Source organism: Schistocerca americana, unplaced genomic scaffold (genome assembly GCF_021461395.2).
Source record: "Schistocerca americana isolate TAMUIC-IGC-003095 unplaced genomic scaffold, iqSchAmer2.1 HiC_scaffold_394, whole genome shotgun sequence".
NCBI classification, from domain to species: Eukaryota; Metazoa; Arthropoda; class Insecta; order Orthoptera; family Acrididae; genus Schistocerca; species Schistocerca americana.
Window position 1 is genome coordinate 1 of NW_025726120.1, and position 131721 is coordinate 131721.

At 53.3% G+C, this 131721-nt stretch overlaps 89 non-coding genes across 89 annotated transcripts; all 89 read right to left on the reverse strand.

Annotated features, from left to right (window-relative positions):
• Nucleotides 1–1091: 1091 nt before the first annotated feature.
• On the reverse strand, nt 1092–1210 carry LOC124582049. Its single transcript, XR_006973661.1, has one exon. It is a non-coding gene; the product is annotated as a 5S ribosomal RNA (ribosomal RNA).
• Nucleotides 1211–2343: 1133 nt separating this feature from the next.
• Nucleotides 2344–2462, reverse strand: LOC124582108. The gene has a single exon (XR_006973714.1). It is a non-coding gene; the product is annotated as a 5S ribosomal RNA (ribosomal RNA).
• Nucleotides 2463–3595: 1133 nt separating this feature from the next.
• On the reverse strand, nt 3596–3714 carry LOC124582120. The gene has a single exon (XR_006973725.1). It is a non-coding gene; the product is annotated as a 5S ribosomal RNA (ribosomal RNA).
• Nucleotides 3715–4847: 1133 nt separating this feature from the next.
• LOC124582061 lies at nt 4848–4966 on the reverse strand. Its single transcript, XR_006973672.1, has one exon. It is a non-coding gene; the product is annotated as a 5S ribosomal RNA (ribosomal RNA).
• A 1133-nt stretch (nt 4967–6099) lies between these two features.
• Nucleotides 6100–6218, reverse strand: LOC124582132. The gene has a single exon (XR_006973736.1). It is a non-coding gene; the product is annotated as a 5S ribosomal RNA (ribosomal RNA).
• Nucleotides 6219–7350: 1132 nt separating this feature from the next.
• Nucleotides 7351–7469, reverse strand: LOC124582091. Its single transcript, XR_006973699.1, has one exon. It is a non-coding gene; the product is annotated as a 5S ribosomal RNA (ribosomal RNA).
• A 1133-nt stretch (nt 7470–8602) lies between these two features.
• Nucleotides 8603–8721, reverse strand: LOC124582063. Its single transcript, XR_006973673.1, has one exon. It is a non-coding gene; the product is annotated as a 5S ribosomal RNA (ribosomal RNA).
• Nucleotides 8722–9854: 1133 nt separating this feature from the next.
• Nucleotides 9855–9973, reverse strand: LOC124582144. Its single transcript, XR_006973747.1, has one exon. It is a non-coding gene; the product is annotated as a 5S ribosomal RNA (ribosomal RNA).
• Nucleotides 9974–11105: 1132 nt separating this feature from the next.
• On the reverse strand, nt 11106–11224 carry LOC124582093. Its single transcript, XR_006973701.1, has one exon. It is a non-coding gene; the product is annotated as a 5S ribosomal RNA (ribosomal RNA).
• Nucleotides 11225–12356: 1132 nt separating this feature from the next.
• LOC124582094 lies at nt 12357–12475 on the reverse strand. Its single transcript, XR_006973702.1, has one exon. It is a non-coding gene; the product is annotated as a 5S ribosomal RNA (ribosomal RNA).
• A 1132-nt stretch (nt 12476–13607) lies between these two features.
• On the reverse strand, nt 13608–13726 carry LOC124582056. Its single transcript, XR_006973667.1, has one exon. It is a non-coding gene; the product is annotated as a 5S ribosomal RNA (ribosomal RNA).
• Nucleotides 13727–14858: 1132 nt separating this feature from the next.
• Nucleotides 14859–14977, reverse strand: LOC124582096. The gene has a single exon (XR_006973703.1). It is a non-coding gene; the product is annotated as a 5S ribosomal RNA (ribosomal RNA).
• Nucleotides 14978–16109: 1132 nt separating this feature from the next.
• Nucleotides 16110–16228, reverse strand: LOC124582068. The gene has a single exon (XR_006973678.1). It is a non-coding gene; the product is annotated as a 5S ribosomal RNA (ribosomal RNA).
• A 1133-nt stretch (nt 16229–17361) lies between these two features.
• LOC124582080 lies at nt 17362–17480 on the reverse strand. Its single transcript, XR_006973689.1, has one exon. It is a non-coding gene; the product is annotated as a 5S ribosomal RNA (ribosomal RNA).
• A 1133-nt stretch (nt 17481–18613) lies between these two features.
• Nucleotides 18614–18732, reverse strand: LOC124582055. Its single transcript, XR_006973666.1, has one exon. It is a non-coding gene; the product is annotated as a 5S ribosomal RNA (ribosomal RNA).
• Nucleotides 18733–19865: 1133 nt separating this feature from the next.
• Nucleotides 19866–19984, reverse strand: LOC124582092. The gene has a single exon (XR_006973700.1). It is a non-coding gene; the product is annotated as a 5S ribosomal RNA (ribosomal RNA).
• Nucleotides 19985–21117: 1133 nt separating this feature from the next.
• Nucleotides 21118–21236, reverse strand: LOC124582057. Its single transcript, XR_006973668.1, has one exon. It is a non-coding gene; the product is annotated as a 5S ribosomal RNA (ribosomal RNA).
• A 1133-nt stretch (nt 21237–22369) lies between these two features.
• Nucleotides 22370–22488, reverse strand: LOC124582101. Its single transcript, XR_006973708.1, has one exon. It is a non-coding gene; the product is annotated as a 5S ribosomal RNA (ribosomal RNA).
• Nucleotides 22489–23621: 1133 nt separating this feature from the next.
• On the reverse strand, nt 23622–23740 carry LOC124582058. Its single transcript, XR_006973669.1, has one exon. It is a non-coding gene; the product is annotated as a 5S ribosomal RNA (ribosomal RNA).
• Nucleotides 23741–24873: 1133 nt separating this feature from the next.
• On the reverse strand, nt 24874–24992 carry LOC124582102. The gene has a single exon (XR_006973709.1). It is a non-coding gene; the product is annotated as a 5S ribosomal RNA (ribosomal RNA).
• A 1133-nt stretch (nt 24993–26125) lies between these two features.
• LOC124582103 lies at nt 26126–26244 on the reverse strand. Its single transcript, XR_006973710.1, has one exon. It is a non-coding gene; the product is annotated as a 5S ribosomal RNA (ribosomal RNA).
• A 1134-nt stretch (nt 26245–27378) lies between these two features.
• On the reverse strand, nt 27379–27497 carry LOC124582104. The gene has a single exon (XR_006973711.1). It is a non-coding gene; the product is annotated as a 5S ribosomal RNA (ribosomal RNA).
• A 1133-nt stretch (nt 27498–28630) lies between these two features.
• LOC124582105 lies at nt 28631–28749 on the reverse strand. Its single transcript, XR_006973712.1, has one exon. It is a non-coding gene; the product is annotated as a 5S ribosomal RNA (ribosomal RNA).
• Nucleotides 28750–29881: 1132 nt separating this feature from the next.
• Nucleotides 29882–30000, reverse strand: LOC124582107. Its single transcript, XR_006973713.1, has one exon. It is a non-coding gene; the product is annotated as a 5S ribosomal RNA (ribosomal RNA).
• Nucleotides 30001–31132: 1132 nt separating this feature from the next.
• On the reverse strand, nt 31133–31251 carry LOC124582109. The gene has a single exon (XR_006973715.1). It is a non-coding gene; the product is annotated as a 5S ribosomal RNA (ribosomal RNA).
• Nucleotides 31252–32384: 1133 nt separating this feature from the next.
• On the reverse strand, nt 32385–32503 carry LOC124582110. Its single transcript, XR_006973716.1, has one exon. It is a non-coding gene; the product is annotated as a 5S ribosomal RNA (ribosomal RNA).
• Nucleotides 32504–33635: 1132 nt separating this feature from the next.
• LOC124582111 lies at nt 33636–33754 on the reverse strand. Its single transcript, XR_006973717.1, has one exon. It is a non-coding gene; the product is annotated as a 5S ribosomal RNA (ribosomal RNA).
• A 1133-nt stretch (nt 33755–34887) lies between these two features.
• Nucleotides 34888–35006, reverse strand: LOC124582112. The gene has a single exon (XR_006973718.1). It is a non-coding gene; the product is annotated as a 5S ribosomal RNA (ribosomal RNA).
• A 1132-nt stretch (nt 35007–36138) lies between these two features.
• Nucleotides 36139–36257, reverse strand: LOC124582113. Its single transcript, XR_006973719.1, has one exon. It is a non-coding gene; the product is annotated as a 5S ribosomal RNA (ribosomal RNA).
• Nucleotides 36258–37392: 1135 nt separating this feature from the next.
• LOC124582114 lies at nt 37393–37511 on the reverse strand. Its single transcript, XR_006973720.1, has one exon. It is a non-coding gene; the product is annotated as a 5S ribosomal RNA (ribosomal RNA).
• Nucleotides 37512–38646: 1135 nt separating this feature from the next.
• LOC124582097 lies at nt 38647–38760 on the reverse strand. The gene has a single exon (XR_006973704.1). It is a non-coding gene; the product is annotated as a 5S ribosomal RNA (ribosomal RNA).
• Nucleotides 38761–39892: 1132 nt separating this feature from the next.
• On the reverse strand, nt 39893–40011 carry LOC124582115. Its single transcript, XR_006973721.1, has one exon. It is a non-coding gene; the product is annotated as a 5S ribosomal RNA (ribosomal RNA).
• A 1135-nt stretch (nt 40012–41146) lies between these two features.
• LOC124582098 lies at nt 41147–41260 on the reverse strand. The gene has a single exon (XR_006973705.1). It is a non-coding gene; the product is annotated as a 5S ribosomal RNA (ribosomal RNA).
• A 1132-nt stretch (nt 41261–42392) lies between these two features.
• Nucleotides 42393–42511, reverse strand: LOC124582116. The gene has a single exon (XR_006973722.1). It is a non-coding gene; the product is annotated as a 5S ribosomal RNA (ribosomal RNA).
• A 1133-nt stretch (nt 42512–43644) lies between these two features.
• Nucleotides 43645–43763, reverse strand: LOC124582118. The gene has a single exon (XR_006973723.1). It is a non-coding gene; the product is annotated as a 5S ribosomal RNA (ribosomal RNA).
• Nucleotides 43764–44895: 1132 nt separating this feature from the next.
• LOC124582119 lies at nt 44896–45014 on the reverse strand. The gene has a single exon (XR_006973724.1). It is a non-coding gene; the product is annotated as a 5S ribosomal RNA (ribosomal RNA).
• Nucleotides 45015–46149: 1135 nt separating this feature from the next.
• On the reverse strand, nt 46150–46268 carry LOC124582121. Its single transcript, XR_006973726.1, has one exon. It is a non-coding gene; the product is annotated as a 5S ribosomal RNA (ribosomal RNA).
• Nucleotides 46269–47400: 1132 nt separating this feature from the next.
• LOC124582122 lies at nt 47401–47519 on the reverse strand. Its single transcript, XR_006973727.1, has one exon. It is a non-coding gene; the product is annotated as a 5S ribosomal RNA (ribosomal RNA).
• A 1135-nt stretch (nt 47520–48654) lies between these two features.
• Nucleotides 48655–48773, reverse strand: LOC124582123. Its single transcript, XR_006973728.1, has one exon. It is a non-coding gene; the product is annotated as a 5S ribosomal RNA (ribosomal RNA).
• Nucleotides 48774–49908: 1135 nt separating this feature from the next.
• On the reverse strand, nt 49909–50022 carry LOC124582099. The gene has a single exon (XR_006973706.1). It is a non-coding gene; the product is annotated as a 5S ribosomal RNA (ribosomal RNA).
• Nucleotides 50023–51157: 1135 nt separating this feature from the next.
• On the reverse strand, nt 51158–51271 carry LOC124582100. Its single transcript, XR_006973707.1, has one exon. It is a non-coding gene; the product is annotated as a 5S ribosomal RNA (ribosomal RNA).
• A 1134-nt stretch (nt 51272–52405) lies between these two features.
• On the reverse strand, nt 52406–52524 carry LOC124582124. The gene has a single exon (XR_006973729.1). It is a non-coding gene; the product is annotated as a 5S ribosomal RNA (ribosomal RNA).
• Nucleotides 52525–53656: 1132 nt separating this feature from the next.
• On the reverse strand, nt 53657–53775 carry LOC124582125. Its single transcript, XR_006973730.1, has one exon. It is a non-coding gene; the product is annotated as a 5S ribosomal RNA (ribosomal RNA).
• Nucleotides 53776–54906: 1131 nt separating this feature from the next.
• Nucleotides 54907–55025, reverse strand: LOC124582126. Its single transcript, XR_006973731.1, has one exon. It is a non-coding gene; the product is annotated as a 5S ribosomal RNA (ribosomal RNA).
• Nucleotides 55026–56157: 1132 nt separating this feature from the next.
• On the reverse strand, nt 56158–56276 carry LOC124582127. The gene has a single exon (XR_006973732.1). It is a non-coding gene; the product is annotated as a 5S ribosomal RNA (ribosomal RNA).
• Nucleotides 56277–57407: 1131 nt separating this feature from the next.
• LOC124582129 lies at nt 57408–57526 on the reverse strand. Its single transcript, XR_006973733.1, has one exon. It is a non-coding gene; the product is annotated as a 5S ribosomal RNA (ribosomal RNA).
• Nucleotides 57527–58658: 1132 nt separating this feature from the next.
• LOC124582130 lies at nt 58659–58777 on the reverse strand. Its single transcript, XR_006973734.1, has one exon. It is a non-coding gene; the product is annotated as a 5S ribosomal RNA (ribosomal RNA).
• Nucleotides 58778–59909: 1132 nt separating this feature from the next.
• LOC124582131 lies at nt 59910–60028 on the reverse strand. Its single transcript, XR_006973735.1, has one exon. It is a non-coding gene; the product is annotated as a 5S ribosomal RNA (ribosomal RNA).
• Nucleotides 60029–61160: 1132 nt separating this feature from the next.
• On the reverse strand, nt 61161–61279 carry LOC124582133. Its single transcript, XR_006973737.1, has one exon. It is a non-coding gene; the product is annotated as a 5S ribosomal RNA (ribosomal RNA).
• Nucleotides 61280–62410: 1131 nt separating this feature from the next.
• LOC124582134 lies at nt 62411–62529 on the reverse strand. The gene has a single exon (XR_006973738.1). It is a non-coding gene; the product is annotated as a 5S ribosomal RNA (ribosomal RNA).
• Nucleotides 62530–63662: 1133 nt separating this feature from the next.
• Nucleotides 63663–63781, reverse strand: LOC124582135. Its single transcript, XR_006973739.1, has one exon. It is a non-coding gene; the product is annotated as a 5S ribosomal RNA (ribosomal RNA).
• Nucleotides 63782–64914: 1133 nt separating this feature from the next.
• On the reverse strand, nt 64915–65033 carry LOC124582136. The gene has a single exon (XR_006973740.1). It is a non-coding gene; the product is annotated as a 5S ribosomal RNA (ribosomal RNA).
• A 1133-nt stretch (nt 65034–66166) lies between these two features.
• LOC124582137 lies at nt 66167–66285 on the reverse strand. Its single transcript, XR_006973741.1, has one exon. It is a non-coding gene; the product is annotated as a 5S ribosomal RNA (ribosomal RNA).
• An 8358-nt stretch (nt 66286–74643) lies between these two features.
• LOC124582138 lies at nt 74644–74762 on the reverse strand. Its single transcript, XR_006973742.1, has one exon. It is a non-coding gene; the product is annotated as a 5S ribosomal RNA (ribosomal RNA).
• A 1133-nt stretch (nt 74763–75895) lies between these two features.
• Nucleotides 75896–76014, reverse strand: LOC124582140. Its single transcript, XR_006973743.1, has one exon. It is a non-coding gene; the product is annotated as a 5S ribosomal RNA (ribosomal RNA).
• Nucleotides 76015–77147: 1133 nt separating this feature from the next.
• Nucleotides 77148–77266, reverse strand: LOC124582141. Its single transcript, XR_006973744.1, has one exon. It is a non-coding gene; the product is annotated as a 5S ribosomal RNA (ribosomal RNA).
• Nucleotides 77267–78399: 1133 nt separating this feature from the next.
• LOC124582142 lies at nt 78400–78518 on the reverse strand. The gene has a single exon (XR_006973745.1). It is a non-coding gene; the product is annotated as a 5S ribosomal RNA (ribosomal RNA).
• Nucleotides 78519–79651: 1133 nt separating this feature from the next.
• On the reverse strand, nt 79652–79770 carry LOC124582143. The gene has a single exon (XR_006973746.1). It is a non-coding gene; the product is annotated as a 5S ribosomal RNA (ribosomal RNA).
• Nucleotides 79771–80903: 1133 nt separating this feature from the next.
• On the reverse strand, nt 80904–81022 carry LOC124582145. Its single transcript, XR_006973748.1, has one exon. It is a non-coding gene; the product is annotated as a 5S ribosomal RNA (ribosomal RNA).
• A 1133-nt stretch (nt 81023–82155) lies between these two features.
• Nucleotides 82156–82274, reverse strand: LOC124582146. Its single transcript, XR_006973749.1, has one exon. It is a non-coding gene; the product is annotated as a 5S ribosomal RNA (ribosomal RNA).
• A 1132-nt stretch (nt 82275–83406) lies between these two features.
• On the reverse strand, nt 83407–83525 carry LOC124582059. The gene has a single exon (XR_006973670.1). It is a non-coding gene; the product is annotated as a 5S ribosomal RNA (ribosomal RNA).
• An 8590-nt stretch (nt 83526–92115) lies between these two features.
• On the reverse strand, nt 92116–92234 carry LOC124582090. The gene has a single exon (XR_006973698.1). It is a non-coding gene; the product is annotated as a 5S ribosomal RNA (ribosomal RNA).
• A 1142-nt stretch (nt 92235–93376) lies between these two features.
• Nucleotides 93377–93495, reverse strand: LOC124582060. Its single transcript, XR_006973671.1, has one exon. It is a non-coding gene; the product is annotated as a 5S ribosomal RNA (ribosomal RNA).
• Nucleotides 93496–94627: 1132 nt separating this feature from the next.
• LOC124582147 lies at nt 94628–94746 on the reverse strand. Its single transcript, XR_006973750.1, has one exon. It is a non-coding gene; the product is annotated as a 5S ribosomal RNA (ribosomal RNA).
• A 1133-nt stretch (nt 94747–95879) lies between these two features.
• LOC124582148 lies at nt 95880–95998 on the reverse strand. Its single transcript, XR_006973751.1, has one exon. It is a non-coding gene; the product is annotated as a 5S ribosomal RNA (ribosomal RNA).
• Nucleotides 95999–97129: 1131 nt separating this feature from the next.
• Nucleotides 97130–97248, reverse strand: LOC124582149. The gene has a single exon (XR_006973752.1). It is a non-coding gene; the product is annotated as a 5S ribosomal RNA (ribosomal RNA).
• Nucleotides 97249–98379: 1131 nt separating this feature from the next.
• On the reverse strand, nt 98380–98498 carry LOC124582050. Its single transcript, XR_006973662.1, has one exon. It is a non-coding gene; the product is annotated as a 5S ribosomal RNA (ribosomal RNA).
• A 1131-nt stretch (nt 98499–99629) lies between these two features.
• On the reverse strand, nt 99630–99748 carry LOC124582052. The gene has a single exon (XR_006973663.1). It is a non-coding gene; the product is annotated as a 5S ribosomal RNA (ribosomal RNA).
• A 1131-nt stretch (nt 99749–100879) lies between these two features.
• Nucleotides 100880–100998, reverse strand: LOC124582053. Its single transcript, XR_006973664.1, has one exon. It is a non-coding gene; the product is annotated as a 5S ribosomal RNA (ribosomal RNA).
• A 1131-nt stretch (nt 100999–102129) lies between these two features.
• LOC124582054 lies at nt 102130–102248 on the reverse strand. The gene has a single exon (XR_006973665.1). It is a non-coding gene; the product is annotated as a 5S ribosomal RNA (ribosomal RNA).
• Nucleotides 102249–103377: 1129 nt separating this feature from the next.
• LOC124582066 lies at nt 103378–103496 on the reverse strand. The gene has a single exon (XR_006973676.1). It is a non-coding gene; the product is annotated as a 5S ribosomal RNA (ribosomal RNA).
• A 1628-nt stretch (nt 103497–105124) lies between these two features.
• On the reverse strand, nt 105125–105243 carry LOC124582067. Its single transcript, XR_006973677.1, has one exon. It is a non-coding gene; the product is annotated as a 5S ribosomal RNA (ribosomal RNA).
• Nucleotides 105244–106870: 1627 nt separating this feature from the next.
• Nucleotides 106871–106989, reverse strand: LOC124582069. Its single transcript, XR_006973679.1, has one exon. It is a non-coding gene; the product is annotated as a 5S ribosomal RNA (ribosomal RNA).
• A 1627-nt stretch (nt 106990–108616) lies between these two features.
• Nucleotides 108617–108735, reverse strand: LOC124582070. The gene has a single exon (XR_006973680.1). It is a non-coding gene; the product is annotated as a 5S ribosomal RNA (ribosomal RNA).
• Nucleotides 108736–110359: 1624 nt separating this feature from the next.
• LOC124582064 lies at nt 110360–110478 on the reverse strand. The gene has a single exon (XR_006973674.1). It is a non-coding gene; the product is annotated as a 5S ribosomal RNA (ribosomal RNA).
• A 1627-nt stretch (nt 110479–112105) lies between these two features.
• Nucleotides 112106–112224, reverse strand: LOC124582065. The gene has a single exon (XR_006973675.1). It is a non-coding gene; the product is annotated as a 5S ribosomal RNA (ribosomal RNA).
• Nucleotides 112225–113489: 1265 nt separating this feature from the next.
• LOC124582071 lies at nt 113490–113608 on the reverse strand. Its single transcript, XR_006973681.1, has one exon. It is a non-coding gene; the product is annotated as a 5S ribosomal RNA (ribosomal RNA).
• Nucleotides 113609–114873: 1265 nt separating this feature from the next.
• Nucleotides 114874–114992, reverse strand: LOC124582072. Its single transcript, XR_006973682.1, has one exon. It is a non-coding gene; the product is annotated as a 5S ribosomal RNA (ribosomal RNA).
• Nucleotides 114993–116257: 1265 nt separating this feature from the next.
• On the reverse strand, nt 116258–116376 carry LOC124582074. The gene has a single exon (XR_006973683.1). It is a non-coding gene; the product is annotated as a 5S ribosomal RNA (ribosomal RNA).
• A 1255-nt stretch (nt 116377–117631) lies between these two features.
• Nucleotides 117632–117750, reverse strand: LOC124582075. The gene has a single exon (XR_006973684.1). It is a non-coding gene; the product is annotated as a 5S ribosomal RNA (ribosomal RNA).
• Nucleotides 117751–119014: 1264 nt separating this feature from the next.
• LOC124582076 lies at nt 119015–119133 on the reverse strand. Its single transcript, XR_006973685.1, has one exon. It is a non-coding gene; the product is annotated as a 5S ribosomal RNA (ribosomal RNA).
• A 1752-nt stretch (nt 119134–120885) lies between these two features.
• LOC124582077 lies at nt 120886–121004 on the reverse strand. The gene has a single exon (XR_006973686.1). It is a non-coding gene; the product is annotated as a 5S ribosomal RNA (ribosomal RNA).
• Nucleotides 121005–122269: 1265 nt separating this feature from the next.
• Nucleotides 122270–122388, reverse strand: LOC124582078. Its single transcript, XR_006973687.1, has one exon. It is a non-coding gene; the product is annotated as a 5S ribosomal RNA (ribosomal RNA).
• A 1753-nt stretch (nt 122389–124141) lies between these two features.
• LOC124582079 lies at nt 124142–124260 on the reverse strand. The gene has a single exon (XR_006973688.1). It is a non-coding gene; the product is annotated as a 5S ribosomal RNA (ribosomal RNA).
• A 1265-nt stretch (nt 124261–125525) lies between these two features.
• On the reverse strand, nt 125526–125644 carry LOC124582081. The gene has a single exon (XR_006973690.1). It is a non-coding gene; the product is annotated as a 5S ribosomal RNA (ribosomal RNA).
• Nucleotides 125645–127397: 1753 nt separating this feature from the next.
• Nucleotides 127398–127516, reverse strand: LOC124582082. Its single transcript, XR_006973691.1, has one exon. It is a non-coding gene; the product is annotated as a 5S ribosomal RNA (ribosomal RNA).
• Nucleotides 127517–128781: 1265 nt separating this feature from the next.
• LOC124582083 lies at nt 128782–128900 on the reverse strand. Its single transcript, XR_006973692.1, has one exon. It is a non-coding gene; the product is annotated as a 5S ribosomal RNA (ribosomal RNA).
• A 1265-nt stretch (nt 128901–130165) lies between these two features.
• Nucleotides 130166–130284, reverse strand: LOC124582085. The gene has a single exon (XR_006973693.1). It is a non-coding gene; the product is annotated as a 5S ribosomal RNA (ribosomal RNA).
• Nucleotides 130285–131423: 1139 nt separating this feature from the next.
• LOC124582086 lies at nt 131424–131542 on the reverse strand. Its single transcript, XR_006973694.1, has one exon. It is a non-coding gene; the product is annotated as a 5S ribosomal RNA (ribosomal RNA).
• Between the last annotated feature and the right edge of the window lie 179 nt (nt 131543–131721).

Sequence of the window (131721 nt, forward strand, 5' to 3'; positions counted from 1 at the left end):
TCTCTCCCAATACACAAAATGTTAGTTTTCCGCCGCATTTGACGAAAGCACTTTCTTCCGCAACAGCCAGCTCCTCGAGGACGGCGCGGGGGGCGCGCCCGGTGTCCCAGCGGAGCGACGGCCGAATTAGCGGGCGCACCGCCGCGTGTGAGAGATGCACTGCTGCTCGTTGCACGTCCTGTCATTCGCTGGGCGCGTGCAGCCTTCGACACTAGCGGAGGACGCATCTTGTCCCTGGTGTCCAGCGGAGGGCCTGTGCGGGGTGTGGCAGTGTCGTGCTGGAGGGCGCCACTGGTAGCGATGTGGGCTTCCTCGCCTCGCCTCACACCAGGTGTCTGCGTGGTTCGCAGTGCATTCGCACCATTCCTATCCCTGTCCCCGTCCCGACTTGTCCCGACTTTGCTCGACTGCCGCTCGCTGCCGCTCGGGTCGTGGCCCATATGACAGTACAAGCACGACAAACATCTGCGAGACGGCCGTGGGCCTAACGGGCGTGTCCGAGACGCCGTTTGCGGCGGGTAGGGCAGCGCCGTGCCGTGGAAAGGTGCGAAAACAGGGACGCAGGACACAGGAGGGTCGCCAAAGCATCCATCTCTTCTAGCGACGAAAGAGAAATCTCTGTTTACAAATCTGCAGCCGTACAATGCAACAAAACAATAAGCCCTGACGTATTTCAGAACGTATCTGTCGGTTCGTACTGTTTTGTTATCTCCAGAGACTCTTTGGAAATCTTCCTTGGCACATTCTTCTTCGAGCTGCGGCCATTAATATCGTATCTTATGTTTATTACAGTCGTTTATTTTCAATTATTTTTTTGTTGTTGGAACTTTGCACTGCTACGAAACAGTAGGAGGCCCTGGCTTATTTCAGATCACATCTGTCGATTCGTAGTGTTTCGTTATTGTCAAGGATTTCTTGGCACGTTTAAATTGCTGAAGGAAGCATCTTTGTCACAACGGAAAAGTAGTATGAAAAGAGGGCTGGCAGGGGTAGCGAAGCAAAAAGGAGAAAATGTAAGGGAGCCAACAGCACCTTTTTTTTTTTTATTGGGCTGCCAGGGGTAGCGACATAATAACAAAAAAAAAAAAGGGAGCCAACAGCACCCGGGTTTCCCAGGCGGTCACCCATCCAAGTACTAACCGGGCCCAATGATGCTTAACTTCGGTGATCGGACGAGAACCGGTGCAATCATCATGGTATGGCCGTTGGCACTCATCTAATGTAGGAGCACGGCAGAATTCGCGTTCGGCTTCTCTCCCAATACACAAAATGTTAGTTTTCCGCCGCATTTGACGAAAGCACTTTCTTCCGCAACAGCCAGCTCCTCGAGGACGGCGCGGGGGGCGCGCCCGGTGTCCCAGCGGAGCGACGGCCGAATTAGCGGGCGCACCGCCGCGTGTGAGAGATGCACTGCTGCTCGTTGCACGTCCTGTCATTCGCTGGGCGCGTGCAGCCTTCGACACTAGCGGAGGACGCATCTTGTCCCTGGTGTCCAGCGGAGGGCCTGTGCGGGGTGTGGCAGTGTCGTGCTGGAGGGCGCCACTGGTAGCGATGTGGGCTTCCTCGCCTCGCCTCACACCAGGTGTCTGCGTGGTTCGCAGTGCATTCGCACCATTCCTATCCCTGTCCCCGTCCCGACTTGTCCCGACTTTGCTCGACTGCCGCTCGCTGCCGCTCGGGTCGTGGCCCATATGACAGTACAAGCACGACAAACATCTGCGAGACGGCCGTGGGCCTAACGGGCGTGTCCGAGACGCCGTTTGCGGCGGGTAGGGCAGCGCCGTGCCGTGGAAAGGTGCGAAAACAGGGACGCAGGACACAGGAGGGTCGCCAAAGCATCCATCTCTTCTAGCGACGAAAGAGAAATCTTTGTTTACAAATCTGCAGCCGTACAATGCAACAAAACAATAAGCCCTGACGTATTTCAGAACGTATCTGTCGGTTCGTACTGTTTTGTTATCTCCAGAGACTCTTTGGAAATCTTCCTTGGCACATTCTTCTTCGAGCTGCGGCCATTAATATCGTATCTTATGTTTATTACAGTCGTTTATTTTCAATTATTTTTTTGTTGTTGGAACTTTGCACTGCTACGAAACAGTAGGAGGCCCTGGCTTATTTCAGATCACATCTGTCGATTCGTAGTGTTTCGTTATTGTCAAGGATTTCTTGGCACGTTTAAATTGCTGAAGGAAGCATCTTTGTCACAACGGAAAGGTAGTATGAAAAGAGGGCTGGCAGGGGTAGCGATGCAAAAAGGAGAAAATGTAAGGGAGCCAACAGCACCTTTTTTTTTTTTATTGGGCTGCCAGGGGTAGCGACATAATAACAAAAAAAAAAAAAGGGAGCCAACAGCACCCGGGTTTCCCAGGCGGTCACCCATCCAAGTACTAACCGGGCCCAATGATGCTTAACTTCGGTGATCGGACGAGAACCGGTGCAATCATCATGGTATGGCCGTTGGCACTCATCTAATGTAGGAGCACGGCAGAATTCGCGTTCGGCTTCTCTCCCAATACACAAAATGTTAGTTTTCCGCCGCATTTGACGAAAGCACTTTCTTCCGCAACAGCCAGCTCCTCGAGGACGGCGCGGGGGGCGCGCCCGGTGTCCCAGCGGAGCGACGGCCGAATTAGCGGGCGCACCGCCGCGTGTGAGAGATGCACTGCTGCTCGTTGCACGTCCTGTCATTCGCTGGGCGCGTGCAGCCTTCGACACTAGCGGAGGACGCATCTTGTCCCTGGTGTCCAGCGGAGGGCCTGTGCGGGGTGTGGCAGTGTCGTGCTGGAGGGCGCCACTGGTAGCGATGTGGGCTTCCTCGCCTCGCCTCACACCAGGTGTCTGCGTGGTTCGCAGTGCATTCGCACCATTCCTATCCCTGTCCCCGTCCCGACTTGTCCCGACTTTGCTCGACTGCCGCTCGCTGCCGCTCGGGTCGTGGCCCATATGACAGTACAAGCACGACAAACATCTGCGAGACGGCCGTGGGCCTAACGGGCGTGTCCGAGACGCCGTTTGCGGCGGGTAGGGCAGCGCCGTGCCGTGGAAAGGTGCGAAAACAGGGACGCAGGACACAGGAGGGTCGCCAAAGCATCCATCTCTTCTAGCGACGAAAGAGAAATCTTTGTTTACAAATCTGCAGCCGTACAATGCAACAAAACAATAAGCCCTGACGTATTTCAGAACGTATCTGTCGGTTCGTACTGTTTTGTTATCTCCAGAGACTCTTTGGAAATCTTCCTTGGCACATTCTTCTTCGAGCTGCGGCCATTAATATCGTATCTTATGTTTATTACAGTCGTTTATTTTCAATTATTTTTTTGTTGTTGGAACTTTGCACTGCTACGAAACAGTAGGAGGCCCTGGCTTATTTCAGATCACATCTGTCGATTCGTAGTGTTTCGTTATTGTCAAGGATTTCTTGGCACGTTTAAATTGCTGAAGGAAGCATCTTTGTCACAACGGAAAGGTAGTATGAAAAGAGGGCTGGCAGGGGTAGCGATGCAAAAAGGAGAAAATGTAAGGGAGCCAACAGCACCTTTTTTTTTTTTATTGGGCTGCCAGGGGTAGCGACATAATAACAAAAAAAAAAAAAGGGAGCCAACAGCACCCGGGTTTCCCAGGCGGTCACCCATCCAAGTACTAACCGGGCCCAATGATGCTTAACTTCGGTGATCGGACGAGAACCGGTGCAATCATCATGGTATGGCCGTTGGCACTCATCTAATGTAGGAGCACGGCAGAATTCGCGTTCGGCTTCTCTCCCAATACACAAAATGTTAGTTTTCCGCCGCATTTGACGAAAGCACTTTCTTCCGCAACAGCCAGCTCCTCGAGGACGGCGCGGGGGGCGCGCCCGGTGTCCCAGCGGAGCGACGGCCGAATTAGCGGGCGCACCGCCGCGTGTGAGAGATGCACTGCTGCTCGTTGCACGTCCTGTCATTCGCTGGGCGCGTGCAGCCTTCGACACTAGCGGAGGACGCATCTTGTCCCTGGTGTCCAGCGGAGGGCCTGTGCGGGGTGTGGCAGTGTCGTGCTGGAGGGCGCCACTGGTAGCGATGTGGGCTTCCTCGCCTCGCCTCACACCAGGTGTCTGCGTGGTTCGCAGTGCATTCGCACCATTCCTATCCCTGTCCCCGTCCCGACTTGTCCCGACTTTGCTCGACTGCCGCTCGCTGCCGCTCGGGTCGTGGCCCATATGACAGTACAAGCACGACAAACATCTGCGAGACGGCCGTGGGCCTAACGGGCGTGTCCGAGACGCCGTTTGCGGCGGGTAGGGCAGCGCCGTGCCGTGGAAAGGTGCGAAAACAGGGACGCAGGACACAGGAGGGTCGCCAAAGCATCCATCTCTTCTAGCGACGAAAGAGAAATCTTTGTTTACAAATCTGCAGCCGTACAATGCAACAAAACAATAAGCCCTGACGTATTTCAGAACGTATCTGTCGGTTCGTACTGTTTTGTTATCTCCAGAGACTCTTTGGAAATCTTCCTTGGCACATTCTTCTTCGAGCTGCGGCCATTAATATCGTATCTTATGTTTATTACAGTCGTTTATTTTCAATTATTTTTTTGTTGTTGGAACTTTGCACTGCTACGAAACAGTAGGAGGCCCTGGCTTATTTCAGATCACATCTGTCGATTCGTAGTGTTTCGTTATTGTCAAGGATTTCTTGGCACGTTTAAATTGCTGAAGGAAGCATCTTTGTCACAACGGAAAGGTAGTATGAAAAGAGGGCTGGCAGGGGTAGCGATGCAAAAAGGAGAAAATGTAAGGGAGCCAACAGCACCTTTTTTTTTTTTATTGGGCTGCCAGGGGTAGCGACATAATAACAAAAAAAAAAAAAGGGAGCCAACAGCACCCGGGTTTCCCAGGCGGTCACCCCTCCAAGTACTAACCGGGCCCAATGATGCTTAACTTCGGTGATCGGACGAGAACCGGTGCAATCATCATGGTATGGCCGTTGGCACTCATCTAATGTAGGAGCACGGCAGAATTCGCGTTCGGCTTCTCTCCCAATACACAAAATGTTAGTTTTCCGCCGCATTTGACGAAAGCACTTTCTTCCGCAACAGCCAGCTCCTCGAGGACGGCGCGGGGGGCGCGCCCGGTGTCCCAGCGGAGCGACGGCCGAATTAGCGGGCGCACCGCCGCGTGTGAGAGATGCACTGCTGCTCGTTGCACGTCCTGTCATTCGCTGGGCGCGTGCAGCCTTCGACACTAGCGGAGGACGCATCTTGTCCCTGGTGTCCAGCGGAGGGCCTGTGCGGGGTGTGGCAGTGTCGTGCTGGAGGGCGCCACTGGTAGCGATGTGGGCTTCCTCGCCTCGCCTCACACCAGGTGTCTGCGTGGTTCGCAGTGCATTCGCACCATTCCTATCCCTGTCCCCGTCCCGACTTGTCCCGACTTTGCTCGACTGCCGCTCGCTGCCGCTCGGGTCGTGGCCCATATGACAGTACAAGCACGACAAACATCTGCGAGACGGCCGTGGGCCTAACGGGCGTGTCCGAGACGCCGTTTGCGGCGGGTAGGGCAGCGCCGTGCCGTGGAAAGGTGCGAAAACAGGGACGCAGGACACAGGAGGGTCGCCAAAGCATCCATCTCTTCTAGCGACGAAAGAGAAATCTTTGTTTACAAATCTGCAGCCGTACAATGCAACAAAACAATAAGCCCTGACGTATTTCAGAACGTATCTGTCGGTTCGTACTGTTTTGTTATCTCCAGAGACTCTTTGGAAATCTTCCTTGGCACATTCTTCTTCGAGCTGCGGCCATTAATATCGTATCTTATGTTTATTACAGTCGTTTATTTTCAATTATTTTTTTGTTGTTGGAACTTTGCACTGCTACGAAACAGTAGGAGGCCCTGGCTTATTTCAGATCACATCTGTCGATTCGTAGTGTTTCGTTATTGTCAAGGATTTCTTGGCACGTTTAAATTGCTGAAGGAAGCATCTTTGTCACAACGGAAAGGTAGTATGAAAAGAGGGCTGGCAGGGGTAGCGATGCAAAAAGGAGAAAATGTAAGGGAGCCAACAGCACCTTTTTTTTTTTTATTGGGCTGCCAGGGGTAGCGACATAATAACAAAAAAAAAAAAAGGGAGCCAACAGCACCCGGGTTTCCCAGGCGGTCACCCATCCAAGTACTAACCGGGCCCAATGATGCTTAACTTCGGTGATCGGACGAGAACCGGTGCAATCATCATGGTATGGCCGTTGGCACTCATCTAATGTAGGAGCACGGCAGAATTCGCGTTCGGCTTCTCTCCCAATACACAAAATGTTAGTTTTCCGCCGCATTTGACGAAAGCACTTTCTTCCGCAACAGCCAGCTCCTCGAGGACGGCGCGGGGGGCGCGCCCGGTGTCCCAGCGGAGCGACGGCCGAATTAGCGGGCGCACCGCCGCGTGTGAGAGATGCACTGCTGCTCGTTGCACGTCCTGTCATTCGCTGGGCGCGTGCAGCCTTCGACACTAGCGGAGGACGCATCTTGTCCCTGGTGTCCAGCGGAGGGCCTGTGCGGGGTGTGGCAGTGTCGTGCTGGAGGGCGCCACTGGTAGCGATGTGGGCTTCCTCGCCTCGCCTCACACCAGGTGTCTGCGTGGTTCGCAGTGCATTCGCACCATTCCTATCCCTGTCCCCGTCCCGACTTGTCCCGACTTTGCTCGACTGCCGCTCGCTGCCGCTCGGGTCGTGGCCCATATGACAGTACAAGCACGACAAACATCTGCGAGACGGCCGTGGGCCTAACGGGCGTGTCCGAGACGCCGTTTGCGGCGGGTAGGGCAGCGCCGTGCCGTGGAAAGGTGCGAAAACAGGGACGCAGGACACAGGAGGGTCGCCAAAGCATCCATCTCTTCTAGCGACGAAAGAGAAATCTTTGTTTACAAATCTGCAGCCGTACAATGCAACAAAACAATAAGCCCTGACGTATTTCAGAACGTATCTGTCGGTTCGTACTGTTTTGTTATCTCCAGAGACTCTTTGGAAATCTTCCTTGGCACATTCTTCTTCGAGCTGCGGCCATTAATATCGTATCTTATGTTTATTACAGTCGTTTATTTTCAATTATTTTTTTGTTGTTGGAACTTTGCACTGCTACGAAACAGTAGGAGGCCCTGGCTTATTTCAGATCACATCTGTCGATTCGTAGTGTTTCGTTATTGTCAAGGATTTCTTGGCACGTTTAAATTGCTGAAGGAAGCATCTTTGTCACAACGGAAAGGTAGTATGAAAAGAGGGCTGGCAGGGGTAGCGATGCAAAAAGGAGAAAATGTAAGGGAGCCAACAGCACCTTTTTTTTTTTATTGGGCTGCCAGGGGTAGCGACATAATAACAAAAAAAAAAAAAGGTAGCCAACAGCAAACGGGTTTCCCAGGCGGTCACCCATCCAAGTACTAACCGGGCCCAATGATGCTTAACTTCGGTGATCGGACGAGAACCGGTGCAATCATCATGGTATGGCCGTTGGCACTCATCTAATGTAGGAGCACGGCAGAATTCGCGTTCGGCTTCTCTCCCAATACACAAAATGTTAGTTTTCCGCCGCATTTGACGAAAGCACTTTCTTCCGCAACAGCCAGCTCCTCGAGGACGGCGCGGGGGGCGCGCCCGGTGTCCCAGCGGAGCGACGGCCGAATTAGCGGGCGCACCGCCGCGTGTGAGAGATGCACTGCTGCTCGTTGCACGTCCTGTCATTCGCTGGGCGCGTGCAGCCTTCGACACTAGCGGAGGACGCATCTTGTCCCTGGTGTCCAGCGGAGGGCCTGTGCGGGGTGTGGCAGTGTCGTGCTGGAGGGCGCCACTGGTAGCGATGTGGGCTTCCTCGCCTCGCCTCACACCAGGTGTCTGCGTGGTTCGCAGTGCATTCGCACCATTCCTATCCCTGTCCCCGTCCCGACTTGTCCCGACTTTGCTCGACTGCCGCTCGCTGCCGCTCGGGTCGTGGCCCATATGACAGTACAAGCACGACAAACATCTGCGAGACGGCCGTGGGCCTAACGGGCGTGTCCGAGACGCCGTTTGCGGCGGGTAGGGCAGCGCCGTGCCGTGGAAAGGTGCGAAAACAGGGACGCAGGACACAGGAGGGTCGCCAAAGCATCCATCTCTTCTAGCGACGAAAGAGAAATCTTTGTTTACAAATCTGCAGCCGTACAATGCAACAAAACAATAAGCCCTGACGTATTTCAGAACGTATCTGTCGGTTCGTACTGTTTTGTTATCTCCAGAGACTCTTTGGAAATCTTCCTTGGCACATTCTTCTTCGAGCTGCGGCCATTAATATCGTATCTTATGTTTATTACAGTCGTTTATTTTCAATTATTTTTTTGTTGTTGGAACTTTGCACTGCTACGAAACAGTAGGAGGCCCTGGCTTATTTCAGATCACATCTGTCGATTCGTAGTGTTTCGTTATTGTCAAGGATTTCTTGGCACGTTTAAATTGCTGAAGGAAGCATCTTTGTCACAACGGAAAGGTAGTATGAAAAGAGGGCTGGCAGGGGTAGCGATGCAAAAAGGAGAAAATGTAAGGGAGCCAACAGCACCTTTTTTTTTTTTATTGGGCTGCCAGGGGTAGCGACATAATAACAAAAAAAAAAAAAGGGAGCCAACAGCACCCGGGTTTCCCAGGCGGTCACCCCTCCAAGTACTAACCGGGCCCAATGATGCTTAACTTCGGTGATCGGACGAGAACCGGTGCAATCATCATGGTATGGCCGTTGGCACTCATCTAATGTAGGAGCACGGCAGAATTCGCGTTCGGCTTCTCTCCCAATACACAAAATGTTAGTTTTCCGCCGCATTTGACGAAAGCACTTTCTTCCGCAACAGCCAGCTCCTCGAGGACGGCGCGGGGGGCGCGCCCGGTGTCCCAGCGGAGCGACGGCCGAATTAGCGGGCGCACCGCCGCGTGTGAGAGATGCACTGCTGCTCGTTGCACGTCCTGTCATTCGCTGGGCGCGTGCAGCCTTCGACACTAGCGGAGGACGCATCTTGTCCCTGGTGTCCAGCGGAGGGCCTGTGCGGGGTGTGGCAGTGTCGTGCTGGAGGGCGCCACTGGTAGCGATGTGGGCTTCCTCGCCTCGCCTCACACCAGGTGTCTGCGTGGTTCGCAGTGCATTCGCACCATTCCTATCCCTGTCCCCGTCCCGACTTGTCCCGACTTTGCTCGACTGCCGCTCGCTGCCGCTCGGGTCGTGGCCCATATGACAGTACAAGCACGACAAACATCTGCGAGACGGCCGTGGGCCTAACGGGCGTGTCCGAGACGCCGTTTGCGGCGGGTAGGGCAGCGCCGTGCCGTGGAAAGGTGCGAAAACAGGGACGCAGGACACAGGAGGGTCGCCAAAGCATCCATCTCTTCTAGCGACGAAAGAGAAATCTTTGTTTACAAATCTGCAGCCGTACAATGCAACAAAACAATAAGCCCTGACGTATTTCAGAACGTATCTGTCGGTTCGTACTGTTTTGTTATCTCCAGAGACTCTTTGGAAATCTTCCTTGGCACATTCTTCTTCGAGCTGCGGCCATTAATATCGTATCTTATGTTTATTACAGTCGTTTATTTTCAATTATTTTTTTGTTGTTGGAACTTTGCACTGCTACGAAACAGTAGGAGGCCCTGGCTTATTTCAGATCACATCTGTCGATTCGTAGTGTTTCGTTATTGTCAAGGATTTCTTGGCACGTTTAAATTGCTGAAGGAAGCATCTTTGTCACAACGGAAAGGTAGTATGAAAAGAGGGCTGGCAGGGGTAGCGATGCAAAAAGGAGAAAATGTAAGGGAGCCAACAGCACCTTTTTTTTTTTTATTGGGCTGCCAGGGGTAGCGACATAATAACAAAAAAAAAAAAAGGGAGCCAACAGCACCCGGGTTTCCCAGGCGGTCACCCATCCAAGTACTAACCGGGCCCAATGATGCTTAACTTCGGTGATCGGACGAGAACCGGTGCAATCATCATGGTATGGCCGTTGGCACTCATCTAATGTAGGAGCACGGCAGAATTCGCGTTCGGCTTCTCTCCCAATACACAAAATGTTAGTTTTCCGCCGCATTTGACGAAAGCACTTTCTTCCGCAACAGCCAGCTCCTCGAGGACGGCGCGGGGGGCGCGCCCGGTGTCCCAGCGGAGCGACGGCCGAATTAGCGGGCGCACCGCCGCGTGTGAGAGATGCACTGCTGCTCGTTGCACGTCCTGTCATTCGCTGGGCGCGTGCAGCCTTCGACACTAGCGGAGGACGCATCTTGTCCCTGGTGTCCAGCGGAGGGCCTGTGCGGGGTGTGGCAGTGTCGTGCTGGAGGGCGCCACTGGTAGCGATGTGGGCTTCCTCGCCTCGCCTCACACCAGGTGTCTGCGTGGTTCGCAGTGCATTCGCACCATTCCTATCCCTGTCCCCGTCCCGACTTGTCCCGACTTTGCTCGACTGCCGCTCGCTGCCGCTCGGGTCGTGGCCCATATGACAGTACAAGCACGACAAACATCTGCGAGACGGCCGTGGGCCTAACGGGCGTGTCCGAGACGCCGTTTGCGGCGGGTAGGGCAGCGCCGTGCCGTGGAAAGGTGCGAAAACAGGGACGCAGGACACAGGAGGGTCGCCAAAGCATCCATCTCTTCTAGCGACGAAAGAGAAATCTTTGTTTACAAATCTGCAGCCGTACAATGCAACAAAACAATAAGCCCTGACGTATTTCAGAACGTATCTGTCGGTTCGTACTGTTTTGTTATCTCCAGAGACTCTTTGGAAATCTTCCTTGGCACATTCTTCTTCGAGCTGCGGCCATTAATATCGTATCTTATGTTTATTACAGTCGTTTATTTTCAATTATTTTTTTGTTGTTGGAACTTTGCACTGCTACGAAACAGTAGGAGGCCCTGGCTTATTTCAGATCACATCTGTCGATTCGTAGTGTTTCGTTATTGTCAAGGATTTCTTGGCACGTTTAAATTGCTGAAGGAAGCATCTTTGTCACAACGGAAAGGTAGTATGAAAAGAGGGCTGGCAGGGGTAGCGATGCAAAAAGGAGAAAATGTAAGGGAGCCAACAGCACCTTTTTTTTTTTATTGGGCTGCCAGGGGTAGCGACATAATAACAAAAAAAAAAAAAGGTAGCCAACAGCAAACGGGTTTCCCAGGCGGTCACCCATCCAAGTACTAACCGGGCCCAATGATGCTTAACTTCGGTGATCGGACGAGAACCGGTGCAATCATCATGGTATGGCCGTTGGCACTCATCTAATGTAGGAGCACGGCAGAATTCGCGTTCGGCTTCTCTCCCAATACACAAAATGTTAGTTTTCCGCCGCATTTGACGAAAGCACTTTCTTCCGCAACAGCCAGCTCCTCGAGGACGGCGCGGGGGGCGCGCCCGGTGTCCCAGCGGAGCGACGGCCGAATTAGCGGGCGCACCGCCGCGTGTGAGAGATGCACTGCTGCTCGTTGCACGTCCTGTCATTCGCTGGGCGCGTGCAGCCTTCGACACTAGCGGAGGACGCATCTTGTCCCTGGTGTCCAGCGGAGGGCCTGTGCGGGGTGTGGCAGTGTCGTGCTTGAGGGCGCCACTGGTAGCGATGTGGGCTTCCTCGCCTCGCCTCACACCAGGTGTCTGCGTGGTTCGCAGTGCATTCGCACCATTCCTATCCCTGTCCCCGTCCCGACTTGTCCCGACTTTGCTCGACTGCCGCTCGCTGCCGCTCGGGTCGTGGCCCATATGACAGTACAAGCACGACAAACATCTGCGAGACGGCCGTGGGCCTAACGGGCGTGTCCGAGACGCCGTTTGCGGCGGGTAGGGCAGCGCTGTGCCGTGGAAAGGTGCGAAAACAGGGACGCAGGACACAGGAGGGTCGCCAAAGCATCCATCTCTTCTAGCGACGAAAGAGAAATCTCTGTTTACAAATCTGCAGCCGTACAATGCAACAAAACAATAAGCCCTGACGTATTTCAGAACGTATCTGTCGGTTCGTACTGTTTTGTTATCTCCAGAGACTCTTTGGAAATCTTCCTTGGCACATTCTTCTTCGAGCTGCGGCCATTAATATCGTATCTTATGTTTATTACAGTCGTTTATTTTCAATTATTTTTTTGTTGTTGGAACTTTGCACTGCTACGAAACAGTAGGAGGCCCTGGCTTATTTCAGATCACATCTGTCGATTCGTAGTGTTTCGTTATTGTCAAGGATTTCTTGGCACGTTTAAATTGCTGAAGGAAGCATCTTTGTCACAACGGAAAGGTAGTATGAAAAGAGGGCTGGCAGGGGTAGCGATGCAAAAAGGAGAAAATGTAAGGGAGCCAACAGCACCTTTTTTTTTTTATTGGGCTGCCAGGGGTAGCGACATAATAACAAAAAAAAAAAAAGGTAGCCAACAGCAAACGGGTTTCCCAGGCGGTCACCCATCCAAGTACTAACCGGGCCCAATGATGCTTAACTTCGGTGATCGGACGAGAACCGGTGCAATCATCATGGTATGGCCGTTGGCACTCATCTAATGTAGGAGCACGGCAGAATTCGCGTTCGGCTTCTCTCCCAATACACAAAATGTTAGTTTTCCGCCGCATTTGACGAAAGCACTTTCTTCCGCAACAGCCAGCTCCTCGAGGACGGCGCGGGGGGCGCGCCCGGTGTCCCAGCGGAGCGACGGCCGAATTAGCGGGCGCACCGCCGCGTGTGAGAGATGCACTGCTGCTCGTTGCACGTCCTGTCATTCGCTGGGCGCGTGCAGCCTTCGACACTAGCGGAGGACGCATCTTGTCCCTGGTGTCCAGCGGAGGGCCTGTGCGGGGTGTGGCAGTGTCGTGCTTGAGGGCGCCACTGGTAGCGATGTGGGCTTCCTCGCCTCGCCTCACACCAGGTGTCTGCGTGGTTCGCAGTGCATTCGCACCATTCCTATCCCTGTCCCCGTCCCGACTTGTCCCGACTTTGCTCGACTGCCGCTCGCTGCCGCTCGGGTCGTGGCCCATATGACAGTACAAGCACGACAAACATCTGCGAGACGGCCGTGGGCCTAACGGGCGTGTCCGAGACGCCGTTTGCGGCGGGTAGGGCAGCGCTGTGCCGTGGAAAGGTGCGAAAACAGGGACGCAGGACACAGGAGGGTCGCCAAAGCATCCATCTCTTCTAGCGACGAAAGAGAAATCTCTGTTTACAAATCTGCAGCCGTACAATGCAACAAAACAATAAGCCCTGACGTATTTCAGAACGTATCTGTCGGTTCGTACTGTTTTGTTATCTCCAGAGACTCTTTGGAAATCTTCCTTGGCACATTCTTCTTCGAGCTGCGGCCATTAATATCGTATCTTATGTTTATTACAGTCGTTTATTTTCAATTATTTTTTTGTTGTTGGAACTTTGCACTGCTACGAAACAGTAGGAGGCCCTGGCTTATTTCAGATCACATCTGTCGATTCGTAGTGTTTCGTTATTGTCAAGGATTTCTTGGCACGTTTAAATTGCTGAAGGAAGCATCTTTGTCACAACGGAAAGGTAGTATGAAAAGAGGGCTGGCAGGGGTAGCGAAGCAAAAAGGAGAAAATGTAAGGGAGCCAACAGCACCTTTTTTTTTTTTATTGGGCTGCCAGGGGTAGCGACATAATAACAAAAAAAAAAAAGGGAGCCAACAGCACCCGGGTTTCCCAGGCGGTCACCCATCCAAGTACTAACCGGGCCCAATGATGCTTAACTTCGGTGATCGGACGAGAACCGGTGCAATCATCATGGTATGGCCGTTGGCACTCATCTAATGTAGGAGCACGGCAGAATTCGCGTTCGGCTTCTCTCCCAATACACAAAATGTTAGTTTTCCGCCGCATTTGACGAAAGCACTTTCTTCCGCAACAGCCAGCTCCTCGAGGACGGCGCGGGGGGCGCGCCCGGTGTCCCAGCGGAGCGACGGCCGAATTAGCGGGCGCACCGCCGCGTGTGAGAGATGCACTGCTGCTCGTTGCACGTCCTGTCATTCGCTGGGCGCGTGCAGCCTTCGACACTAGCGGAGGACGCATCTTGTCCCTGGTGTCCAGCGGAGGGCCTGTGCGGGGTGTGGCAGTGTCGTGCTGGAGGGCGCCACTGGTAGCGATGTGGGCTTCCTCGCCTCGCCTCACACCAGGTGTCTGCGTGGTTCGCAGTGCATTCGCACCATTCCTATCCCTGTCCCCGTCCCGACTTGTCCCGAATTTGCTCGACTGCCGCTCGCTGCCGCTCGGGTCGTGGCCCATATGACAGTACAAGCACGACAAACATCTGCGAGACGGCCGTGGGCCTAACGGGCGTGTCCGAGACGCCGTTTGCGGCGGGTAGGGCAGCGCCGTGCCGTGGAAAGGTGCGAAAACAGGGACGCAGGACACAGGAGGGTCGCCAAAGCATCCATCTCTTCTAGCGACGAAAGAGAAATCTTTGTTTACAAATCTGCAGCCGTACAATGCAACAAAACAATAAGCCCTGACGTATTTCAGAACGTATCTGTCGGTTCGTACTGTTTTGTTATCTCCAGAGACTCTTTGGAAATCTTCCTTGGCACATTCTTCTTCGAGCTGCGGCCATTAATATCGTATCTTATGTTTATTACAGTCGTTTATTTTCAATTATTTTTTTGTTGTTGGAACTTTGCACTGCTACGAAACAGTAGGAGGCCCTGGCTTATTTCAGATCACATCTGTCGATTCGTAGTGTTTCGTTATTGTCAAGGATTTCTTGGCACGTTTAAATTGCTGAAGGAAGCATCTTTGTCACAACGGAAAGGTAGTATGAAAAGAGGGCTGGCAGGGGTAGCGATGCAAAAAGGAGAAAATGTAAGGGAGCCAACAGCACCTTTTTTTTTTTATTGGGCTGCCAGGGGTAGCGACATAATAACAAAAAAAAAAAAAGGTAGCCAACAGCAAACGGGTTTCCCAGGCGGTCACCCATCCAAGTACTAACCGGGCCCAATGATGCTTAACTTCGGTGATCGGACGAGAACCGGTGCAATCATCATGGTATGGCCGTTGGCACTCATCTAATGTAGGAGCACGGCAGAATTCGCGTTCGGCTTCTCTCCCAATACACAAAATGTTAGTTTTCCGCCGCATTTGACGAAAGCACTTTCTTCCGCAACAGCCAGCTCCTCGAGGACGGCGCGGGGGGCGCGCCCGGTGTCCCAGCGGAGCGACGGCCGAATTAGCGGGCGCACCGCCGCGTGTGAGAGATGCACTGCTGCTCGTTGCACGTCCTGTCATTCGCTGGGCGCGTGCAGCCTTCGACACTAGCGGAGGACGCATCTTGTCCCTGGTGTCCAGCGGAGGGCCTGTGCGGGGTGTGGCAGTGTCGTGCTTGAGGGCGCCACTGGTAGCGATGTGGGCTTCCTCGCCTCGCCTCACACCAGGTGTCTGCGTGGTTCGCAGTGCATTCGCACCATTCCTATCCCTGTCCCCGTCCCGACTTGTCCCGACTTTGCTCGACTGCCGCTCGCTGCCGCTCGGGTCGTGGCCCATATGACAGTACAAGCACGACAAACATCTGCGAGACGGCCGTGGGCCTAACGGGCGTGTCCGAGACGCCGTTTGCGGCGGGTAGGGCAGCGCTGTGCCGTGGAAAGGTGCGAAAACAGGGACGCAGGACACAGGAGGGTCGCCAAAGCATCCATCTCTTCTAGCGACGAAAGAGAAATCTCTGTTTACAAATCTGCAGCCGTACAATGCAACAAAACAATAAGCCCTGACGTATTTCAGAACGTATCTGTCGGTTCGTACTGTTTTGTTATCTCCAGAGACTCTTTGGAAATCTTCCTTGGCACATTCTTCTTCGAGCTGCGGCCATTAATATCGTATCTTATGTTTATTACAGTCGTTTATTTTCAATTATTTTTTTGTTGTTGGAACTTTGCACTGCTACGAAACAGTAGGAGGCCCTGGCTTATTTCAGATCACATCTGTCGATTCGTAGTGTTTCGTTATTGTCAAGGATTTCTTGGCACGTTTAAATTGCTGAAGGAAGCATCTTTGTCACAACGGAAAGGTAGTATGAAAAGAGGGCTGGCAGGGGTAGCGAAGCAAAAAGGAGAAAATGTAAGGGAGCCAACAGCACCTTTTTTTTTTTTATTGGGCTGCCAGGGGTAGCGACATAATAACAAAAAAAAAAAAGGGAGCCAACAGCACCCGGGTTTCCCAGGCGGTCACCCATCCAAGTACTAACCGGGCCCAATGATGCTTAACTTCGGTGATCGGACGAGAACCGGTGCAATCATCATGGTATGGCCGTTGGCACTCATCTAATGTAGGAGCACGGCAGAATTCGCGTTCGGCTTCTCTCCCAATACACAAAATGTTAGTTTTCCGCCGCATTTGACGAAAGCACTTTCTTCCGCAACAGCCAGCTCCTCGAGGACGGCGCGGGGGGCGCGCCCGGTGTCCCAGCGGAGCGACGGCCGAATTAGCGGGCGCACCGCCGCGTGTGAGAGATGCACTGCTGCTCGTTGCACGTCCTGTCATTCGCTGGGCGCGTGCAGCCTTCGACACTAGCGGAGGACGCATCTTGTCCCTGGTGTCCAGCGGAGGGCCTGTGCGGGGTGTGGCAGTGTCGTGCTGGAGGGCGCCACTGGTAGCGATGTGGGCTTCCTCGCCTCGCCTCACACCAGGTGTCTGCGTGGTTCGCAGTGCATTCGCACCATTCCTATCCCTGTCCCCGTCCCGACTTGTCCCGAATTTGCTCGACTGCCGCTCGCTGCCGCTCGGGTCGTGGCCCATATGACAGTACAAGCACGACAAACATCTGCGAGACGGCCGTGGGCCTAACGGGCGTGTCCGAGACGCCGTTTGCGGCGGGTAGGGCAGCGCCGTGCCGTGGAAAGGTGCGAAAACAGGGACGCAGGACACAGGAGGGTCGCCAAAGCATCCATCTCTTCTAGCGACGAAAGAGAAATCTTTGTTTACAAATCTGCAGCCGTACAATGCAACAAAACAATAAGCCCTGACGTATTTCAGAACGTATCTGTCGGTTCGTACTGTTTTGTTATCTCCAGAGACTCTTTGGAAATCTTCCTTGGCACATTCTTCTTCGAGCTGCGGCCATTAATATCGTATCTTATGTTTATTACAGTCGTTTATTTTCAATTATTTTTTTGTTGTTGGAACTTTGCACTGCTACGAAACAGTAGGAGGCCCTGGCTTATTTCAGATCACATCTGTCGATTCGTAGTGTTTCGTTATTGTCAAGGATTTCTTGGCACGTTTAAATTGCTGAAGGAAGCATCTTTGTCACAACGGAAAGGTAGTATGAAAAGAGGGCTGGCAGGGGTAGCGATGCAAAAAGGAGAAAATGTAAGGGAGCCAACAGCACCTTTTTTTTTTTTATTGGGCTGCCAGGGGTAGCGACATAATAACAAAAAAAAAAAAAGGGAGCCAACAGCACCCGGGTTTCCCAGGCGGTCACCCATCCAAGTACTAACCGGGCCCAATGATGCTTAACTTCGGTGATCGGACGAGAACCGGTGCAATCATCATGGTATGGCCGTTGGCACTCATCTAATGTAGGAGCACGGCAGAATTCGCGTTCGGCTTCTCTCCCAATACACAAAATGTTAGTTTTCCGCCGCATTTGACGAAAGCACTTTCTTCCGCAACAGCCAGCTCCTCGAGGACGGCGCGGGGGGCGCGCCCGGTGTCCCAGCGTAGCGACGGCCGAATTAGCGGGCGCACCGCCGCGTGTGAGAGATGCACTGCTGCTCGTTGCACGTCCTGTCATTCGCTGGGCGCGTGCAGCCTTCGACACTAGCGGAGGACGCATCTTGTCCCTGGTGTCCAGCGGAGGGCCTGTGCGGGGTGTGGCAGTGTCGTGCTGGAGGGCGCCACTGGTAGCGATGTGGGCTTCCTCGCCTCGCCTCACACCAGGTGTCTGCGTGGTTCGCAGTGCATTCGCACCATTCCTATCCCTGTCCCCGTCCCGACTTGTCCCGACTTTGCTCGACTGCCGCTCGCTGCCGCTCGGGTCGTGGCCCATATGACAGTACAAGCACGACAAACATCTGCGAGACGGCCGTGGGCCTAACGGGCGTGTCCGAGACGCCGTTTGCGGCGGGTAGGGCAGCGCCGTGCCGTGGAAAGGTGCGAAAACAGGGACGCAGGACACAGGAGGGTCGCCAAAGCATCCATCTCTTCTAGCGACGAAAGAGAAATCTTTGTTTACAAATCTGCAGCCGTACAATGCAACAAAACAATAAGCCCTGACGTATTTCAGAACGTATCTGTCGGTTCGTACTGTTTTGTTATCTCCAGAGACTCTTTGGAAATCTTCCTTGGCACATTCTTCTTCGAGCTGCGGCCATTAATATCGTATCTTATGTTTATTACAGTCGTTTATTTTCAATTATTTTTTTGTTGTTGGAACTTTGCACTGCTACGAAACAGTAGGAGGCCCTGGCTTATTTCAGATCACATCTGTCGATTCGTAGTGTTTCGTTATTGTCAAGGATTTCTTGGCACGTTTAAATTGCTGAAGGAAGCATCTTTGTCACAACGGAAAGGTAGTATGAAAAGAGGGCTGGCAGGGGTAGCGATGCAAAAAGGAGAAAATGTAAGGGAGCCAACAGCACCTTTTTTTTTTTATTGGGCTGCCAGGGGTAGCGACATAATAACAAAAAAAAAAAAAAGGGAGCCAACAGCACCCGGGTTTCCCAGGCGGTCACCCATCCAAGTACTAACCGGGCCCAATGATGCTTAACTTCGGTGATCGGACGAGAACCGGTGCAATCATCATGGTATTGCCGTTGGCACTCATCTAATGTAGGAGCACGGCAGAATTCGCGTTCGGCTTCTCTCCCAATACACAAAATGTTAGTTTTCCGCCGCATTTGACGAAAGCACTTTCTTCCGCAACAGCCAGCTCCTCGAGGACGGCGCGGGGGGCGCGCCCGGTGTCCCAGCGGAGCGACGGCCGAATTAGCGGGCGCACCGCCGCGTGTGAGAGATGCACTGCTGCTCGTTGCACGTCCTGTCATTCGCTGGGCGCGTGCAGCCTTCGACACTAGCGGAGGACGCATCTTGTCCCTGGTGTCCAGCGGAGGGCCTGTGCGGGGTGTGGCAGTGTCGTGCTGGAGGGCGCCACTGGTAGCGATGTGGGCTTCCTCGCCTCGCCTCACACCAGGTGTCTGCGTGGTTCGCAGTGCATTCGCACCATTCCTATCCCTGTCCCCGTCCCGACTTGTCCCGAATTTGCTCGACTGCCGCTCGCTGCCGCTCGGGTCGTGGCCCATATGACAGTACAAGCACGACAAACATCTGCGAGACGGCCGTGGGCCTAACGGGCGTGTCCGAGACGCCGTTTGCGGCGGGTAGGGCAGCGCCGTGCCGTGGAAAGGTGCGAAAACAGGGACGCAGGACACAGGAGGGTCGCCAAAGCATCCATCTCTTCTAGCGACGAAAGAGAAATCTTTGTTTACAAATCTGCAGCCGTACAATGCAACAAAACAATAAGCCCTGACGTATTTCAGAACGTATCTGTCGGTTCGTACTGTTTTGTTATCTCCAGAGACTCTTTGGAAATCTTCCTTGGCACATTCTTCTTCGAGCTGCGGCCATTAATATCGTATCTTATGTTTATTACAGTCGTTTATTTTCAATTATTTTTTTGTTGTTGGAACTTTGCACTGCTACGAAACAGTAGGAGGCCCTGGCTTATTTCAGATCACATCTGTCGATTCGTAGTGTTTCGTTATTGTCAAGGATTTCTTGGCACGTTTAAATTGCTGAAGGAAGCATCTTTGTCACAACGGAAAGGTAGTATGAAAAGAGGGCTGGCAGGGGTAGCGATGCAAAAAGGAGAAAATGTAAGGGAGCCAACAGCACCTTTTTTTTTTTTATTGGGCTGCCAGGGGTAGCGACATAATAACAAAAAAAAAAAAAGGGAGCCAACAGCACCCGGGTTTCCCAGGCGGTCACCCATCCAAGTACTAACCGGGCCCAATGATGCTTAACTTCGGTGATCGGACGAGAACCGGTGCAATCATCATGGTATGGCCGTTGGCACTCATCTAATGTAGGAGCACGGCAGAATTCGCGTTCGGCTTCTCTCCCAATACACAAAATGTTAGTTTTCCGCCGCATTTGACGAAAGCACTTTCTTCCGCAACAGCCAGCTCCTCGAGGACGGCGCGGGGGGCGCGCCCGGTGTCCCAGCGTAGCGACGGCCGAATTAGCGGGCGCACCGCCGCGTGTGAGAGATGCACTGCTGCTCGTTGCACGTCCTGTCATTCGCTGGGCGCGTGCAGCCTTCGACACTAGCGGAGGACGCATCTTGTCCCTGGTGTCCAGCGGAGGGCCTGTGCGGGGTGTGGCAGTGTCGTGCTGGAGGGCGCCACTGGTAGCGATGTGGGCTTCCTCGCCTCGCCTCACACCAGGTGTCTGCGTGGTTCGCAGTGCATTCGCACCATTCCTATCCCTGTCCCCGTCCCGACTTGTCCCGACTTTGCTCGACTGCCGCTCGCTGCCGCTCGGGTCGTGGCCCATATGACAGTACAAGCACGACAAACATCTGCGAGACGGCCGTGGGCCTAACGGGCGTGTCCGAGACGCCGTTTGCGGCGGGTAGGGCAGCGCCGTGCCGTGGAAAGGTGCGAAAACAGGGACGCAGGACACAGGAGGGTCGCCAAAGCATCCATCTCTTCTAGCGACGAAAGAGAAATCTTTGTTTACAAATCTGCAGCCGTACAATGCAACAAAACAATAAGCCCTGACGTATTTCAGAACGTATCTGTCGGTTCGTACTGTTTTGTTATCTCCAGAGACTCTTTGGAAATCTTCCTTGGCACATTCTTCTTCGAGCTGCGGCCATTAATATCGTATCTTATGTTTATTACAGTCGTTTATTTTCAATTATTTTTTTGTTGTTGGAACTTTGCACTGCTACGAAACAGTAGGAGGCCCTGGCTTATTTCAGATCACATCTGTCGATTCGTAGTGTTTCGTTATTGTCAAGGATTTCTTGGCACGTTTAAATTGCTGAAGGAAGCATCTTTGTCACAACGGAAAGGTAGTATGAAAAGAGGGCTGGCAGGGGTAGCGATGCAAAAAGGAGAAAATGTAAGGGAGCCAACAGCACCTTTTTTTTTTTATTGGGCTGCCAGGGGTAGCGACATAATAACAAAAAAAAAAAAAAGGGAGCCAACAGCACCCGGGTTTCCCAGGCGGTCACCCATCCAAGTACTAACCGGGCCCAATGATGCTTAACTTCGGTGATCGGACGAGAACCGGTGCAATCATCATGGTATTGCCGTTGGCACTCATCTAATGTAGGAGCACGGCAGAATTCGCGTTCGGCTTCTCTCCCAATACACAAAATGTTAGTTTTCCGCCGCATTTGACGAAAGCACTTTCTTCCGCAACAGCCAGCTCCTCGAGGACGGCGCGGGGGGCGCGCCCGGTGTCCCAGCGGAGCGACGGCCGAATTAGCGGGCGCACCGCCGCGTGTGAGAGATGCACTGCTGCTCGTTGCACGTCCTGTCATTCGCTGGGCGCGTGCAGCCTTCGACACTAGCGGAGGACGCATCTTGTCCCTGGTGTCCAGCGGAGGGCCTGTGCGGGGTGTGGCAGTGTCGTGCTGGAGGGCGCCACTGGTAGCGATGTGGGCTTCCTCGCCTCGCCTCACACCAGGTGTCTGCGTGGTTCGCAGTGCATTCGCACCATTCCTATCCCTGTCCCCGTCCCGACTTGTCCCGACTTTGCTCGACTGCCGCTCGCTGCCGCTCGGGTCGTGGCCCATATGACAGTACAAGCACGACAAACATCTGCGAGACGGCCGTGGGCCTAACGGGCGTGTCCGAGACGCCGTTTGCGGCGGGTAGGGCAGCGCTGTGCCGTGGAAAGGTGCGAAAACAGGGACGCAGGACACAGGAGGGTCGCCAAAGCATCCATCTCTTCTAGCGACGAAAGAGAAATCTCTGTTTACAAATCTGCAGCCGTACAATGCAACAAAACAATAAGCCCTGACGTATTTCAGAACGTATCTGTCGGTTCGTACTGTTTTGTTATCTCCAGAGACTCTTTGGAAATCTTCCTTGGCACATTCTTCTTCGAGCTGCGGCCATTAATATCGTATCTTATGTTTATTACAGTCGTTTATTTTCAATTATTTTTTTGTTGTTGGAACTTTGCACTGCTACGAAACAGTAGGAGGCCCTGGCTTATTTCAGATCACATCTGTCGATTCGTAGTGTTTCGTTATTGTCAAGGATTTCTTGGCACGTTTAAATTGCTGAAGGAAGCATCTTTGTCACAACGGAAAGGTAGTATGAAAAGAGGGCTGGCAGGGGTAGCGATGCAAAAAGGAGAAAATGTAAGGGAGCCAACAGCACCTTTTTTTTTTTTATTGGGCTGCCAGGGGTAGCGACATAATAACAAAAAAAAAAAAAGGGAGCCAACAGCACCCGGGTTTCCCAGGCGGTCACCCATCCAAGTACTAACCGGGCCCAATGATGCTTAACTTCGGTGATCGGACGAGAACCGGTGCAATCATCATGGTATGGCCGTTGGCACTCATCTAATGTAGGAGCACGGCAGAATTCGCGTTCGGCTTCTCTCCCAATACACAAAATGTTAGTTTTCCGCCGCATTTGACGAAAGCACTTTCTTCCGCAACAGCCAGCTCCTCGAGGACGGCGCGGGGGGCGCGCCCGGTGTCCCAGCGGAGCGACGGCCGAATTAGCGGGCGCACCGCCGCGTGTGAGAGATGCACTGCTGCTCGTTGCACGTCCTGTCATTCGCTGGGCGCGTGCAGCCTTCGACACTAGCGGAGGACGCATCTTGTCCCTGGTGTCCAGCGGAGGGCCTGTGCGGGGTGTGGCAGTGTCGTGCTGGAGGGCGCCACTGGTAGCGATGTGGGCTTCCTCGCCTCGCCTCACACCAGGTGTCTGCGTGGTTCGCAGTGCATTCGCACCATTCCTATCCCTGTCCCCGTCCCGACTTGTCCCGACTTTGCTCGACTGCCGCTCGCTGCCGCTCGGGTCGTGGCCCATATGACAGTACAAGCACGACAAACATCTGCGAGACGGCCGTGGGCCTAACGGGCGTGTCCGAGACGCCGTTTGCGGCGGGTAGGGCAGCGCCGTGCCGTGGAAAGGTGCGAAAACAGGGACGCAGGACACAGGAGGGTCGCCAAAGCATCCATCTCTTCTAGCGACGAAAGAGAAATCTTTGTTTACAAATCTGCAGCCGTACAATGCAACAAAACAATAAGCCCTGACGTATTTCAGAACGTATCTGTCGGTTCGTACTGTTTTGTTATCTCCAGAGACTCTTTGGAAATCTTCCTTGGCACATTCTTCTTCGAGCTGCGGCCATTAATATCGTATCTTATGTTTATTACAGTCGTTTATTTTCAATTATTTTTTTGTTGTTGGAACTTTGCACTGCTACGAAACAGTAGGAGGCCCTGGCTTATTTCAGATCACATCTGTCGATTCGTAGTGTTTCGTTATTGTCAAGGATTTCTTGGCACGTTTAAATTGCTGAAGGAAGCATCTTTGTCACAACGGAAAGGTAGTATGAAAAGAGGGCTGGCAGGGGTAGCGATGCAAAAAGGAGAAAATGTAAGGGAGCCAACAGCACCTTTTTTTTTTTATTGGGCTGCCAGGGGTAGCGACATAATAACAAAAAAAAAAAAAAGGGAGCCAACAGCACCCGGGTTTCCCAGGCGGTCACCCATCCAAGTACTAACCGGGCCCAATGATGCTTAACTTCGGTGATCGGACGAGAACCGGTGCAATCATCATGGTATTGCCGTTGGCACTCATCTAATGTAGGAGCACGGCAGAATTCGCGTTCGGCTTCTCTCCCAATACACAAAATGTTAGTTTTCCGCCGCATTTGACGAAAGCACTTTCTTCCGCAACAGCCAGCTCCTCGAGGACGGCGCGGGGGGCGCGCCCGGTGTCCCAGCGGAGCGACGGCCGAATTAGCGGGCGCACCGCCGCGTGTGAGAGATGCACTGCTGCTCGTTGCACGTCCTGTCATTCGCTGGGCGCGTGCAGCCTTCGACACTAGCGGAGGACGCATCTTGTCCCTGGTGTCCAGCGGAGGGCCTGTGCGGGGTGTGGCAGTGTCGTGCTGGAGGGCGCCACTGGTAGCGATGTGGGCTTCCTCGCCTCGCCTCACACCAGGTGTCTGCGTGGTTCGCAGTGCATTCGCACCATTCCTATCCCTGTCCCCGTCCCGACTTGTCCCGACTTTGCTCGACTGCCGCTCGCTGCCGCTCGGGTCGTGGCCCATATGACAGTACAAGCACGACAAACATCTGCGAGACGGCCGTGGGCCTAACGGGCGTGTCCGAGACGCCGTTTGCGGCGGGTAGGGCAGCGCTGTGCCGTGGAAAGGTGCGAAAACAGGGACGCAGGACACAGGAGGGTCGCCAAAGCATCCATCTCTTCTAGCGACGAAAGAGAAATCTCTGTTTACAAATCTGCAGCCGTACAATGCAACAAAACAATAAGCCCTGACGTATTTCAGAACGTATCTGTCGGTTCGTACTGTTTTGTTATCTCCAGAGACTCTTTGGAAATCTTCCTTGGCACATTCTTCTTCGAGCTGCGGCCATTAATATCGTATCTTATGTTTATTACAGTCGTTTATTTTCAATTATTTTTTTGTTGTTGGAACTTTGCACTGCTACGAAACAGTAGGAGGCCCTGGCTTATTTCAGATCACATCTGTCGATTCGTAGTGTTTCGTTATTGTCAAGGATTTCTTGGCACGTTTAAATTGCTGAAGGAAGCATCTTTGTCACAACGGAAAGGTAGTATGAAAAGAGGGCTGGCAGGGGTAGCGATGCAAAAAGGAGAAAATGTAAGGGAGCCAACAGCACCTTTTTTTTTTTTATTGGGCTGCCAGGGGTAGCGACATAATAACAAAAAAAAAAAAAGGGAGCCAACAGCACCCGGGTTTCCCAGGCGGTCACCCATCCAAGTACTAACCGGGCCCAATGATGCTTAACTTCGGTGATCGGACGAGAACCGGTGCAATCATCATGGTATGGCCGTTGGCACTCATCTAATGTAGGAGCACGGCAGAATTCGCGTTCGGCTTCTCTCCCAATACACAAAATGTTAGTTTTCCGCCGCATTTGACGAAAGCACTTTCTTCCGCAACAGCCAGCTCCTCGAGGACGGCGCGGGGGGCGCGCCCGGTGTCCCAGCGGAGCGACGGCCGAATTAGCGGGCGCACCGCCGCGTGTGAGAGATGCACTGCTGCTCGTTGCACGTCCTGTCATTCGCTGGGCGCGTGCAGCCTTCGACACTAGCGGAGGACGCATCTTGTCCCTGGTGTCCAGCGGAGGGCCTGTGCGGGGTGTGGCAGTGTCGTGCTGGAGGGCGCCACTGGTAGCGATGTGGGCTTCCTCGCCTCGCCTCACACCAGGTGTCTGCGTGGTTCGCAGTGCATTCGCACCATTCCTATCCCTGTCCCCGTCCCGACTTGTCCCGACTTTGCTCGACTGCCGCTCGCTGCCGCTCGGGTCGTGGCCCATATGACAGTACAAGCACGACAAACATCTGCGAGACGGCCGTGGGCCTAACGGGCGTGTCCGAGACGCCGTTTGCGGCGGGTAGGGCAGCGCCGTGCCGTGGAAAGGTGCGAAAACAGGGACGCAGGACACAGGAGGGTCGCCAAAGCATCCATCTCTTCTAGCGACGAAAGAGAAATCTTTGTTTACAAATCTGCAGCCGTACAATGCAACAAAACAATAAGCCCTGACGTATTTCAGAACGTATCTGTCGGTTCGTACTGTTTTGTTATCTCCAGAGACTCTTTGGAAATCTTCCTTGGCACATTCTTCTTCGAGCTGCGGCCATTAATATCGTATCTTATGTTTATTACAGTCGTTTATTTTCAATTATTTTTTTGTTGTTGGAACTTTGCACTGCTACGAAACAGTAGGAGGCCCTGGCTTATTTCAGATCACATCTGTCGATTCGTAGTGTTTCGTTATTGTCAAGGATTTCTTGGCACGTTTAAATTGCTGAAGGAAGCATCTTTGTCACAACGGAAAGGTAGTATGAAAAGAGGGCTGGCAGGGGTAGCGATGCAAAAAGGAGAAAATGTAAGGGAGCCAACAGCACCTTTTTTTTTTTATTGGGCTGCCAGGGGTAGCGACATAATAACAAAAAAAAAAAAAAGGGAGCCAACAGCACCCGGGTTTCCCAGGCGGTCACCCATCCAAGTACTAACCGGGCCCAATGATGCTTAACTTCGGTGATCGGACGAGAACCGGTGCAATCATCATGGTATGGCCGTTGGCACTCATCTAATGTAGGAGCACGGCAGAATTCGCGTTCGGCTTCTCTCCCTATACACAAAATGTTAGTTTTCCGCCGCATTTGACGAAAGCACTTTCTTCCGCAACAGCCAGCTCCTCGAGGACGGCGCGGGGGGCGCGCCCGGTGTCCCAGCGGAGCGACGGCCGAATTAGCGGGCGCACCGCCGCGTGTGAGAGATGCACTGCTGCTCGTTGCACGTCCTGTCATTCGCTGGGCGCGTGCAGCCTTCGACACTAGCGGAGGACGCATCTTGTCCCTGGTGTCCAGCGGAGGGCCTGTGCGGGGTGTGGCAGTGTCGTGCTGGAGGGCGCCACTGGTAGCGATGTGGGCTTCCTCGCCTCGCCTCACACCAGGTGTCTGCGTGGTTCGCAGTGCATTCGCACCATTCCTATCCCTGTCCCCGTCCCGACTTGTCCCGACTTTGCTCGACTGCCGCTCGCTGCCGCTCGGGTCGTGGCCCATATGACAGTACAAGCACGACAAACATCTGCGAGACGGCCGTGGGCCTAACGGGCGTGTCCGAGACGCCGTTTGCGGCGGGTAGGGCAGCGCTGTGCCGTGGAAAGGTGCGAAAACAGGGACGCAGGACACAGGAGGGTCGCCAAAGCATCCATCTCTTCTAGCGACGAAAGAGAAATCTCTGTTTACAAATCTGCAGCCGTACAATGCAACAAAACAATAAGCCCTGACGTATTTCAGAACGTATCTGTCGGTTCGTACTGTTTTGTTATCTCCAGAGACTCTTTGGAAATCTTCCTTGGCACATTCTTCTTCGAGCTGCGGCCATTAATATCGTATCTTATGTTTATTACAGTCGTTTATTTTCAATTATTTTGTTGTTGTTGGAACTTTGCACTGCTACGAAACAGTAGGAGGCCCTGGCTTATTTCAGATCACATCTGTCGATTCGTAGTGTTTCGTTATTGTCAAGGATTTCTTGGCACGTTTAAATTGCTGAAGGAAGCATCTTTGTCACAACGGAAAGGTAGTATGAAAAGAGGGCTGGCAGGGGTAGCGATGCAAAAAGGAGAAAATGTAAGGGAGCCAACAGCACCTTTTTTTTTTTTTATTGGGCTGCCAGGGGTAGCGACATAATAACAAAAAAAAAAAAAGGGAGCCAACAGCACCCGGGTTTCCCAGGCGGTCACCCATCCAAGTACTAACCGGGCCCAATGATGCTTAACTTCGGTGATCGGACGAGAACCGGTGCAATCATCATGGTATGGCCGTTGGCACTCATCTAATGTAGGAGCACGGCAGAATTCGCGTTCGGCTTCTCTCCCAATACACAAAATGTTAGTTTTCCGCCGCATTTGACGAAAGCACTTTCTTCCGCAACAGCCAGCTCCTCGAGGACGGCGCGGGGGGCGCGCCCGGTGTCCCAGCGGAGCGACGGCCGAATTAGCGGGCGCACCGCCGCGTGTGAGAGATGCACTGCTGCTCGTTGCACGTCCTGTCATTCGCTGGGCGCGTGCAGCCTTCGACACTAGCGGAGGACGCATCTTGTCCCTGGTGTCCAGCGGAGGGCCTGTGCGGGGTGTGGCAGTGTCGTGCTGGAGGGCGCCACTGGTAGCGATGTGGGCTTCCTCGCCTCGCCTCACACCAGGTGTCTGCGTGGTTCGCAGTGCATTCGCACCATTCCTATCCCTGTCCCCGTCCCGACTTGTCCCGACTTTGCTCGACTGCCGCTCGCTGCCGCTCGGGTCGTGGCCCATATGACAGTACAAGCACGACAAACATCTGCGAGACGGCCGTGGGCCTAACGGGCGTGTCCGAGACGCCGTTTGCGGCGGGTAGGGCAGCGCTGTGCCGTGGAAAGGTGCGAAAACAGGGACGCAGGACACAGGAGGGTCGCCAAAGCATCCATCTCTTCTAGCGACGAAAGAGAAATCTCTGTTTACAAATCTGCAGCCGTACAATGCAACAAAACAATAAGCCCTGACGTATTTCAGAACGTATCTGTCGGTTCGTACTGTTTTGTTATCTCCAGAGACTCTTTGGAAATCTTCCTTGGCACATTCTTCTTCGAGCTGCGGCCATTAATATCGTATCTTATGTTTATTACAGTCGTTTATTTTCAATTATTTTTTTGTTGTTGGAACTTTGCACTGCTACGAAACAGTAGGAGGCCCTGGCTTATTTCAGATCACATCTGTCGATTCGTAGTGTTTCGTTATTGTCAAGGATTTCTTGGCACGTTTAAATTGCTGAAGGAAGCATCTTTGTCACAACGGAAAGGTAGTATGAAAAGAGGGCTGGCAGGGGTAGCGATGCAAAAAGGAGAAAATGTAAGGGAGCCAACAGCACCTTTTTTTTTTTTATTGGGCTGCCAGGGGTAGCGACATAATAACAAAAAAAAAAAAAGGGAGCCAACAGCACCCGGGTTTCCCAGGCGGTCACCCATCCAAGTACTAACCGGGCCCAATGATGCTTAACTTCGGTGATCGGACGAGAACCGGTGCAATCATCATGGTATGGCCGTTGGCACTCATCTAATGTAGGAGCACGGCAGAATTCGCGTTCGGCTTCTCTCCCAATACACAAAATGTTAGTTTTCCGCCGCATTTGACGAAAGCACTTTCTTCCGCAACAGCCAGCTCCTCGAGGACGGCGCGGGGGGCGCGCCCGGTGTCCCAGCGGAGCGACGGCCGAATTAGCGGGCGCACCGCCGCGTGTGAGAGATGCACTGCTGCTCGTTGCACGTCCTGTCATTCGCTGGGCGCGTGCAGCCTTCGACACTAGCGGAGGACGCATCTTGTCCCTGGTGTCCAGCGGAGGGCCTGTGCGGGGTGTGGCAGTGTCGTGCTGGAGGGCGCCACTGGTAGCGATGTGGGCTTCCTCGCCTCGCCTCACACCAGGTGTCTGCGTGGTTCGCAGTGCATTCGCACCATTCCTATCCCTGTCCCCGTCCCGACTTGTCCCGACTTTGCTCGACTGCCGCTCGCTGCCGCTCGGGTCGTGGCCCATATGACAGTACAAGCACGACAAACATCTGCGAGACGGCCGTGGGCCTAACGGGCGTGTCCGAGACGCCGTTTGCGGCGGGTAGGGCAGCGCCGTGCCGTGGAAAGGTGCGAAAACAGGGACGCAGGACACAGGAGGGTCGCCAAAGCATCCATCTCTTCTAGCGACGAAAGAGAAATCTTTGTTTACAAATCTGCAGCCGTACAATGCAACAAAACAATAAGCCCTGACGTATTTCAGAACGTATCTGTCGGTTCGTACTGTTTTGTTATCTCCAGAGACTCTTTGGAAATCTTCCTTGGCACATTCTTCTTCGAGCTGCGGCCATTAATATCGTATCTTATGTTTATTACAGTCGTTTATTTTCAATTATTTTTTTGTTGTTGGAACTTTGCACTGCTACGAAACAGTAGGAGGCCCTGGCTTATTTCAGATCACATCTGTCGATTCGTAGTGTTTCGTTATTGTCAAGGATTTCTTGGCACGTTTAAATTGCTGAAGGAAGCATCTTTGTCACAACGGAAAGGTAGTATGAAAAGAGGGCTGGCAGGGGTAGCGATGCAAAAAGGAGAAAATGTAAGGGAGCCAACAGCACCTTTTTTTTTTTATTGGGCTGCCAGGGGTAGCGACATAATAACAAAAAAAAAAAAAGGGAGCCAACAGCACCCGGGTTTCCCAGGCGGTCACCCATCCAAGTACTAACCGGGCCCAATGATGCTTAACTTCGGTGATCGGACGAGAACCGGTGCAATCATCATGGTATGGCCGTTGGCACTCATCTAATGTAGGAGCACGGCAGAATTCGCGTTCGGCTTCTCTCCCAATACACAAAATGTTAGTTTTCCGCCGCATTTGACGAAAGCACTTTCTTCCGCAACAGCCAGCTCCTCGAGGACGGCGCGGGGGGCGCGCCCGGTGTCCCAGCGGAGCGACGGCCGAATTAGCGGGCGCACCGCCGCGTGTGAGAGATGCACTGCTGCTCGTTGCACGTCCTGTCATTCGCTGGGCGCGTGCAGCCTTCGACACTAGCGGAGGACGCATCTTGTCCCTGGTGTCCAGCGGAGGGCCTGTGCGGGGTGTGGCAGTGTCGTGCTGGAGGGCGCCACTGGTAGCGATGTGGGCTTCCTCGCCTCGCCTCACACCAGGTGTCTGCGTGGTTCGCAGTGCATTCGCACCATTCCTATCCCTGTCCCCGTCCCGACTTGTCCCGACTTTGCTCGACTGCCGCTCGCTGCCGCTCGGGTCGTGGCCCATATGACAGTATAAGCACGACAAACATCTGCGAGACGGCCGTGGGCCTAACGGGCGTGTCCGAGACGCCGTTTGCGGCGGGTAGGGCAGCGCCGTGCCGTGGAAAGGTGCGAAAACAGGGACGCAGGACACAGGAGGGTCGCCAAAGCATCCATCTCTTCTAGCGACGAAAGAGAAATCTTTGTTTACAAATCTGCAGCCGTACAATGCAACAAAACAATAAGCCCTGACGTATTTCAGAACGTATCTGTCGGTTCGTACTGTTTTGTTATCTCCAGAGACTCTTTGGAAATCTTCCTTGGCACATTCTTCTTCGAGCTGCGGCCATTAATATCGTATCTTATGTTTATTACAGTCGTTTATTTTCAATTATTTTTTTGTTGTTGGAACTTTGCACTGCTACGAAACAGTAGGAGGCCCTGGCTTATTTCAGATCACATCTGTCGATTCGTAGTGTTTCGTTATTGTCAAGGATTTCTTGGCACGTTTAAATTGCTGAAGGAAGCATCTTTGTCACAACGGAAAGGTAGTATGAAAAGAGGGCTGGCAGGGGTAGCGATGCAAAAAGGAGAAAATGTAAGGGAGCCAACAGCACCTTTTTTTTTTTATTGGGCTGCCAGGGGTAGCGACATAATAACAAAAAAAAAAAAAGGGAGCCAACAGCACCCGGGTTTCCCAGGCGGTCACCCATCCAAGTACTAACCGGGCCCAATGATGCTTAACTTCGGTGATCGGACGAGAACCGGTGCAATCATCATGGTATGGCCGTTGGCACTCATCTAATGTAGGAGCACGGCAGAATTCGCGTTCGGCTTCTCTCCCAATACACAAAATGTTAGTTTTCCGCCGCATTTGACGAAAGCACTTTCTTCCGCAACAGCCAGCTCCTCGAGGACGGCGCGGGGGGCGCGCCCGGTGTCCCAGCGGAGCGACGGCCGAATTAGCGGGCGCACCGCCGCGTGTGAGAGATGCACTGCTGCTCGTTGCACGTCCTGTCATTCGCTGGGCGCGTGCAGCCTTCGACACTAGCGGAGGACGCATCTTGTCCCTGGTGTCCAGCGGAGGGCCTGTGCGGGGTGTGGCAGTGTCGTGCTGGAGGGCGCCACTGGTAGCGATGTGGGCTTCCTCGCCTCGCCTCACACCAGGTGTCTGCGTGGTTCGCAGTGCATTCGCACCATTCCTATCCCTGTCCCCGTCCCGACTTGTCCCGACTTTGCTCGACTGCCGCTCGCTGCCGCTCGGGTCGTGGCCCATATGACAGTATAAGCACGACAAACATCTGCGAGACGGCCGTGGGCCTAACGGGCGTGTCCGAGACGCCGTTTGCGGCGGGTAGGGCAGCGCCGTGCCGTGGAAAGGTGCGAAAACAGGGACGCAGGACACAGGAGGGTCGCCAAAGCATCCATCTCTTCTAGCGACGAAAGAGAAATCTTTGTTTACAAATCTGCAGCCGTACAATGCAACAAAACAATAAGCCCTGACGTATTTCAGAACGTATCTGTCGGTTCGTACTGTTTTGTTATCTCCAGAGACTCTTTGGAAATCTTCCTTGGCACATTCTTCTTCGAGCTGCGGCCATTAATATCGTATCTTATGTTTATTACAGTCGTTTATTTTCAATTATTTTTTTGTTGTTGGAACTTTGCACTGCTACGAAACAGTAGGAGGCCCTGGCTTATTTCAGATCACATCTGTCGATTCGTAGTGTTTCGTTATTGTCAAGGATTTCTTGGCACGTTTAAATTGCTGAAGGAAGCATCTTTGTCACAACGGAAAGGTAGTATGAAAAGAGGGCTGGCAGGGGTAGCGATGCAAAAAGGAGAAAATGTAAGGGAGCCAACAGCACCTTTTTTTTTTTATTGGGCTGCCAGGGGTAGCGACATAATAACAAAAAAAAAAAAAAGGGAGCCAACAGCACCCGGGTTTCCCAGGCGGTCACCCATCCAAGTACTAACCGGGCCCAATGATGCTTAACTTCGGTGATCGGACGAGAACCGGTGCAATCATCATGGTATGGCCGTTGGCACTCATCTAATGTAGGAGCACGGCAGAATTCGCGTTCGGCTTCTCTCCCAATACACAAAATGTTAGTTTTCCGCCGCATTTGACGAAAGCACTTTCTTCCGCAACAGCCAGCTCCTCGAGGACGGCGCGGGGGGCGCGCCCGGTGTCCCAGCGGAGCGACGGCCGAATTAGCGGGCGCACCGCCGCGTGTGAGAGATGCACTGCTGCTCGTTGCACGTCCTGTCATTCGCTGGGCGCGTGCAGCCTTCGACACTAGCGGAGGACGCATCTTGTCCCTGGTGTCCAGCGGAGGGCCTGTGCGGGGTGTGGCAGTGTCGTGCTGGAGGGCGCCACTGGTAGCGATGTGGGCTTCCTCGCCTCGCCTCACACCAGGTGTCTGCGTGGTTCGCAGTGCATTCGCACCATTCCTATCCCTGTCCCCGTCCCGACTTGTCCCGACTTTGCTCGACTGCCGCTCGCTGCCGCTCGGGTCGTGGCCCATATGACAGTACAAGCACGACAAACATCTGCGAGACGGCCGTGGGCCTAACGGGCGTGTCCGAGACGCCGTTTGCGGCGGGTAGGGCAGCGCCGTGCCGTGGAAAGGTGCGAAAACAGGGACGCAGGACACAGGAGGGTCGCCAAAGCATCCATCTCTTCTAGCGACGAAAGAGAAATCTTTGTTTACAAATCTGCAGCCGTACAATGCAACAAAACAATAAGCCCTGACGTATTTCAGAACGTATCTGTCGGTTCGTACTGTTTTGTTATCTCCAGAGACTCTTTGGAAATCTTCCTTGGCACATTCTTCTTCGAGCTGCGGCCATTAATATCGTATCTTATGTTTATTACAGTCGTTTATTTTCAATTATTTTTTTGTTGTTGGAACTTTGCACTGCTACGAAACAGTAGGAGGCCCTGGCTTATTTCAGATCACATCTGTCGATTCGTAGTGTTTCGTTATTGTCAAGGATTTCTTGGCACGTTTAAATTGCTGAAGGAAGCATCTTTGTCACAACGGAAAGGTAGTATGAAAAGAGGGCTGGCAGGGGTAGCGATGCAAAAAGGAGAAAATGTAAGGGAGCCAACAGCACCTTTTTTTTTTTATTGGGCTGCCAGGGGTAGCGACATAATAACAAAAAAAAAAAAAGGGAGCCAACAGCACCCGGGTTTCCCAGGCGGTCACCCATCCAAGTACTAACCGGGCCCAATGATGCTTAACTTCGGTGATCGGACGAGAACCGGTGCAATCATCATGGTATGGCCGTTGGCACTCATCTAATGTAGGAGCACGGCAGAATTCGCATTCGGCTTCTCTCCCAATACACAAAATGTTAGTTTTCCGCCGCATTTGACGAAAGCACTTTCTTCCGCAACAGCCAGCTCCTCGAGGACGGCGCGGGGGGCGCGCCCGGTGTCCCAGCGGAGCGACGGCCGAATTAGCGGGCGCACCGCCGCGTGTGAGAGATGCACTGCTGCTCGTTGCACGTCCTGTCATTCGCTGGGCGCGTGCAGCCTTCGACACTAGCGGAGGACGCATCTTGTCCCTGGTGTCCAGCGGAGGGCCTGTGCGGGGTGTGGCAGTGTCGTGCTGGAGGGCGCCACTGGTAGCGATGTGGGCTTCCTCGCCTCGCCTCACACCAGGTGTCTGCGTGGTTCGCAGTGCATTCGCACCATTCCTATCCCTGTCCCCGTCCCGACTTGTCCCGACTTTGCTCGACTGCCGCTCGCTGCCGCTCGGGTCGTGGCCCATATGACAGTACAAGCACGACAAACATCTGCGAGACGGCCGTGGGCCTAACGGGCGTGTCCGAGACGCCGTTTGCGGCGGGTAGGGCAGCGCTGTGCCGTGGAAAGGTGCGAAAACAGGGACGCAGGACACAGGAGGGTCGCCAAAGCATCCATCTCTTCTAGCGACGAAAGAGAAATCTCTGTTTACAAATCTGCAGCCGTACAATGCAACAAAACAATAAGCCCTGACGTATTTCAGAACGTATCTGTCGGTTCGTACTGTTTTGTTATCTCCAGAGACTCTTTGGAAATCTTCCTTGGCACATTCTTCTTCGAGCTGCGGCCATTAATATCGTATCTTATGTTTATTACAGTCGTTTATTTTCAATTATTTTTTTGTTGTTGGAACTTTGCACTGCTACGAAACAGTAGGAGGCCCTGGCTTATTTCAGATCACATCTGTCGATTCGTAGTGTTTCGTTATTGTCAAGGATTTCTTGGCACGTTTAAATTGCTGAAGGAAGCATCTTTGTCACAACGGAAAGGTAGTATGAAAAGAGGGCTGGCAGGGGTAGCGATGCAAAAAGGAGAAAATGTAAGGGAGCCAACAGCACCTTTTTTTTTTTTATTGGGCTGCCAGGGGTAGCGACATAATAACAAAAAAAAAAAAAGGGAGCCAACAGCACCCGGGTTTCCCAGGCGGTCACCCATCCAAGTACTAACCGGGCCCAATGATGCTTAACTTCGGTGATCGGACGAGAACCGGTGCAATCATCATGGTATGGCCGTTGGCACTCATCTAATGTAGGAGCACGGCAGAATTCGCGTTCGGCTTCTCTCCCAATACACAAAATGTTAGTTTTCCGCCGCATTTGACGAAAGCACTTTCTTCCGCGACAGCCAGCTCCTCGAGGACGGCGCGGGGGGCGCGCCCGGTGTCCCAGCGGAGCGACGGCCGAATTAGCGGGCGCACCGCCGCGTGTGAGAGATGCACTGCTGCTCGTTGCACGTCCTGTCATTCGCTGGGCGCGTGCAGCCTTCGACACTAGCGGAGGACGCATCTTGTCCCTGGTGTCCAGCGGAGGGCCTGTGCGGGGTGTGGCAGTGTCGTGCTGGAGGGCGCCACTGGTAGCGATGTGGGCTTCCTCGCCTCGCCTCACACCAGGTGTCTGCGTGGTTCGCAGTGCATTCGCACCATTCCTATCCCTGTCCCCGTCCCGACTTGTCCCGACTTTGCTCGACTGCCGCTCGTTGCCGCTCGGGTCGTGGCCCATATGACAGTACAAGCACGACAAACATCTGCGAGACGGCCGTGGGCCTAACGGGCGTGTCCGAGACGCCGTTTGCGGCGGGTAGGGCAGCGCCGTGCCGTGGAAAGGTGCGAAAACAGGGACGCAGGACACAGGAGGGTCGCCAAAGCATCCATCTCTTCTAGCGACGAAAGAGAAATCTTTGTTTACAAATCTGCAGCCGTACAATGCAACAAAACAATAAGCCCTGACGTATTTCAGAACGTATCTGTCGGTTCGTACTGTTTTGTTATCTCCAGAGACTCTTTGGAAATCTTCCTTGGCACATTCTTCTTCGAGCTGCGGCCATTAATATCGTATCTTATGTTTATTAGAGTCGTTTATTTTCAATTATTTTTTTGTTGTTGGAACTTTGCACTGCTACGAAACAGTAGGAGGCCCTGGCTTATTTCAGATCACATCTGTCGATTCGTAGTGTTTCGTTATTGTCAAGGATTTCTTGGCACGTTTAAATTGCTGAAGGAAGCATCTTTGTCACAACGGAAAGGTAGTATGAAAAGAGGGCTGGCAGGGGTAGCGATGCAAAAAGGAGAAAATGTAAGGGAGCCAACAGCACCTTTTTTTTTTTATTGGGCTGCCAGGGGTAGCGACATAATAACAAAAAAAAAAAAAGGGAGCCAACAGCACCCGGGTTTCCCAGGCGGTCACCCATCCAAGTACTAACCGGGCCCAATGATGCTTAACTTCGGTGATCGGACGAGAACCGGTGCAATCATCATGGTATGGCCGTTGGCACTCATCTAATGTAGGAGCACGGCAGAATTCGCGTTCGGCTTCTCTCCCAATACACAAAATGTTAGTTTTCCGCCGCATTTGACGAAAGCACTTTCTTCCGCAACAGCCAGCTCCTCGAGGACGGCGCGGGGGGCGCGCCCGGTGTCCCAGCGGAGCGACGGCCGAATTAGCGGGCGCACCGCCGCGTGTGAGAGATGCACTGCTGCTCGTTGCACGTCCTGTCATTCGCTGGGCGCGTGCAGCCTTCGACACTAGCGGAGGACGCATCTTGTCCCTGGTGTCCAGCGGAGGGCCTGTGCGGGGTGTGGCAGTGTCGTGCTGGAGGGCGCCACTGGTAGCGATGTGGGCTTCCTCGCCTCGCCTCACACCAGGTGTCTGCGTGGTTCGCAGTGCATTCGCACCATTCCTATCCCTGTCCCCGTCCCGACTTGTCCCGACTTTGCTCGACTGCCGCTCGCTGCCGCTCGGGTCGTGGCCCATATGACAGTACAAGCACGACAAACATCTGCGAGACGGCCGTGGGCCTAACGGGCGTGTCCGAGACGCCGTTTGCGGCGGGTAGGGCAGCGCTGTGCCGTGGAAAGGTGCGAAAACAGGGACGCAGGACACAGGAGGGTCGCCAAAGCATCCATCTCTTCTAGCGACGAAAGAGAAATCTCTGTTTACAAATCTGCAGCCGTACAATGCAACAAAACAATAAGCCCTGACGTATTTCAGAACGTATCTGTCGGTTCGTACTGTTTTGTTATCTCCAGAGACTCTTTGGAAATCTTCCTTGGCACATTCTTCTTCGAGCTGCGGCCATTAATATCGTATCTTATGTTTATTACAGTCGTTTATTTTCAATTATTTTTTTGTTGTTGGAACTTTGCACTGCTACGAAACAGTAGGAGGCCCTGGCTTATTTCAGATCACATCTGTCGATTCGTAGTGTTTCGTTATTGTCAAGGATTTCTTGGCACGTTTAAATTGCTGAAGGAAGCATCTTTGTCACAACGGAAAGGTAGTATGAAAAGAGGGCTGGCAGGGGTAGCGATGCAAAAAGGAGAAAATGTAAGGGAGCCAACAGCACCTTTTTTTTTTTTATTGGGCTGCCAGGGGTAGCGACATAATAACAAAAAAAAAAGAAAAGGGAGCCAACAGCACCCGGGTTTCCCAGGCGGTCACCCATCCAAGTACTAACCGGGCCCAATGATGCTTAACTTCGGTGATCGGACGAGAACCGGTGCAATCATCATGGTATGGCCGTTGGCACTCATCTAATGTAGGAGCACGGCAGAATTCGCGTTCGGCTTCTCTCCCAATACACAAAATGTTAGTTTTCCGCCGCATTTGACGAAAGCACTTTCTTCCGCAACAGCCAGCTCCTCGAGGACGGCGCGGGGGGCGCGCCCGGTGTCCCAGCGGAGCGACGGCCGAATTAGCGGGCGCACCGCCGCGTGTGAGAGATGCACTGCTGCTCGTTGCACGTCCTGTCATTCGCTGGGCGCGTGCAGCCTTCGACACTAGCGGAGGACGCATCTTGTCCCTGGTGTCCAGCGGAGGGCCTGTGCGGGGTGTGGCAGTGTCGTGCTGGAGGGCGCCACTGGTAGCGATGTGGGCTTCCTCGCCTCGCCTCACACCAGGTGTCTGCGTGGTTCGCAGTGCATTCGCACCATTCCTATCCCTGTCCCCGTCCCGACTTGTCCCGACTTTGCTCGACTGCCGCTCGCTGCCGCTCGGGTCGTGGCCCATATGACAGTACAAGCACGACAAACATCTGCGAGACGGCCGTGGGCCTAACGGGCGTGTCCGAGACGCCGTTTGCGGCGGGTAGGGCAGCGCTGTGCCGTGGAAAGGTGCGAAAACAGGGACGCAGGACACAGGAGGGTCGCCAAAGCATCCATCTCTTCTAGCGACGAAAGAGAAATCTCTGTTTACAAATCTGCAGCCGTACAATGCAACAAAACAATAAGCCCTGACGTATTTCAGAACGTATCTGTCGGTTCGTACTGTTTTGTTATCTCCAGAGACTCTTTGGAAATCTTCCTTGGCACATTCTTCTTCGAGCTGCGGCCATTAATATCGTATCTTATGTTTATTACAGTCGTTTATTTTCAATTATTTTTTTGTTGTTGGAACTTTGCACTGCTACGAAACAGTAGGAGGCCCTGGCTTATTTCAGATCACATCTGTCGATTCGTAGTGTTTCGTTATTGTCAAGGATTTCTTGGCACGTTTAAATTGCTGAAGGAAGCATCTTTGTCACAACGGAAAGGTAGTATGAAAAGAGGGCTGGCAGGGGTAGCGATGCAAAAAGGAGAAAATGTAAGGGAGCCAACAGCACCTTTTTTTTTTTTATTGGGCTGCCAGGGGTAGCGACATAATAACAAAAAAAAAAAAAAAGGGAGCCAACAGCACCCGGGTTTCCCAGGCGGTCACCCATCCAAGTACTAACCGGGCCCAATGATGCTTCGGTGATCGGACGAGAACCGGTGCAATCATCATGGTATGGCCGTTGGCACTCATCTAATGTAGGAGCACGGCAGAATTCGCGTTCGGCTTCTCTCCCAATACACAAAATGTTAGTTTTCCGCCGCATTTGACGAAAGCACTTTCTTCCGCAACAGCCAGCTCCTCGAGGACGGCGCGGGGGGCGCGCCCGGTGTCCCAGCGGAGCGACGGCCGAATTAGCGGGCGCACCGCCGCGTGTGAGAGATGCACTGCTGCTCGTTGCACGTCCTGTCATTCGCTGGGCGCGTGCAGCCTTCGACACTAGCGGAGGACGCATCTTGTCCCTGGTGTCCAGCGGAGGGCCTGTGCGGGGTGTGGCAGTGTCGTGCTGGAGGGCGCCACTGGTAGCGATGTGGGCTTCCTCGCCTCGCCTCACACCAGGTGTCTGCGTGGTTCGCAGTGCATTCGCACCATTCCTATCCCTGTCCCCGTCCCGACTTGTCCCGACTTTGCTCGACTGCCGCTCGCTGCCGCTCGGGTCGTGGCCCATATGACAGTACAAGCACGACAAACATCTGCGAGACGGCCGTGGGCCTAACGGGCGTGTCCGAGACGCCGTTTGCGGCGGGTAGGGCAGCGCCGTGCCGTGGAAAGGTGCGAAAACAGGGACGCAGGACACAGGAGGGTCGCCAAAGCATCCATCTCTTCTAGCGACGAAAGAGAAATCTTTGTTTACAAATCTGCAGCCGTACAATGCAACAAAACAATAAGCCCTGACGTATTTCAGAACGTATCTGTCGGTTCGTACTGTTTTGTTATCTCCAGAGACTCTTTGGAAATCTTCCTTGGCACATTCTTCTTCGAGCTGCGGCCATTAATATCGTATCTTATGTTTATTACAGTCGTTTATTTTCAATTATTTTTTTGTTGTTGGAACTTTGCACTGCTACGAAACAGTAGGAGGCCCTGGCTTATTTCAGATCACATCTGTCGATTCGTAGTGTTTCGTTATTGTCAAGGATTTCTTGGCACGTTTAAATTGCTGAAGGAAGCATCTTTGTCACAACGGAAAGGTAGTATGAAAAGAGGGCTGGCAGGGGTAGCGATGCAAAAAGGAGAAAATGTAAGGGAGCCAACAGCACCTTTTTTTTTTTATTGGGCTGCCAGGGGTAGCGACATAATAACAAAAAAAAAAAAAGGGAGCCAACAGCACCCGGGTTTCCCAGGCGGTCACCCATCCAAGTACTAACCGGGCCCAATGATGCTTAACTTCGGTGATCGGACGAGAACCGGTGCAATCATCATGGTATGGCCGTTGGCACTCATCTAATGTAGGAGCACGGCAGAATTCGCATTCGGCTTCTCTCCCAATACACAAAATGTTAGTTTTCCGCCGCATTTGACGAAAGCACTTTCTTCCGCAACAGCCAGCTCCTCGAGGACGGCGCGGGGGGCGCGCCCGGTGTCCCAGCGGAGCGACGGCCGAATTAGCGGGCGCACCGCCGCGTGTGAGAGATGCACTGCTGCTCGTTGCACGTCCTGTCATTCGCTGGGCGCGTGCAGCCTTCGACACTAGCGGAGGACGCATCTTGTCCCTGGTGTCCAGCGGAGGGCCTGTGCGGGGTGTGGCAGTGTCGTGCTGGAGGGCGCCACTGGTAGCGATGTGGGCTTCCTCGCCTCGCCTCACACCAGGTGTCTGCGTGGTTCGCAGTGCATTCGCACCATTCCTATCCCTGTCCCCGTCCCGACTTGTCCCGACTTTGCTCGACTGCCGCTCGCTGCCGCTCGGGTCGTGGCCCATATGACAGTACAAGCACGACAAACATCTGCGAGACGGCCGTGGGCCTAACGGGCGTGTCCGAGACGCCGTTTGCGGCGGGTAGGGCAGCGCTGTGCCGTGGAAAGGTGCGAAAACAGGGACGCAGGACACAGGAGGGTCGCCAAAGCATCCATCTCTTCTAGCGACGAAAGAGAAATCTCTGTTTACAAATCTGCAGCCGTACAATGCAACAAAACAATAAGCCCTGACGTATTTCAGAACGTATCTGTCGGTTCGTACTGTTTTGTTATCTCCAGAGACTCTTTGGAAATCTTCCTTGGCACATTCTTCTTCGAGCTGCGGCCATTAATATCGTATCTTATGTTTATTACAGTCGTTTATTTTCAATTATTTTTTTGTTGTTGGAACTTTGCACTGCTACGAAACAGTAGGAGGCCCTGGCTTATTTCAGATCACATCTGTCGATTCGTAGTGTTTCGTTATTGTCAAGGATTTCTTGGCACGTTTAAATTGCTGAAGGAAGCATCTTTGTCACAACGGAAAGGTAGTATGAAAAGAGGGCTGGCAGGGGTAGCGATGCAAAAAGGAGAAAATGTAAGGGAGCCAACAGCACCTTTTTTTTTTTTATTGGGCTGCCAGGGGTAGCGACATAATAACAAAAAAAAAAAAAAAGGGAGCCAACAGCACCCGGGTTTCCCAGGCGGTCACCCATCCAAGTACTAACCGGGCCCAATGATGCTTCGGTGATCGGACGAGAACCGGTGCAATCATCATGGTATGGCCGTTGGCACTCATCTAATGTAGGAGCACGGCAGAATTCGCGTTCGGCTTCTCTCCCAATACACAAAATGTTAGTTTTCCGCCGCATTTGACGAAAGCACTTTCTTCCGCAACAGCCAGCTCCTCGAGGACGGCGCGGGGGGCGCGCCCGGTGTCCCAGCGGAGCGACGGCCGAATTAGCGGGCGCACCGCCGCGTGTGAGAGATGCACTGCTGCTCGTTGCACGTCCTGTCATTCGCTGGGCGCGTGCAGCCTTCGACACTAGCGGAGGACGCATCTTGTCCCTGGTGTCCAGCGGAGGGCCTGTGCGGGGTGTGGCAGTGTCGTGCTGGAGGGCGCCACTGGTAGCGATGTGGGCTTCCTCGCCTCGCCTCACACCAGGTGTCTGCGTGGTTCGCAGTGCATTCGCACCATTCCTATCCCTGTCCCCGTCCCGACTTGTCCCGACTTTGCTCGACTGCCGCTCGCTGCCGCTCGGGTCGTGGCCCATATGACAGTACAAGCACGACAAACATCTGCGAGACGGCCGTGGGCCTAACGGGCGTGTCCGAGACGCCGTTTGCGGCGGGTAGGGCAGCGCCGTGCCGTGGAAAGGTGCGAAAACAGGGACGCAGGACACAGGAGGGTCGCCAAAGCATCCATCTCTTCTAGCGACGAAAGAGAAATCTTTGTTTACAAATCTGCAGCCGTACAATGCAACAAAACAATAAGCCCTGACGTATTTCAGAACGTATCTGTCGGTTCGTACTGTTTTGTTATCTCCAGAGACTCTTTGGAAATCTTCCTTGGCACATTCTTCTTCGAGCTGCGGCCATTAATATCGTATCTTATGTTTATTACAGTCGTTTATTTTCAATTATTTTTTTGTTGTTGGAACTTTGCACTGCTACGAAACAGTAGGAGGCCCTGGCTTATTTCAGATCACATCTGTCGATTCGTAGTGTTTCGTTATTGTCAAGGATTTCTTGGCACGTTTAAATTGCTGAAGGAAGCATCTTTGTCACAACGGAAAGGTAGTATGAAAAGAGGGCTGGCAGGGGTAGCGATGCAAAAAGGAGAAAATGTAAGGGAGCCAACAGCACCTTTTTTTTTTTATTGGGCTGCCAGGGGTAGCGACATAATAACAAAAAAAAAAAAAGGGAGCCAACAGCACCCGGGTTTCCCAGGCGGTCACCCATCCAAGTACTAACCGGGCCCAATGATGCTTAACTTCGGTGATCGGACGAGAACCGGTGCAATCATCATGGTATGGCCGTTGGCACTCATCTAATGTAGGAGCACGGCAGAATTCGCATTCGGCTTCTCTCCCAATACACAAAATGTTAGTTTTCCGCCGCATTTGACGAAAGCACTTTCTTCCGCAACAGCCAGCTCCTCGAGGACGGCGCGGGGGGCGCGCCCGGTGTCCCAGCGGAGCGACGGCCGAATTAGCGGGCGCACCGCCGCGTGTGAGAGATGCACTGCTGCTCGTTGCACGTCCTGTCATTCGCTGGGCGCGTGCAGCCTTCGACACTAGCGGAGGACGCATCTTGTCCCTGGTGTCCAGCGGAGGGCCTGTGCGGGGTGTGGCAGTGTCGTGCTGGAGGGCGCCACTGGTAGCGATGTGGGCTTCCTCGCCTCGCCTCACACCAGGTGTCTGCGTGGTTCGCAGTGCATTCGCACCATTCCTATCCCTGTCCCCGTCCCGACTTGTCCCGACTTTGCTCGACTGCCGCTCGCTGCCGCTCGGGTCGTGGCCCATATGACAGTACAAGCACGACAAACATCTGCGAGACGGCCGTGGGCCTAACGGGCGTGTCCGAGACGCCGTTTGCGGCGGGTAGGGCAGCGCTGTGCCGTGGAAAGGTGCGAAAACAGGGACGCAGGACACAGGAGGGTCGCCAAAGCATCCATCTCTTCTAGCGACGAAAGAGAAATCTCTGTTTACAAATCTGCAGCCGTACAATGCAACAAAACAATAAGCCCTGACGTATTTCAGAACGTATCTGTCGGTTCGTACTGTTTTGTTATCTCCAGAGACTCTTTGGAAATCTTCCTTGGCACATTCTTCTTCGAGCTGCGGCCATTAATATCGTATCTTATGTTTATTACAGTCGTTTATTTTCAATTATTTTTTTGTTGTTGGAACTTTGCACTGCTACGAAACAGTAGGAGGCCCTGGCTTATTTCAGATCACATCTGTCGATTCGTAGTGTTTCGTTATTGTCAAGGATTTCTTGGCACGTTTAAATTGCTGAAGGAAGCATCTTTGTCACAACGGAAAGGTAGTATGAAAAGAGGGCTGGCAGGGGTAGCGATGCAAAAAGGAGAAAATGTAAGGGAGCCAACAGCACCTTTTTTTTTTTTATTGGGCTGCCAGGGGTAGCGACATAATAACAAAAAAAAAAAAAGGGAGCCAACAGCACCCGGGTTTCCCAGGCGGTCACCCATCCAAGTACTAACCGGGCCCAATGATGCTTAACTTCGGTGATCGGACGAGAACCGGTGCAATCATCATGGTATGGCCGTTGGCACTCATCTAATGTAGGAGCACGGCAGAATTCGCGTTCGGCTTCTCTCCCAATACACAAAATGTTAGTTTTCCGCCGCATTTGACGAAAGCACTTTCTTCCGCGACAGCCAGCTCCTCGAGGACGGCGCGGGGGGCGCGCCCGGTGTCCCAGCGGAGCGACGGCCGAATTAGCGGGCGCACCGCCGCGTGTGAGAGATGCACTGCTGCTCGTTGCACGTCCTGTCATTCGCTGGGCGCGTGCAGCCTTCGACACTAGCGGAGGACGCATCTTGTCCCTGGTGTCCAGCGGAGGGCCTGTGCGGGGTGTGGCAGTGTCGTGCTGGAGGGCGCCACTGGTAGCGATGTGGGCTTCCTCGCCTCGCCTCACACCAGGTGTCTGCGTGGTTCGCAGTGCATTCGCACCATTCCTATCCCTGTCCCCGTCCCGACTTGTCCCGACTTTGCTCGACTGCCGCTCGTTGCCGCTCGGGTCGTGGCCCATATGACAGTACAAGCACGACAAACATCTGCGAGACGGCCGTGGGCCTAACGGGCGTGTCCGAGACGCCGTTTGCGGCGGGTAGGGCAGCGCCGTGCCGTGGAAAGGTGCGAAAACAGGGACGCAGGACACAGGAGGGTCGCCAAAGCATCCATCTCTTCTAGCGACGAAAGAGAAATCTTTGTTTACAAATCTGCAGCCGTACAATGCAACAAAACAATAAGCCCTGACGTATTTCAGAACGTATCTGTCGGTTCGTACTGTTTTGTTATCTCCAGAGACTCTTTGGAAATCTTCCTTGGCACATTCTTCTTCGAGCTGCGGCCATTAATATCGTATCTTATGTTTATTAGAGTCGTTTATTTTCAATTATTTTTTTGTTGTTGGAACTTTGCACTGCTACGAAACAGTAGGAGGCCCTGGCTTATTTCAGATCACATCTGTCGATTCGTAGTGTTTCGTTATTGTCAAGGATTTCTTGGCACGTTTAAATTGCTGAAGGAAGCATCTTTGTCACAACGGAAAGGTAGTATGAAAAGAGGGCTGGCAGGGGTAGCGATGCAAAAAGGAGAAAATGTAAGGGAGCCAACAGCACCTTTTTTTTTTTATTGGGCTGCCAGGGGTAGCGACATAATAACAAAAAAAAAAAAAGGGAGCCAACAGCACCCGGGTTTCCCAGGCGGTCACCCATCCAAGTACTAACCGGGCCCAATGATGCTTAACTTCGGTGATCGGACGAGAACCGGTGCAATCATCATGGTATGGCCGTTGGCACTCATCTAATGTAGGAGCACGGCAGAATTCGCGTTCGGCTTCTCTCCCAATACACAAAATGTTAGTTTTCCGCCGCATTTGACGAAAGCACTTTCTTCCGCAACAGCCAGCTCCTCGAGGACGGCGCGGGGGGCGCGCCCGGTGTCCCAGCGGAGCGACGGCCGAATTAGCGGGCGCACCGCCGCGTGTGAGAGATGCACTGCTGCTCGTTGCACGTCCTGTCATTCGCTGGGCGCGTGCAGCCTTCGACACTAGCGGAGGACGCATCTTGTCCCTGGTGTCCAGCGGAGGGCCTGTGCGGGGTGTGGCAGTGTCGTGCTGGAGGGCGCCACTGGTAGCGATGTGGGCTTCCTCGCCTCGCCTCACACCAGGTGTCTGCGTGGTTCGCAGTGCATTCGCACCATTCCTATCCCTGTCCCCGTCCCGACTTGTCCCGACTTTGCTCGACTGCCGCTCGCTGCCGCTCGGGTCGTGGCCCATATGACAGTACAAGCACGACAAACATCTGCGAGACGGCCGTGGGCCTAACGGGCGTGTCCGAGACGCCGTTTGCGGCGGGTAGGGCAGCGCTGTGCCGTGGAAAGGTGCGAAAACAGGGACGCAGGACACAGGAGGGTCGCCAAAGCATCCATCTCTTCTAGCGACGAAAGAGAAATCTCTGTTTACAAATCTGCAGCCGTACAATGCAACAAAACAATAAGCCCTGACGTATTTCAGAACGTATCTGTCGGTTCGTACTGTTTTGTTATCTCCAGAGACTCTTTGGAAATCTTCCTTGGCACATTCTTCTTCGAGCTGCGGCCATTAATATCGTATCTTATGTTTATTACAGTCGTTTATTTTCAATTATTTTTTTGTTGTTGGAACTTTGCACTGCTACGAAACAGTAGGAGGCCCTGGCTTATTTCAGATCACATCTGTCGATTCGTAGTGTTTCGTTATTGTCAAGGATTTCTTGGCACGTTTAAATTGCTGAAGGAAGCATCTTTGTCACAACGGAAAGGTAGTATGAAAAGAGGGCTGGCAGGGGTAGCGATGCAAAAAGGAGAAAATGTAAGGGAGCCAACAGCACCTTTTTTTTTTTTATTGGGCTGCCAGGGGTAGCGACATAATAACAAAAAAAAAAGAAAAGGGAGCCAACAGCACCCGGGTTTCCCAGGCGGTCACCCATCCAAGTACTAACCGGGCCCAATGATGCTTAACTTCGGTGATCGGACGAGAACCGGTGCAATCATCATGGTATGGCCGTTGGCACTCATCTAATGTAGGAGCACGGCAGAATTCGCGTTCGGCTTCTCTCCCAATACACAAAATGTTAGTTTTCCGCCGCATTTGACGAAAGCACTTTCTTCCGCGACAGCCAGCTCCTCGAGGACGGCGCGGGGGGCGCGCCCGGTGTCCCAGCGGAGCGACGGCCGAATTAGCGGGCGCACCGCCGCGTGTGAGAGATGCACTGCTGCTCGTTGCACGTCCTGTCATTCGCTGGGCGCGTGCAGCCTTCGACACTAGCGGAGGACGCATCTTGTCCCTGGTGTCCAGCGGAGGGCCTGTGCGGGGTGTGGCAGTGTCGTGCTGGAGGGCGCCACTGGTAGCGATGTGGGCTTCCTCGCCTCGCCTCACACCAGGTGTCTGCGTGGTTCGCAGTGCATTCGCACCATTCCTATCCCTGTCCCCGTCCCGACTTGTCCCGACTTTGCTCGACTGCCGCTCGTTGCCGCTCGGGTCGTGGCCCATATGACAGTACAAGCACGACAAACATCTGCGAGACGGCCGTGGGCCTAACGGGCGTGTCCGAGACGCCGTTTGCGGCGGGTAGGGCAGCGCCGTGCCGTGGAAAGGTGCGAAAACAGGGACGCAGGACACAGGAGGGTCGCCAAAGCATCCATCTCTTCTAGCGACGAAAGAGAAATCTTTGTTTACAAATCTGCAGCCGTACAATGCAACAAAACAATAAGCCCTGACGTATTTCAGAACGTATCTGTCGGTTCGTACTGTTTTGTTATCTCCAGAGACTCTTTGGAAATCTTCCTTGGCACATTCTTCTTCGAGCTGCGGCCATTAATATCGTATCTTATGTTTATTAGAGTCGTTTATTTTCAATTATTTTTTTGTTGTTGGAACTTTGCACTGCTACGAAACAGTAGGAGGCCCTGGCTTATTTCAGATCACATCTGTCGATTCGTAGTGTTTCGTTATTGTCAAGGATTTCTTGGCACGTTTAAATTGCTGAAGGAAGCATCTTTGTCACAACGGAAAGGTAGTATGAAAAGAGGGCTGGCAGGGGTAGCGATGCAAAAAGGAGAAAATGTAAGGGAGCCAACAGCACCTTTTTTTTTTTATTGGGCTGCCAGGGGTAGCGACATAATAACAAAAAAAAAAAAAGGGAGCCAACAGCACCCGGGTTTCCCAGGCGGTCACCCATCCAAGTACTAACCGGGCCCAATGATGCTTAACTTCGGTGATCGGACGAGAACCGGTGCAATCATCATGGTATGGCCGTTGGCACTCATCTAATGTAGGAGCACGGCAGAATTCGCGTTCGGCTTCTCTCCCAATACACAAAATGTTAGTTTTCCGCCGCATTTGACGAAAGCACTTTCTTCCGCAACAGCCAGCTCCTCGAGGACGGCGCGGGGGGCGCGCCCGGTGTCCCAGCGGAGCGACGGCCGAATTAGCGGGCGCACCGCCGCGTGTGAGAGATGCACTGCTGCTCGTTGCACGTCCTGTCATTCGCTGGGCGCGTGCAGCCTTCGACACTAGCGGAGGACGCATCTTGTCCCTGGTGTCCAGCGGAGGGCCTGTGCGGGGTGTGGCAGTGTCGTGCTGGAGGGCGCCACTGGTAGCGATGTGGGCTTCCTCGCCTCGCCTCACACCAGGTGTCTGCGTGGTTCGCAGTGCATTCGCACCATTCCTATCCCTGTCCCCGTCCCGACTTGTCCCGACTTTGCTCGACTGCCGCTCGCTGCCGCTCGGGTCGTGGCCCATATGACAGTACAAGCACGACAAACATCTGCGAGACGGCCGTGGGCCTAACGGGCGTGTCCGAGACGCCGTTTGCGGCGGGTAGGGCAGCGCTGTGCCGTGGAAAGGTGCGAAAACAGGGACGCAGGACACAGGAGGGTCGCCAAAGCATCCATCTCTTCTAGCGACGAAAGAGAAATCTCTGTTTACAAATCTGCAGCCGTACAATGCAACAAAACAATAAGCCCTGACGTATTTCAGAACGTATCTGTCGGTTCGTACTGTTTTGTTATCTCCAGAGACTCTTTGGAAATCTTCCTTGGCACATTCTTCTTCGAGCTGCGGCCATTAATATCGTATCTTATGTTTATTACAGTCGTTTATTTTCAATTATTTTTTTGTTGTTGGAACTTTGCACTGCTACGAAACAGTAGGAGGCCCTGGCTTATTTCAGATCACATCTGTCGATTCGTAGTGTTTCGTTATTGTCAAGGATTTCTTGGCACGTTTAAATTGCTGAAGGAAGCATCTTTGTCACAACGGAAAGGTAGTATGAAAAGAGGGCTGGCAGGGGTAGCGATGCAAAAAGGAGAAAATGTAAGGGAGCCAACAGCACCTTTTTTTTTTTTATTGGGCTGCCAGGGGTAGCGACATAATAACAAAAAAAAAAGAAAAGGGAGCCAACAGCACCCGGGTTTCCCAGGCGGTCACCCATCCAAGTACTAACCGGGCCCAATGATGCTTAACTTCGGTGATCGGACGAGAACCGGTGCAATCATCATGGTATGGCCGTTGGCACTCATCTAATGTAGGAGCACGGCAGAATTCGCGTTCGGCTTCTCTCCCAATACACAAAATGTTAGTTTTCCGCCGCATTTGACGAAAGCACTTTCTTCCGCAACAGCCAGCTCCTCGAGGACGGCGCGGGGGGCGCGCCCGGTGTCCCAGCGGAGCGACGGCCGAATTAGCGGGCGCACCGCCGCGTGTGAGAGATGCACTGCTGCTCGTTGCACGTCCTGTCATTCGCTGGGCGCGTGCAGCCTTCGACACTAGCGGAGGACGCATCTTGTCCCTGGTGTCCAGCGGAGGGCCTGTGCGGGGTGTGGCAGTGTCGTGCTGGAGGGCGCCACTGGTAGCGATGTGGGCTTCCTCGCCTCGCCTCACACCAGGTGTCTGCGTGGTTCGCAGTGCATTCGCACCATTCCTATCCCTGTCCCCGTCCCGACTTGTCCCGACTTTGCTCGACTGCCGCTCGCTGCCGCTCGGGTCGTGGCCCATATGACAGTACAAGCACGACAAACATCTGCGAGACGGCCGTGGGCCTAACGGGCGTGTCCGAGACGCCGTTTGCGGCGGGTAGGGCAGCGCTGTGCCGTGGAAAGGTGCGAAAACAGGGACGCAGGACACAGGAGGGTCGCCAAAGCATCCATCTCTTCTAGCGACGAAAGAGAAATCTCTGTTTACAAATCTGCAGCCGTACAATGCAACAAAACAATAAGCCCTGACGTATTTCAGAACGTATCTGTCGGTTCGTACTGTTTTGTTATCTCCAGAGACTCTTTGGAAATCTTCCTTGGCACATTCTTCTTCGAGCTGCGGCCATTAATATCGTATCTTATGTTTATTACAGTCGTTTATTTTCAATTATTTTTTTGTTGTTGGAACTTTGCACTGCTACGAAACAGTAGGAGGCCCTGGCTTATTTCAGATCACATCTGTCGATTCGTAGTGTTTCGTTATTGTCAAGGATTTCTTGGCACGTTTAAATTGCTGAAGGAAGCATCTTTGTCACAACGGAAAGGTAGTATGAAAAGAGGGCTGGCAGGGGTAGCGATGCAAAAAGGAGAAAATGTAAGGGAGCCAACAGCACCTTTTTTTTTTTTATTGGGCTGCCAGGGGTAGCGACATAATAACAAAAAAAAAAAAAAAGGGAGCCAACAGCACCCGGGTTTCCCAGGCGGTCACCCATCCAAGTACTAACCGGGCCCAATGATGCTTCGGTGATCGGACGAGAACCGGTGCAATCATCATGGTATGGCCGTTGGCACTCATCTAATGTAGGAGCACGGCAGAATTCGCGTTCGGCTTCTCTCCCAATACACAAAATGTTAGTTTTCCGCCGCATTTGACGAAAGCACTTTCTTCCGCAACAGCCAGCTCCTCGAGGACGGCGCGGGGGGCGCGCCCGGTGTCCCAGCGGAGCGACGGCCGAATTAGCGGGCGCACCGCCGCGTGTGAGAGATGCACTGCTGCTCGTTGCACGTCCTGTCATTCGCTGGGCGCGTGCAGCCTTCGACACTAGCGGAGGACGCATCTTGTCCCTGGTGTCCAGCGGAGGGCCTGTGCGGGGTGTGGCAGTGTCGTGCTGGAGGGCGCCACTGGTAGCGATGTGGGCTTCCTCGCCTCGCCTCACACCAGGTGTCTGCGTGGTTCGCAGTGCATTCGCACCATTCCTATCCCTGTCCCCGTCCCGACTTGTCCCGACTTTGCTCGACTGCCGCTCGCTGCCGCTCGGGTCGTGGCCCATATGACAGTACAAGCACGACAAACATCTGCGAGACGGCCGTGGGCCTAACGGGCGTGTCCGAGACGCCGTTTGCGGCGGGTAGGGCAGCGCTGTGCCGTGGAAAGGTGCGAAAACAGGGACGCAGGACACAGGAGGGTCGCCAAAGCATCCATCTCTTCTAGCGACGAAAGAGAAATCTCTGTTTACAAATCTGCAGCCGTACAATGCAACAAAACAATAAGCCCTGACGTATTTCAGAACGTATCTGTCGGTTCGTACTGTTTTGTTATCTCCAGAGACTCTTTGGAAATCTTCCTTGGCACATTCTTCTTCGAGCTGCGGCCATTAATATCGTATCTTATGTTTATTACAGTCGTTTATTTTCAATTATTTTTTTGTTGTTGGAACTTTGCACTGCTACGAAACAGTAGGAGGCCCTGGCTTATTTCAGATCACATCTGTCGATTCGTAGTGTTTCGTTATTGTCAAGGATTTCTTGGCACGTTTAAATTGCTGAAGGAAGCATCTTTGTCACAACGGAAAGGTAGTATGAAAAGAGGGCTGGCAGGGGTAGCGATGCAAAAAGGAGAAAATGTAAGGGAGCCAACAGCACCTTTTTTTTTTTTATTGGGCTGCCAGGGGTAGCGACATAATAACAAAAAAAAAAAAAAAGGGAGCCAACAGCACCCGGGTTTCCCAGGCGGTCACCCATCCAAGTACTAACCGGGCCCAATGATGCTTCGGTGATCGGACGAGAACCGGTGCAATCATCATGGTATGGCCGTTGGCACTCATCTAATGTAGGAGCACGGCAGAATTCGCGTTCGGCTTCTCTCCCAATACACAAAATGTTAGTTTTCCGCCGCATTTGACGAAAGCACTTTCTTCCGCAACAGCCAGCTCCTCGAGGACGGCGCGGGGGGCGCGCCCGGTGTCCCAGCGGAGCGACGGCCGAATTAGCGGGCGCACCGCCGCGTGTGAGAGATGCACTGCTGCTCGTTGCACGTCCTGTCATTCGCTGGGCGCGTGCAGCCTTCGACACTAGCGGAGGACGCATCTTGTCCCTGGTGTCCAGCGGAGGGCCTGTGCGGGGTGTGGCAGTGTCGTGCTGGAGGGCGCCACTGGTAGCGATGTGGGCTTCCTCGCCTCGCCTCACACCAGGTGTCTGCGTGGTTCGCAGTGCATTCGCACCATTCCTATCCCTGTCCCCGTCCCGACTTGTCCCGACTTTGCTCGACTGCCGCTCGCTGCCGCTCGGGTCGTGGCCCATATGACAGTACAAGCACGACAAACATCTGCGAGACGGCCGTGGGCCTAACGGGCGTGTCCGAGACGCCGTTTGCGGCGGGTAGGGCAGCGCTGTGCCGTGGAAAGGTGCGAAAACAGGGACGCAGGACACAGGAGGGTCGCCAAAGCATCCATCTCTTCTAGCGACGAAAGAGAAATCTCTGTTTACAAATCTGCAGCCGTACAATGCAACAAAACAATAAGCCCTGACGTATTTCAGAACGTATCTGTCGGTTCGTACTGTTTTGTTATCTCCAGAGACTCTTTGGAAATCTTCCTTGGCACATTCTTCTTCGAGCTGCGGCCATTAATATCGTATCTTATGTTTATTACAGTCGTTTATTTTCAATTATTTTTTTGTTGTTGGAACTTTGCACTGCTACGAAACAGTAGGAGGCCCTGGCTTATTTCAGATCACATCTGTCGATTCGTAGTGTTTCGTTATTGTCAAGGATTTCTTGGCACGTTTAAATTGCTGAAGGAAGCATCTTTGTCACAACGGAAAGGTAGTATGAAAAGAGGGCTGGCAGGGGTAGCGATGCAAAAAGGAGAAAATGTAAGGGAGCCAACAGCACCTTTTTTTTTTTTATTGGGCTGCCAGGGGTAGCGACATAATAACAAAAAAAAAAAAAAGGGAGCCAACAGCACCCGGGTTTCCCAGGCGGTCACCCATCCAAGTACTAACCGGGCCCAATGATGCTTAACTTCGGTGATCGGACGAGAACCGGTGCAATCATCATGGTATGGCCGTTGGCACTCATCTAATGTAGGAGCACGGCAGAATTCGCGTTCGGCTTCTCTCCCAATACACAAAATGTTAGTTTTCCGCCGCATTTGACGAAAGCACTTTCTTCCGCAACAGCCAGCTCCTCGAGGACGGCGCGGGGGGCGCGCCCGGTGTCCCAGCGGAGCGACGGCCGAATTAGCGGGCGCACCGCCGCGTGTGAGAGATGCACTGCTGCTCGTTGCACGTCCTGTCATTCGCTGGGCGCGTGCAGCCTTCGACACTAGCGGAGGACGCATCTTGTCCCTGGTGTCCAGCGGAGGGCCTGTGCGGGGTGTGGCAGTGTCGTGCTGGAGGGCGCCACTGGTAGCGATGTGGGCTTCCTCGCCTCGCCTCACACCAGGTGTCTGCGTGGTTCGCAGTGCATTCGCACCATTCCTATCCCTGTCCCCGTCCCGACTTGTCCCGACTTTGCTCGACTGCCGCTCGCTGCCGCTCGGGTCGTGGCCCATATGACAGTACAAGCACGACAAACATCTGCGAGACGGCCGTGGGCCTAACGGGCGTGTCCGAGACGCCGTTTGCGGCGGGTAGGGCAGCGCCGTGCCGTGGAAAGGTGCGAAAACAGGGACGCAGGACACAGGAGGGTCGCCAAAGCATCCATCTCTTCTAGCGACGAAAGAGAAATCTTTGTTTACAAATCTGCAGCCGTACAATGCAACAAAACAATAAGCCCTGACGTATTTCAGAACGTATCTGTCGGTTCGTACTGTTTTGTTATCTCCAGAGACTCTTTGGAAATCTTCCTTGGCACATTCTTCTTCGAGCTGCGGCCATTAATATCGTATCTTATGTTTATTACAGTCGTTTATTTTCAATTATTTTTTTGTTGTTGGAACTTTGCACTGCTACGAAACAGTAGGAGGCCCTGGCTTATTTCAGATCACATCTGTCGATTCGTAGTGTTTCGTTATTGTCAAGGATTTCTTGGCACGTTTAAATTGCTGAAGGAAGCATCTTTGTCACAACGGAAAGGTAGTATGAAAAGAGGGCTGGCAGGGGTAGCGATGCAAAAAGGAGAAAATGTAAGGGAGCCAACAGCACCTTTTTTTTTTTATTGGGCTGCCAGGGGTAGCGACATAATAACAAAAAAAAAAAAAGGGAGCCAACAGCACCCGGGTTTCCCAGGCGGTCACCCATCCAAGTACTAACCGGGCCCAATGATGCTTAACTTCGGTGATCGGACGAGAACCGGTGCAATCATCATGGTATGGCCGTTGGCACTCATCTAATGTAGGAGCACGGCAGAATTCGCGTTCGGCTTCTCTCCCAATACACAAAATGTTAGTTTTCCGCCGCATTTGACGAAAGCACTTTCTTCCGCAACAGCCAGCTCCTCGAGGACGGCGCGGGGGGCGCGCCCGGTGTCCCAGCGGAGCGACGGCCGAATTAGCGGGCGCACCGCCGCGTGTGAGAGATGCACTGCTGCTCGTTGCACGTCCTGTCATTCGCTGGGCGCGTGCAGCCTTCGACACTAGCGGAGGACGCATCTTGTCCCTGGTGTCCAGCGGAGGGCCTGTGCGGGGTGTGGCAGTGTCGTGCTGGAGGGCGCCACTGGTAGCGATGTGGGCTTCCTCGCCTCGCCTCACACCAGGTGTCTGCGTGGTTCGCAGTGCATTCGCACCATTCCTATCCCTGTCCCCGTCCCGACTTGTCCCGACTTTGCTCGACTGCCGCTCGCTGCCGCTCGGGTCGTGGCCCATATGACAGTACAAGCACGACAAACATCTGCGAGACGGCCGTGGGCCTAACGGGCGTGTCCGAGACGCCGTTTGCGGCGGGTAGGGCAGCGCCGTGCCGTGGAAAGGTGCGAAAACAGGGACGCAGGACACAGGAGGGTCGCCAAAGCATCCATCTCTTCTAGCGACGAAAGAGAAATCTTTGTTTACAAATCTGCAGCCGTACAATGCAACAAAACAATAAGCCCTGACGTATTTCAGAACGTATCTGTCGGTTCGTACTGTTTTGTTATCTCCAGAGACTCTTTGGAAATCTTCCTTGGCACATTCTTCTTCGAGCTGCGGCCATTAATATCGTATCTTATGTTTATTACAGTCGTTTATTTTCAATTATTTTTTTGTTGTTGGAACTTTGCACTGCTACGAAACAGTAGGAGGCCCTGGCTTATTTCAGATCACATCTGTCGATTCGTAGTGTTTCGTTATTGTCAAGGATTTCTTGGCACGTTTAAATTGCTGAAGGAAGCATCTTTGTCACAACGGAAAGGTAGTATGAAAAGAGGGCTGGCAGGGGTAGCGATGCAAAAAGGAGAAAATGTAAGGGAGCCAACAGCACCTTTTTTTTTTATTGGGCTGCCAGGGGTAGCGACATAATAACAAAAAAAAAAAAAGGGAGCCAACAGCACCCGGGTTTCCCAGGCGGTCACCCATCCAAGTACTAACCGGGCCCAATGATGCTTAACTTCGGTGATCGGACGAGAACCGGTGCAATCATCATGGTATGGCCGTTGGCACTCATCTAATGTAGGAGCACGGCAGAATTCGCGTTCGGCTTCTCTCCCAATACACAAAATGTTAGTTTTCCGCCGCATTTGACGAAAGCACTTTCTTCCGCAACAGCCAGCTCCTCGAGGACGGCGCGGGGGGCGCGCCCGGTGTCCCAGCGGAGCGACGGCCGAATTAGCGGGCGCACCGCCGCGTGTGAGAGATGCACTGCTGCTCGTTGCACGTCCTGTCATTCGCTGGGCGCGTGCAGCCTTCGACACTAGCGGAGGACGCATCTTGTCCCTGGTGTCCAGCGGAGGGCCTGTGCGGGGTGTGGCAGTGTCGTGCTGGAGGGCGCCACTGGTAGCGATGTGGGCTTCCTCGCCTCGCCTCACACCAGGTGTCTGCGTGGTTCGCAGTGCATTCGCACCATTCCTATCCCTGTCCCCGTCCCGACTTGTCCCGACTTTGCTCGACTGCCGCTCGCTGCCGCTCGGGTCGTGGCCCATATGACAGTACAAGCACGACAAACATCTGCGAGACGGCCGTGGGCCTAACGGGCGTGTCCGAGACGCCGTTTGCGGCGGGTAGGGCAGCGCCGTGCCGTGGAAAGGTGCGAAAACAGGGACGCAGGACACAGGAGGGTCGCCAAAGCATCCATCTCTTCTAGCGACGAAAGAGAAATCTTTGTTTACAAATCTGCAGCCGTACAATGCAACAAAACAATAAGCCCTGACGTATTTCAGAACGTATCTGTCGGTTCGTACTGTTTTGTTATCTCCAGAGACTCTTTGGAAATCTTCCTTGGCACATTCTTCTTCGAGCTGCGGCCATTAATATCGTATCTTATGTTTATTACAGTCGTTTATTTTCAATTATTTTTTTGTTGTTGGAACTTTGCACTGCTACGAAACAGTAGGAGGCCCTGGCTTATTTCAGATCACATCTGTCGATTCGTAGTGTTTCGTTATTGTCAAGGATTTCTTGGCACGTTTAAATTGCTGAAGGAAGCATCTTTGTCACAACGGAAAGGTAGTATGAAAAGAGGGCTGGCAGGAGTAGCGATGCAAAAAGGAGAAAATGTAAGGGAGCCAACAGCACCTTTTTTTTTTTATTGGGCTGCCAGGGGTAGCGACATAATAACAAAAAAAAAAAAAGGGAGCCAACAGCACCCGGGTTTCCCAGGCGGTCACCCATCCAAGTACTAACCGGGCCCAATGATGCTTAACTTCGGTGATCGGACGAGAACCGGTGCAATCATCATGGTATGGCCGTTGGCACTCATCTAATGTAGGAGCACGGCAGAATTCGCGTTCGGCTTCTCTCCCAATACACAAAATGTTAGTTTTCCGCCGCATTTGACGAAAGCACTTTCTTCCGCAACAGCCAGCTCCTCGAGGACGGCGCGGGGGGCGCGCCCGGTGTCCCAGCGGAGCGACGGCCGAATTAGCGGGCGCACCGCCGCGTGTGAGAGATGCACTGCTGCTCGTTGCACGTCCTGTCATTCGCTGGGCGCGTGCAGCCTTCGACACTAGCGGAGGACGCATCTTGTCCCTGGTGTCCAGCGGAGGGCCTGTGCGGGGTGTGGCAGTGTCGTGCTGGAGGGCGCCACTGGTAGCGATGTGGGCTTCCTCGCCTCGCCTCACACCAGGTGTCTGCGTGGTTCGCAGTGCATTCGCACCATTCCTATCCCTGTCCCCGTCCCGACTTGTCCCGACTTTGCTCGACTGCCGCTCGCTGCCGCTCGGGTCGTGGCCCATATGACAGTACAAGCACGACAAACATCTGCGAGACGGCCGTGGGCCTAACGGGCGTGTCCGAGACGCCGTTTGCGGCGGGTAGGGCAGCGCCGTGCCGTGGAAAGGTGCGAAAACAGGGACGCAGGACACAGGAGGGTCGCCAAAGCATCCATCTCTTCTAGCGACGAAAGAGAAATCTTTGTTTACAAATCTGCAGCCGTACAATGCAACAAAACAATAAGCCCTGACGTATTTCAGAACGTATCTGTCGGTTCGTACTGTTTTGTTATCTCCAGAGACTCTTTGGAAATCTTCCTTGGCACATTCTTCTTCGAGCTGCGGCCATTAATATCGTATCTTATGTTTATTACAGTCGTTTATTTTCAATTATTTTTTTGTTGTTGGAACTTTGCACTGCTACGAAACAGTAGGAGGCCCTGGCTTATTTCAGATCACATCTGTCGATTCGTAGTGTTTCGTTATTGTCAAGGATTTCTTGGCACGTTTAAATTGCTGAAGGAAGCATCTTTGTCACAACGGAAAGGTAGTATGAAAAGAGGGCTGGCAGGGGTAGCGATGCAAAAAGGAGAAAATGTAAGGGAGCCAACAGCACCTTTTTTTTTTATTGGGCTGCCAGGGGTAGCGACATAATAACAAAAAAAAAAAAAGGGAGCCAACAGCACCCGGGTTTCCCAGGCGGTCACCCATCCAAGTACTAACCGGGCCCAATGATGCTTAACTTCGGTGATCGGACGAGAACCGGTGCAATCATCATGGTATGGCCGTTGGCACTCATCTAATGTAGGAGCACGGCAGAATTCGCGTTCGGCTTCTCTCCCAATACACAAAATGTTAGTTTTCCGCCGCATTTGACGAAAGCACTTTCTTCCGCAACAGCCAGCTCCTCGAGGACGGCGCGGGGGGCGCGCCCGGTGTCCCAGCGGAGCGACGGCCGAATTAGCGGGCGCACCGCCGCGTGTGAGAGATGCACTGCTGCTCGTTGCACGTCCTGTCATTCGCTGGGCGCGTGCAGCCTTCGACACTAGCGGAGGACGCATCTTGTCCCTGGTGTCCAGCGGAGGGCCTGTGCGGGGTGTGGCAGTGTCGTGCTGGAGGGCGCCACTGGTAGCGATGTGGGCTTCCTCGCCTCGCCTCACACCAGGTGTCTGCGTGGTTCGCAGTGCATTCGCACCATTCCTATCCCTGTCCCCGTCCCGACTTGTCCCGACTTTGCTCGACTGCCGCTCGCTGCCGCTCGGGTCGTGGCCCATATGACAGTACAAGCACGACAAACATCTGCGAGACGGCCGTGGGCCTAACGGGCGTGTCCGAGACGCCGTTTGCGGCGGGTAGGGCAGCGCCGTGCCGTGGAAAGGTGCGAAAACAGGGACGCAGGACACAGGAGGGTCGCCAAAGCATCCATCTCTTCTAGCGACGAAAGAGAAATCTTTGTTTACAAATCTGCAGCCGTACAATGCAACAAAACAATAAGCCCTGACGTATTTCAGAACGTATCTGTCGGTTCGTACTGTTTTGTTATCTCCAGAGACTCTTTGGAAATCTTCCTTGGCACATTCTTCTTCGAGCTGCGGCCATTAATATCGTATCTTATGTTTATTACAGTCGTTTATTTTCAATTATTTTTTTGTTGTTGGAACTTTGCACTGCTACGAAACAGTAGGAGGCCCTGGCTTATTTCAGATCACATCTGTCGATTCGTAGTGTTTCGTTATTGTCAAGGATTTCTTGGCACGTTTAAATTGCTGAAGGAAGCATCTTTGTCACAACGGAAAGGTAGTATGAAAAGAGGGCTGGCAGGAGTAGCGATGCAAAAAGGAGAAAATGTAAGGGAGCCAACAGCACCTTTTTTTTTTTATTGGGCTGCCAGGGGTAGCGACATAATAACAAAAAAAAAAAAAGGGAGCCAACAGCACCCGGGTTTCCCAGGCGGTCACCCATCCAAGTACTAACCGGGCCCAATGATGCTTAACTTCGGTGATCGGACGAGAACCGGTGCAATCATCATGGTATGGCCGTTGGCACTCATCTAATGTAGGAGCACGGCAGAATTCGCGTTCGGCTTCTCTCCCAATACACAAAATGTTAGTTTTCCGCCGCATTTGACGAAAGCACTTTCTTCCGCAACAGCCAGCTCCTCGAGGACGGCGCGGGGGGCGCGCCCGGTGTCCCAGCGGAGCGACGGCCGAATTAGCGGGCGCACCGCCGCGTGTGAGAGATGCACTGCTGCTCGTTGCACGTCCTGTCATTCGCTGGGCGCGTGCAGCCTTCGACACTAGCGGAGGACGCATCTTGTCCCTGGTGTCCAGCGGAGGGCCTGTGCGGGGTGTGGCAGTGTCGTGCTGGAGGGCGCCACTGGTAGCGATGTGGGCTTCCTCGCCTCGCCTCACACCAGGTGTCTGCGTGGTTCGCAGTGCATTCGCACCATTCCTATCCCTGTCCCCGTCCCGACTTGTCCCGACTTTGCTCGACTGCCGCTCGCTGCCGCTCGGGTCGTGGCCCATATGACAGTACAAGCACGACAAACATCTGCGAGACGGCCGTGGGCCTAACGGGCGTGTCCGAGACGCCGTTTGCGGCGGGTAGGGCAGCGCCGTGCCGTGGAAAGGTGCGAAAACAGGGACGCAGGACACAGGAGGGTCGCCAAAGCATCCATCTCTTCTAGCGACGAAAGAGAAATCTTTGTTTACAAATCTGCAGCCGTACAATGCAACAAAACAATAAGCCCTGACGTATTTCAGAACGTATCTGTCGGTTCGTACTGTTTTGTTATCTCCAGAGACTCTTTGGAAATCTTCCTTGGCACATTCTTCTTCGAGCTGCGGCCATTAATATCGTATCTTATGTTTATTACAGTCGTTTATTTTCAATTATTTTTTTGTTGTTGGAACTTTGCACTGCTACGAAACAGTAGGAGGCCCTGGCTTATTTCAGATCACATCTGTCGATTCGTAGTGTTTCGTTATTGTCAAGGATTTCTTGGCACGTTTAAATTGCTGAAGGAAGCATCTTTGTCACAACGGAAAGGTAGTATGAAAAGAGGGCTGGCAGGAGTAGCGATGCAAAAAGGAGAAAATGTAAGGGAGCCAACAGCACCTTTTTTTTTTTATTGGGCTGCCAGGGGTAGCGACATAATAACAAAAAAAAAAAAAGGGAGCCAACAGCACCCGGGTTTCCCAGGCGGTCACCCATCCAAGTACTAACCGGGCCCAATGATGCTTAACTTCGGTGATCGGACGAGAACCGGTGCAATCATCATGGTATGGCCGTTGGCACTCATCTAATGTAGGAGCACGGCAGAATTCGCGTTCGGCTTCTCTCCCAATACACAAAATGTTAGTTTTCCGCCGCATTTGACGAAAGCACTTTCTTCCGCAACAGCCAGCTCCTCGAGGACGGCGCGGGGGGCGCGCCCGGTGTCCCAGCGGAGCGACGGCCGAATTAGCGGGCGCACCGCCGCGTGTGAGAGATGCACTGCTGCTCGTTGCACGTCCTGTCATTCGCTGGGCGCGTGCAGCCTTCGACACTAGCGGAGGACGCATCTTGTCCCTGGTGTCCAGCGGAGGGCCTGTGCGGGGTGTGGCAGTGTCGTGCTGGAGGGCGCCACTGGTAGCGATGTGGGCTTCCTCGCCTCGCCTCACACCAGGTGTCTGCGTGGTTCGCAGTGCATTCGCACCATTCCTATCCCTGTCCCCGTCCCGACTTGTCCCGACTTTGCTCGACTGCCGCTCGCTGCCGCTCGGGTCGTGGCCCATATGACAGTACAAGCACGACAAACATCTGCGAGACGGCCGTGGGCCTAACGGGCGTGTCCGAGACGCCGTTTGCGGCGGGTAGGGCAGCGCCGTGCCGTGGAAAGGTGCGAAAACAGGGACGCAGGACACAGGAGGGTCGCCAAAGCATCCATCTCTTCTAGCGACGAAAGAGAAATCTTTGTTTACAAATCTGCAGCCGTACAATGCAACAAAACAATAAGCCCTGACGTATTTCAGAACGTATCTGTCGGTTCGTACTGTTTTGTTATCTCCAGAGACTCTTTGGAAATCTTCCTTGGCACATTCTTCTTCGAGCTGCGGCCATTAATATCGTATCTTATGTTTATTACAGTCGTTTATTTTCAATTATTTTTTTGTTGTTGGAACTTTGCACTGCTACGAAACAGTAGGAGGCCCTGGCTTATTTCAGATCACATCTGTCGATTCGTAGTGTTTCGTTATTGTCAAGGATTTCTTGGCACGTTTAAATTGCTGAAGGAAGCATCTTTGTCACAACGGAAAGGTAGTATGAAAAGAGGGCTGGCAGGGGTAGCGATGCAAAAAGGAGAAAATGTAAGGGAGCCAACAGCACCTTTTTTTTTTTATTGGGCTGCCAGGGGTAGCGACATAATAACAAAAAAAAAAAAAGGGAGCCAACAGCACCCGGGTTTCCCAGGCGGTCACCCATCCAAGTACTAACCGGGCCCAATGATGCTTAACTTCGGTGATCGGACGAGAACCGGTGCAATCATCATGGTATGGCCGTTGGCACTCATCTAATGTAGGAGCACGGCAGAATTCGCGTTCGGCTTCTCTCCCAATACACAAAATGTTAGTTTTCCGCCGCATTTGACGAAAGCACTTCCTTCCGCAACAGCCAGCTCCTCGAGGACGGCGCGGGGGGCGCGCCCGGCGTCCCAGCGGAGCGACGGCCGAATTAGCGGGCGCACCGCCGCGTGTGTGAGACGCACTGCTGCTCGTTGCACGTCCTGTCATTCGCTGGGCGCGTGCAGCCTTCGACACTAGCGGAGGACGCATCTTGTCCCTGGTGTCCAGCGGAGGGCCTGTGCGGGGTGTGGCAGTGTCGTGCTGGAGGGCGCCACTGGTAGCGATGTGGGCTTCCTCGCCCCGCCTCACACCAGGTGTCTGCGTAGTTCGCAGTGCGTTCGCACCATTCCTATCCCTGTCCCCGTCCCGACTTGTCCCGACTTTGCTCGACTGCCGCTCGCTGCCGCTCGGGTCGTGGCCCATATGACAGTACAAGCACGACAAACATCTGCGAGACGGCCGTGGGCCTAACGGGCGTGTCCGAGACGCCGTTTGCGGCGGGTAGGGCAGCGCCGTGCCGTGGAAAGGTGCGAAAACAGGGACGCAGGACACAGGAGGGTCGCCAAAGCATCCATCTCTTCTAGCGACGAAAGAGAAATCTTTGTTTACAAATCTGCAGCCGTACAATGCAACAAAACAATAAGCCCTGACGTATTTCAGAACGTATCTGTCGGTTCGTACTGTTTTGTTATCTCCAGAGACTCTTTGGAAATCTTCCTTGGCACATTCTTCTTCGAGCTGCGGCCATTAATATCGTATCTTATGTTTATTACAGTCGTTTATTTTCAATTATTTTTTTGTTGTTGGAACTTTGCACTGCTACGAAACAGTAGGAGGCCCTGGCTTATTTCAGATCACATCTGTCGATTCGTAGTGTTTCGTTATTGTCAAGGATTTCTTGGCACGTTTAAATTGCTGAAGGAAGCATCTTTGTCACAACGGAAAGGTAGTATGAAAAGAGGGCTGGCAGGGGTAGCGATGCAAAAAGGAGAAAATGTAAGGGAGCCAACAGCACCTTTTTTTTTTATTGGGCTGCCAGGGGTAGCGACATAATAACAAAAAAAAAAAAAGGGAGCCAACAGCACCCGGGTTTCCCAGGCGGTCACCCATCCAAGTACTAACCGGGCCCAATGATGCTTAACTTCGGTGATCGGACGAGAACCGGTGCAATCATCATGGTATGGCCGTTGGCACTCATCTAATGTAGGAGCACGGCAGAATTCGCGTTCGGCTTCTCTCCCAATACACAAAATGTTAGTTTTCCGCCGCATTTGACGAAAGCACTTTCTTCCGCAACAGCCAGCTCCTCGAGGACGGCGCGGGGGGCGCGCCCGGTGTCCCAGCGGAGCGACGGCCGAATTAGCGGGCGCACCGCCGCGTGTGAGAGATGCACTGCTGCTCGTTGCACGTCCTGTCATTCGCTGGGCGCGTGCAGCCTTCGACACTAGCGGAGGACGCATCTTGTCCCTGGTGTCCAGCGGAGGGCCTGTGCGGGGTGTGGCAGTGTCGTGCTGGAGGGCGCCACTGGTAGCGATGTGGGCTTCCTCGCCTCGCCTCACACCAGGTGTCTGCGTGGTTCGCAGTGCATTCGCACCATTCCTATCCCTGTCCCCGTCCCGACTTGTCCCGACTTTGCTCGACTGCCGCTCGCTGCCGCTCGGGTCGTGGCCCATATGACAGTACAAGCACGACAAACATCTGCGAGACGGCCGTGGGCCTAACGGGCGTGTCCGAGACGCCGTTTGCGGCGGGTAGGGCAGCGCCGTGCCGTGGAAAGGTGCGAAAACAGGGACGCAGGACACAGGAGGGTCGCCAAAGCATCCATCTCTTCTAGCGACGAAAGAGAAATCTTTGTTTACAAATCTGCAGCCGTACAATGCAACAAAACAATAAGCCCTGACGTATTTCAGAACGTATCTGTCGGTTCGTACTGTTTTGTTATCTCCAGAGACTCTTTGGAAATCTTCCTTGGCACATTCTTCTTCGAGCTGCGGCCATTAATATCGTATCTTATGTTTATTACAGTCGTTTATTTTCAATTATTTTTTTGTTGTTGGAACTTTGCACTGCTACGAAACAGTAGGAGGCCCTGGCTTATTTCAGATCACATCTGTCGATTCGTAGTGTTTCGTTATTGTCAAGGATTTCTTGGCACGTTTAAATTGCTGAAGGAAGCATCTTTGTCACAACGGAAAGGTAGTATGAAAAGAGGGCTGGCAGGGGTAGCGATGCAAAAAGGAGAAAATGTAAGGGAGCCAACAGCACCTTTTTTTTTTTTATTGGGCTGCCAGGGGTAGCGACATAATAACAAAAAAAAAAAAAGGGAGCCAACAGCACCCGGGTTTCCCAGGCGGTCACCCATCCAAGTACTAACCGGGCCCAATGATGCTTAACTTCGGTGATCGGACGAGAACCGGTGCAATCATCATGGTATGGCCGTTGGCACTCATCTAATGTAGGAGCACGGCAGAATTCGCGTTCGGCTTCTCTCCCAATACACAAAATGTTAGTTTTCCGCCGCATTTGACGAAAGCACTTTCTTCCGCAACAGCCAGCTCCTCGAGGACGGCGCGGGGGGCGCGCCCGGTGTCCCAGCGGAGCGACGGCCGAATTAGCGGGCGCACCGCCGCGTGTGAGAGATGCACTGCTGCTCGTTGCACGTCCTGTCATTCGCTGGGCGCGTGCAGCCTTCGACACTAGCGGAGGACGCATCTTGTCCCTGGTGTCCAGCGGAGGGCCTGTGCGGGGTGTGGCAGTGTCGTGCTGGAGGGCGCCACTGGTAGCGATGTGGGCTTCCTCGCCTCGCCTCACACCAGGTGTCTGCGTGGTTCGCAGTGCATTCGCACCATTCCTATCCCTGTCCCCGTCCCGACTTGTCCCGACTTTGCTCGACTGCCGCTCGCTGCCGCTCGGGTCGTGGCCCATATGACAGTACAAGCACGACAAACATCTGCGAGACGGCCGTGGGCCTAACGGGCGTGTCCGAGACGCCGTTTGCGGCGGGTAGGGCAGCGCCGTGCCGTGGAAAGGTGCGAAAACAGGGACGCAGGACACAGGAGGGTCGCCAAAGCATCCATCTCTTCTAGCGACGAAAGAGAAATCTTTGTTTACAAATCTGCAGCCGTACAATGCAACAAAACAATAAGCCCTGACGTATTTCAGAACGTATCTGTCGGTTCGTACTGTTTTGTTATCTCCAGAGACTCTTTGGAAATCTTCCTTGGCACATTCTTCTTCGAGCTGCGGCCATTAATATCGTATCTTATGTTTATTACAGTCGTTTATTTTCAATTATTTTTTTGTTGTTGGAACTTTGCACTGCTACGAAACAGTAGGAGGCCCTGGCTTATTTCAGATCACATCTGTCGATTCGTAGTGTTTCGTTATTGTCAAGGATTTCTTGGCACGTTTAAATTGCTGAAGGAAGCATCTTTGTCACAACGGAAAGGTAGTATGAAAAGAGGGCTGGCAGGGGTAGCGATGCAAAAAGGAGAAAATGTAAGGGAGCCAACAGCACCTTTTTTTTTTTTATTGGGCTGCCAGGGGTAGCGACATAATAACAAAAAAAAAAAAAGGGAGCCAACAGCACCCGGGTTTCCCAGGCGGTCACCCATCCAAGTACTAACCGGGCCCAATGATGCTTAACTTCGGTGATCGGACGAGAACCGGTGCAATCATCATGGTATGGCCGTTGGCACTCATCTAATGTAGGAGCACGGCAGAATTCGCGTTCGGCTTCTCTCCCAATACACAAAATGTTAGTTTTCCGCCGCATTTGACGAAAGCACTTTCTTCCGCAACAGCCAGCTCCTCGAGGACGGCGCGGGGGGCGCGCCCGGTGTCCCAGCGGAGCGACGGCCGAATTAGCGGGCGCACCGCCGCGTGTGAGAGATGCACTGCTGCTCGTTGCACGTCCTGTCATTCGCTGGGCGCGTGCAGCCTTCGACACTAGCGGAGGACGCATCTTGTCCCTGGTGTCCAGCGGAGGGCCTGTGCGGGGTGTGGCAGTGTCGTGCTGGAGGGCGCCACTGGTAGCGATGTGGGCTTCCTCGCCTCGCCTCACACCAGGTGTCTGCGTGGTTCGCAGTGCATTCGCACCATTCCTATCCCTGTCCCCGTCCCGACTTGTCCCGACTTTGCTCGACTGCCGCTCGCTGCCGCTCGGGTCGTGGCCCATATGACAGTACAAGCACGACAAACATCTGCGAGACGGCCGTGGGCCTAACGGGCGTGTCCGAGACGCCGTTTGCGGCGGGTAGGGCAGCGCCGTGCCGTGGAAAGGTGCGAAAACAGGGACGCAGGACACAGGAGGGTCGCCAAAGCATCCATCTCTTCTAGCGACGAAAGAGAAATCTTTGTTTACAAATCTGCAGCCGTACAATGCAACAAAACAATAAGCCCTGACGTATTTCAGAACGTATCTGTCGGTTCGTACTGTTTTGTTATCTCCAGAGACTCTTTGGAAATCTTCCTTGGCACATTCTTCTTCGAGCTGCGGCCATTAATATCGTATCTTATGTTTATTACAGTCGTTTATTTTCAATTATTTTTTTGTTGTTGGAACTTTGCACTGCTACGAAACAGTAGGAGGCCCTGGCTTATTTCAGATCACATCTGTCGATTCGTAGTGTTTCGCTATTGTCAAGGATTTCTTGGCACGTTTAAATTGCTGAAGGAAGCATCTTTGTCACAACGGAAAGGTAGTATGAAAAGAGGGCTGGCAGGGGTAGCGATGCAAAAAGGAGAAAATGTAAGGGAGCCAACAGCACCTTTTTTTTTTTTATTGGGCTGCCAGGGGTAGCGACATAATAACAAAAAAAAAAAAAGGGAGCCAACAGCACCCGGGTTTCCCAGGCGGTCACCCATCCAAGTACTAACCGGGCCCAATGATGCTTAACTTCGGTGATCGGACGAGAACCGGTGCAATCATCATGGTATGGCCGTTGGCACTCATCTAATGTAGGAGCACGGCAGAATTCGCGTTCGGCTTCTCTCCCAATACACAAAATGTTAGTTTTCCGCCGCATTTGACGAAAGCACTTTCTTCCGCAACAGCCAGCTCCTCGAGGACGGCGCGGGGGGCGCGCCCGGTGTCCCAGCGGAGCGACGGCCGAATTAGCGGGCGCACCGCCGCGTGTGAGAGATGCACTGCTGCTCGTTGCACGTCCTGTCATTCGCTGGGCGCGTGCAGCCTTCGACACTAGCGGAGGACGCATCTTGTCCCTGGTGTCCAGCGGAGGGCCTGTGCGGGGTGTGGCAGTGTCGTGCTGGAGGGCGCCACTGGTAGCGATGTGGGCTTCCTCGCCTCGCCTCACACCAGGTGTCTGCGTGGTTCGCAGTGCATTCGCACCATTCCTATCCCTGTCCCCGTCCCGACTTGTCCCGACTTTGCTCGACTGCCGCTCGCTGCCGCTCGGGTCGTGGCCCATATGACAGTACAAGCACGACAAACATCTGCGAGACGGCCGTGGGCCTAACGGGCGTGTCCGAGACGCCGTTTGCGGCGGGTAGGGCAGCGCTGTGCCGTGGAAAGGTGCGAAAACAGGGACGCAGGACACAGGAGGGTCGCCAAAGCATCCATCTCTTCTAGCGACGAAAGAGAAATCTCTGTTTACAAATCTGCAGCCGTACAATGCAACAAAACAATAAGCCCTGACGTATTTCAGAACGTATCTGTCGGTTCGTACTGTTTTGTTATCTCCAGAGACTCTTTGGAAATCTTCCTTGGCACATTCTTCTTCGAGCTGCGGCCATTAATATCGTATCTTATGTTTATTACAGTCGTTTATTTTCAATTATTTTTTTGTTGTTGGAACTTTGCACTGCTACGAAACAGTAGGAGGCCCTGGCTTATTTCAGATCACATCTGTCGATTCGTAGTGTTTCGTTATTGTCAAGGATTTCTTGGCACGTTTAAATTGCTGAAGGAAGCATCTTTGTCACAACGGAAAGGTAGTATGAAAAGAGGGCTGGCAGGGGTAGCGATGCAAAAAGGAGAAAATGTAAGGGAGCCAACAGCACCTTTTTTTTTTTTATTGGGCTGCCAGGGGTAGCGACATAATAACAAAAAAAAAAAAAAGGGAGCCAACAGCACCTTTTTTTTTTTTTTTTCTTTTTTTTTCTTTTCTTTTTTTTTTTTTTTTTTTTTTTTTTTTTTTTTTTTTTTTTTTTTTTTTTTTTTTTTTTTTTTTCAGAAAGGTAGTTTGAAAATTGGGCTGGCAGGGGTAGCGACATAATAACAAAACAAAAAGAAAAGGAAGGGAGCCAACAGCACCTTTTTTTTTTTTTTTAACTTTTTTTATTGCCGTCTTTTGGCGAGCTTCAATGGCTATAAAAGGTACTGGTGGCTCCCTCGAGGTAAACCGGTGGACACCGTTGAATGACCGCCGTCATCGGCGAAGCGCATATGTAGCAATTGTGACAGTATGGCGTCCTGGTCATGTAACAAAAAGGAAATAGTCCTCAAATGCGTGAGAAACGAGGGGGAGAATGCTTCCCATTTATACGCAAGAAAGAGAAAATATAAGGAAAGAAAGAAAAGACGGCTTCACGCCGCAACAACCGACAGTGACGACTGTCCACAAAAAATAATTAATTAAAAACGCAACCAGGGCGAAGCATCCACCGGAAAGGAAAAGTCATCGATAGACAAACGTTCGGGCAAGGAGCGTGGCAGGCAGGCGGCGGCAATGAGGGCAGGGGTCAATGTGCCTGAGGCCTGGCCACAGTGCCGCCCCCACACCCGTCAACACTCACATTGACCGTAAAACAAAACTATAATGCGGGACACCGGTGTGAAATTCCACACCGACAAAAGGTGAAAGAGTGTCGAGCACAGACACGGGACGAGACTTTGGAGTGCTCCACAATAAAGAAATGAAAAAATGTAGAAAAACTCAAACAGTCACCACCAAGACTGAGAACTGAAACTTCTTCAGTAAAAAATCCCGTCACGCCCGAAAACGGGAAAAAAAAACTAATAATGAAACTAATAATACGGACACACATGGCAAACAAGACGTTTGGCAATAACGGCCAGAGAAAAAAAAACTGAAAACTGAAAAAAACTTCTGTTTTCGTGCGGTATGCAAGGTACGTCAATTTTCGTTCCAGAATAACTTGGGAAGATCGCAGTAAGACATATTCATATTGTGTCGCTCAAAGGCAAGAGAAAAGATAAGAGAAAAACGTCCATGCTACTCAGGTACGGAAAGCCGCGCAAAAGCATGCGCTAGTGCGACCTGCAAAAAATTAGCAAAAGTTCGCCGATAGTGTAGTAATGCCTGAATCTGGGTATGTTGGGTCCATAAATAAGTGAGAAAGTCCAGATCGGTAGACAACTTGAGGGAGAAGATAGCAAAAACCGTGTGGCCAAGGATCCACACCGTGGCATTGCGCTTGGTGGTGGGGTAGACGTCACACTGCGGAATTAAAACAGCATCCACAGTAACAGTGCGAGTGTCCACCCTCTGAATCAAACGAATCATGTCTCTGGCGACTTCCCAAACACGGCGAAAGCGGTCACACGCAAAGCGGTGTTCCAGAGTATCGTCGGCAGTACACACGTCACACACTCCAGACTGGATAAGATTTATAGAATGAAGCTTGGAGTTGGTGGGGATGGTGCGATGCACCACCTTGTACCACACCGCGTGGACGGAAGCCGGGAGAACGTCATTGGCGAGGTTTTTCCACACCGCCACCCAGTTGCAGCGTGGCAACCGATACTCCCACTTGCAGCGAATGGGAGGTCCGCGGAAAGCCGTGCAGACAGCGCTAACCGTGTGGACGGAGAGGTCACAAAGCGCCAGGTAACTATTATCAAGAAAGTAGCGGCGCACATAAGAAAGGTAGAACGGGATGTGCGACACAGAAACAGGGGCCACTTCAGAAAGAGGACGGTAACGATTAAAAACATACGCAGTGGGACCGCAAGGAGCTTTCTGAATAACAGCAGTAGTTCGCTTCCAAAAAAGGGCCGCACATTTGGCGGAAAAATCAACTAGTCCTAAACCGCCATCGGACAGGTCCAAGGTGCAGACAGCATGCGATACCTTGAAAATCTCCCCCCTCCATAAAAACCAGTAAACCGCCTGGTGGATGGCGCGCCCCAACTGCTTGGGAACCGGGAGAACCTGCGCAAGGTACCATGCTCTCGCCAACATATTGACATTTATCAAATGCACCTTATCCCGAAGGGCCACATTCCGGACCGCGTAAATCCTGGCAACCGCACGAATCCGATACAGCGTAGGCCGCCAATTCAAGGCTGCCATCTGCTGTGGGTTCGAAGATAGAAGTATCCCAAGAACGGTAGGCTGCTGCTGGACACAAAACCAATCCCTATGCAGGGTACGTGCGCGGGCGGTGAGCGGCAAAAGCACAGTTTTCCGGGGATTGATAACCGCCCCCGTAGCTTTTCCAAAGTTGTGCAAAACAACATGCAACCTGTCAACGTCGTCGATATGTTCAATAAATACGCCAAGGTCATCAGCATATGCGCGACAAACCAATCTGGTAGTCCCCATCTGAATGCCGCGACATTCCTGACTGATAGAACGGAGGAGGGGATCCAGCGCAATGGCAAAAAGCGCCATGGAAAGCGGACACCCCTGCCGCACGGAGCGACCCACACGAAAAGCAGGAGTGAGACGACCATTGACACATATACGGGAAGTAGCAGGTTGCAACAAATGCGTCACGAATCGGGTAAATAGATAACCAAACCCCATGCGTACCATAACCCGACGCAAATAAAAATGACTAATGCGGTCAAAAGCATTTTTAAAGTCAACTAATAAAATCGCCGCTGTCCGGAGCCGAGCACTTTTCACATATCCTATACAGTCTCTGTAAGCAAGGATAGCGTCAAAGATATTCCGATCTCGGACCGCACATGTTTGCTGATCACTAAGTACGGTCGGCAAGACGTTTTTAAGTCGCTGAGCGACGCAACGCGTAACGATCTTATAATCAGCATTTAATAAAGTAATCGGACGGACAGCATCGATATGAGGTACAGCACGGGATTTGGGAACAAGCGTCACAACCCCCTCCACAAAAGCAGTTGGTACAGTCACACCATTGCGAAGATCGTTCGCTAAATCCACTAAAATCTCACTTAAAAGAGGAAAAAATTTCGAATAAAATTCCGCAGGAATCCCATCGGGACCCGGAGACTTCCCTTTGGGACTCCGCCGAACGGCGTCGAAAACTTCATCAGACGTATAGGCGTCATTTAAAAGATGCCTGTCCGGGCGAGTTAAAACATGTGGAACAACCCGCAAGAAATCTCGCAACGTATCGGAATCAACGTCAACAGCACGGAAAAGCGATGCAAAATGTTCAAAGATATCGTTTTCAATGTCCGACTGTACAGAAGTCCGACCGCCGTTCCGCAACTGCCAAACAGTAATGCGCAAACGTTCGCGGCGTTTGCGTTCCCGGTTTAAATGATAAATGGACAGAGGTTCCCCAGCAACAAAACCTGCAGGCTGACTGCGGACGGTCACCCCAGCACTAGCGGCACGCATGTCAATTAAAAGCTGAGCTTGAAATCGCTTCAGAGTGGGCAACAAATCGGGCTGTGACGTCACTCGCAACGCCAAATCGCGTAAACAATCCTGGCGGAAGCGAGCCGTCGCCCGCCGCCAGCGTGCCGCCTCACGGCTATAATCGATTAAAAAGTTGCGAATCGCCGGCTTAGCGATCGCAACCCACCACTCAATGGTGCTACTATGACCGCCGCGAGTCCGCACCAACCTCTGCCACATACGGGTAAAACTAGTCACAAAATGGTCGTCATTAAGTAAACTACAATTAAACTTCCACAAATTAGTACGACGAGGAACACACAAACGAGGTAATAAAAGACGACAGGAATAGCTGGAGTGGTCGGAAAATATGACAGGAGTCACGTCAGCAGTACAAATACGGGCAGACAACTGCCTAGACACATAGATGCGATCGAGACGGCTACGCCCCGCACCGTAAAAATATGTGAAATAAGTGAAATCGGGGTGTAAAACACGCCACGTGTCGAGCAAATGAAAACTAGTGACCAAAGCACCCAGTTCGTGGCATTTGTTCGGACGCGGCTCCTGATCTCTGTCGTCTAAAACACAATTAAAATCACCCCCGACGATTAAAGTATCGACATTCCGAGATAAAAGCTGACATAAATCCCTACCATAAAATTCAGCCCTGGCCGGTTTAACATTTCCCGACGGAGCGTACACATTCACAAACACAATGCCAAAAATGGTACAGGCAACAGCACGACCGGTCGGTAAAATGTCAACATTAGAAACAGGTAAGCCAGAACGTACTAAAATGGCAGTGCCCGTATCAGAATCAGGCGCAACATTGTCAATCACAATAAAATCAGTAAAATCGTTCAAATATAAAAGCGCTTCACAAGTCACCTCTTGTAAAAAGGCGACGTGACAGTGATTATCATACAAAAAATCCTTAAGAAGCGCAGCTTTCTGCGGATTTCGCAGCTTATTAAGATTTACCGTTAAAATGTTCCACTGGCTACAATCGTGAAACATATACACGTAGAACACAGGAAAAAAACAATAACAGAAAAACATGAAAACGCTTAAAACACAATAAAATATACCAACGTGCGTGGAGGGGGAAGGACATATAAAGAGTCGTACTAATGGGAATCACCTGCCTCAACATCCTCCGACCATGCCCGTGATTGACTAGGAGGGAGGGGCGGGGGCGGTGGGGTCCCGGAAACTGTGACGGGATCCCCTGCGACGGAATGCTCCACAGCGGGCATTACGACATCAGAAGATAAAGCCGGCACCAAATCGTGGGTGGAAGGGGGGGCACGACGATGGTGCGAATCTTCGGCCTTTCGTTTTGTTGGTAAGGGGGGGGGTGTCACAGACACAGGCGGATCTACCGCCATGTCGGAATCAGCAGCGGAAAACGGCTGACTCAAAAATGTTTTTAGGTGTTGAACCGTGATATCACGTTGTTGCGTGGCAGTTACTACAGCACCCTCCGGCTGGGTGCGGGAAGATTGCTGCTTTTTCGCCTGGCGCCTGCCGCCCCCTCCCTGAGACGGGCGCTGGCCGAGATCGGCCCCGGAGCGCGCGGCCGGCTGTCGGGAGGTCGGTTGACCAACCGACTGAGCGTGAGGGGGGGCAGGAGAACGCGCCACCGGAGACGGACTCCGATTTTTGGCCGAAACACCACGCGTATCGAAAGAAGCAGAACTACTGGCACTACGCAAACGCGGTGTGCCAGAAGCCCGAGCAACATTCCGGTCTCTACGGGGTTTAGGCGCAGTAAAAGCCTCACTGTCAACAACAACATCACCGGCAGCAGAGACACCGTCGGGGACGGAAGTTGGAACAACCGCCGATTTATCGGGTTCCGCAACCGGGACAGGATGCGGAACAACGGCCGACAGCGGCACGGATGCCGGTGAAACATCGTCCACTACCGGTTTTTTAGTAATAGGTACACGTGTCGCATCCGCGACCAAAGAGGGCTCAACAGGAGGTACAGAAACAGAGTCACTATCGGGAACAGACGTATCCATGGCGTCAGCGGCGGCCGGTACAGGGGGGGCGGTCGCGAGTGGCACACGTGCGGGGGGGGCGGAACCTAAACTCGTCGCGGCAACGGAGGCAAAACTAGGCCCACCTAAAATATCCTCACGTGGCAACTGAACAGGCGGCCTGCGTTTAGGGCAGTTTTGTCGGTAATGACCGACAGCACCACAAAAAGAACACGTCTGAGGTTGACCACTATATGTTATGAAAGCACGATGACCGTTAACTAGCAAAAAGGATGGAATATGTTGACGTACGACCATCTTTACACTCCTCACGCCATTTTCAACTTGAAAAACATAGGCGGAGGACCACTTTTCTTTAGTAACAGATAGCACGGTCCCGTACGGCCGCAAATGACGAGATATGGTGTCATTCCGGATTTCAAAAGGCAAGTTGAACACACGAACATTGCGAAGGCCAAACCCACCATGAGAAATATTTACGTGACTAATGCGACCGTCTAGATGTCTAAATTTACGGACGCCATCATTAACATTGACAACAGTATCACATAATTCCGGAGTTTTCAACTTCAAAAACACAGAATTAATAAAAGTGTCAAACTGAACACCAAGAACGTCATCGGTCGATAAACACAATTCCTCGAGTATCCAACGATGAATTTCGAACGCGGACGGTTTGCCAACGGAACTATCGAATTCACATTGTACGTTATTTTCACGCTCTTCACTAGCATCATAGAAACTTTCCATTACTTACGGACTTGATGAAATGTAGCCGCGAGGCAGAAGACAGACGGCACACGAGGCGCCGCCGACCAAGTCGCAGACGGAAGTACAGCGCGCTCAGCAGCGAGGTGTTGCTGGGCGCGTGCAGCCTTCGACACTAGCGGAGGACGCATCTTGTCCCTGGTGTCCAGCGGAGGGCCTGTGCGGGGTGTGGCAGTGTCGTGCTGGAGGGCGCCACTGGTAGCGATGTGGGCTTCCTCGCCTCGCCTCACACCAGGTGTCTGCGTGGTTCGCAGTGCATTCGCACCATTCCTATCCCTGTCCCCGTCCCGACTTGTCCCGACTTTGCTCGACTGCCGCTCGCTGCCGCTCGGGTCGTGGCCCATATGACAGTACAAGCACGACAAACATCTGCGAGACGGCCGTGGGCCTAACGGGCGTGTCCGAGACGCCGTTTGCGGCGGGTAGGGCAGCGCTGTGCCGTGGAAAGGTGCGAAAACAGGGACGCAGGACACAGGAGGGTCGCCAAAGCATCCATCTCTTCTAGCGACGAAAGAGAAATCTCTGTTTACAAATCTGCAGCCGTACAATGCAACAAAACAATAAGCCCTGACGTATTTCAGAACGTATCTGTCGGTTCGTACTGTTTTGTTATCTCCAGAGACTCTTTGGAAATCTTCCTTGGCACATTCTTCTTCGAGCTGCGGCCATTAATATCGTATCTTATGTTTATTACAGTCGTTTATTTTCAATTATTTTTTTGTTGTTGGAACTTTGCACTGCTACGAAACAGTAGGAGGCCCTGGCTTATTTCAGATCACATCTGTCGATTCGTAGTGTTTCGTTATTGTCAAGGATTTCTTGGCACGTTTAAATTGCTGAAGGAAGCATCTTTGTCACAACGGAAAGGTAGTATGAAAAGAGGGCTGGCAGGGGTAGCGATGCAAAAAGGAGAAAATGTAAGGGAGCCAACAGCACCTTTTTTTTTTTTATTGGGCTGCCAGGGGTAGCGACATAATAACAAAAAAAAAAAAAGGGAGCCAACAGCACCCGGGTTTCCCAGGCGGTCACCCATCCAAGTACTAACCGGGCCCAATGATGCTTAACTTCGGTGATCGGACGAGAACCGGTGCAATCATCATGGTATGGCCGTTGGCACTCATCTAATGTAGGAGCACGGCAGAATTCGCGTTCGGCTTCTCTCCCAATACACAAAATGTTAGTTTTCCGCCGCATTTGACGAAAGCACTTTCTTCCGCAACAGCCAGCTCCTCGAGGACGGCGCGGGGGGCGCGCCCGGTGTCCCAGCGGAGCGACGGCCGAATTAGCGGGCGCACCGCCGCGTGTGAGAGATGCACTGCTGCTCGTTGCACGTCCTGTCATTCGCTGGGCGCGTGCAGCCTTCGACACTAGCGGAGGACGCATCTTGTCCCTGGTGTCCAGCGGAGGGCCTGTGCGGGGTGTGGCAGTGTCGTGCTGGAGGGCGCCACTGGTAGCGATGTGGGCTTCCTCGCCTCGCCTCACACCAGGTGTCTGCGTGGTTCGCAGTGCATTCGCACCATTCCTATCCCTGTCCCCGTCCCGACTTGTCCCGACTTTGCTCGACTGCCGCTCGCTGCCGCTCGGGTCGTGGCCCATATGACAGTACAAGCACGACAAACATCTGCGAGACGGCCGTGGGCCTAACGGGCGTGTCCGAGACGCCGTTTGCGGCGGGTAGGGCAGCGCCGTGCCGTGGAAAGGTGCGAAAACAGGGACGCAGGACACAGGAGGGTCGCCAAAGCATCCATCTCTTCTAGCGACGAAAGAGAAATCTTTGTTTACAAATCTGCAGCCGTACAATGCAACAAAACAATAAGCCCTGACGTATTTCAGAACGTATCTGTCGGTTCGTACTGTTTTGTTATCTCCAGAGACTCTTTGGAAATCTTCCTTGGCACATTCTTCTTCGAGCTGCGGCCATTAATATCGTATCTTATGTTTATTACAGTCGTTTATTTTCAATTATTTTTTTGTTGTTGGAACTTTGCACTGCTACGAAACAGTAGGAGGCCCTGGCTTATTTCAGATCACATCTGTCGATTCGTAGTGTTTCGTTATTGTCAAGGATTTCTTGGCACGTTTAAATTGCTGAAGGAAGCATCTTTGTCACAACGGAAAGGTAGTATGAAAAGAGGGCTGGCAGGGGTAGCGATGCAAAAAGGAGAAAATGTAAGGGAGCCAACAGCACCTTTTTTTTTTTTATTGGGCTGCCAGGGGTAGCGACATAATAACAAAAAAAAAAAAAGGGAGCCAACAGCACCCGGGTTTCCCAGGCGGTCACCCATCCAAGTACTAACCGGGCCCAATGATGCTTAACTTCGGTGATCGGACGAGAACCGGTGCAATCATCATGGTATGGCCGTTGGCACTCATCTAATGTAGGAGCACGGCAGAATTCGCGTTCGGCTTCTCTCCCAATACACAAAATGTTAGTTTTCCGCCGCATTTGACGAAAGCACTTTCTTCCGCAACAGCCAGCTCCTCGAGGACGGCGCGGGGGGCGCGCCCGGTGTCCCAGCGGAGCGACGGCCGAATTAGCGGGCGCACCGCCGCGTGTGAGAGATGCACTGCTGCTCGTTGCACGTCCTGTCATTCGCTGGGCGCGTGCAGCCTTCGACACTAGCGGAGGACGCATCTTGTCCCTGGTGTCCAGCGGAGGGCCTGTGCGGGGTGTGGCAGTGTCGTGCTGGAGGGCGCCACTGGTAGCGATGTGGGCTTCCTCGCCTCGCCTCACACCAGGTGTCTGCGTGGTTCGCAGTGCATTCGCACCATTCCTATCCCTGTCCCCGTCCCGACTTGTCCCGACTTTGCTCGACTGCCGCTCGCTGCCGCTCGGGTCGTGGCCCATATGACAGTACAAGCACGACAAACATCTGCGAGACGGCCGTGGGCCTAACGGGCGTGTCCGAGACGCCGTTTGCGGCGGGTAGGGCAGCGCTGTGCCGTGGAAAGGTGCGAAAACAGGGACGCAGGACACAGGAGGGTCGCCAAAGCATCCATCTCTTCTAGCGACGAAAGAGAAATCTCTGTTTACAAATCTGCAGCCGTACAATGCAACAAAACAATAAGCCCTGACGTATTTCAGAACGTATCTGTCGGTTCGTACTGTTTTGTTATCTCCAGAGACTCTTTGGAAATCTTCCTTGGCACATTCTTCTTCGAGCTGCGGCCATTAATATCGTATCTTATGTTTATTACAGTCGTTTATTTTCAATTATTTTTTTGTTGTTGGAACTTTGCACTGCTACGAAACAGTAGGAGGCCCTGGCTTATTTCAGATCACATCTGTCGATTCGTAGTGTTTCGTTATTGTCAAGGATTTCTTGGCACGTTTAAATTGCTGAAGGAAGCATCTTTGTCACAACGGAAAGGTAGTATGAAAAGAGGGCTGGCAGGGGTAGCGATGCAAAAAGGAGAAAATGTAAGGGAGCCAACAGCACCTTTTTTTTTTTTATTGGGCTGCCAGGGGTAGCGACATAATAACAAAAAAAAAAAAAGGGAGCCAACAGCACCCGGGTTTCCCAGGCGGTCACCCATCCAAGTACTAACCGGGCCCAATGATGCTTAACTTCGGTGATCGGACGAGAACCGGTGCAATCATCATGGTATGGCCGTTGGCACTCATCTAATGTAGGAGCACGGCAGAATTCGCGTTCGGCTTCTCTCCCAATACACAAAATGTTAGTTTTCCGCCGCATTTGACGAAAGCACTTTCTTCCGCAACAGCCAGCTCCTCGAGGACGGCGCGGGGGGCGCGCCCGGTGTCCCAGCGGAGCGACGGCCGAATTAGCGGGCGCACCGCCGCGTGTGAGAGATGCACTGCTGCTCGTTGCACGTCCTGTCATTCGCTGGGCGCGTGCAGCCTTCGACACTAGCGGAGGACGCATCTTGTCCCTGGTGTCCAGCGGAGGGCCTGTGCGGGGTGTGGCAGTGTCGTGCTGGAGGGCGCCACTGGTAGCGATGTGGGCTTCCTCGCCTCGCCTCACACCAGGTGTCTGCGTGGTTCGCAGTGCATTCGCACCATTCCTATCCCTGTCCCCGTCCCGACTTGTCCCGACTTTGCTCGACTGCCGCTCGCTGCCGCTCGGGTCGTGGCCCATATGACAGTACAAGCACGACAAACATCTGCGAGACGGCCGTGGGCCTAACGGGCGTGTCCGAGACGCCGTTTGCGGCGGGTAGGGCAGCGCTGTGCCGTGGAAAGGTGCGAAAACAGGGACGCAGGACACAGGAGGGTCGCCAAAGCATCCATCTCTTCTAGCGACGAAAGAGAAATCTCTGTTTACAAATCTGCAGCCGTACAATGCAACAAAACAATAAGCCCTGACGTATTTCAGAACGTATCTGTCGGTTCGTACTGTTTTGTTATCTCCAGAGACTCTTTGGAAATCTTCCTTGGCACATTCTTCTTCGAGCTGCGGCCATTAATATCGTATCTTATGTTTATTACAGTCGTTTATTTTCAATTATTTTTTTGTTGTTGGAACTTTGCACTGCTACGAAACAGTAGGAGGCCCTGGCTTATTTCAGATCACATCTGTCGATTCGTAGTGTTTCGTTATTGTCAAGGATTTCTTGGCACGTTTAAATTGCTGAAGGAAGCATCTTTGTCACAACGGAAAGGTAGTATGAAAAGAGGGCTGGCAGGGGTAGCGATGCAAAAAGGAGAAAATGTAAGGGAGCCAACAGCACCTTTTTTTTTTTTATTGGGCTGCCAGGGGTAGCGACATAATAACAAAAAAAAAAAAAGGGAGCCAACAGCACCCGGGTTTCCCAGGCGGTCACCCATCCAAGTACTAACCGGGCCCAATGATGCTTAACTTCGGTGATCGGACGAGAACCGGTGCAATCATCATGGTATGGCCGTTGGCACTCATCTAATGTAGGAGCACGGCAGAATTCGCGTTCGGCTTCTCTCCCAATACACAAAATGTTAGTTTTCCGCCGCATTTGACGAAAGCACTTTCTTCCGCAACAGCCAGCTCCTCGAGGACGGCGCGGGGGGCGCGCCCGGTGTCCCAGCGGAGCGACGGCCTAATTAGCGGGCGCACCGCCGCGTGTGAGAGATGCACTGCTGCTCGTTGCACGTCCTGTCATTCGCTGGGCGCGTGCAGCCTTCGACACTAGCGGAGGACGCATCTTGTCCCTGGTGTCCAGCGGAGGGCCTGTGCGGGGTGTGGCAGTGTCGTGCTGGAGGGCGCCACTGGTAGCGATGTGGGCTTCCTCGCCTCGCCTCACACCAGGTGTCTGCGTGGTTCGCAGTGCATTCGCACCATTCCTATCCCTGTCCCCGTCCCGACTTGTCCCGACTTTGCTCGACTGCCGCTCGCTGCCGCTCGGGTCGTGGCCCATATGACAGTACAAGCACGACAAACATCTGCGAGACGGCCGTGGGCCTAACGGGCGTGTCCGAGACGCCGTTTGCGGCGGGTAGGGCAGCGCCGTGCCGTGGAAAGGTGCGAAAACAGGGACGCAGGACACAGGAGGGTCGCCAAAGCATCCATCTCTTCTAGCGACGAAAGAGAAATCTTTGTTTACAAATCTGCAGCCGTACAATGCAACAAAACAATAAGCCCTGACGTATTTCAGAACGTATCTGTCGGTTCGTACTGTTTTGTTATCTCCAGAGACTCTTTGGAAATCTTCCTTGGCACATTCTTCTTCGAGCTGCGGCCATTAATATCGTATCTTATGTTTATTACAGTCGTTTATTTTCAATTATTTTTTTGTTGTTGGAACTTTGCACTGCTACGAAACAGTAGGAGGCCCTGGCTTATTTCAGATCACATCTGTCGATTCGTAGTGTTTCGTTATTGTCAAGGATTTCTTGGCACGTTTAAATTGCTGAAGGAAGCATCTTTGTCACAACGGAAAGGTAGTATGAAAAGAGGGCTGGCAGGGGTAGCGATGCAAAAAGGAGAAAATGTAAGGGAGCCAACAGCACCTTTTTTTTTTTTATTGGGCTGCCAGGGGTAGCGACATAATAACAAAAAAAAAAAAAGGGAGCCAACAGCACCCGGGTTTCCCAGGCGGTCACCCATCCAAGTACTAACCGGGCCCAATGATGCTTAACTTCGGTGATCGGACGAGAACCGGTGCAATCATCATGGTATGGCCGTTGGCACTCATCTAATGTAGGAGCACGGCAGAATTCGCGTTCGGCTTCTCTCCCAATACACAAAATGTTAGTTTTCCGCCGCATTTGACGAAAGCACTTTCTTCCGCAACAGCCAGCTCCTCGAGGACGGCGCGGGGGGCGCGCCCGGTGTCCCAGCGGAGCGACGGCCGAATTAGCGGGCGTACCGCCGCGTGTGAGAGATGCACTGCTGCTCGTTGCACGTCCTGTCATTCGCTGGGCGCGTGCAGCCTTCGACACTAGCGGAGGACGCATCTTGTCCCTGGTGTCCAGCGGAGGGCCTGTGCGGGGTGTGGCAGTGTCGTGCTGGAGGGCGCCACTGGTAGCGATGTGGGCTTCCTCGCCTCGCCTCACACCAGGTGTCTGCGTGGTTCGCAGTGCATTCGCACCATTCCTATCCCTGTCCCCGTCCCGACTTGTCCCGACTTTGCTCGACTGCCGCTCGCTGCCGCTCGGGTCGTGGCCCATATGACAGTACAAGCACGACAAACATCTGCGAGACGGCCGTGGGCCTAACGGGCGTGTCCGAGACGCCGTTTGCGGCGGGTAGGGCAGCGCTGTGCCGTGGAAAGGTGCGAAAACAGGGACGCAGGACACAGGAGGGTCGCCAAAGCATCCATCTCTTCTAGCGACGAAAGAGAAATCTCTGTTTACAAATCTGCAGCCGTACAATGCAACAAAACAATAAGCCCTGACGTATTTCAGAACGTATCTGTCGGTTCGTACTGTTTTGTTATCTCCAGAGACTCTTTGGAAATCTTCCTTGGCACATTCTTCTTCGAGCTGCGGCCATTAATATCGTATCTTATGTTTATTACAGTCGTTTATTTTCAATTATTTTTTTGTTGTTGGAACTTTGCACTGCTACGAAACAGTAGGAGGCCCTGGCTTATTTCAGATCACATCTGTCGATTCGTAGTGTTTCGTTATTGTCAAGGATTTCTTGGCACGTTTAAATTGCTGAAGGAAGCATCTTTGTCACAACGGAAAGGTAGTATGAAAAGAGGGCTGGCAGGGGTAGCGATGCAAAAAGGAGAAAATGTAAGGGAGCCAACAGCACCTTTTTTTTTTTTATTGGGCTGCCAGGGGTAGCGACATAATAACAAAAAAAAAAAAAGGGAGCCAACAGCACCCGGGTTTCCCAGGCGGTCACCCATCCAAGTACTAACCGGGCCCAATGATGCTTAACTTCGGTGATCGGACGAGAACCGGTGCAATCATCATGGTATGGCCGTTGGCACTCATCTAATGTAGGAGCACGGCAGAATTCGCGTTCGGCTTCTCTCCCAATACACAAAATGTTAGTTTTCCGCCGCATTTGACGAAAGCACTTTCTTCCGCAACAGCCAGCTCCTCGAGGACGGCGCGGGGGGCGCGCCCGGTGTCCCAGCGGAGCGACGGCCGAATTAGCGGGCGCACCGCCGCGTGTGAGAGATGCACTGCTGCTCGTTGCACGTCCTGTCATTCGCTGGGCGCGTGCAGCCTTCGACACTAGCGGAGGACGCATCTTGTCCCTGGTGTCCAGCGGAGGGCCTGTGCGGGGTGTGGCAGTGTCGTGCTGGAGGGCGCCACTGGTAGCGATGTGGGCTTCCTCGCCTCGCCTCACACCAGGTGTCTGCGTGGTTCGCAGTGCATTCGCACCATTCCTATCCCTGTCCCCGTCCCGACTTGTCCCGACTTTGCTCGACTGCCGCTCGCTGCCGCTCGGGTCGTGGCCCATATGACAGTACAAGCACGACAAACATCTGCGAGACGGCCGTGGGCCTAACGGGCGTGTCCGAGACGCCGTTTGCGGCGGGTAGGGCAGCGCTGTGCCGTGGAAAGGTGCGAAAACAGGGACGCAGGACACAGGAGGGTCGCCAAAGCATCCATCTCTTCTAGCGACGAAAGAGAAATCTCTGTTTACAAATCTGCAGCCGTACAATGCAACAAAACAATAAGCCCTGACGTATTTCAGAACGTATCTGTCGGTTCGTACTGTTTTGTTATCTCCAGAGACTCTTTGGAAATCTTCCTTGGCACATTCTTCTTCGAGCTGCGGCCATTAATATCGTATCTTATGTTTATTACAGTCGTTTATTTTCAATTATTTTTTTGTTGTTGGAACTTTGCACTGCTACGAAACAGTAGGAGGCCCTGGCTTATTTCAGATCACATCTGTCGATTCGTAGTGTTTCGTTATTGTCAAGGATTTCTTGGCACGTTTAAATTGCTGAAGGAAGCATCTTTGTCACAACGGAAAGGTAGTATGAAAAGAGGGCTGGCAGGGGTAGCGATGCAAAAAGGAGAAAATGTAAGGGAGCCAACAGCACCTTTTTTTTTTTTATTGGGCTGCCAGGGGTAGCGACATAATAACAAAAAAAAAAAAAGGGAGCCAACAGCACCCGGGTTTCCCAGGCGGTCACCCATCCAAGTACTAACCGGGCCCAATGATGCTTAACTTCGGTGATCGGACGAGAACCGGTGCAATCATCATGGTATGGCCGTTGGCACTCATCTAATGTAGGAGCACGGCAGAATTCGCGTTCGGCTTCTCTCCCAATACACAAAATGTTAGTTTTCCGCCGCATTTGACGAAAGCACTTTCTTCCGCAACAGCCAGCTCCTCGAGGACGGCGCGGGGGGCGCGCCCGGTGTCCCAGCGGAGCGACGGCCGAATTAGCGGGCGCACCGCCGCGTGTGAGAGATGCACTGCTGCTCGTTGCACGTCCTGTCATTCGCTGGGCGCGTGCAGCCTTCGACACTAGCGGAGGACGCATCTTGTCCCTGGTGTCCAGCGGAGGGCCTGTGCGGGGTGTGGCAGTGTCGTGCTGGAGGGCGCCACTGGTAGCGATGTGGGCTTCCTCGCCTCGCCTCACACCAGGTGTCTGCGTGGTTCGCAGTGCATTCGCACCATTCCTATCCCTGTCCCCGTCCCGACTTGTCCCGACTTTGCTCGACTGCCGCTCGCTGCCGCTCGGGTCGTGGCCCATATGACAGTACAAGCACGACAAACATCTGCGAGACGGCCGTGGGCCTAACGGGCGTGTCCGAGACGCCGTTTGCGGCGGGTAGGGCAGCGCCGTGCCGTGGAAAGGTGCGAAAACAGGGACGCAGGACACAGGAGGGTCGCCAAAGCATCCATCTCTTCTAGCGACGAAAGAGAAATCTTTGTTTACAAATCTGCAGCCGTACAATGCAACAAAACAATAAGCCCTGACGTATTTCAGAACGTATCTGTCGGTTCGTACTGTTTTGTTATCTCCAGAGACTCTTTGGAAATCTTCCTTGGCACATTCTTCTTCGAGCTGCGGCCATTAATATCGTATCTTATGTTTATTACAGTCGTTTATTTTCAATTATTTTTTTGTTGTTGGAACTTTGCACTGCTACGAAACAGTAGGAGGCCCTGGCTTATTTCAGATCACATCTGTCGATTCGTAGTGTTTCGTTATTGTCAAGGATTTCTTGGCACGTTTAAATTGCTGAAGGAAGCATCTTTGTCACAACGGAAAGGTAGTATGAAAAGAGGGCTGGCAGGGGTAGCGATGCAAAAAGGAGAAAATGTAAGGGAGCCAACAGCACCTTTTTTTTTTTATTGGGCTGCCAGGGGTAGCGACATAATAACAAAAAAAAAAAAAGGGAGCCAACAGCACCCGGGTTTCCCAGGCGGTCACCCATCCAAGTACTAACCGGGCCCAATGATGCTTAACTTCGGTGATCGGACGAGAACCGGTGCAATCATCATGGCATGGCCGTTGGCACTCATGTAATGTAGGAGCACGGCAGAATTCGCGTTCGGCTTCTCTCCCAATACACAAAATGTTAGTTTTCCGCCGCATTTGACGAAAGCACTTCCTTCCGCAACAGCCAGCTCCTCGAGGACGGCGCGGGGGGCGCGCCCGGCGTCCCAGCGGAGCGACGGCCGAATTAGCGGGCGCACCGCCGCCTGTGTGAGACGCACTGCTGCTCGTTGCACGTCCTGTCATTCGCTGGGCGCGTGCAGCCTTCGACACTAGAGGAGGACGCATCTTGTCCCTGGTGTCCAGCGGAGGGCCTGTGCGGGGTGTGGCAGTGTCGTGCTGGAGGGCGCCACTGGTAGCGATGTGGGCTTCCTCGCCTCGCCTCACACCAGGTGTCTGCGTAGTTCGCAGTGCATTCGCACCATTCCTATCCCTGTCCCCGTCCCGACTTGTCCCGACTTTGCTCGACTGCCGCTCGCTGCCGCTCGGGTCGTGGCCCATATGACAGTACAAGCACGACAAACATCTGCGAGACGGCCGTGGGCCTAACGGGCGTGTCCGAGACGCCGTTTGCGGCGGGTAGGGCAGCGCCGTGCCGTGGAAAGGTGCGAAAACAGGGACGCAGGACACAGGAGGGTCGCCAAAGCATCCATCTCTTCTAGCGACGAAAGAGAAATCTTTGTTTACAAATCTGCAGCCGTACAATGCAACAAAACAATAAGCCCTGACGTATTTCAGAACGTATCTGTCGGTTCGTACTGTTTTGTTATCTCCAGAGACTCTTTGGAAATCTTCCTTGGCACATTCTTCTTCGAGCTGCGGCCATTAATATCGTATCTTATGTTTATTACAGTCGTTTATTTTCAATTATTTTTTTGTTGTTGGAACTTTGCACTGCTACGAAACAGTAGGAGGCCCTGGCTTATTTCAGATCACATCTGTCGATTCGTAGTGTTTCGTTATTGTCAAGGATTTCTTGGCACGTTTAAATTGCTGAAGGAAGCATCTTTGTCACAACGGAAAGGTAGTATGAAAAGAGGGCTGGCAGGGGTAGCGATGCAAAAAGGAGAAAATGTAAGGGAGCCAACAGCACCTTTTTTTTTTTATTGGGCTGCCAGGGGTAGCGACATAATAACAAAAAAAAAAAAAGGGAGCCAACAGCACCTTTTTTTTTTTTTTTTTTTTTATTTTTTTCTTTTTTTTTTTTTTTTTTTTTTTTTTAAGAAAGGTAGTTGGAAAATTGGGCTGGCAGGGGTAGCGACATAATAACAAAACAAAAAAAAAAAGGAAAGAAGCCAACAGCACCTTTTTTTTTTTTTTTTTTTTTTTTTTTTTTTTTTTTTTTTTTTTTTTTTGAACGGGCCTCCCATCTCCCCTTATAGCCCGGCCTTTTCGCTCTCCACAAAACGCCATCCCTTGGCGAGCTTCTCCAGCTATAAAGGTGCCGTTGATTTCTGCAAGGGACGGGGGGTAAGGCGCCCCAATAGTGCCTTCATCGGCGAGGTGTGCCAGCGTGGGTATGTGCTGTGTGCTTCCACAACAAGAAACAGAAAGGAACGTGTATCCTCCAATACAAAAAAAAGAAATGCAAGGGAATCCGCCCCCCAGACTGCATTACAAATAAGAGAAACAAAATGGGCCTCTGGACGCCACTGCAGCTTGCCGTGACAGTGATCCACAAACATCGACAACCTGCCAAAGCAACAGGCAAGTGGCATCCGCCAAAAAAGTGAATCCACCGGAATAGAAATAAAAGTAAATTAAAGTCCGAAAAAATATGTCGCCGCGAACGGTCGACGGAAGGTACATGGAGAAGAAGACAAACGTCGACGCACAGCAATAGGAAAAAGTCCCACATTCAGACACACACCAACTGTGAGAGAATGATCACCGCGACACGGCCCCCTTAGTCGCCGCGAGAAAAGAACAAATAACAAGAAAAAAAATAAAGGAGGAACAGAAAGTAAAGCAAACATAAAAGAACTTTCGACGGACAAAACACCATTCACATAACTGTGGGTCATGTGGACGTTTTCGTTAATGTACGGTCCAGTAGAAACACAACGTTACCAAGCCATAAAATCATTATCCAAGAGAAGAAGTCCGTTGGTAAGCAAGGGTTCGTCATAACACGCCAACAGGAATATTGGCAGTAGTATCAGACAGGAAAAGTAAAAATGTCAAGATCGGGTATGTAGTCGTATCAGGTAAGTGACAATTTAGTGAATGCATGGGCCAGGGCAACATGCAAAAAATTGGCGAAAGTCGAGGAATAAGCCGATCGACCAAGGGTCAGACGATGTTCCGCCCACAGGTAAGACAGAAAGTCGACGGCAGTAGTCATTTTCAGGGTGAAAATACAAAAAACCGTGTGTCCCAAAATCCAAAGAGTTGCATTCCGTTTGGTGGCCGGATACGCCGCACACTGAGGCACGATGGCGTCCAAAGCTGTCACCTGGCGCCTGTCCACTCTGTTGATTAGACGCACCATGTCACACGCAATATCCCAGACATCACGGAATTTCCGACATTCGAATCGGTGTTCGATGGTGTCCTCCTCAGGACACGCATCACAGACTCCCGAAGGAATCAGATCGATGGAGTGCAGCTTAGCATTAGTCGGAAATGTGCGGTTGACCACTTTATACCATGTTCCGTAAACATGGGGCGGAATAACGGCGGCGGCAAGGTTCCGCCACACCATCCTCCAGTCGTGCTGAGGTAGCCGATACTCCCATTTATTTCTGCTTGGCGATCCCCGAAGAGCGCGCACAACGTCACCGACATTGCACGCACGGACATCACCGAGCACCAGGTAACTGTTATACACATAATACCGGCGGACAAAGTTCAACGTGTACGGAATATGACTGACCGAGACCGGAGCAACCACCGATGGTGGGCGATAGGCATGGAATAAAGCAGCCGTCGGACTGCACGGCCCCTTGTCAAGCACCACGGTAGTCCGCTTCACGAAGAGTGCAGCACATTTGTTGCGAAAATCAACGAAACCCAGCCCCCCCTCCGTCAGACTCAAAGTGCAGGTGGCCAGGGAGACTTTAAATATGTCACCCTTCCACAGCAACCAATAGACCGCCTGTTGAATGGCCCGTTCCAGTTGCTTCGGCACAGGGAGGACTTGTGCCAAATACCATGCTTTGGCCAAAATCTGCGTGTTGATAAGGGTCACTCGTTGACGGAGCGCCAAGTTCCTAGAGGCATACAGTTTCGCAACGGCCCTGACCTTATACAGCGTGGACCGCCAATTAAGAGCTTCCATACGCTGCGTATTGTCGGTCAGAATGACACCAAGGACAGTCTGCCGTGGCTTGACACAAAACCAGTCGCCGCGAACAGTACGCAGGCGAGGTGTAAGAGGGAGTAAAACAGTTTTCCGAGGATTAACGATAGCCCCCGTTGCCCTCTCAAATCGCTGCAGAACACCATGTAACCTGTCAATATCCTCTGGCTGATCGAGGAACACGCCGAGGTCGTCGGCATACGCTCTACAGATCAGCTGATCGTCACCAATGCGTATGCCCCGGCATTCCTGGGCGATACAGCGGAGGAGCGGATCCAACGCCAAAGCGAAGAGCGACATAGACAAGGGGCAGCCCTGGCGAACTGAGCGGCTAATAGGTATAACACGACTGGGAGTTCCGTTTATTACAACCCGTGACGTGGCATTCCTTAAAATATTGTGCACCATCGTCGTCAGTTTAGAACCAAATCCAAAACCGACCAAGACCCGCCGCAGATAGGTGTGACTAATCCGATCGAAAGCGGTTTTGAAGTCGACCAGCATTATCGCAGCCGTCCGGAGCCTGTGACTTTTAACATATCCGATACAATCCCGGTACGCCAGAACAGCATCGAATATGTTACGGTCCCTGACAGCGCAAGTCTGATGGTCACTCACCACCTTTGGCATAACGTTCGTCAACCTGTGCGTGATACACCGCGCTATAATTTTATAGTCGGCGTTCAGCAAGGTTATAGGACGGACATTGTCAAGATTTGGTGTTGCGGCCGATTTTGGAACGAGTGCAATGCGCCCTTCTGAAAATTCCGCAGGAATAGCAACGCCGTTATGGACCTCATTCATAATGGCAATTAAAACATCACTTAAAAGACTGAAAAATTTTAAATAAAATTCGGCAGGAATCCCGTCCAGTCCAGGGGACCGGCCCCTAGGACTGCATTTCACAGCTGTATTTAAGTCATCAAGGGTAAAAGGTTCATTTAAAATGGCTCTATCCTGTCGTGTTAACACACGTGGAACCCTCTGCAAAAAATCGCGCAGCGCCCCGGCGTCGACGTCAACCTGTCGAAAGAGCGTCTCAAAGTGCGCGTGAACTTCGCGCTCAATGGCCGCACCATCGGAGGTGGACGTGCCATCTCGCTGGATCCATTTACGGATGGCCAACCGCTCGCGCCGCCGGCGCTCCCTGCTCAGGTGGTAGAGAGAGAGCGGTTCCCCTTCCACGTCGCCCACCGGTTGGCTCCGCGCGATAGCCCCAACACCCTTCCGACGAAGATCATCGAGGAGCTTGGCTTTGAATTGATTAAAAACCGGAAGCAACTCAGGTGACATTGCGACGCGCTGAGCGATATCCTTTAAACAGTCCTGGTAAAAACGTGCCGTCGACCGACGCCAATGCGCCGCATCGCGGCTAAAATCGATTAAAAAACGCCGAATAGCCGGCTTGGCGACCGCCACCCACCACCCGATAGTACTGCCGTCATCGCCTTTACCACGCAAGAGCTTGCGCCACAACGCAGTAAATTGAGACGTGAGACTGGCATCGTCCAAAAGGCTACAGTTAAATTTCCAAATATTGCGGCGCCGAGGAGGGCGCGCACGCGGCAGGAGAAGCTGACACATGTAACCGCAATGGTCTGAAAAAATAACCGGCAACACGTCCACCTGCCGGACGTGGGCAGCGAGCGGCGAAGACACATAGATCCTGTCCAAGCGACTGTGACCGGTGGCGTAAAAGTGGGTGAAATGCGTCTTATCCGGATGCAGCACACGCCACGTGTCGCGGAGCCGAAAGCTGTCAACCAACGTACGCAATTCCTGGCACCAGTTGGGACGCGGCTCCTGATCACGACCATCAATCACAGCATTAAAATCACCACCGATCACTAAGTCAGTATGATTACGATGGAGAAGTGGACAGAGATCCAGACCATAAAATTTATTCCGCGCTGGCTTGTCACCGGCATGAGCATACACGTTAACAAAGGCAAGACCATTGACGGTACATGCTATAGCGCGGCCATTTGGCAATATTTCAATATTGCTAACATCAAATCCAGGACGGATTAAGATAGCAGTACCAGTCTGTTCGTCGGACATTATATTATCAACGACAGTAAAATCAGAAGTGTCAAATAAAAACAACAGAGCCTGACGCGTAACTTCCTGTAAAAATGCCACATGACAGTGGGAGTCATGTAAAAAAGTGAGCAATGCCGACAACTTGTGCGGATTACTCAACTTGTTAACATTGAGAGTTAAAACATTCCACGAACAACGCTCAGGCTCCATACACAAATAAAATACACAAGCACAAAAAACTCCTCAGTGAAAAACAGTCAGCAGACATAGACGGAATTTCAGCCACCAAAAGGGATAAAATGGTCGCTAATAAAGACGGGAGGAATCCCTGGCAACTGGATCAGGGAACAACAGAGAAGAACATTGATAGAGAAGATATGCCACGAACAATGCTCAGGCCCCATACACAAATAAAATACACATGCACAAAACGCTCCTCACGTCAAAAACAGGCAGCAACATGGACGGAATTTCAGCCAACTTTGTTAAAAAGAGACAGCAAACATGGACGGAATTTCGGCCACCAAAGAAGGATAAAAAGTTCTCTAAAAGACGGGAGTAATTCCCGCCAACTGGATTAGGGGACAACAAGAATCCACTAAGTCTCACCGCCTTCCACATCCTCCGCCCACTCAGTGGGGTACACGGGAGTGGGGGCGGACGCGGTCCCAGAATCTGTGCCACCGGAAGCCACCGACAAAGGAGCAGCAACGGGCATCTCCACGTCGGGAGAAGAAGCCGGCACTCGCTCGGGGGCAGAAGGACAGACACGACGCTTGTGGGTGTCTTCAGCCTTCCGTTTGGTCGGCAATTGCGGCGGCACCGCAGCCAAAGCCGTGTCGGCCGGCAATACCGAATCGTCACCTGCGGGCGGCTGACTTAAAACGGTACGTAAATGTCGAACAGCGACATCACGCTTCTGATCGGCCACGGTGAGATCGTCAGGCAGCGGATGGCGAGAAGCGGCACGCTGGTGGTGTTGCGACTGCTGTGTCGGAGGCCCGGAGCCGGAAGCCTGAGACGGCCGCCGCTCGCGGTCTAGGTCCCGACGCGCGACACGCTGTTGTGAGTCGTGCCGACCAACGCGCGACTGCCGGGAACCGGCGGGCGAACGGTCAATTGGAGACGGACTGCGGTCGGGTCGGGTAAACCCCCTATCAGAGGAAGGCGACCGACCGACACTACGAGCACGTTGCCGGCTAGAACTGCGAGACGGAAATTCATCACGCCGCGGTTTCGGAGTCGCAAAAAATTCCCGCGTCTCCACGGCAGCAGAGCGAACAGGAGCACCGACAGCCACGTCAACTGAGGCAGTCAACGTATCAGAAAATTCCTGTACCGTAACAGGCTGCGGAACAGGGTCCGACACTACATCAGTCGCCGACGCGGGCGTGGGGTCGGACACAGACTCAAGTGAAACACGTGGGAAAGACAAACTTGCGTCAGTCTGCACGGTAGCCGTAGCAGGCGCGGAAACGGCAGACACAGAAGCAAGGTCACAATCGGGAGTGGACACATCCATGGCAACCGCGGCGTCAGCTAGGTTAGCATCGGCCACGCGGCGCGCGGGTGCGGGGGGGGCTGTACCTAAGACCGAAGCAGCGACAGAGGCAAAGCTGGCCCCGCGCAAACCGTCGTCAATCGGTAATTGAACAGGCCGTTTACGTTTAGGACAATCTTGCCGGTAATGACCAACGCCACTACAAAAGGAACAAGTCTGAGGCTGTCCACTATAAGTCACAAACGCACGGTGGCCGTTGACCAAAATAAATGACGGAATGTGCTGTCTGACAACCATTTTCACACTCCGCACACCGTTTTCGACTTGAAACAAATAGGCAGAGGACCACTTTTCCTTAATCACCGACAAAACGGTACCGTACGGCCGCAAATAACGTGAAATGGTATCATTACGTATTTCAAAGGGCAAGTTAAAGATGCGAATTTGCCTAACGCCGAAGCCAGCGTGCGACACAGTCACATTACTAATTTTACCGTCAAGATGTCGAAATTTACGCACACCGTCATTGACAGACACAACAGTATCACACATGTCAGGAGATTTCAATTTTAAAAACACTGAATTAAGGAACGTATCAAACTGTATGCCAAGAACGTCATCATGCCGTAACATCAAGTCCTCTAATATCCAACGGTGAATCTCAAAGGCCGAAGGTTTATCTACTGAACGATCAAATTCACATTGGACGTTATTCTGCCTTTCCTCACTATCATCGTAAATCATTTCCATTACTTACAGTCAGGTAGTAATACAGCCACGAGGCAGAAGAAGCAGACGACACGCGAGGCGCCGCCGGCCCAGTCGCAAAAGGTAAACACAGCACGCCAGGCACCGAGGTGTTGCTGGGCGCGTGCAGCCTTCGACACTAGAGGAGGACGCATCTTGTCCCTGGTGTCCAGCGGAGGGCCTGTGCGGGGTGTGGCAGTGTCGTGCTGGAGGGCGCCACTGGTAGCGATGTGGGCTTCCTCGCCTCGCCTCACACCAGGTGTCTGCGTAGTTCGCAGTGCATTCGCACCATTCCTATCCCTGTCCCCGTCCCGACTTGTCCCGACTTTGCTCGACTGCCGCTCGCTGCCGCTCGGGTCGTGGCCCATATGACAGTACAAGCACGACAAACATCTGCGAGACGGCCGTGGGCCTAACGGGCGTGTCCGAGACGCCGTTTGCGGCGGGTAGGGCAGCGCCGTGCCGTGGAAAGGTGCGAAAACAGGGACGCAGGACACAGGAGGGTCGCCAAAGCATCCATCTCTTCTAGCGACGAAAGAGAAATCTTTGTTTACAAATCTGCAGCCGTACAATGCAACAAAACAATAAGCCCTGACGTATTTCAGAACGTATCTGTCGGTTCGTACTGTTTTGTTATCTCCAGAGACTCTTTGGAAATCTTCCTTGGCACATTCTTCTTCGAGCTGCGGCCATTAATATCGTATCTTATGTTTATTACAGTCGTTTATTTTCAATTATTTTTTTGTTGTTGGAACTTTGCACTGCTACGAAACAGTAGGAGGCCCTGGCTTATTTCAGATCACATCTGTCGATTCGTAGTGTTTCGTTATTGTCAAGGATTTCTTGGCACGTTTAAATTGCTGAAGGAAGCATCTTTGTCACAACGGAAAGGTAGTATGAAAAGAGGGCTGGCAGGGGTAGCGATGCAAAAAGGAGAAAATGTAAGGGAGCCAACAGCACCTTTTTTTTTTTATTGGGCTGCCAGGGGTAGCGACATAATAACAAAAAAAAAAAAGGGAGCCAACAGCACCCGGGTTTCCCAGGCGGTCACCCATCCAAGTACTAACCGGGCCCAATGATGCTTAACTTCGGTAATCGGACGAGAACCGGTGCAATCATCATGGCATGGCCGTTGGCACTCATGTAATGTAGGAGCACGGCAGAATTCGCGTTCGGCTTCTCTCCCAATACACAAAATGTTAGTTTTCCGCCGCATTTGACGAAAGCACTTCCTTCCGCAACAGCCAGCTCCTCGAGGACGGCGCGGGGGGCGCGCCCGGCGTCCCAGCGGAGCGACGGCCGAATTAGCGGGCGCACCGCCGCCTGTGTGAGACGCACTGCTGCTCGTTGCACGTCCTGTCATTCGCTGGGCGCGTGCAGCCTTCGACACTAGAGGAGGACGCATCTTGTCCCTGGTGTCCAGCGGAGGGCCTGTGCGGGGTGTGGCAGTGTCGTGCTGGAGGGCGCCACTGGTAGCGATGTGGGCTTCCTCGCCTCGCCTCGCCTCGCCTCACACCAGGTGTCTGCGTAGTTCGCAGTGCATTCGCACCATTCCTATCCCTGTCCCCGTCCCGACTTGTCCCGACTTTGCTCGACTGCCGCTCGCTGCCGCTCGGGTCGTGGCCCATATGACAGTACAAGCACGACAAACATCTGCGAGACGGCCGTGGGCCTAACGGGCGTGTCCGAGACGCCGTTTGCGGCGGGTAGGGCAGCGCTGTGCCGTGGAAAGGTGCGAAAACAGGGACGCAGGACACAGGAGGGTCGCCAAAGCATCCATCTCTTCTAGCGACGAAAGAGAAATCTCTGTTTACAAATCTGCAGCCGTACAATGCAACAAAACAATAAGCCCTGACGTATTTCAGAACGTATCTGTCGGTTCGTACTGTTTTGTTATCTCCAGAGACTCTTTGGAAATCTTCCTTGGCACATTCTTCTTCGAGCTGCGGCCATTAATATCGTATCTTATGTTTATTACAGTCGTTTATTTTCAATTATTTTTTTGTTGTTGGAACTTTGCACTGCTACGAAACAGTAGGAGGCCCTGGCTTATTTCAGATCACATCTGTCGATTCGTAGTGTTTCGTTATTGTCAAGGATTTCTTGGCACGTTTAAATTGCTGAAGGAAGCATCTTTGTCACAACGGAAAGGTAGTATGAAAAGAGGGCTGGCAGGGGTAGCGATGCAAAAAGGAGAAAATGTAAGGGAGCCAACAGCACCTTTTTTTTTTTATTGGGCTGCCAGGGGTAGCGACATAATAACAAAAAAAAAAAAAGGGAGCCAACAGCACCCGGGTTTCCCAGGCGGTCACCCATCCAAGTACTAACCGGGCCCAATGATGCTTAACTTCGGTGATCGGACGAGAACCGGTGCAATCATCATGGCATGGCCGTTGGCACTCATGTAATGTAGGAGCACGGCAGAATTCGCGTTCGGCTTCTCTCCCAATACACAAAATGTTAGTTTTCCGCCGCATTTGACGAAAGCACTTCCTTCCGCAACAGCCAGCTCCTCGAGGACGGCGCGGGGGGCGCGCCCGGCGTCCCAGCGGAGCGACGGCCGAATTAGCGGGCGCACCGCCGCCTGTGAGAGATGCACTGCTGCTCGTTGCACGTCCTGTCATTCGCTGGGCGCGTGCAGCCTTCGACACTAGCGGAGGACGCATCTTGTCCCTGGTGTCCAGCGGAGGGCCTGTGCGGGGTGTGGCAGTGTCGTGCTGGAGGGCGCCACTGGTAGCGATGTGGGCTTCCTCGCCTCGCCTCACACCAGGTGTCTGCGTGGTTCGCAGTGCATTCGCACCATTCCTATCCCTGTCCCCGTCCCGACTTGTCCCGACTTTGCTCGACTGCCGCTCGCTGCAGCTCGGGTCGTGGCCCATATGACAGTACAAGCACGACAAACATCTGCGAGACGGCCGTGGGCCTAACGGGCGTGTCCGAGACGCCGTTTGCGGCGGGTAGGGCAGCGCCGTGCCGTGGAAAGGTGCGAAAACAGGGACGCAGGACACAGGAGGGTCGCCAAAGCATCCATCTCTTCTAGCGACGAAAGAGAAATCTTTGTTTACAAATCTGCAGCCGTACAATGCAACAAAACAATAAGCCCTGACGTATTTCAGAACGTATCTGTCGGTTCGTACTGTTTTGTTATCTCCAGAGACTCTTTGGAAATCTTCCTTGGCACATTCTTCTTCGAGCTGCGGCCATTAATATCGTATCTTATGTTTATTACAGTCGTTTATTTTCAATTATTTTTTTGTTGTTGGAACTTTGCACTGCTACGAAACAGTAGGAGGCCCTGGCTTATTTCAGATCACATCTGTCGATTCGTAGTGTTTCGTTATTGTCAAGGATTTCTTGGCACGTTTAAATTGCTGAAGGAAGCATCTTTGTCACAACGGAAAGGTAGTATGAAAAGAGGGCTGGCAGGGGTAGCGATGCAAAAAGGAGAAAATGTAAGGGAGCCAACAGCACCTTTTTTTTTTTATTGGGCTGCCAGGGGTAGCGACATAATAACAAAAAAAAAAAAAGGGAGCCAACAGCACCCGGGTTTCCCAGGCGGTCACCCATCCAAGTACTAACCGGGCCCAATGATGCTTAACTTCGGTGATCGGACGAGAACCGGTGCAATCATCATGGTATGGCCGTTGGCACTCATCTAATGTAGGAGCACGGCAGAATTCGCGTTCGGCTTCTCTCCCAATACACAAAATGTTAGTTTTCCGCCGCATTTGACGAAAGCACTTTCTTCCGCAACAGCCAGCTCCTCGAGGACGGCGCGGGGGGCGCGCCCGGTGTCCCAGCGGAGCGACGGCCGAATTAGCGGGCGCACCGCCGCGTGTGAGAGATGCACTGCTGCTCGTTGCACGTCCTGTCATTCGCTGGGCGCGTGCAGCCTTCGACACTAGCGGAGGACGCATCTTGTCCCTGGTGTCCAGCGGAGGGCCTGTGCGGGGTGTGGCAGTGTCGTGCTGGAGGGCGCCACTGGTAGCGATGTGGGCTTCCTCGCCTCGCCTCACACCAGGTGTCTGCGTGGTTCGCAGTGCATTCGCACCATTCCTATCCCTGTCCCCGTCCCGACTTGTCCCGACTTTGCTCGACTGCCGCTCGCTGCCGCTCGGGTCGTGGCCCATATGACAGTACAAGCACGACAAACATCTGCGAGACGGCCGTGGGCCTAACGGGCGTGTCCGAGACGCCGTTTGCGGCGGGTAGGGCAGCGCCGTGCCGTGGAAAGGTGCGAAAACAGGGACGCAGGACACAGGAGGGTCGCCAAAGCATCCATCTCTTCTAGCGACGAAAGAGAAATCTTTGTTTACAAATCTGCAGCCGTACAATGCAACAAAACAATAAGCCCTGACGTATTTCAGAACGTATCTGTCGGTTCGTACTGTTTTGTTATCTCCAGAGACTCTTTGGAAATCTTCCTTGGCACATTCTTCTTCGAGCTGCGGCCATTAATATCGTATCTTATGTTTATTACAGTCGTTTATTTTCAATTATTTTTTTGTTGTTGGAACTTTGCACTGCTACGAAACAGTAGGAGGCCCTGGCTTATTTCAGATCACATCTGTCGATTCGTAGTGTTTCGTTATTGTCAAGGATTTCTTGGCACGTTTAAATTGCTGAAGGAAGCATCTTTGTCACAACGGAAAGGTAGTATGAAAAGAGGGCTGGCAGGGGTAGCGATGCAAAAAGGAGAAAATGTAAGGGAGCCAACAGCACCTTTTTTTTTTTATTGGGCTGCCAGGGGTAGCGACATAATAACAAAAAAAAAAAAAAGGGAGCCAACAGCACCCGGGTTTCCCAGGCGGTCACCCATCCAAGTACTAACCGGGCCCAATGATGCTTAACTTCGGTGATCGGACGAGAACCGGTGCAATCATCATGGTATGGCCGTTGGCACTCATCTAATGTAGGAGCACGGCAGAATTCGCGTTCGGCTTCTCTCCCAATACACAAAATGTTAGTTTTCCGCCGCATTTGACGAAAGCACTTTCTTCCGCAACAGCCAGCTCCTCGAGGACGGCGCGGGGGGCGCGCCCGGTGTCCCAGCGGAGCGACGGCCGAATTAGCGGGCGCACCGCCGCGTGTGAGAGATGCACTGCTGCTCGTTGCACGTCCTGTCATTCGCTGGGCGCGTGCAGCCTTCGACACTAGCGGAGGACGCATCTTGTCCCTGGTGTCCAGCGGAGGGCCTGTGCGGGGTGTGGCAGTGTCGTGCTGGAGGGCGCCACTGGTAGCGATGTGGGCTTCCTCGCCTCGCCTCACACCAGGTGTCTGCGTGGTTCGCAGTGCATTCGCACCATTCCTATCCCTGTCCCCGTCCCGACTTGTCCCGACTTTGCTCGACTGCCGCTCGCTGCCGCTCGGGTCGTGGCCCATATGACAGTACAAGCACGACAAACATCTGCGAGACGGCCGTGGGCCTAACGGGCGTGTCCGAGACGCCGTTTGCGGCGGGTAGGGCAGCGCTGTGCCGTGGAAAGGTGCGAAAACAGGGACGCAGGACACAGGAGGGTCGCCAAAGCATCCATCTCTTCTAGCGACGAAAGAGAAATCTCTGTTTACAAATCTGCAGCCGTACAATGCAACAAAACAATAAGCCCTGACGTATTTCAGAACGTATCTGTCGGTTCGTACTGTTTTGTTATCTCCAGAGACTCTTTGGAAATCTTCCTTGGCACATTCTTCTTCGAGCTGCGGCCATTAATATCGTATCTTATGTTTATTACAGTCGTTTATTTTCAATTATTTTTTTGTTGTTGGAACTTTGCACTGCTACGAAACAGTAGGAGGCCCTGGCTTATTTCAGATCACATCTGTCGATTCGTAGTGTTTCGTTATTGTCAAGGATTTCTTGGCACGTTTAAATTGCTGAAGGAAGCATCTTTGTCACAACGGAAAGGTAGTATGAAAAGAGGGCTGGCAGGGGTAGCGATGCAAAAAGGAGAAAATGTAAGGGAGCCAACAGCACCTTTTTTTTTTTATTGGGCTGCCAGGGGTAGCGACATAATAACAAAAAAAAAAAAGGGAGCCAACAGCACCCGGGTTTCCCAGGCGGTCACCCATCCAAGTACTAACCGGGCCCAATGATGCTTAACTTCGGTGATCGGACGAGAACCGGTGCAATCATCATGGTATGGCCGTTGGCACTCATCTAATGTAGGAGCACGGCAGAATTCGCGTTCGGCTTCTCTCCCAATACACAAAATGTTAGTTTTCCGCCGCATTTGACGAAAGCACTTTCTTCCGCAACAGCCAGCTCCTCGAGGACGGCGCGGGGGGCGCGCCCGGTGTCCCAGCGGAGCGACGGCCGAATTAGCGGGCGCACCGCCGCGTGTGAGAGATGCACTGCTGCTCGTTGCACGTCCTGTCATTCGCTGGGCGCGTGCAGCCTTCGACACTAGCGGAGGACGCATCTTGTCCCTGGTGTCCAGCGGAGGGCCTGTGCGGGGTGTGGCAGTGTCGTGCTGGAGGGCGCCACTGGTAGCGATGTGGGCTTCCTCGCCTCGCCTCACACCAGGTGTCTGCGTGGTTCGCAGTGCATTCGCACCATTCCTATCCCTGTCCCCGTCCCGACTTGTCCCGACTTTGCTCGACTGCCGCTCGCTGCCGCTCGGGTCGTGGCCCATATGACAGTACAAGCACGACAAACATCTGCGAGACGGCCGTGGGCCTAACGGGCGTGTCCGAGACGCCGTTTGCGGCGGGTAGGGCAGCGCTGTGCCGTGGAAAGGTGCGAAAACAGGGACGCAGGACACAGGAGGGTCGCCAAAGCATCCATCTCTTCTAGCGACGAAAGAGAAATCTCTGTTTACAAATCTGCAGCCGTACAATGCAACAAAACAATAAGCCCTGACGTATTTCAGAACGTATCTGTCGGTTCGTACTGTTTTGTTATCTCCAGAGACTCTTTGGAAATCTTCCTTGGCACATTCTTCTTCGAGCTGCGGCCATTAATATCGTATCTTATGTTTATTACAGTCGTTTATTTTCAATTATTTTTTTGTTGTTGGAACTTTGCACTGCTACGAAACAGTAGGAGGCCCTGGCTTATTTCAGATCACATCTGTCGATTCGTAGTGTTTCGTTATTGTCAAGGATTTCTTGGCACGTTTAAATTGCTGAAGGAAGCATCTTTGTCACAACGGAAAGGTAGTATGAAAAGAGGGCTGGCAGGGGTAGCGATGCAAAAAGGAGAAAATGTAAGGGAGCCAACAGCACCTTTTTTTTTTTATTGGGCTGCCAGGGGTAGCGACATAATAACAAAAAAAAAAAAGGGAGCCAACAGCACCCGGGTTTCCCAGGCGGTCACCCATCCAAGTACTAACCGGGCCCAATGATGCTTAACTTCGGTGATCGGACGAGAACCGGTGCAATCATCATGGTATGGCCGTTGGCACTCATCTAATGTAGGAGCACGGCAGAATTCGCGTTCGGCTTCTCTCCCAATACACAAAATGTTAGTTTTCCGCCGCATTTGACGAAAGCACTTTCTTCCGCAACAGCCAGCTCCTCGAGGACGGCGCGGGGGGCGCGCCCGGTGTCCCAGCGGAGCGACGGCCGAATTAGCGGGCGCACCGCCGCGTGTGAGAGATGCACTGCTGCTCGTTGCACGTCCTGTCATTCGCTGGGCGCGTGCAGCCTTCGACACTAGCGGAGGACGCATCTTGTCCCTGGTGTCCAGCGGAGGGCCTGTGCGGGGTGTGGCAGTGTCGTGCTGGAGGGCGCCACTGGTAGCGATGTGGGCTTCCTCGCCTCGCCTCACACCAGGTGTCTGCGTGGTTCGCAGTGCATTCGCACCATTCCTATCCCTGTCCCCGTCCCGACTTGTCCCGACTTTGCTCGACTGCCGCTCGCTGCCGCTCGGGTCGTGGCCCATATGACAGTACAAGCACGACAAACATCTGCGAGACGGCCGTGGGCCTAACGGGCGTGTCCGAGACGCCGTTTGCGGCGGGTAGGGCAGCGCTGTGCCGTGGAAAGGTGCGAAAACAGGGACGCAGGACACAGGAGGGTCGCCAAAGCATCCATCTCTTCTAGCGACGAAAGAGAAATCTCTGTTTACAAATCTGCAGCCGTACAATGCAACAAAACAATAAGCCCTGACGTATTTCAGAACGTATCTGTCGGTTCGTACTGTTTTGTTATCTCCAGAGACTCTTTGGAAATCTTCCTTGGCACATTCTTCTTCGAGCTGCGGCCATTAATATCGTATCTTATGTTTATTACAGTCGTTTATTTTCAATTATTTTTTTGTTGTTGGAACTTTGCACTGCTACGAAACAGTAGGAGGCCCTGGCTTATTTCAGATCACATCTGTCGATTCGTAGTGTTTCGTTATTGTCAAGGATTTCTTGGCACGTTTAAATTGCTGAAGGAAGCATCTTTGTCACAACGGAAAGGTAGTATGAAAAGAGGGCTGGCAGGGGTAGCGATGCAAAAAGGAGAAAATGTAAGGGAGCCAACAGCACCTTTTTTTTTTATTGGGCTGCCAGGGGTAGCGACATAATAACAAAAAAAAAAAAAGGGAGCCAACAGCACCCGGGTTTCCCAGGCGGTCACCCATCCAAGTACTAACCGGGCCCAATGATGCTTAACTTCGGTGATCGGACGAGAACCGGTGCAATCATCATGGTATGGCCGTTGGCACTCATCTAGTGTAGGAGCACGGCAGAATTCGCGTTCGGCTTCTCTCCCAATACACAAAATGTTAGTTTTCCGCCGCATTTGACGAAAGCACTTTCTTCCGCAACAGCCAGCTCCTCGAGGACGGCGCGGGGGGCGCGCCCGGTGTCCCAGCGGAGCGACGGCCGAATTAGCGGGCGCACCGCCGCGTGTGAGAGATGCACTGCTGCTCGTTGCACGTCCTGTCATTCGCTGGGCGCGTGCAGCCTTCGACACTAGCGGAGGACGCATCTTGTCCCTGGTGTCCAGCGGAGGGCCTGTGCGGGGTGTGGCAGTGTCGTGCTGGAGGGCGCCACTGGTAGCGATGTGGGCTTCCTCGCCTCGCCTCACACCAGGTGTCTGCGTGGTTCGCAGTGCATTCGCACCATTCCTATCCCTGTCCCCGTCCCGACTTGTCCCGACTTTGCTCGACTGCCGCTCGCTGCCGCTCGGGTCGTGGCCCATATGACAGTACAAGCACGACAAACATCTGCGAGACGGCCGTGGGCCTAACGGGCGTGTCCGAGACGCCGTTTGCGGCGGGTAGGGCAGCGCTGTGCCGTGGAAAGGTGCGAAAACAGGGACGCAGGACACAGGAGGGTCGCCAAAGCATCCATCTCTTCTAGCGACGAAAGAGAAATCTCTGTTTACAAATCTGCAGCCGTACAATGCAACAAAACAATAAGCCCTGACGTATTTCAGAACGTATCTGTCGGTTCGTACTGTTTTGTTATCTCCAGAGACTCTTTGGAAATCTTCCTTGGCACATTCTTCTTCGAGCTGCGGCCATTAATATCGTATCTTATGTTTATTACAGTCGTTTATTTTCAATTATTTTTTTGTTGTTGGAACTTTGCACTGCTACGAAACAGTAGGAGGCCCTGGCTTATTTCAGATCACATCTGTCGATTCGTAGTGTTTCGTTATTGTCAAGGATTTCTTGGCACGTTTAAATTGCTGAAGGAAGCATCTTTGTCACAACGGAAAGGTAGTATGAAAAGAGGGCTGGCAGGGGTAGCGATGCAAAAAGGAGAAAATGTAAGGGAGCCAACAGCACCTTTTTTTTTTTATTGGGCTGCCAGGGGTAGCGACATAATAACAAAAAAAAAAAAGGGAGCCAACAGCACCCGGGTTTCCCAGGCGGTCACCCATCCAAGTACTAACCGGGCCCAATGATGCTTAACTTCGGTGATCGGACGAGAACCGGTGCAATCATCATGGTATGGCCGTTGGCACTCATCTAATGTAGGAGCACGGCAGAATTCGCGTTCGGCTTCTCTCCCAATACACAAAATGTTAGTTTTCCGCCGCATTTGACGAAAGCACTTTCTTCCGCAACAGCCAGCTCCTCGAGGACGGCGCGGGGGGCGCGCCCGGTGTCCCAGCGGAGCGACGGCCGAATTAGCGGGCGCACCGCCGCGTGTGAGAGATGCACTGCTGCTCGTTGCACGTCCTGTCATTCGCTGGGCGCGTGCAGCCTTCGACACTAGCGGAGGACGCATCTTGTCCCTGGTGTCCAGCGGAGGGCCTGTGCGGGGTGTGGCAGTGTCGTGCTGGAGGGCGCCACTGGTAGCGATGTGGGCTTCCTCGCCTCGCCTCACACCAGGTGTCTGCGTGGTTCGCAGTGCATTCGCACCATTCCTATCCCTGTCCCCGTCCCGACTTGTCCCGACTTTGCTCGACTGCCGCTCGCTGCCGCTCGGGTCGTGGCCCATATGACAGTACAAGCACGACAAACATCTGCGAGACGGCCGTGGGCCTAACGGGCGTGTCCGAGACGCCGTTTGCGGCGGGTAGGGCAGCGCTGTGCCGTGGAAAGGTGCGAAAACAGGGACGCAGGACACAGGAGGGTCGCCAAAGCATCCATCTCTTCTAGCGACGAAAGAGAAATCTCTGTTTACAAATCTGCAGCCGTACAATGCAACAAAACAATAAGCCCTGACGTATTTCAGAACGTATCTGTCGGTTCGTACTGTTTTGTTATCTCCAGAGACTCTTTGGAAATCTTCCTTGGCACATTCTTCTTCGAGCTGCGGCCATTAATATCGTATCTTATGTTTATTACAGTCGTTTATTTTCAATTATTTTTTTGTTGTTGGAACTTTGCACTGCTACGAAACAGTAGGAGGCCCTGGCTTATTTCAGATCACATCTGTCGATTCGTAGTGTTTCGTTATTGTCAAGGATTTCTTGGCACGTTTAAATTGCTGAAGGAAGCATCTTTGTCACAACGGAAAGGTAGTATGAAAAGAGGGCTGGCAGGGGTAGCGATGCAAAAAGGAGAAAATGTAAGGGAGCCAACAGCACCTTTTTTTTTTTATTGGGCTGCCAGGGGTAGCGACATAATAACAAAAAAAAAAAAGGGAGCCAACAGCACCCGGGTTTCCCAGGCGGTCACCCATCCAAGTACTAACCGGGCCCAATGATGCTTAACTTCGGTGATCGGACGAGAACCGGTGCAATCATCATGGTATGGCCGTTGGCACTCATCTAATGTAGGAGCACGGCAGAATTCGCGTTCGGCTTCTCTCCCAATACACAAAATGTTAGTTTTCCGCCGCATTTGACGAAAGCACTTTCTTCCGCAACAGCCAGCTCCTCGAGGACGGCGCGGGGGGCGCGCCCGGTGTCCCAGCGGAGCGACGGCCGAATTAGCGGGCGCACCGCCGCGTGTGAGAGATGCACTGCTGCTCGTTGCACGTCCTGTCATTCGCTGGGCGCGTGCAGCCTTCGACACTAGCGGAGGACGCATCTTGTCCCTGGTGTCCAGCGGAGGGCCTGTGCGGGGTGTGGCAGTGTCGTGCTGGAGGGCGCCACTGGTAGCGATGTGGGCTTCCTCGCCTCGCCTCACACCAGGTGTCTGCGTGGTTCGCAGTGCATTCGCACCATTCCTATCCCTGTCCCCGTCCCGACTTGTCCCGACTTTGCTCGACTGCCGCTCGCTGCCGCTCGGGTCGTGGCCCATATGACAGTACAAGCACGACAAACATCTGCGAGACGGCCGTGGGCCTAACGGGCGTGTCCGAGACGCCGTTTGCGGCGGGTAGGGCAGCGCTGTGCCGTGGAAAGGTGCGAAAACAGGGACGCAGGACACAGGAGGGTCGCCAAAGCATCCATCTCTTCTAGCGACGAAAGAGAAATCTCTGTTTACAAATCTGCAGCCGTACAATGCAACAAAACAATAAGCCCTGACGTATTTCAGAACGTATCTGTCGGTTCGTACTGTTTTGTTATCTCCAGAGACTCTTTGGAAATCTTCCTTGGCACATTCTTCTTCGAGCTGCGGCCATTAATATCGTATCTTATGTTTATTACAGTCGTTTATTTTCAATTATTTTTTTGTTGTTGGAACTTTGCACTGCTACGAAACAGTAGGAGGCCCTGGCTTATTTCAGATCACATCTGTCGATTCGTAGTGTTTCGTTATTGTCAAGGATTTCTTGGCACGTTTAAATTGCTGAAGGAAGCATCTTTGTCACAACGGAAAGGTAGTATGAAAAGAGGGCTGGCAGGGGTAGCGATGCAAAAAGGAGAAAATGTAAGGGAGCCAACAGCACCTTTTTTTTTTTATTGGGCTGCCAGGGGTACCGACATAATAACAAAAAAAAAAGGGAGCCAACAACACCCGGGTTTCCCAGGCGGTCACCCATCCAAGTACTAACCGGGCCCAATGATGCTTAACTTCGGTGATCGGACGAGAACCGGTGCAATCATCATGGCATGGCCGTTGGCACTCATGTAATGTAGGAGCACGGCAGAATTCGCGTTCGGCTTCTCTCCCAATACACAAAATGTTAGTTTTCCGCCGCATTTGACGAAAGCACTTCCTTCCGCAACAGCCAGCTCCTCGAGGACGGCGCGGGGGGCGCGCCCGGCGTCCCAGCGGAGCGACGGCCGAATTAGCGGGCGCACCGCCGCCTGTGTGAGACGCACTGCTGCTCGTTGCACGTCCTGTCATTCGCTGGGCGCGTGCAGCCTTCGACACTAGAGGAGGACGCATCTTGTCCCTGGTGTCCAGCGGAGGGCCTGTGCGGGGTGTGGCAGTGTCGTGCTGGAGGGCGCCACTGGTAGCGATGTGGGCTTCCTCGCCTCGCCTCGCCTCGCCTCACACCAGGTGTCTGCGTAGTTCGCAGTGCATTCGCACCATTCCTATCCCTGTCCCCGTCCCGACTTGTCCCGACTTTGCTCGACTGCCGCTCGCTGCCGCTCGGGTCGTGGCCCATATGACAGTACAAGCACGACAAACATCTGCGAGACGGCCGTGGGCCTAACGGGCGTGTCCGAGACGCCGTTTGCGGCGGGTAGGGCAGCGCCGTGCCGTGGAAAGGTGCGCTCGGGTCGTGGCCCATATGACAGTACAAGCACGACAAACATCTGCGAGACCGCCGTGGGCCTAACGGGCGTGTCCGAGACGCCGTTTGCGGCGGGTAGGGCAGCGCCGTGCCGTGGAAAGGTGCGAAAACAGGGACGCAGGACACAGGAGGGCTGCCAAAGCATCCATCTCTTCCAGCGACGAAAGAGAAATTTTTCTTTACAAATCTGCAGCCGTACAATGCAACAAAACAATAAGCCCTGACGTATTTCAGAACGCATCTGTCGGTTCGTACTGTTTTGGTATTTGCGCGGTGCATTCTCGCCTGTCCCCCCTTCCGTCCCGACTTGTCCCGACTTTGCTCGACTGCCGCTCGCTGCCGCTCGGGTCGTGGCCCATATGACAGTACAAGCACGACAAACATCTGCGAGACGGCCGTGGGCCTAACGGGCGTGTCCGAGACGCCGTTTGCGGCGGGTAGGGCAGCGCCGTGCCGTGGAAAGGTGCGAAAACAGGGACGCAGGACACAGGAGGGTCGCCAAAGCATCCATCTCTTCTAGCGACGAAAGAGAAATTTTTGTTTACAAATCTGCAGCCGTACAGTGCAACAAAACAATAAGCCCTGACGTATTTCAGAACGCATCTGTCGGTTCGTACTGTTTTGGTATCTCCAGAGACTATTTGGAAATCTTCCTTGGCACATTCTTCTTCGAGCTCAGGCCATTAATATCATATCTTATATTTATTACAGTCGTTTATTTTCAATTTTTTTTTTTTTGTTGGAACTTTGCACTGCTACGAAACAGTAGGAGGCCCTGGCTTATTTCAGATCACATCTGTCGATTCGTAGTGTTTCGTTATTGTCAAGGATTTCTCGGCACGTTTACATTGCTGAAGGAAGCATCTTTGTCACAACGGAAAGGTAGTATGAAAAGAGGGCTGGCAGGGGTAGCGATGCAAAAAGGAGAAAATGTAAGGGAGCCAACAGCACCTTTTTTTTTTTATTGGGCTGCCAGGGGTACCGACATAATAACAAAAAAAAAAAGGGAGCCAACAACACCCGGGTTTCCCAGGCGGTCACCCATCCAAGTACTAACCGGGCCCAATGATGCTTAACTTCGGTGATCGGACGAGAACCGGTGCAATCATCATGGCATGGCCGTTGGCACTCATGTAATGTAGGAGCACGGCAGAATTCGCGTTCGGCTTCTCTCCCAATACACAAAATGTTAGTTTTCCGCCGCATTTGACGAAAGCACTTCCTTCCGCAACAGCCAGCTCCTCGAGGACGGCGCGGGGGGCGCGCCCGGCGTCCCAGCGGAGCGACGGCCGAATTAGCGGGCGCACCGCCGCCTGTGTGAGACGCACTGCTGCTCGTTGCACGTCCTGTCATTCGCTGGGCGCGTGCAGCCTTCGACACTAGAGGAGGACGCATCTTGTCCCTGGTGTCCAGCGGAGGGCCTGTGCGGGGTGTGGCAGTGTCGTGCTGGAGGGCGCCACTGGTAGCGATGTGGGCTTCCTCGCCTCGCCTCGCCTCGCCTCACACCAGGTGTCTGCGTAGTTCGCAGTGCATTCGCACCATTCCTATCCCTGTCCCCGTCCCGACTTGTCCCGACTTTGCTCGACTGCCGCTCGCTGCCGCTCGGGTCGTGGCCCATATGACAGTACAAGCACGACAAACATCTGCGAGACGGCCGTGGGCCTAACGGGCGTGTCCGAGACGCCGTTTGCGGCGGGTAGGGCAGCGCCGTGCCGTGGAAAGGTGCGCTCGGGTCGTGGCCCATATGACAGTACAAGCACGACAAACATCTGCGAGACCGCCGTGGGCCTAACGGGCGTGTCCGAGACGCCGTTTGCGGCGGGTAGGGCAGCGCCGTGCCGTGGAAAGGTGCGAAAACAGGGACGCAGGACACAGGAGGGCTGCCAAAGCATCCATCTCTTCCAGCGACGAAAGAGAAATTTTTCTTTACAAATCTGCAGCCGTACAATGCAACAAAACAATAAGCCCTGACGTATTTCAGAACGCATCTGTCGGTTCGTACTGTTTTGGTATTTGCGCGGTGCATTCTCGCCTGTCCCCCCTTCCGTCCCGACTTGTCCCGACTTTGCTCGACTGCCGCTCGCTGCCGCTCGGGTCGTGGCCCATATGACAGTACAAGCACGACAAACATCTGCGAGACGGCCGTGGGCCTAACGGGCGTGTCCGAGACGCCGTTTGCGGCGGGTAGGGCAGCGCCGTGCCGTGGAAAGGTGCGAAAACAGGGACGCAGGACACAGGAGGGTCGCCAAAGCATCCATCTCTTCTAGCGACGAAAGAGAAATTTTTGTTTACAAATCTGCAGCCGTACAGTGCAACAAAACAATAAGCCCTGACGTATTTCAGAACGCATCTGTCGGTTCGTACTGTTTTGGTATCTCCAGAGACTATTTGGAAATCTTCCTTGGCACATTCTTCTTCGAGCTCAGGCCATTAATATCATATCTTATATTTATTACAGTCGTTTATTTTCAATTTTTTTTTTTTTGTTGGAACTTTGCACTGCTACGAAACAGTAGGAGGCCCTGGCTTATTTCAGATCACATCTGTCGATTCGTAGTGTTTCGTTATTGTCAAGGATTTCTCGGCACGTTTACATTGCTGAAGGAAGCATCTTTGTCACAACGGAAAGGTAGTATGAAAAGAGGGCTGGCAGGGGTAGCGATGCAAAAAGGAGAAAATGTAAGGGAGCCAACAGCACCTTTTTTTTTTTATTGGGCTGCCAGGGGTACCGACATAATAACAAAAAAAAAAGGGAGCCAACAACACCCGGGTTTCCCAGGCGGTCACCCATCCAAGTACTAACCGGGCCCAATGATGCTTAACTTCGGTGATCGGACGAGAACCGGTGCAATCATCATGGCATGGCCGTTGGCACTCATGTAATGTAGGAGCACGGCAGAATTCGCGTTCGGCTTCTCTCCCAATACACAAAATGTTAGTTTTCCGCCGCATTTGACGAAAGCACTTCCTTCCGCAACAGCCAGCTCCTCGAGGACGGCGCGGGGGGCGCGCCCGGCGTCCCAGCGGAGCGACGGCCGAATTAGCGGGCGCACCGCCGCCTGTGTGAGACGCACTGCTGCTCGTTGCACGTCCTGTCATTCGCTGGGCGCGTGCAGCCTTCGACACTAGAGGAGGACGCATCTTGTCCCTGGTGTCCAGCGGAGGGCCTGTGCGGGGTGTGGCAGTGTCGTGCTGGAGGGCGCCACTGGTAGCGATGTGGGCTTCCTCGCCTCGCCTCGCCTCGCCTCACACCAGGTGTCTGCGTAGTTCGCAGTGCATTCGCACCATTCCTATCCCTGTCCCCGTCCCGACTTGTCCCGACTTTGCTCGACTGCCGCTCGCTGCCGCTCGGGTCGTGGCCCATATGACAGTACAAGCACGACAAACATCTGCGAGACGGCCGTGGGCCTAACGGGCGTGTCCGAGACGCCGTTTGCGGCGGGTAGGGCAGCGCCGTGCCGTGGAAAGGTGCGCTCGGGTCGTGGCCCATATGACAGTACAAGCACGACAAACATCTGCGAGACCGCCGTGGGCCTAACGGGCGTGTCCGAGACGCCGTTTGCGGCGGGTAGGGCAGCGCCGTGCCGTGGAAAGGTGCGAAAACAGGGACGCAGGACACAGGAGGGCTGCCAAAGCATCCATCTCTTCCAGCGACGAAAGAGAAATTTTTCTTTACAAATCTGCAGCCGTACAATGCAACAAAACAATAAGCCCTGACGTATTTCAGAACGCATCTGTCGGTTCGTACTGTTTTGGTATTTGCGCGGTGCATTCTCGCCTGTCCCCCCTTCCGTCCCGACTTGTCCCGACTTTGCTCGACTGCCGCTCGCTGCCGCTCGGGTCGTGGCCCATATGACAGTACAAGCACGACAAACATCTGCGAGACGGCCGTGGGCCTAACGGGCGTGTCCGAGACGCCGTTTGCGGCGGGTAGGGCAGCGCCGTGCCGTGGAAAGGTGCGAAAACAGGGACGCAGGACACAGGAGGGTCGCCAAAGCATCCATCTCTTCTAGCGACGAAAGAGAAATTTTTGTTTACAAATCTGCAGCCGTACAGTGCAACAAAACAATAAGCCCTGACGTATTTCAGAACGCATCTGTCGGTTCGTACTGTTTTGGTATCTCCAGAGACTATTTGGAAATCTTCCTTGGCACATTCTTCTTCGAGCTCAGGCCATTAATATCATATCTTATATTTATTACAGTCGTTTATTTTCAATTTTTTTTTTTTTGTTGGAACTTTGCACTGCTACGAAACAGTAGGAGGCCCTGGCTTATTTCAGATCACATCTGTCGATTCGTAGTGTTTCGTTATTGTCAAGGATTTCTCGGCACGTTTACATTGCTGAAGGAAGCATCTTTGTCACAACGGAAAGGTAGTATGAAAAGAGGGCTGGCAGGGGTAGCGATGCAAAAAGGAGAAAATGTAAGGGAGCCAACAGCACCTTTTTTTTTTTATTGGGCTGCCAGGGGTACCGACATAATAACAAAAAAAAAAGGGAGCCAACAACACCCGGGTTTCCCAGGCGGTCACCCATCCAAGTACTAACCGGGCCCAATGATGCTTAACTTCGGTGATCGGACGAGAACCGGTGCAATCATCATGGCATGGCCGTTGGCACTCATGTAATGTAGGAGCACGGCAGAATTCGCGTTCGGCTTCTCTCCCAATACACAAAATGTTAGTTTTCCGCCGCATTTGACGAAAGCACTTCCTTCCGCAACAGCCAGCTCCTCGAGGACGGCGCGGGGGGCGCGCCCGGCGTCCCAGCGGAGCGACGGCCGAATTAGCGGGCGCACCGCCGCCTGTGTGAGACGCACTGCTGCTCGTTGCACGTCCTGTCATTCGCTGGGCGCGTGCAGCCTTCGACACTAGAGGAGGACGCATCTTGTCCCTGGTGTCCAGCGGAGGGCCTGTGCGGGGTGTGGCAGTGTCGTGCTGGAGGGCGCCACTGGTAGCGATGTGGGCTTCCTCGCCTCGCCTCGCCTCGCCTCACACCAGGTGTCTGCGTAGTTCGCAGTGCATTCGCACCATTCCTATCCCTGTCCCCGTCCCGACTTGTCCCGACTTTGCTCGACTGCCGCTCGCTGCCGCTCGGGTCGTGGCCCATATGACAGTACAAGCACGACAAACATCTGCGAGACGGCCGTGGGCCTAACGGGCGTGTCCGAGACGCCGTTTGCGGCGGGTAGGGCAGCGCCGTGCCGTGGAAAGGTGCGCTCGGGTCGTGGCCCATATGACAGTACAAGCACGACAAACATCTGCGAGACCGCCGTGGGCCTAACGGGCGTGTCCGAGACGCCGTTTGCGGCGGGTAGGGCAGCGCCGTGCCGTGGAAAGGTGCGAAAACAGGGACGCAGGACACAGGAGGGCTGCCAAAGCATCCATCTCTTCCAGCGACGAAAGAGAAATTTTTCTTTACAAATCTGCAGCCGTACAATGCAACAAAACAATAAGCCCTGACGTATTTCAGAACGCATCTGTCGGTTCGTACTGTTTTGGTATTTGCGCGGTGCATTCTCGCCTGTCCCCCCTTCCGTCCCGACTTGTCCCGACTTTGCTCGACTGCCGCTCGCTGCCGCTCGGGTCGTGGCCCATATGACAGTACAAGCACGACAAACATCTGCGAGACGGCCGTGGGCCTAACGGGCGTGTCCGAGACGCCGTTTGCGGCGGGTAGGGCAGCGCCGTGCCGTGGAAAGGTGCGAAAACAGGGACGCAGGACACAGGAGGGTCGCCAAAGCATCCATCTCTTCTAGCGACGAAAGAGAAATTTTTGTTTACAAATCTGCAGCCGTACAGTGCAACAAAACAATAAGCCCTGACGTATTTCAGAACGCATCTGTCGGTTCGTACTGTTTTGGTATCTCCAGAGACTATTTGGAAATCTTCCTTGGCACATTCTTCTTCGAGCTCAGGCCATTAATATCATATCTTATATTTATTACAGTCGTTTATTTTCAATTTTTTTTTTTGTTGGAACTTTGCACTGCTACGAAACAGTAGGAGGCCCTGGCTTATTTCAGATCACATCTGTCGATTCGTAGTGTTTCGTTATTGTCAAGGATTTCTCGGCACGTTTACATTGCTGAAGGAAGCATCTTTGTCACAACGGAAAGGTAGTATGAAAAGAGGGCTGACAGGGGTAGCGATGCAAAAAGGAGAAAATGTAAGGGAGCCAACAGCACCTTTTTTTTTTATTGGGCTGCCAGGGGTACCGACATAATAACAAAAAAAAAAGGGAGCCAACAACACCCAGGTTTCCCAGGCGGTCACCCATCCAAGTACTAACCGGGCCCAATGATGCTTAACTTCGGTGATCGGACGAGAACCGGTGCAATCATCATGGTATGGCCGTTGGCACTCATGTAATGTAGGAGCACGGCAGAATTCGCGTTCGGCTTCTCTCCCAATACACAAAATGTTAGTTTTCCGCCGCATTTGACGAAAGCACTTCCTTCCGCAACAGCCAGCTCCTCGAGGACGGCGCGGGGGGCGCGCCCGGCGTCCCAGCGGAGCGACGGCCGAATTAGCGGGCGCACCGCCGCCTGTGTGAGACGCACTGCTGCTCGTTGCACGTCCTGTCATTCGCTGGGCGCGTGCAGCCTTCGACACTAGAGGAGGACGCATCTTGTCCCTGGTGTCCAGCGGAGGGCCTGTGCGGGGTGTGGCAGTGTCGTGCTGGAGGGCGCCACTGGTAGCGATGTGGGCTTCCTCGCCTCGCCTCGCCTCGCCTCACACCAGGTGTCTGCGTAGTTCGCAGTGCATTCGCACCATTCCTATCCCTGTCCCCGTCCCGACTTGTCCCGACTTTGCTCGACTGCCGCTCGCTGCCGCTCGGGTCGTGGCCCATATGACAGTACAAGCACGACAAACATCTGCGAGACGGCCGTGGGCCTAACGGGCGTGTCCGAGACGCCGTTTGCGGCGGGTAGGGCAGCGCCGTGCCGTGGAAAGGTGCGCTCGGGTCGTGGCCCATATGACAGTACAAGCACGACAAACATCTGCGAGACCGCCGTGGGCCTAACGGGCGTGTCCGAGACGCCGTTTGCGGCGGGTAGGGCAGCGCCGTGCCGTGGAAAGGTGCGAAAACAGGGACGCAGGACACAGGAGGGCTGCCAAAGCATCCATCTCTTCCAGCGACGAAAGAGAAATTTTTCTTTACAAATCTGCAGCCGTACAATGCAACAAAACAATAAGCCCTGACGTATTTCAGAACGCATCTGTCGGTTCGTACTGTTTTGGTATTTGCGCGGTGCATTCTCGCCTGTCCCCCCTTCCGTCCCGACTTGTCCCGACTTTGCTCGACTGCCGCTCGCTGCCGCTCGGGTCGTGGCCCATATGACAGTACAAGCACGACAAACATCTGCGAGACGGCCGTGGGCCTAACGGGCGTGTCCGAGACGCCGTTTGCGGCGGGTAGGGCAGCGCCGTGCCGTGGAAAGGTGCGAAAACAGGGACGCAGGACACAGGAGGGTCGCCAAAGCATCCATCTCTTCTAGCGACGAAAGAGAAATTTTTGTTTACAAATCTGCAGCCGTACAGTGCAACAAAACAATAAGCCCTGACGTATTTCAGAACGCATCTGTCGGTTCGTACTGTTTTGGTATCTCCAGAGACTATTTGGAAATCTTCCTTGGCACATTCTTCTTCGAGCTCAGGCCATTAATATCATATCTTATATTTATTACAGTCGTTTATTTTCAATTTTTTTTTTTTGTTGGAACTTTGCACTGCTACGAAACAGTAGGAGGCCCTGGCTTATTTCAGATCACATCTGTCGATTCGTAGTGTTTCGTTATTGTCAAGGATTTCTCGGCACGTTTACATTGCTGAAGGAAGCATCTTTGTCACAACGGAAAGGTAGTATGAAAAGAGGGCTGACAGGGGTAGCGATGCAAAAAGGAGAAAATGTAAGGGAGCCAACAGCATCTTTTTTTTTTTTATTGGGCTGCCAGGGGTACCGACATAATAACAAAAAAAAAAGGGAGCCAACAACACCCAGGTTTCCCAGGCGGTCACCCATCCAAGTACTAACCGGGCCCAATGATGCTTAACTTCGGTGATCGGACGAGAACCGGTGCAATCATCATGGTATGGCCGTTGGCACTCATGTAATGTAGGAGCACGGCAGAATTCGCGTTCGGCTTCTCTCCCAATACACAAAATGTTAGTTTTCCGCCGCATTTGACGAAAGCACTTCCTTCCGCAACAGCCAGCTCCTCGAGGACGGCGCGGGGGGCGCGCCCGGCGTCCCAGCGGAGCGACGGCCGAATTAGCGGGCGCACCGCCGCCTGTGTGAGACGCACTGCTGCTCGTTGCACGTCCTGTCATTCGCTGGGCGCGTGCAGCCTTCGACACTAGAGGAGGACGCATCTTGTCCCTGGTGTCCAGCGGAGGGCCTGTGCGGGGTGTGGCAGTGTCGTGCTGGAGGGCGCCACTGGTAGCGATGTGGGCTTCCTCGCCTCGCCTCGCCTCGCCTCACACCAGGTGTCTGCGTAGTTCGCAGTGCATTCGCACCATTCCTATCCCTGTCCCCGTCCCGACTTGTCCCGACTTTGCTCGACTGCCGCTCGCTGCCGCTCGGGTCGTGGCCCATATGACAGTACAAGCACGACAAACATCTGCGAGACGGCCGTGGGCCTAACGGGCGTGTCCGAGACGCCGTTTGCGGCGGGTAGGGCAGCGCCGTGCCGTGGAAAGGTGCGCTCGGGTCGTGGCCCATATGACAGTACAAGCACGACAAACATCTGCGAGACCGCCGTGGGCCTAACGGGCGTGTCCGAGACGCCGTTTGCGGCGGGTAGGGCAGCGCCGTGCCGTGGAAAGGTGCGAAAACAGGGACGCAGGACACAGGAGGGTCGCCAAAGCATCCATCTCTTCTAGCGACGAAAGAGAAATTTTTGTTTACAAATCTGCAGCCGTACAGTGCAACAAAACAATAAGCCCTGACGTATTTCAGAACGCATCTGTCGGTTCGTACTGTTTTGGTATCTCCAGAGACTATTTGGAATTCTTCCTTGGCACATTCTTCTTCGAGCTCAGGCCATTAATATCATATCTTATATTTATTACAGTCGTTTATTTTCAATTTTTTTTTTTTTGTTGGAACTTTGCACTGCTACGAAACAGTAGGAGGCCCTGGCTTATTTCAGATCACATCTGTCGATTCGTAGTGTTTCGTTATTGTCAAGGATTTCTCGGCACGTTTACATTGCTGAAGGAAGCATCTTTGTCACAACGGAAAGGTAGTATGAAAAGAGGGCTGGCAGGGGTAGCGATGCAAAAAGGAGAAAATGTAAGGGAGCCAACAGCACCTTTTTTTTTTTATTGGGCTGCCAGGGGTACCGACATAATAACAAAAAAAAAAGGGAGCCAACAACACCCGGGTTTCCCAGGCGGTCACCCATCCAAGTACTAACCGGGCCCAATGATGCTTAACTTCGGTGATCGGACGAGAACCGGTGCAATCATCATGGCATGGCCGTTGGCACTCATGTAATGTAGGAGCACGGCAGAATTCGCGTTCGGCTTCTCTCCCAATACACAAAATGTTAGTTTTCCGCCGCATTTGACGAAAGCACTTCCTTCCGCAACAGCCAGCTCCTCGAGGACGGCGCGGGGGGCGCGCCCGGCGTCCCAGCGGAGCGACGGCCGAATTAGCGGGCGCACCGCCGCCTGTGTGAGACGCACTGCTGCTCGTTGCACGTCCTGTCATTCGCTGGGCGCGTGCAGCCTTCGACACTAGAGGAGGACGCATCTTGTCCCTGGTGTCCAGCGGAGGGCCTGTGCGGGGTGTGGCAGTGTCGTGCTGGAGGGCGCCACTGGTAGCGATGTGGGCTTCCTCGCCTCGCCTCGCCTCGCCTCACACCAGGTGTCTGCGTAGTTCGCAGTGCATTCGCACCATTCCTATCCCTGTCCCCGTCCCGACTTGTCCCGACTTTGCTCGACTGCCGCTCGCTGCCGCTCGGGTCGTGGCCCATATGACAGTACAAGCACGACAAACATCTGCGAGACGGCCGTGGGCCTAACGGGCGTGTCCGAGACGCCGTTTGCGGCGGGTAGGGCAGCGCCGTGCCGTGGAAAGGTGCGCTCGGGTCGTGGCCCATATGACAGTACAAGCACGACAAACATCTGCGAGACCGCCGTGGGCCTAACGGGCGTGTCCGAGACGCCGTTTGCGGCGGGTAGGGCAGCGCCGTGCCGTGGAAAGGTGCGAAAACAGGGACGCAGGACACAGGAGGGTCGCCAAAGCATCCATCTCTTCTAGCGACGAAAGAGAAATTTTTGTTTACAAATCTGCAGCCGTACAGTGCAACAAAACAATAAGCCCTGACGTATTTCAGAACGCATCTGTCGGTTCGTACTGTTTTGGTATCTCCAGAGACTATTTGGAATTCTTCCTTGGCACATTCTTCTTCGAGCTCAGGCCATTAATATCATATCTTATATTTATTACAGTCGTTTATTTTCAATTTTTTTTTTTTTGTTGGAACTTTGCACTGCTACGAAACAGTAGGAGGCCCTGGCTTATTTCAGATCACATCTGTCGATTCGTAGTGTTTCGTTATTGTCAAGGATTTCTCGGCACGTTTACATTGCTGAAGGAAGCATCTTTGTCACAACGGAAAGGTAGTATGAAAAGAGGGCTGGCAGGGGTAGCGATGCAAAAAGGAGAAAATGTAAGGGAGCCAACAGCACCTTTTTTTTTTTATTGGGCTGCCAGGGGTACCGACATAATAACAAAAAAAAAAGGGAGCCAACAACACCCGGGTTTCCCAGGCGGTCACCCATCCAAGTACTAACCGGGCCCAATGATGCTTAACTTCGGTGATCGGACGAGAACCGGTGCAATCATCATGGCATGGCCGTTGGCACTCATGTAATGTAGGAGCACGGCAGAATTCGCGTTCGGCTTCTCTCCCAATACACAAAATGTTAGTTTTCCGCCGCATTTGACGAAAGCACTTCCTTCCGCAACAGCCAGCTCCTCGAGGACGGCGCGGGGGGCGCGCCCGGCGTCCCAGCGGAGCGACGGCCGAATTAGCGGGCGCACCGCCGCCTGTGTGAGACGCACTGCTGCTCGTTGCACGTCCTGTCATTCGCTGGGCGCGTGCAGCCTTCGACACTAGAGGAGGACGCATCTTGTCCCTGGTGTCCAGCGGAGGGCCTGTGCGGGGTGTGGCAGTGTCGTGCTGGAGGGCGCCACTGGTAGCGATGTGGGCTTCCTCGCCTCGCCTCGCCTCGCCTCACACCAGGTGTCTGCGTAGTTCGCAGTGCATTCGCACCATTCCTATCCCTGTCCCCGTCCCGACTTGTCCCGACTTTGCTCGACTGCCGCTCGCTGCCGCTCGGGTCGTGGCCCATATGACAGTACAAGCACGACAAACATCTGCGAGACGGCCGTGGGCCTAACGGGCGTGTCCGAGACGCCGTTTGCGGCGGGTAGGGCAGCGCCGTGCCGTGGAAAGGTGCGCTCGGGTCGTGGCCCATATGACAGTACAAGCACGACAAACATCTGCGAGACCGCCGTGGGCCTAACGGGCGTGTCCGAGACGCCGTTTGCGGCGGGTAGGGCAGCGCCGTGCCGTGGAAAGGTGCGAAAACAGGGACGCAGGACACAGGAGGGTCGCCAAAGCATCCATCTCTTCTAGCGACGAAAGAGAAATTTTTGTTTACAAATCTGCAGCCGTACAGTGCAACAAAACAATAAGCCCTGACGTATTTCAGAACGCATCTGTCGGTTCGTACTGTTTTGGTATCTCCAGAGACTATTTGGAATTCTTCCTTGGCACATTCTTCTTCGAGCTCAGGCCATTAATATCATATCTTATATTTATTACAGTCGTTTATTTTCAATTTTTTTTTTTTTGTTGGAACTTTGCACTGCTACGAAACAGTAGGAGGCCCTGGCTTATTTCAGATCACATCTGTCGATTCGTAGTGTTTCGTTATTGTCAAGGATTTCTCGGCACGTTTACATTGCTGAAGGAAGCATCTTTGTCACAACGGAAAGGTAGTATGAAAAGAGGGCTGGCAGGGGTAGCGATGCAAAAAGGAGAAAATGTAAGGGAGCCAACAGCACCTTTTTTTTTTTATTGGGCTGCCAGGGGTACCGACATAATAACAAAAAAAAAAGGGAGCCAACAACACCCGGGTTTCCCAGGCGGTCACCCATCCAAGTACTAACCGGGCCCAATGATGCTTAACTTCGGTGATCGGACGAGAACCGGTGCAATCATCATGGCATGGCCGTTGGCACTCATGTAATGTAGGAGCACGGCAGAATTCGCGTTCGGCTTCTCTCCCAATACACAAAATGTTAGTTTTCCGCCGCATTTGACGAAAGCACTTCCTTCCGCAACAGCCAGCTCCTCGAGGACGGCGCGGGGGGCGCGCCCGGCGTCCCAGCGGAGCGACGGCCGAATTAGCGGGCGCACCGCCGCCTGTGTGAGACGCACTGCTGCTCGTTGCACGTCCTGTCATTCGCTGGGCGCGTGCAGCCTTCGACACTAGAGGAGGACGCATCTTGTCCCTGGTGTCCAGCGGAGGGCCTGTGCGGGGTGTGGCAGTGTCGTGCTGGAGGGCGCCACTGGTAGCGATGTGGGCTTCCTCGCCTCGCCTCACACCAGGTGTCTGCGTGGTTCGCAGTGCATTCGCACCATTCCTATCCCTGTCCCCGTCCCGACTTGTCCCGACTTTGCTCGACTGCCGCTCGCTGCCGCTCGGGTCGTGGCCCATATGACAGTACAAGCACGACAAACATCTGCGAGACGGCCGTGGGCCTAACGGGCGTGTCCGAGACGCCGTTTGCGGCGGGTAGGGCAGCGCCGTGCCGTGGAAAGGTGCGCTCGGGTCGTGGCCCATATGACAGTACAAGCACGACAAACATCTGCGAGACCGCCGTGGGCCTAACGGGCGTGTCCGAGACGCCGTTTGCGGCGGGTAGGGCAGCGCCGTGCCGTGGAAAGGTGCGAAAACAGGGACGCAGGACACAGGAGGGTCGCCAAAGCATCCATCTCTTCTAGCGACGAAAGAGAAATTTTTGTTTACAAATCTGCAGCCGTACAGTGCAACAAAACAATAAGCCCTGACGTATTTCAGAACGCATCTGTCGGTTCGTACTGTTTTGGTATCTCCAGAGACTATTTGGAATTCTTCCTTGGCACATTCTTCTTCGAGCTCAGGCCATTAATATCATATCTTATATTTATTACAGTCGTTTATTTTCAATTTTTTTTTTTTTGTTGGAACTTTGCACTGCTACGAAACAGTAGGAGGCCCTGGCTTATTTCAGATCACATCTGTCGATTCGTAGTGTTTCGTTATTGTCAAGGATTTCTCGGCACGTTTACATTGCTGAAGGAAGCATCTTTGTCACAACGGAAAGGTAGTATGAAAAGAGGGCTGGCAGGGGTAGCGATGCAAAAAGGAGAAAATGTAAGGGAGCCAACAGCACCTTTTTTTTTTTATTGGGCTGCCAGGGGTACCGACATAATAACAAAAAAAAAAGGGAGCCAACAACACCCGGGTTTCCCAGGCGGTCACCCATCCAAGTACTAACCGGGCCCAATGATGCTTAACTTCGGTGATCGGACGAGAACCGGTGCAATCATCATGGCATGGCCGTTGGCACTCATGTAATGTAGGAGCACGGCAGAATTCGCGTTCGGCTTCTCTCCCAATACACAAAATGTTAGTTTTCCGCCGCATTTGACGAAAGCACTTCCTTCCGCAACAGCCAGCTCCTCGAGGACGGCGCGGGGGGCGCGCCCGGCGTCCCAGCGGAGCGACGGCCGAATTAGCGGGCGCACCGCCGCCTGTGTGAGACGCACTGCTGCCCGTTGCACGTCCTGTCATTCGCTGGGCGCGTGCAGCCTTCGACACTAGAGGAGGACGCATCTTGTCCCTGGTGTCCAGCGGAGGGCCTGTGCGGGGTGTGGCAGTGTCGTGCTGGAGGGCGCCACTGGTAGCGATGTGGGCTTCCTCGCCTCGCCTCGCCTCGCCTCACACCAGGTGTCTGCGTAGTTCGCAGTGCATTCGCACCATTCCTATCCCTGTCCCCGTCCCGACTTGTCCCGACTTTGCTCGACTGCCGCTCGCTGCCGCTCGGGTCGTGGCCCATATGACAGTACAAGCACGACAAACATCTGCGAGACGGCCGTGGGCCTAACGGGCGTGTCCGAGACGCCGTTTGCGGCGGGTAGGGCAGCGCCGTGCCGTGGAAAGGTGCGCTCGGGTCGTGGCCCATATGACAGTACAAGCACGACAAACATCTGCGAGACCGCCGTGGGCCTAACGGGCGTGTCCGAGACGCCGTTTGCGGCGGGTAGGGCAGCGCCGTGCCGTGGAAAGGTGCGAAAACAGGGACGCAGGACACAGGAGGGTCGCCAAAGCATCCATCTCTTCTAGCGACGAAAGAGAAATTTTTGTTTACAAATCTGCAGCCGTACAGTGCAACAAAACAATAAGCCCTGACGTATTTCAGAACGCATCTGTCGGTTCGTACTGTTTTGGTATCTCCAGAGACTATTTGGAATTCTTCCTTGGCACATTCTTCTTCGAGCTCAGGCCATTAATATCATATCTTATATTTATTACAGTCGTTTATTTTCAATTTTTTTTTTTTTGTTGGAACTTTGCACTGCTACGAAACAGTAGGAGGCCCTGGCTTATTTCAGATCACATCTGTCGATTCGTAGTGTTTCGTTATTGTCAAGGATTTCTCGGCACGTTTACATTGCTGAAGGAAGCATCTTTGTCACAACGGAAAGGTAGTATGAAAAGAGGGCTGGCAGGGGTAGCGATGCAAAAAGGAGAAAATGTAAGGGAGCCAACAGCACCTTTTTTTTTTATTGGGCTGCCAGGGGTACCGACATAATAACAAAAAAAAAAGGGAGCCAACAACACCCGGGTTTCCCAGGCGGTCACCCATCCAAGTACTAACCGGGCCCAATGATGCTTAACTTCGGTGATCGGACGAGAACCGGTGCAATCATCATGGCATGGCCGTTGGCACTCATGTAATGTAGGAGCACGGCAGAATTCGCGTTCGGCTTCTCTCCCAATACACAAAATGTTAGTTTTCCGCCGCATTTGACGAAAGCACTTCCTTCCGCAACAGCCAGCTCCTCGAGGACGGCGCGGGGGGCGCGCCCGGCGTCCCAGCGGAGCGACGGCCGAATTAGCGGGCGCACCGCCGCCTGTGTGAGACGCACTGCTGCTCGTTGCACGTCCTGTCATTCGCTGGGCGCGTGCAGCCTTCGACACTAGAGGAGGACGCATCTTGTCCCTGGTGTCCAGCGGAGGGCCTGTGCGGGGTGTGGCAGTGTCGTGCTGGAGGGCGCCACTGGTAGCGATGTGGGCTTCCTCGCCTCGCCTCGCCTCGCCTCACACCAGGTGTCTGCGTAGTTCGCAGTGCATTCGCACCATTCCTATCCCTGTCCCCGTCCCGACTTGTCCCGACTTTGCTCGACTGCCGCTCGCTGCCGCTCGGGTCGTGGCCCATATGACAGTACAAGCACGACAAACATCTGCGAGACGGCCGTGGGCCTAACGGGCGTGTCCGAGACGCCGTTTGCGGCGGGTAGGGCAGCGCCGTGCCGTGGAAAGGTGCGCTCGGGTCGTGGCCCATATGACAGTACAAGCACGACAAACATCTGCGAGACCGCCGTGGGCCTAACGGGCGTGTCCGAGACGCCGTTTGCGGCGGGTAGGGCAGCGCCGTGCCGTGGAAAGGTGCGAAAACAGGGACGCAGGACACAGGAGGGCTGCCAAAGCATCCATCTCTTCCAGCGACGAAAGAGAAATTTTTCTTTACAAATCTGCAGCCGTACAATGCAACAAAACAATAAGCCCTGACGTATTTCAGAACGCATCTGTCGGTTCGTACTGTTTTGGTATTTGCGCGGTGCATTCTCGCCTGTCCCCCCTTCCGTCCCGACTTGTCCCGACTTTGCTCGACTGCCGCTCGCTGCCGCTCGGGTCGTGGCCCATATGACAGTACAAGCACGACAAACATCTGCGAGACGGCCGTGGGCCTAACGGGCGTGTCCGAGACGCCGTTTGCGGCGGGTAGGGCAGCGCCGTGCCGTGGAAAGGTGCGCTCGGGTCGTGGCCCATATGACAGTACAAGCACGACAAACATCTGCGAGACCGCCGTGGGCCTAACGGGCGTGTCCGAGACGCCGTTTGCGGCGGGTAGGGCAGCGCCGTGCCGTGGAAAGGTGCGAAAACAGGGACGCAGGACACAGGAGGGTCGCCAAAGCATCCATCTCTTCTAGCGACGAAAGAGAAATTTTTGTTTACAAATCTGCAGCCGTACAGTGCAACAAAACAATAAGCCCTGACGTATTTCAGAACGCATCTGTCGGTTCGTACTGTTTTGGTATCTCCAGAGACTATTTGGAATTCTTCCTTGGCACATTCTTCTTCGAGCTCAGGCCATTAATATCATATCTTATATTTATTACAGTCGTTTATTTTCAATTTTTTTTTTTTGTTGGAACTTTGCACTGCTACGAAACAGTAGGAGGCCCTGGCTTATTTCAGATCACATCTGTCGATTCGTAGTGTTTCGTTATTGTCAAGGATTTCTCGGCACGTTTACATTGCTGAAGGAAGCATCTTTGTCACAACGGAAAGGTAGTATGAAAAGAGGGCTGGCAGGGGTAGCGATGCAAAAAGGAGAAAATGTAAGGGAGCCAACAGCACCTTTTTTTTTTTATTGGGCTGCCAGGGGTACCGACATAATAACAAAAAAAAAAGGGAGCCAACAACACCCGGGTTTCCCAGGCGGTCACCCATCCAAGTACTAACCGGGCCCAATGATGCTTAACTTCGGTGATCGGACGAGAACCGGTGCAATCATCATGGCATGGCCGTTGGCACTCATGTAATGTAGGAGCACGGCAGAATTCGCGTTCGGCTTCTCTCCCAATACACAAAATGTTAGTTTTCCGCCGCATTTGACGAAAGCACTTCCTTCCGCAACAGCCAGCTCCTCGAGGACGGCGCGGGGGGCGCGCCCGGCGTCCCAGCGGAGCGACGGCCGAATTAGCGGGCGCACCGCCGCCTGTGTGAGACGCACTGCTGCCCGTTGCACGTCCTGTCATTCGCTGGGCGCGTGCAGCCTTCGACACTAGAGGAGGACGCATCTTGTCCCTGGTGTCCAGCGGAGGGCCTGTGCGGGGTGTGGCAGTGTCGTGCTGGAGGGCGCCACTGGTAGCGATGTGGGCTTCCTCGCCTCGCCTCGCCTCGCCTCACACCAGGTGTCTGCGTAGTTCGCAGTGCATTCGCACCATTCCTATCCCTGTCCCCGTCCCGACTTGTCCCGACTTTGCTCGACTGCCGCTCGCTGCCGCTCGGGTCGTGGCCCATATGACAGTACAAGCACGACAAACATCTGCGAGACGGCCGTGGGCCTAACGGGCGTGTCCGAGACGCCGTTTGCGGCGGGTAGGGCAGCGCCGTGCCGTGGAAAGGTGCGCTCGGGTCGTGGCCCATATGACAGTACAAGCACGACAAACATCTGCGAGACCGCCGTGGGCCTAACGGGCGTGTCCGAGACGCCGTTTGCGGCGGGTAGGGCAGCGCCGTGCCGTGGAAAGGTGCGAAAACAGGGACGCAGGACACAGGAGGGTCGCCAAAGCATCCATCTCTTCTAGCGACGAAAGAGAAATTTTTGTTTACAAATCTGCAGCCGTACAGTGCAACAAAACAATAAGCCCTGACGTATTTCAGAACGCATCTGTCGGTTCGTACTGTTTTGGTATCTCCAGAGACTATTTGGAATTCTTCCTTGGCACATTCTTCTTCGAGCTCAGGCCATTAATATCATATCTTATATTTATTACAGTCGTTTATTTTCAATTTTTTTTTTTTTGTTGGAACTTTGCACTGCTACGAAACAGTAGGAGGCCCTGGCTTATTTCAGATCACATCTGTCGATTCGTAGTGTTTCGTTATTGTCAAGGATTTCTCGGCACGTTTACATTGCTGAAGGAAGCATCTTTGTCACAACGGAAAGGTAGTATGAAAAGAGGGCTGGCAGGGGTAGCGATGCAAAAAGGAGAAAATGTAAGGGAGCCAACAGCACCTTTTTTTTTTTATTGGGCTGCCAGGGGTACCGACATAATAACAAAAAAAAAAGGGAGCCAACAACACCCGGGTTTCCCAGGCGGTCACCCATCCAAGTACTAACCGGGCCCAATGATGCTTAACTTCGGTGATCGGACGAGAACCGGTGCAATCATCATGGCATGGCCGTTGGCACTCATGTAATGTAGGAGCACGGCAGAATTCGCGTTCGGCTTCTCTCCCAATACACAAAATGTTAGTTTTCCGCCGCATTTGACGAAAGCACTTCCTTCCGCAACAGCCAGCTCCTCGAGGACGGCGCGGGGGGCGCGCCCGGCGTCCCAGCGGAGCGACGGCCGAATTAGCGGGCGCACCGCCGCCTGTGTGAGACGCACTGCTGCTCGTTGCACGTCCTGTCATTCGCTGGGCGCGTGCAGCCTTCGACACTAGAGGAGGACGCATCTTGTCCCTGGTGTCCAGCGGAGGGCCTGTGCGGGGTGTGGCAGTGTCGTGCTGGAGGGCGCCACTGGTAGCGATGTGGGCTTCCTCGCCTCGCCTCGCCTCGCCTCACACCAGGTGTCTGCGTAGTTCGCAGTGCATTCGCACCATTCCTATCCCTGTCCCCGTCCCGACTTGTCCCGACTTTGCTCGACTGCCGCTCGCTGCCGCTCGGGTCGTGGCCCATATGACAGTACAAGCACGACAAACATCTGCGAGACGGCCGTGGGCCTAACGGGCGTGTCCGAGACGCCGTTTGCGGCGGGTAGGGCAGCGCCGTGCCGTGGAAAGGTGCGCTCGGGTCGTGGCCCATATGACAGTACAAGCACGACAAACATCTGCGAGACCGCCGTGGGCCTAACGGGCGTGTCCGAGACGCCGTTTGCGGCGGGTAGGGCAGCGCCGTGCCGTGGAAAGGTGCGAAAACAGGGACGCAGGACACAGGAGGGCTGCCAAAGCATCCATCTCTTCCAGCGACGAAAGAGAAATTTTTCTTTACAAATCTGCAGCCGTACAATGCAACAAAACAATAAGCCCTGACGTATTTCAGAACGCATCTGTCGGTTCGTACTGTTTTGGTATTTGCGCGGTGCATTCTCGCCTGTCCCCCCTTCCGTCCCGACTTGTCCCGACTTTGCTCGACTGCCGCTCGCTGCCGCTCGGGTCGTGGCCCATATGACAGTACAAGCACGACAAACATCTGCGAGACGGCCGTGGGCCTAACGGGCGTGTCCGAGACGCCGTTTGCGGCGGGTAGGGCAGCGCCGTGCCGTGGAAAGGTGCGCTCGGGTCGTGGCCCATATGACAGTACAAGCACGACAAACATCTGCGAGACCGCCGTGGGCCTAACGGGCGTGTCCGAGACGCCGTTTGCGGCGGGTAGGGCAGCGCCGTGCCGTGGAAAGGTGCGAAAACAGGGACGCAGGACACAGGAGGGTCGCCAAAGCATCCATCTCTTCTAGCGACGAAAGAGAAATTTTTGTTTACAAATCTGCAGCCGTACAGTGCAACAAAACAATAAGCCCTGACGTATTTCAGAACGCATCTGTCGGTTCGTACTGTTTTGGTATCTCCAGAGACTATTTGGAATTCTTCCTTGGCACATTCTTCTTCGAGCTCAGGCCATTAATATCATATCTTATATTTATTACAGTCGTTTATTTTCAATTTTTTTTTTTTTGTTGGAACTTTGCACTGCTACGAAACAGTAGGAGGCCCTGGCTTATTTCAGATCACATCTGTCGATTCGTAGTGTTTCGTTATTGTCAAGGATTTCTCGGCACGTTTACATTGCTGAAGGAAGCATCTTTGTCACAACGGAAAGGTAGTATGAAAAGAGGGCTGGCAGGGGTAGCGATGCAAAAAGGAGAAAATGTAAGGGAGCCAACAGCACCTTTTTTTTTTTATTGGGCTGCCAGGGGTACCGACATAATAACAAAAAAAAAAGGGAGCCAACAACACCCGGGTTTCCCAGGCGGTCACCCATCCAAGTACTAACCGGGCCCAATGATGCTTAACTTCGGTGATCGGACGAGAACCGGTGCAATCATCATGGCATGGCCGTTGGCACTCATGTAATGTAGGAGCACGGCAGAATTCGCGTTCGGCTTCTCTCCCAATACACAAAATGTTAGTTTTCCGCCGCATTTGACGAAAGCACTTCCTTCCGCAACAGCCAGCTCCTCGAGGACGGCGCGGGGGGCGCGCCCGGCGTCCCAGCGGAGCGACGGCCGAATTAGCGGGCGCACCGCCGCCTGTGTGAGACGCACTGCTGCCCGTTGCACGTCCTGTCATTCGCTGGGCGCGTGCAGCCTTCGACACTAGAGGAGGACGCATCTTGTCCCTGGTGTCCAGCGGAGGGCCTGTGCGGGGTGTGGCAGTGTCGTGCTGGAGGGCGCCACTGGTAGCGATGTGGGCTTCCTCGCCTCGCCTCGCCTCGCCTCACACCAGGTGTCTGCGTAGTTCGCAGTGCATTCGCACCATTCCTATCCCTGTCCCCGTCCCGACTTGTCCCGACTTTGCTCGACTGCCGCTCGCTGCCGCTCGGGTCGTGGCCCATATGACAGTACAAGCACGACAAACATCTGCGAGACGGCCGTGGGCCTAACGGGCGTGTCCGAGACGCCGTTTGCGGCGGGTAGGGCAGCGCCGTGCCGTGGAAAGGTGCGCTCGGGTCGTGGCCCATATGACAGTACAAGCACGACAAACATCTGCGAGACCGCCGTGGGCCTAACGGGCGTGTCCGAGACGCCGTTTGCGGCGGGTAGGGCAGCGCCGTGCCGTGGAAAGGTGCGAAAACAGGGACGCAGGACACAGGAGGGTCGCCAAAGCATCCATCTCTTCTAGCGACGAAAGAGAAATTTTTGTTTACAAATCTGCAGCCGTACAGTGCAACAAAACAATAAGCCCTGACGTATTTCAGAACGCATCTGTCGGTTCGTACTGTTTTGGTATCTCCAGAGACTATTTGGAATTCTTCCTTGGCACATTCTTCTTCGAGCTCAGGCCATTAATATCATATCTTATATTTATTACAGTCGTTTATTTTCAATTTTTTTTTTTTTGTTGGAACTTTGCACTGCTACGAAACAGTAGGAGGCCCTGGCTTATTTCAGATCACATCTGTCGATTCGTAGTGTTTCGTTATTGTCAAGGATTTCTCGGCACGTTTACATTGCTGAAGGAAGCATCTTTGTCACAACGGAAAGGTAGTATGAAAAGAGGGCTGGCAGGGGTAGCGATGCAAAAAGGAGAAAATGTAAGGGAGCCAACAGCACCTTTTTTTTTTTATTGGGCTGCCAGGGGTACCGACATAATAACAAAAAAAAAAGGGAGCCAACAACACCCGGGTTTCCCAGGCGGTCACCCATCCAAGTACTAACCGGGCCCAATGATGCTTAACTTCGGTGATCGGACGAGAACCGGTGCAATCATCATGGCATGGCCGTTGGCACTCATGTAATGTAGGAGCACGGCAGAATTCGCGTTCGGCTTCTCTCCCAATACACAAAATGTTAGTTTTCCGCCGCATTTGACGAAAGCACTTCCTTCCGCAACAGCCAGCTCCTCGAGGACGGCGCGGGGGGCGCGCCCGGCGTCCCAGCGGAGCGACGGCCGAATTAGCGGGCGCACCGCCGCCTGTGTGAGACGCACTGCTGCTCGTTGCACGTCCTGTCATTCGCTGGGCGCGTGCAGCCTTCGACACTAGAGGAGGACGCATCTTGTCCCTGGTGTCCAGCGGAGGGCCTGTGCGGGGTGTGGCAGTGTCGTGCTGGAGGGCGCCACTGGTAGCGATGTGGGCTTCCTCGCCTCGCCTCGCCTCGCCTCACACCAGGTGTCTGCGTAGTTCGCAGTGCATTCGCACCATTCCTATCCCTGTCCCCGTCCCGACTTGTCCCGACTTTGCTCGACTGCCGCTCGCTGCCGCTCGGGTCGTGGCCCATATGACAGTACAAGCACGACAAACATCTGCGAGACGGCCGTGGGCCTAACGGGCGTGTCCGAGACGCCGTTTGCGGCGGGTAGGGCAGCGCCGTGCCGTGGAAAGGTGCGCTCGGGTCGTGGCCCATATGACAGTACAAGCACGACAAACATCTGCGAGACCGCCGTGGGCCTAACGGGCGTGTCCGAGACGCCGTTTGCGGCGGGTAGGGCAGCGCCGTGCCGTGGAAAGGTGCGAAAACAGGGACGCAGGACACAGGAGGGCTGCCAAAGCATCCATCTCTTCCAGCGACGAAAGAGAAATTTTTCTTTACAAATCTGCAGCCGTACAATGCAACAAAACAATAAGCCCTGACGTATTTCAGAACGCATCTGTCGGTTCGTACTGTTTTGGTATTTGCGCGGTGCATTCTCGCCTGTCCCCCCTTCCGTCCCGACTTGTCCCGACTTTGCTCGACTGCCGCTCGCTGCCGCTCGGGTCGTGGCCCATATGACAGTACAAGCACGACAAACATCTGCGAGACGGCCGTGGGCCTAACGGGCGTGTCCGAGACGCCGTTTGCGGCGGGTAGGGCAGCGCCGTGCCGTGGAAAGGTGCGCTCGGGTCGTGGCCCATATGACAGTACAAGCACGACAAACATCTGCGAGACCGCCGTGGGCCTAACGGGCGTGTCCGAGACGCCGTTTGCGGCGGGTAGGGCAGCGCCGTGCCGTGGAAAGGTGCGAAAACAGGGACGCAGGACACAGGAGGGTCGCCAAAGCATCCATCTCTTCTAGCGACGAAAGAGAAATTTTTGTTTACAAATCTGCAGCCGTACAGTGCAACAAAACAATAAGCCCTGACGTATTTCAGAACGCATCTGTCGGTTCGTACTGTTTTGGTATCTCCAGAGACTATTTGGAATTCTTCCTTGGCACATTCTTCTTCGAGCTCAGGCCATTAATATCATATCTTATATTTATTACAGTCGTTTATTTTCAATTTTTTTTTTTTTGTTGGAACTTTGCACTGCTACGAAACAGTAGGAGGCCCTGGCTTATTTCAGATCACATCTGTCGATTCGTAGTGTTTCGTTATTGTCAAGGATTTCTCGGCACGTTTACATTGCTGAAGGAAGCATCTTTGTCACAACGGAAAGGTAGTATGAAAAGAGGGCTGGCAGGGGTAGCGATGCAAAAAGGAGAAAATGTAAGGGAGCCAACAGCACCTTTTTTTTTTTATTGGGCTGCCAGGGGTACCGACATAATAACAAAAAAAAAAGGGAGCCAACAACACCCGGGTTTCCCAGGCGGTCACCCATCCAAGTACTAACCGGGCCCAATGATGCTTAACTTCGGTGATCGGACGAGAACCGGTGCAATCATCATGGCATGGCCGTTGGCACTCATGTAATGTAGGAGCACGGCAGAATTCGCGTTCGGCTTCTCTCCCAATACACAAAATGTTAGTTTTCCGCCGCATTTGACGAAAGCACTTCCTTCCGCAACAGCCAGCTCCTCGAGGACGGCGCGGGGGGCGCGCCCGGCGTCCCAGCGGAGCGACGGCCGAATTAGCGGGCGCACCGCCGCCTGTGTGAGACGCACTGCTGCTCGTTGCACGTCCTGTCATTCGCTGGGCGCGTGCAGCCTTCGACACTAGAGGAGGACGCATCTTGTCCCTGGTGTCCAGCGGAGGGCCTGTGCGGGGTGTGGCAGTGTCGTGCTGGAGGGCGCCACTGGTAGCGATGTGGGCTTCCTCGCCTCGCCTCGCCTCGCCTCACACCAGGTGTCTGCGTAGTTCGCAGTGCATTCGCACCATTCCTATCCCTGTCCCCGTCCCGACTTGTCCCGACTTTGCTCGACTGCCGCTCGCTGCCGCTCGGGTCGTGGCCCATATGACAGTACAAGCACGACAAACATCTGCGAGACGGCCGTGGGCCTAACGGGCGTGTCCGAGACGCCGTTTGCGGCGGGTAGGGCAGCGCCGTGCCGTGGAAAGGTGCGCTCGGGTCGTGGCCCATATGACAGTACAAGCACGACAAACATCTGCGAGACCGCCGTGGGCCTAACGGGCGTGTCCGAGACGCCGTTTGCGGCGGGTAGGGCAGCGCCGTGCCGTGGAAAGGTGCGAAAACAGGGACGCAGGACACAGGAGGGTCGCCAAAGCATCCATCTCTTCTAGCGACGAAAGAGAAATTTTTGTTTACAAATCTGCAGCCGTACAGTGCAACAAAACAATAAGCCCTGACGTATTTCAGAACGCATCTGTCGGTTCGTACTGTTTTGGTATCTCCAGAGACTATTTGGAATTCTTCCTTGGCACATTCTTCTTCGAGCTCAGGCCATTAATATCATATCTTATATTTATTACAGTCGTTTATTTTCAATTTTTTTTTTTTTGTTGGAACTTTGCACTGCTACGAAACAGTAGGAGGCCCTGGCTTATTTCAGATCACATCTGTCGATTCGTAGTGTTTCGTTATTGTCAAGGATTTCTCGGCACGTTTACATTGCTGAAGGAAGCATCTTTGTCACAACGGAAAGGTAGTATGAAAAGAGGGCTGGCAGGGGTAGCGATGCAAAAAGGAGAAAATGTAAGGGAGCCAACAGCACCTTTTTTTTTTTATTGGGCTGCCAGGGGTACCGACATAATAACAAAAAAAAAAGGGAGCCAACAACACCCGGGTTTCCCAGGCGGTCACCCATCCAAGTACTAACCGGGCCCAATGATGCTTAACTTCGGTGATCGGACGAGAACCGGTGCAATCATCATGGCATGGCCGTTGGCACTCATGTAATGTAGGAGCACGGCAGAATTCGCGTTCGGCTTCTCTCCCAATACACAAAATGTTAGTTTTCCGCCGCATTTGACGAAAGCACTTCCTTCCGCAACAGCCAGCTCCTCGAGGACGGCGCGGGGGGCGCGCCCGGCGTCCCAGCGGAGCGACGGCCGAATTAGCGGGCGCACCGCCGCCTGTGTGAGACGCACTGCTGCTCGTTGCACGTCCTGTCATTCGCTGGGCGCGTGCAGCCTTCGACACTAGAGGAGGACGCATCTTGTCCCTGGTGTCCAGCGGAGGGCCTGTGCGGGGTGTGGCAGTGTCGTGCTGGAGGGCGCCACTGGTAGCGATGTGGGCTTCCTCGCCTCGCCTCGCCTCGCCTCACACCAGGTGTCTGCGTAGTTCGCAGTGCATTCGCACCATTCCTATCCCTGTCCCCGTCCCGACTTGTCCCGACTTTGCTCGACTGCCGCTCGCTGCCGCTCGGGTCGTGGCCCATATGACAGTACAAGCACGACAAACATCTGCGAGACGGCCGTGGGCCTAACGGGCGTGTCCGAGACGCCGTTTGCGGCGGGTAGGGCAGCGCCGTGCCGTGGAAAGGTGCGCTCGGGTCGTGGCCCATATGACAGTACAAGCACGACAAACATCTGCGAGACCGCCGTGGGCCTAACGGGCGTGTCCGAGACGCCGTTTGCGGCGGGTAGGGCAGCGCCGTGCCGTGGAAAGGTGCGAAAACAGGGACGCAGGACACAGGAGGGTCGCCAAAGCATCCATCTCTTCTAGCGACGAAAGAGAAATTTTTGTTTACAAATCTGCAGCCGTACAGTGCAACAAAACAATAAGCCCTGACGTATTTCAGAACGCATCTGTCGGTTCGTACTGTTTTGGTATCTCCAGAGACTATTTGGAATTCTTCCTTGGCACATTCTTCTTCGAGCTCAGGCCATTAATATCATATCTTATATTTATTACAGTCGTTTATTTTCAATTTTTTTTTTTTTGTTGGAACTTTGCACTGCTACGAAACAGTAGGAGGCCCTGGCTTATTTCAGATCACATCTGTCGATTCGTAGTGTTTCGTTATTGTCAAGGATTTCTCGGCACGTTTACATTGCTGAAGGAAGCATCTTTGTCACAACGGAAAGGTAGTATGAAAAGAGGGCTGGCAGGGGTAGCGATGCAAAAAGGAGAAAATGTAAGGGAGCCAACAGCACCTTTTTTTTTTTATTGGGCTGCCAGGGGTACCGACATAATAACAAAAAAAAAAGGGAGCCAACAACACCCGGGTTTCCCAGGCGGTCACCCATCCAAGTACTAACCGGGCCCAATGATGCTTAACTTCGGTGATCGGACGAGAACCGGTGCAATCATCATGGCATGGCCGTTGGCACTCATGTAATGTAGGAGCACGGCAGAATTCGCGTTCGGCTTCTCTCCCAATACACAAAATGTTAGTTTTCCGCCGCATTTGACGAAAGCACTTCCTTCCGCAACAGCCAGCTCCTCGAGGACGGCGCGGGGGGCGCGCCCGGCGTCCCAGCGGAGCGACGGCCGAATTAGCGGGCGCACCGCCGCCTGTGTGAGACGCACTGCTGCTCGTTGCACGTCCTGTCATTCGCTGGGCGCGTGCAGCCTTCGACACTAGAGGAGGACGCATCTTGTCCCTGGTGTCCAGCGGAGGGCCTGTGCGGGGTGTGGCAGTGTCGTGCTGGAGGGCGCCACTGGTAGCGATGTGGGCTTCCTCGCCTCGCCTCGCCTCGCCTCACACCAGGTGTCTGCGTAGTTCGCAGTGCATTCGCACCATTCCTATCCCTGTCCCCGTCCCGACTTGTCCCGACTTTGCTCGACTGCCGCTCGCTGCCGCTCGGGTCGTGGCCCATATGACAGTACAAGCACGACAAACATCTGCGAGACCGCCGTGGGCCTAACGGGCGTGTCCGAGACGCCGTTTGCGGCGGGTAGGGCAGCGCCGTGCCGTGGAAAGGTGCGAAAACAGGGACGCAGGACACAGGAGGGTCGCCAAAGCATCCATCTCTTCTAGCGACGAAAGAGAAATTTTTGTTTACAAATCTGCAGCCGTACAGTGCAACAAAACAATAAGCCCTGACGTATTTCAGAACGCATCTGTCGGTTCGTACTGTTTTGGTATCTCCAGAGACTATTTGGAATTCTTCCTTGGCACATTCTTCTTCGAGCTCAGGCCATTAATATCATATCTTATATTTATTACAGTCGTTTATTTTCAATTTTTTTTTTTTTGTTGGAACTTTGCACTGCTACGAAACAGTAGGAGGCCCTGGCTTATTTCAGATCACATCTGTCGATTCGTAGTGTTTCGTTATTGTCAAGGATTTCTCGGCACGTTTACATTGCTGAAGGAAGCATCTTTGTCACAACGGAAAGGTAGTATGAAAAGAGGGCTGGCAGGGGTAGCGATGCAAAAAGGAGAAAATGTAAGGGAGCCAACAGCACCTTTTTTTTTTTATTGGGCTGCCAGGGGTACCGACATAATAACAAAAAAAAAAGGGAGCCAACAACACCCGGGTTTCCCAGGCGGTCACCCATCCAAGTACTAACCGGGCCCAATGATGCTTAACTTCGGTGATCGGACGAGAACCGGTGCAATCATCATGGCATGGCCGTTGGCACTCATGTAATGTAGGAGCACGGCAGAATTCGCGTTCGGCTTCTCTCCCAATACACAAAATGTTAGTTTTCCGCCGCATTTGACGAAAGCACTTCCTTCCGCAACAGCCAGCTCCTCGAGGACGGCGCGGGGGGCGCGCCCGGCGTCCCAGCGGAGCGACGGCCGAATTAGCGGGCGCA